Source organism: Loxodonta africana, chromosome 2 (genome assembly GCF_030014295.1).
Source record: "Loxodonta africana isolate mLoxAfr1 chromosome 2, mLoxAfr1.hap2, whole genome shotgun sequence".
Lineage (NCBI taxonomy): Eukaryota > Metazoa > Chordata > Mammalia > Proboscidea > Elephantidae > Loxodonta > Loxodonta africana.
The window spans coordinates 51,165,086-51,309,264 of record NC_087343.1 but is presented as its reverse complement, the minus strand read 5'-3'; the positions used below and the strand labels follow the sequence as shown (position 1 = coordinate 51,309,264).

The 144,179-nt window shown below is 38.2% G+C and overlaps 1 protein-coding gene and 1 long non-coding RNA gene across 3 annotated transcripts; one reads left to right on the top strand and one right to left on the bottom strand.

Moving 5' to 3' along the window:
• Positions 1-44,133: 44,133 nt before the first annotated feature.
• Positions 44,134-53,076, bottom strand: MRPS30 (mitochondrial ribosomal protein S30). Its single transcript, XM_003408022.4, has 5 exons — positions 52,468-53,076; positions 50,921-51,066; positions 48,691-48,796; positions 47,254-47,430; positions 44,134-44,743 (listed from the first exon to the last, which is right to left on the bottom strand). Exons 1-5 carry the CDS (start codon positions 53,051-53,053, stop codon positions 44,451-44,453), a joined length of 1,308 nt encoding a protein of 435 aa, XP_003408070.1. The 5' UTR covers positions 53,054-53,076; the 3' UTR covers positions 44,134-44,450.
• Positions 52,929-135,224, top strand: LOC135228129 (uncharacterized). 2 transcript variants are annotated; one of them, XR_010318460.1, is made up of 4 exons: positions 52,986-53,178; positions 127,041-127,193; positions 128,343-128,467; positions 129,141-135,224. It is a non-coding gene; the product is annotated as an uncharacterized LOC135228129 (long non-coding RNA). The 2 variants fall into 2 exon arrangements; XR_010318461.1 differs by lacking the exon at positions 129,141-135,224 and having other exon boundaries at positions 52,929-53,178; positions 128,343-128,468.
• Positions 135,225-144,179: the final 8,955 nt, after the last annotated feature.

Sequence of the window (144,179 nt, the reverse complement as noted above, 5' to 3'; positions counted from 1 at the left end):
GTAAACTAATGATGCATAAATTATTTATATTAAAATACCTTGATTTGAAGTTAATCTGTACTTCAGTTCAAAAAAAATTACCAAATGTCCTGTCACTCTATGACTATTTCATTATCTATGTATCTTACTAAGTTTTCATTCATTAATTTTTTTAACACAAATCTACTGACTACCTGCCATGCACCAGACAGTGACAGAGGTGCTGGGAGCATTATGACGAAAACATAAGGACCTTACCCTCAAGGTCTTCACAGTCTAGAAAAGAATTAGGTGTGCAAGGACATAGCTATGTAAAGGAAATGGATATTTTTGTTATGTTGTAATTTCTTCAGTGTGACCATTGTTTAATTGAATAGATCAACAGGCAAAGTGATGGGGGAAGAGGAAAGCGATCTCCAGGCTGGGGGAATAATGTGTGCAAAGGCCTGGAGGTTCCCCTGAAATGTCTTTATGGAAAATGACGGAAGTTTGGTATGGCAAGAGCGGTGTGCCAGGGAACAAGGAAACAACGGAGCCTGGGGAGGTTGACAAAGAAATAGATCATGAACTAGAGGTCAGGCATAGGAGTTTAGACTTTATCTTCCAACAGTGAGGAATCGGGAGGATGATTAAATCAAACAGGAAAAGGAGATTAGAGGCAGAGACTGGCTAGGTGTTTCCCATTTAATATGCTTCATTGCTTACTCAAGGAGTTCCTGGGTGTCGCAAACAGTTAAGCATTAATCAAAAGGTTGAGTCCACCTAGCAGTGCCTCGGAAAGAAAGGCCTGGTGATTTTCTATTTCTAATTTATTTCTTATTCATATGTAAGTATAAATCGAATCTCCTATGCTGAATCTTGCCAAGAGCAGGAATCTGAAAACTTGCACTCTAAAATCCAACTTTGTCTTTAACTTTTATATACTATCAGGACCAAAGACAAGAGCCATTATGTTAATACAAGACTAGCCAATGTCTATAAACACAATGATTGAATCACTAAAGTACCTTAGGACAATACTGTTATGAACATAAAGTATAATTTAAATTTATTACTTTATTGCTGTTGTGCAGAATGAAAGAGAATGATTTTGCAATGCCTCCTTGTTTCCTGCCTTACAGAGCATTGAACACACATTCTATTGACCACATCCACATTACCAGCACTCTCCCTTCCTCAAGTCAGATGTGGCCCATTCCCCACTGTCCCCTTCTCACCAGATCAAAACAACAAAGCATGCCAAGTGACAGTGAGCAGGAAGGAGAGAGGGAAGGAAGCAAAGAAGGGTGTAGGGAAGGGGGGAAAGAAAAGGGAAGAAAGGAAGGAAGGAGAAATTTCACAAGAAAAAAAATAGGTGACTAGAAAATAAAGAGAAAACCATTTCTAAATTGCTTTTTAGCTCCTTGTATACGTTTACTTTTTATATTTCCTTGGCCCCTGATCAGGTTACTACTATTTAAGTGGCTCATGGTTAAAACAACACAATTCAGAAGTATCAACTTTCTCTTTCTTTAGCCTTTTCTTCACCCTCAATATAAAACAATCAAGGATGCATTTCCCAATTCCATTTTACCAGTAAACCCAAACCAAACCAGCAGCCATGGAGTCAGTTCTGCACTCCATAGGGTTTCCATGGCTGTGACCTTTGGAGCAGGGAGCCAGGCCTTTCTTCCAAGGCACTTCTAGGTGAGCTCAAACCACCAACGTTTTGGTTAGTAGCTGAGCACTTACCTATTTGTGCTACCCAAGGACTCCTGTTTTACTCTATCAAGCAAAAAAAAAGGTGAAAAAGGTAAGTACTTTCAAGTCTTGTTTGACTCTTTGTTACCATCAAGATTTTAATCAAGCTTCTTAGCACATGTTACAAAGTCCAGCCATATTTCTCCACCACTTCAATCATTCCCTAATATAATACGCTCTCTTCTGCCTCAGGGCTTTGGCTTTGCACATGTTCCTTCTCCTCCATGAAGTATTGCCCCCCTTTTCACTACATAAGTGCCTTTTCACTTTCCAGTACTTAACTGCGTGTGTCTGCTTTTTTGTGACATCTTGTGTGATTTTGCCCTGAGTTAGTTACCCAGCTTTCTGGGTTCCCACTGTCCTTTCTAATATGCACTTCTAAAGTGAAATTGCAATTCTTTGTCTTTTCGCCCCTACTAAGTGCTGACTTTCTTTAGAACAGTGATCATGCGTGGTTGCAATGTTTATGTATGACTTCACTTGGTAAAATGTCAGGCTTATAGTAGGCCCACAATAAATATTTATTGAATAAAATAAGTAATTAGTTTACAGAACATAAAACCGAGTTTCCAATAAAATCAGACAATTTTTACTCAGTTTATTATGCTGGTTATTATAGGATCCATTAGTTAATCTAAGGTCTTGCGCTTTTGTTTTGTTTTTTTTTAAATTCAAACAGGGAGCTGTTTTTCTAATCTTGATGCAAAACCTTTGCCGGGCTTTTCTTTGTAAACATTTAGGATAAGTCAAAGGAATTAGCCTGCAATATCTCCTAACCTGCAAATTTAAAAGCAAATTTAGGATATACATGCATATATAGATACAGATATACGTGTGTGTGTGAGTGTGTAAACTAACAGTATATTTCCACTTTTATGTACTTTGACAAGAAGTTTATTTCACTACAATTAGCATCAGAAGTTCTCCAAGACAAACTAAAATGATTAGGCAATGAATTCAAATAAAATATAAAATGAAACTTTATGACTGCTCTGCATTTGAGAATTTGTTTTTGTTTTCTTGGCCTGAATTCTCACTAGAAGAAATGTTTAGTCTTAAGACTACAGAACATCAATAATTATGTAAGCTCCAGAGTAAATTACTTGCGAAGAATTTCTGTCAGCCTAGTTCGGACTTGTTCCTCCTCCATTTTGGCTGAGATGCAGCTATTGTAGGTCTTTGAAGACCTCTGGTGGTAAAAAGGAAGCATTGTTCACTCTTAACAATTCATAAAGTTAAACTTCTCTCAATGCATTTTATATTCTGACCTTTAATTTCTATTTTGCATAGGAGCAGTTCACAAACTAATAAAATTTCAAGATATTTACTTGTGACCTAAAAAAATTGCTTGAGCTTTTATGCCTGAGCAAACAAAAACATCATTGTCAACTACAAAAAAACACAACAAACTCAGCAATTAAGCATAGTGATAATATTCTACCAACTAAGGCATCTTCAGTGTTTGAAGGTTTTGTATACAAAGGAGAAACAAATTTATTCCATATTGCTTCTGAGTGTAGAAGTTGGATGGTTTTCTAGTTCAACGTAGCAACAACTCTCTCTGCCATACATAGGAAGGAATATTTACAAAGGTGGATTTTTAAGCTCTAGCTGAATAACCTTTTGTCAAGCATACTGTAAGATGGAACCTTAAGTTTGACAAAGTGGCCTTGGCAGATCTTCCCACTTACAAGATTTGAGAATTTTCCCTCCATATGTCATCCCACCCTTGCAAACAAATTCGTATTAACAACTGTCCATATGTGTGAGCTGTACACTGTCATACACTTTGCTTTACATGTCAACTTAGGTGAGTACCCCTCTCTCTCGAGAGCTCAATAGTGTCGTATGCAAAGTGAAGAGGTGGCAGTTGGCTAAAATGCTAAGCATCAGAATCAGGGTGCAGTGCAATACTCATTGGGCTTGCTTTAGATCTGGTTTTGAGTCCCAGCTCTGATATAATCTGTGTGACTTAGGGAAAGTTAGTTAACTTCTCTGAGGCTCAAATACATTTTCTACAGAATGGGAGACATTTCCTAGCCCAAATACCAGGTTAATGCTTCAGTTTCTTCTACAGTGACATCTGCAAATACAAGAAACACTCCAAATGATTATTATCAAATTATTTTTTAACTTATCAACGAAATCTATCTTCCTGTAATTTTTACCTATTTGTGTGGGTAACTCTTAGAAGACAAGGGTTCTTTCCTTTTCTGCTAGGTATCTCTTCAAATGCTTAAGGAATGCCTTATGCTTCTCCTAATTAGCTTGAATTCCTTCAACTCTCCTCATATGACATAATTTCACTGTTTATCATTCTCCTACGAGCTAACTCCTGTATGGCTGGTATAGATTTAAAATAGAGCACGCAGCAAGATGGATGGTTCGATTAATGGAAAATTAATTTCTTGAAATTAGCATCAAAATCTTCCCAACACAAGCTAAAATGATTAGTAAGGTAGGCTGTAAGATTGTTTCTCCCACGGTCTTAAAACATCATCCACCTTGACGAGTCCAGCTAAAATGAGAAGAGAAAGAAATGGGAATAGACCTTTCAAAATCCATTCAAGCCTCACATTGCAATTGCATGAATCAAAGTTGATATACTCAGGAAAGGGCCATAGGTTACTTTAACAGAGAATATTTAGGCATTTGGGGTGAAAGTATCTACCTATACATTGCTTCCCAGAAATAGTCATTTGATGCTTCATTAATAAAGAGTATGAAATACATAATGTATATCCCCAAAAAGCTAATAAAAAATTCGACCAAGGGAAATATTTAAAACTTTCATTCTGGAGTAAAAACCAAATAATCAATATTATGCTTAGGAGTCTTCCTTGGCCTCTCATTACAAGAAAGGCAATAAATACAAGGTCGAGCTTGAATTAAAAACACAATTTGGAAAAAGTAACCTCTTGCCCTTTACTTGCCTTGTTTGTAAAAATGGGTGATGAATACACTTGCCTCGCAGAGTTACTGTGAGGATTAAAGGAGACACCATTCGTGAGATTCCCAGAGTATATTAAATATTATTCTTGATGCCTCCCACCACCATCAGCCCCCAACTAAGAAACACCCCCATGGAACCATTTATCTTTGTCCTGTGTGTTGTCTCAAAAATCTGCCAGTAATTACCAAACAAGTTTGTCTTTTCAGCCCTGGGAGAAAGGCCTCCGCTCCTTGGGGCTTCCTGGGAAAGGCTGGCTCAGGCATGCTGCTTCCCAGGGCCTCTCGGTTCCCTCGTTTCCAGATGGCTCTGGCTGCCACAGTCCTGTGGCTATTTTCCTGGAGGGCTGGGCATCTGAGAGGACTTCCTACGTGTTGCAGGGGTTCTGCCCTCTGGCTCGTCAGCTGTTCCCTCTGTAAGGCTAAGGATCAGTTGTTAACCTTCTGATAGTGTGGTGAGTAGGCCTGTACCTACACCAAGCTTTCGGCTGACCTTCTCTGCCCTAAACCACGTCATCTACAATTTGCCCAGAGGCTTTAGAACAGTGTTTCCCAAGCTTTATTGACTATTAGAATCACCTAGACATCTAAGTAAAAGTAGATTCTTCTACTAGAGATTTGTCTGTAGGGGACCCGGTGACACAGTCGTTAAGAGCTCAGGCTGCTAACCAAAATGCCAGCAGTTCAAATTTGCCAGTGGCTTCATGGAAACCCTGAGGCAGTTCTACCCTGTCCTATACCGTTGCCATGAGTTGAAATCAACTCGATGGCAATGGCTTTTTTTTTTTTTTTAGGTCAGCTGTAAATCCTGGGGCTCTGATTTGACTAACAAGTATCCCTAGTGAGGCTGGAACCTTGGTGGCACAGTGGTTAAGAGCTTGGCTGCTAACCAAAAGCTCGGCAGTTCAAACCCACCAGTTGCTCCTTGGAAAGCAAAGGAGCAGTTCTACTCTGTCCTGTAGGGTCGCTAGGAGTTGGAATCAACTGGATAGAAACAGGTTTTGGTTTTTGGTTTCTAGTGAGGTTTTTTTTTTTTTTTTTTTTTTTTTAGTGAGGCTTACCACTAACAAGTTTGAGAATCATGGCTTTGGAGAAGTATTTTTCAAAGAAGAGTCTGTGGACCACCAGACATAATATCGGCTTGAGAGCATGTTAAAAATTTACATACCTGGTTTCCATCCCAAGAGTTTGAAAACCTGTGAGCTTCATAACTTTAGAAATCACGTCAGCCTTGCTAACTTGATATTTTTAGTAGCTGGAAGAGCACCTTCCACAATAATGGAAGCAGGAAGACCACCAGGGTAGAAGTCTATTCCAATACTGAAGGCGAGATGCTGGTGGCTGAGACAAGGTGACAGCAGTAGAAATGGCAAGCAGTGAACAAATTTGGAATATTTTTGCTATGCTTCCAAAAGTTATACATTAAGTATGTGATTTTGGCTTATACATGTAAAATATTTTGTTCTTCCTTCATATTAACATCATGGGTAGATGCTGTCCTCCTTTTATTTTCCCAAATATAGGATATATTTTAAAGTAAAATTTTATTGTACTCTTCATTTTTGAAAATAAGGTTACATTCAGAATCATAAATAGCACAAAAACCTGAAAGCAAAAAGAAAATGTTGTCACCACAATTTTGTAATATTTACAAAAAACCAGCTGGTATAAACATATCACCACATTGTAAAGACTTAGGTAAACTCATTTAAAAATAGACTACAAATCATACTTCTTAAAATAGTGCACATCCCAAAGTTCATAGAGAAAAAAAAAATTTGTTCAATGATTAAAAAATTATAATGGTAGACAGATGTTTTAAAGTAGAATAAACAGCACCCTTCAAAAAATTGTGATCACTTGGCTACTTACATCTCCTCAAAATTAGCATTTTTATTATACGATAAGAGATTGGCTTTCCTGCAAGTAAATATAATAATTAAAGAATGAATTTCAGCACTTTTGCTATTATGATTATATGTATATTTGTAGAGCACAATGTTGAAAATCTGTTCTTTTTAACTTTAAAGATCTTGATAAAAATGTCTGTTAAAATATTTTGCCACAAAAGAATTTGACTAAACTGTGCATGTATAAAGATGTCGCTTTAGATGATGAAGATGAACGCAACCGTTAGAACCAATTCTTATTTATAGCTTCAGCTCTCAGCTTTGTGGTATGCCCAATTACTTCTAATAAAAACCGATCACTTATTTTTTAATGGGTTCTCTAACATTACTAAAACACTATCGGTTTAAAGTTAATAGATTAAAGTTCAGAAATATGTATACATCGCCTACTAGGCCTGCAATTGTGATACCCTGCAGTGGAAAGGCTTTATTGTTACCAACATTACCTACATTAACACCCTCTCATCCAAATGACCAGGCTACCCATAGGATTGGGAAGGAAGTTTTACTCTTTTCTTATTTACTCAAAATGAAGTCTCTGTTAAAATAATTAGACATGGATTTTTTCAAAATTCAAATAAAATTAGCATATACAATACACTACTTGAAAACAGAAAGCAAGATTTGAGGAAATGCAAAATTAAACTACGAAACAGTCATTTTCTAAACATCCAGAAGTGCACATAATAGAGCCAAGGTTCGGGTCCCAAGACTACATTGAACAAATTCTTGCATAGCACATTTTCAAAGATCACATGAAGTCAGCAGAACAGCTATATTATTCTGATTTTCAAATGAGAAAATGGAAATTCAGAAGCTAGGTGGCTAGTCAAAGATCATGTTTGTAGCGTAGGACAGGGCTGGAACTGAACCCAGGTCTTCTGGCTCCTAAATCATATGGTTATACTTTATGGAAAAATTCATAGTATGCTACTACAGACATGCTGTTAAAAAAAAAAAAAAAAAAGCATATGGACTAAAAATCTTATTATTGCATAGTCTTTATATGTCTTGTTATAATAATTTAGTGAGGTACAGGGCTTCCAACAACCTCACAGTAGGTTAAATATCTGTAGCCTTTTTTTTCTTTTCTTTTCAATATTTAGCTTCAAACTAGAGACCAGTACCATCCAATGCGGCTATACAGAACAGCAGCTACTAGCCTCACATGGCTGTTGAATACTCAAAACGACTGAAAAAATTTTTAATTTTATTTAATTTTTAACTAATTTTAATTTAAATTGTCACATGTGGCTAGTGGCTACTGTATTGTATAGAGAAACTATAGACAACATAGTGTTATAGCTGTACGTTCTGAGATCTGTTTTACTAACATACAGCAATGAGAGATAAAAATCTAAAAAAAAAAAATTAAGTGAAAAAGAATAGCCCCTCCCCCCAAAAAAAGGAATAGCCAAGATCTAAAATAACTACCTATGACTACTAATTATGCAAAGTCATTTGACTGTGTGGATCATAACAAATTATGGATAACATTGCAAAGAATGAGAATTCCAGAACACCTAACTGTGCTCATGAGGAACATGTACATAGATTAAGAGGCAGTCATTCAAAGAGAACAAAGGGATACTGCATGGCTTGAAGCCAGGAAAGGTGTGTGTCAGGGTTGTTTCCTTTCACCAAACTTAGTCAATCTGTATGCTGAACAAAAAATCTGAGAAGCTGGACTGTATGAAGAAGCATGGGGCATCGGGATTGAAGGAAGACTCATTAATAACCAGCGTGATGCAGATGACACAACCTTGCTTGCTGAAAATGAAGGGGACCTGAAGCACTTGCTGATGAAGATCAAAGACTACAGCCTTCAGTATGAATCACACCTCAACATAAAGAAAACAAAAATCCTCACAAGTGGGCTAATAAGCAATGTCATGATAAAGGGAGGAAATACTGAAGTTGTCAAGAATTTCGATTTACTTGGATCCACAATCAGCACCCATGGAAGTAGCAGTCAAGAAATCAAACAATGCACCTTGAAGACTAAGTTGCACCTGACCCAAGCCATGCTGTTTTCAATCGCCTCATATGCATATGAAAGCTGGGCAATGAATAAAGAAGATTGAAGAAGAACTGACCCCTTTGAATTGCGGTGCTGGCAAAGAATATTGAATATACCATGGACTGCCAGAAGAATGACCAAATCTGTCTGAGATGAAGTACCACCAGAATGCTCCTTAGAAGCAATGATGGCGAGACTGCATCTTACATACATTGGACATGTTATCAGGAGGGAGCAGTCTATGCAGAAGGATACCATGCTTAGTAAAATAGAGAGAGGGTCAGTGAAAAAGAAGAAAACCCTCAATGAGATAGATTGACATAGTGGCTGCAACAATGGGCTCAAGCATAACAGGATTCTGAGGATGACGCAGAACCAGGCAATGTTTCATTCTGTTGTAGACAAGGTTGTTATGAGTTGGAACCAACTCAACGGCACCTAACAACAGCAACAATCTATGTAGCATAGGAATGAAATCAAAACACAGTGCCATAGCAGAACAAAAACCATAGCCCTGCTAAGCTTGGGGTCTGTAGGAAGGCAGAGTCAGGTGGGAATTCCCATCCCAGGGTACAGAAGAGACTACATGTGACTCATGCCAAGTAGGGAATGTAACAAATCTCACCATACTCAAGGCTAGGGCAGATCTCCCTATTTACTACCAAGCTCTACCTGAGCTTAAGGCCGAGATTAAATAAGGGAGGTGAAAGCTACCAAACATAACCTGAGGCCCAGGACACCGGCCCTAGTATTAACTAGCTTTGTAAATGGACTTCCCATATTGCTAACATCTTCAAGAACAGTAACTCTGAGTTGCAAATAAAAGGCCTAGTTCTGGTCTGGGCATTCCAGAGAGTTTGAGTGGAGGCAATTGTAAAACTGTCATTAAGACGGGGGCAAAAGCAAACAAGTTAAAAATAAAAACTCCCACTCAGCGTAAGCATATAAATAATGCCTAGACAACTATAATAAAAATATATATATAGCTGATAAGTTTACTCCAGATAAAATGAAAACGATATGGCAATCTGAAAATATCTTTAAAATAAATATGTTTAGCATCCTCACAGAGCAAAAATAAGAGATCAAATCCATCAAAATAAAACAAGGAATTATGAAACAAAGAAATAATTCATGAATGAGTCAGTATAAAAGGGCAAATGATAAAATAGCTTCAGAAATGATAAAATTAATTTACTGAAATTGAAAACTTAAAAATGAGGCAAATTCCAATTTGAAGTACTGGGGAAAAAAATCAGTGAATATAAAGATGATGTAGAAAAATTCACCCAGAATGTAAACTAAAGTGATAACAAAATAGGAAACTTAAAAAGCTGGTCAAGGACAATAGCTTGACAGGCCCCAGCACACATCTAACAGGTCCAGAAAAGAAAGAATATAGGAAAAATATAAAATGGTGGATATAAATAAATCAGTAAATACGGCACACAAAATCTAGCTAGAAACTAATTTCTAATAAATAACACCTTAAAAATGATATTGAAAGTTTAACAATGAAAAGAGTGACAAAAGTACCCCAGGAATATAGTAACCAATAACTAATAGAATAAAAATAAAATAGAAGGTAAAGATTATTAGTAGAGATAAACAGAAGCTTCATATTCAAAAAAAAATATCAAAGAACACCGGGAAGAGATAATAATCACGTACATGTTAGCACCTAAAAACATTGCAACAAAATATATCAAGTAAAAATTCCAGAATTATGAGAAATTGATAGAATTCACAAATATAATAAGAGGTTTAAATATACTTCTCCTAGAAAGTGATAGATTAAGAAGTCCAAAAAATTTACTAACAATAAAGATTTAAAGAGTGCACCTAAAACACTCAATTACATAGACATATAATTGAGAATCCTACACTCAACAAACCATCTTTTTTAGCTTGCAGAAAACATTTTCCATATTTAGCTGCACTATCAAAAGATTTTTTTTATCAAAAGATACTTTACATGCACTTATAAATTCTCAAAGGAAAGGCCCTTGCTTGATCTTTTCTTTCCTCAGCCCACACATAAAACAAAAACTGTGCAGGCATGTAACGCTGCTCTTTTCCATAGATGCCTGGAATTTTAAGTTTTCTCCATTAAAAAATGCTGACTGACTTTTGAACATTAACAAGAATCAGCTTCTATTTTCAAGGTCCAAAAAAACCCAAAACCCATTTCAAGATAGCGGAAAAAAATAAAAGAATATCCTGCAGGATGAAGAGTCTCCTTACAGACTAAATACTATTACAGTAAAATCCCTAGATGAAATATCAGTGTCTTAGTCATCTAGTGCTGCTATAACAGAAATACCACAAGTGGATGGCTTTAACAAAGAGAAATTTATTCTCCCACTCTTTAGTAGGCTACAAGTCCAAATTCAGGGCATCGGGTCCAGGGGAAGGCTTTCTCTCTCTGTCGGCTCTGGAGCAAAGTCCTTGTCATCAGTCCTTCCTTCGCCTGGGAGCACCTCAGCGCAAGAACCTCAGGTCCAAAGGACGCACTCTGCTCCTGGCGCTGCTTTCTTGATGGTATGAGGTCCTCTGTCTCTCCGTTCTCTTCTCTCTTTTATATTTTAAAAGAGATTGACTTAAGACACTGTCTAATCTTTTGGACATCATCAGTATAACTGCCACTAATCCATCATATTACATCAGAGTGATAGGATTTACAGCCTACAGGGAAATCACATCAGAAACTAAAATGGTAGACAATCATACAAGGGAATCATGACCTAGCCAAGCTGACAGATATTTGGGGGGACACAATTCAATCCTTGACAATCAGTAATATTTCATTTCCAATCTAAAAATAAAGTAACTTCTGATGATAGAAAATATCCAACCCTCCCTAGCCATCCATCCGCTTACCCCAATTCTCCAAAGTATACTTCTATTCTTCCCCATAGTCAACATATACTAACTGAATAAAAGAAAAGACATTGCCGAAATAACTGAGACTTCAGTATCAACTAAATATGTGTTAGCAGGTACCAATACCCGTCTTCTTTAGGAAACAACTCATTGTGATGAGCTACGATACCATTGACACTGGTTAGTTGGTTTTCCATAAAGACAGCTTAGACTGGGAACATAATTTGTCTGTAATTACACATTAGACTGGTACTAAAATAAATTTGCAGTACATCATTCAAGTACTGTGCCTTTCACAACCCATTCTTGGATAACCAAAAGATGCATAAATAGATGTAGTCTAATCACCCGCTGATGTTTATTTCCCCTTGCAGATATAATCACATTTTGAAATTAATTGACAATGTAGTAATATAAAAGAATCTTTCTGAAGTGACTTAATTTACTTTTTTCTTATTACTCTGGTACAGAGGGCCACACCTATTACCAAAACTAATTGTACTTATGCATTACAGTTTTATTAAAATATTTCACCAATTCAGTGTCTGCATATTTATTTCTAAATACTTTTTTATTTTTAATCATATTGAGGTCCCAATAAGTGATATAATAGATATTTAAAATCTGCTGAAAATTCTAAGCAGGCAATGGAACACTAGGCAATTATAGTACAATTAGCACAACAATATTGGGCAATTAATATATCCATAAGTATATTTTCATCTAAAGATATTTTTCTAGACTTTGACTTGCCTTGCTCCTTACACTACTTTTCTGTGTGCAAGAGTCTTGTGGCCAGCCCTCAGTTCCTGTGGCTTGGCTTCCTCTAAAGCAAAAATCGAAACTAAACCCATTGCCATCAAGTACTTTCTGATTCATACCAACCCTATAGGACAGTGTAGAACTGTCCCATAGAGCTTCCAAGGCTGTAATCTTTACAGATGGATACTGTCATATATTTCTCCCATGGAGCGGCTGGTGAGTTCGAACCATCCACCTTTCAGTTAGCAGCCCAGAGCTTACTTACTATGCCTCCAGGACTCTGTAACCAAAAAAACCAAACCTGTTACCACCCAGTCTATTCTGACTCATAGTTGTATAAATAGAGCAAAACTGCTCCATAGGGTATCCTAGGCTGTAATCTTTATGGAAGCAGACTGCCACATCTTTCTCCCATGGAGCAGCTGGTGGGTTGGAACCACCAATCTTTCATCTAGCATCCCAGCTCTTAACCATTGTGCCGACAGGGTTCCTTCTGGACTCTCTACCTACCTTTAAATTCCGTTACTCCATACCTTGTTATAAGTCCTGGTGGTGCAGTGGTTAAGAGCCTGACTGCTAAACAAAAGGCTGGCAGTTTGAATCCACCCGCTGCTCCTTGGAAATTCTGTGAGGCAGTTCTGCTCTGTCCTATAGGGTCACTATGAGTCAGAACTGACTCAACAGCAATGGGTTTGTTTGTTTGTTTGTTTTATACCTTGTTAATATGTGCCTTACTCTGTACTTTGTTAACCTGTGGCCTATCATGTAGTGAACTTGGACCATGGCAAGCACCATTGACTGAATCACCTTTGGAAGCTGCTGAACAGGCCGATATTCCTCAGCAACCTGCAGTGCCCATTCCACCTCTTGTTGGCTACTACTAAAACCTGTCCTGGCCCTCTCACGTGCCATGGTAATCTGTCCACTGGCCCTGCCAAGCAACCAGCTGAGTCCCAGGGCAGACAGAAGTCTACTGCCCAAAAGGATGTGCCTTAGATGTGTCTAATCTGCGCTGGCAAGGAAAACAGTACAGGAGGGATTTTTTTTTTTTTTTTAAGAGCTGGTTTTTATTTTTAAGAACCTCTCATTGTGTTTTCCCAAAGAAAGGTGTATTCAATAAAGAAGAAGAAGAGGAAATGAGGCCGAAAAGGAGGTGGAGGAGGAGGAGGTGTAGAAAGAGGAGAAGGAGAAATTAAAAGGAGGAGTGATGTTAAAGGCTATTTGTCATCAGGGATCAGGGGTGAAACTATAGAGACAGAATCTTCTCTGAATAAAAAAATGTTAGATGCCAACTGTGAATTGGAACTTTCCTTTTGCACATTTAGAGAATGGTCTGGTTCTACTGGAGAAGCAGGAAATGAGATATCATAATTTGCCCCAGCAGTTCAAGAAGCTTGTATTGTCCACACATGATTTATTAATGGAAGGATCAGTAGCGCCTTCTCTGTTTCCAGCTAGTATTTCAGAAAGTAAAAGGATAAACTTGCTTGGACTCAGTACCTCAGACACAAAAGGAAACGCAATTCATCAGTCTACTTTTCATCAACATTGTGCCCCAAACAGGTCTTTTGCAGACAGATTGCCAAATCTGAGGTGCAGGATTGGTTCCCCACTATTCTTTTTGCTGGAATTTATTTCTATTGAATGTGACGATATTCGACTTCAGGCATTTAGCAAAAACTATAATCACTTTTTTTTTCAATTATGAAATCTATTGTTTTCATATAATTTATGCCATTTAGTTAAGGTTACATTGAGATATATGTATGTATGTATGTATGTATATAAGCTATATGAGCCCTGGTGGTGCAGTGGTAAAGCGCTCAACTACTAATCACAAGATCAGCAGTTCAAACCCACCAGTGGCTCTGTGGAAGAAAAGAACTGGTGATCTGCTCCTATAAAGATTACACTCTAGGAAACCCTATGGGGTGGTTCTACTCTGTCCTGTAGGGTTGCTATGAGTCAGAATCAACTTGAGGGTACACAACAACAGATATAGATATAATTTTTCAGATGATTTTGAGATTAATTGTTGATAAACAGTGATTTTTTAATTAACAAATAAATTGCATCTAATATTATCTTTACTCTATATAAGAACTTTGTCAATTTTCCCTTACTAAAAAAAAAATTTTTTTTTATTCTCTAAATAGCTCCACTTGGCTACATTTAAAAAAAAAAATTGTTTTCAATTTTATTGATACGCTCTATTTTCCTAAGTGGAAACCCTTGTGGCGTAGTGGTTAAAAGCTGCAGCTGCTAACCAAAAGGTCGGAGTTCGAATTCACCAGGCACTCCTTGGAAACTCTACAGGGCAGTTCTAATCCTACAGGGTCGTTATGAGTCAGAATGGACTCGAAGGCAACAGGTATTTTTCTAAATAACTGAACTGTTATGAATAATATATAGAGAATCATAAAGAAATGCAACAAGTCAATGAAAAAAATTGCAAAGCCGTTAAAAAATAATGAAAGATTTTTTTTTTTACTATTCTTTTGCTATCCAACTATAGAGGAATGATGAAATGAATTATGGGACACCAACACAATGAAATACTTTTGCTAATATTTAAAACTTTATCTGTGAGAATTTATAATAATATAGGAAAAATATGTTGTGAACTTGAAAAAAAAAACAATTTAATATTGCATATATAAAACTATGAAAATCCTTAAAGTCAGGCATAGATAAAACACTGGAAGGAAATAAAATGACAGATAAAAGGCATTTCCTTTGGATAGTAAAATTCAGTTTTTTTGTTTGGTTTTATCTCTCTTTTCTCCTTTTTGTATTTTCCCAGTTGTCTATGATTAAAGGGCAAAATTTGTTTTAAAAATGAGAAATTGTACGGCTTTTCTCATTTTTTTTCAGTCAAATCTTCACAACATGGCTTTATTATTTCATATCAATGGTACTTCCTAATCTGAAAAATACAGGTAGTTCCCTATTTACAATGTGTTCGAGTTACAGTGAACGGCACTTAGGACTTTTTTTTTTTTTTGCTCCATCTTATTGTTTTATTGTTAGTCATATGTACTACACACAATGTTGCAGTGCATAATTCGCTGGTGTCATCGTTCTTAGATGCTCACTGGCTGATGTTCATAGGCAAATAAAGGTCGGAATTATAAAGATAGGATAATAAAAGGCAATAATGAAAACTTTAAAAAAGAGAAGAAGTATTCTACTTACATCAGAACAAACTTATGACAGAGTTGTTGGAACGAACCCCCTTAAAGGAAAAAACAAAAGAAAACTGACATTTACAAAAAATATATAAAACTCTTTCCTAAGAAAAGTCAGCATTGTCAGGATAATTCGGTCGGCTGGAGAAATGGAAAAGAAGAGGATATGAGTTTTAATTCAGCCTGCTAATGTGTATCTGACCCTGCTTCTGCCAAGAGTCACCGTACTCTGTGACCACCAAGACTTGAGCTGTGTTTACCGCATATGTTGAAATGTAAAAGTCTCATGATCAAAGCATTCTAGCTTTTAATATTCAGTACGTGTCTCGCGCCCCCCCCCCCCCCACCGCCCGGACCCCTGCTCTATTTCCAAATCGTCACGTAAGAGATATAGGTACTCATAGTTAATGGTTTAAAATGACATCTGGAATTGTTTCTAAAGCGGGGAATTACGAATGAGAGCAAAAATTAAATGTGGTTCAAGGTTGCCTTTTCATTTTTAGAGCAGGGGCTATTGCTGCCATTGTGCTTGGTATTGTGGTTCCTGGCAAGATAAGATTTTCATAGCAGCCCTTTTATTTTTTTCCTCTTATTTGAACACTAAACTAGAATTTTTTCAAAGTAACCAAGCTGAATCATGTCAGTAGGACTTAAGAAATCCGGCGTCCTTGATACTGCTTGCAAATATTCACACCCAGCTACGTTGTCAGTGTTTGGGCAATATCTTTTCTGGACTTACAAATTTTTCTGAATCACAACTCAATAGAACACATACTTCAGAAAAGACACTTTTTGTAAAAAAAAAAAAAAAAAAAGCTTTTATCTTTAATTTTTTTAAATAAGCATTAGAGAGTCCTCCATGAAGTTTCTGTATTAACAATGTCTCATTAAAACAAAAGTTTGTCCTGAACCAGATCGCCACGATGGAGTTTCTGTTTGTAGTCTATTTGTAGTTTCTAGTTCTGGTAGCTTGAGAAGCCAGGTGTTCTCTAATATCTGTCAGGTTGTGAAAATAAACTAGAAACAATGCTTTCATTCGTTTGTTTTTTTTACAGGCTAAGACAAATCAGTGGTTCCAGGTTTAAGTAGTAATCCCTCCACTTTCTCATTTTCTTTTCTTGCTTAAACTATAAACCTCTGTGCTGTTTCCATCTTAATCAGAAAGTTCAGAAGCTGTAAGGCCAGGTTTTAGTTCATTAATTTGTTTTTAATCTTTAGTAGCACAGAACATAGATACCCTTCAGAAGCTTATCCTTCCTAATTTACAAATTAGATGGCTACTCAATTTCCGATTACTGTTAAGCAGAACTTTATCTTTGGCATAAAGAAAGCACTTGTTTTTAAAAGAATGACAAATGTATCATAATGAAAAATTAGAAGCAACCTAGTATGTAGGAATGTGCCACACTGGTCGTGTAATTTATCCTGTATATACTTAATGGAACAATTTGCTGTTGTTGGATGCTGTTTAGTCGACTCTGACTCATAACGACCCCATGTGACAGAGTAGAACTTCCCCATAGGATTTCCTTGACTGTAATCTTTCCATTTAAAATGATGATGTTCATATCTATTAATGGATATTAATGAAGTGGAAAAAAAGAAAATTAGATCAGAGAGAGACAGACAACAGGAAGAATATTTTCCAAATTAATAAGAGCGATTACCCTGAAGCTGTAGGATAATTATCTTTGAGCAATAGGATGAGCAGTAAACAATAGGATGATTCTTGATATCCATTTTAATTTTTCATGGTACTTATTATTTTAACAAAAACAGCACAGGTATTATCAAAAAGTAAGAAGAAACTGAGAAATCAAGTAAACGCCCATTGCTGTCCAAGTATACCCACTGCCGTTGAGTCGATTCCAACTCATAGTGACCCTAGAGGACAGAGTAGAACTGCCCCATAGAGTTTCCAAGGAGTGCCTGGAGGATTTGAACTGCCGACCCCTTGGTTAGCAGCCATAGCATTTAACTACTACCCCACCAGGGTTTCCAAGTCCAAGGACAGACTCCTGCAAATATAGAATAGATATTGTTGTTGCTGGGTGCCATTGAGTCAGCTCCAACTAGATAAAATAGATAGGCACAACAAATTTGAAAAAGAATAGGTATCTTGTCAGTACAGCTTATTTTCCACAGTATCGTCTTCTCATACCTTGCCTTATTTTAACTTGTCTTTACTGCAATTTCAATAAGCTATTTTATATTTATTAAGTCAGCTCCCCATGTTTACATCCATATAATTATGATGTTCTTTATTCTGAGGCTCTACATAAATTCTGTCTCTTGTTTCATTGTTCTTACATACTTGCCTCTCTTCAGGTAAAAATCAAGACAGGTAAAAGAAAACACAAACACAAGTCAGAGAATAAAACAGAGACTCCAGAAACCTGTTTTAGTTTACAGGTTGTCCCCAACTTAACGATGGGATTCCATTCTGACTACTCTATCCTAAGTCTCTTCTGACATAAGTTGAATAAATTTTTTTTTTTTTAATTTTCATTACTATTGCCTTCCATTATCAATATTTTTATAAATCTGGTCTTTATTTGTCCTTGGGGGTTGGAAACATTACATATAAACTTTCAGATACATTTTAACATATACATATACACATTAAAAAAATTCACAAATCATAAAAATTAACTCCAATGATGAAGAGTTGGACAAAGTTGGCGTTTTGTCAGTTGTGGTAATAACGTCACTTGTGGAAGGTTCTGGATCATCTGAATTATCCCTGGGAATGAGGATGGCGCTTCTAGTCAGAAAATTAGTGAGAGTTGTCTGTGTGGTCCTTTTCTTATTTTGCAGTGACATCTCACTGCTTCCCAAAACTGCCCGTCAGCTTTATTTAGCAAAGTGATCAGCATTTGCATCCGAGTTTTCGAGCAACTGCAGTCCCTGGCCATGTTTTGAACAGTAAATCATAAAATTGAACATCTGTGAGTGAAAATCTGAGAATGATAATATCAGCAAATTATGTGCTGCAACTAATGATGAGATATACAAAAAAAAAAAAAAAGACCGTCATAAGTGTGTCATGGATTGAATTGTGTCCTCCAAAAATATCTGTCAACTCGGCTAGGTCATGAGTCCCAGTATTGTACAATTGTCTACCATTTTGTCATCAGATGTGATTTCCTATGTGTTGTAAATCCTAGCACTATGATGTTAATGAGATGGATTAATGGCAAATATATTGATGAGATCTAAAAGATAGATAGTGTCTAAAGCCAAAGTCCTTTGAGATATAAGAGAGAAGGAGCAGAGAGACAGAGGGACCTCATACCACCAAGAAAGCAGAAGCAGGAGCAGAGTGCATCCTTTGGACCCTGGGTGCCTTCCCCTGGAGCTGACACCCTGAATTTGGACTTCTAACCCGCTAGACTGTAAAAGAATAAACTTCTGTTTGTTAAAGCCATCCACTTCTGGTATTTTTGTTACAGCAGCACTAGATGACTAAGACAGTAACTTGAATATGTGCAAAGTTGGAAATGACCTGTATATAGAACCACACCTTTAATGACGTTTTCTTTCAGCGAACATCATTTAACACAGAATTTTGAGCTTCCATACAACTTAGTCTCACATATTCTCCCCTCATTCTTCCATCTGCCCTAGATGGTAGGATTATACAATGAAATAGACAGTGTGTTTGTCTGTACAGGGTGTACAGTCAGGCATAGCTCCAGCTGGATTTCTGTGCTCCTTTATTCTATCATGACTTATTTGGGCAGACCTTTCGTACTAAGACTCTCCCCTATTCTGCCTCTTTTAGACTGACCACATGCCCCATCCCACCCAAAAACAGATGGCACAACCCACAAATCTACTAGCCTATTCTGGTTCTACAACTAGTTCTACGTAGCATTAAACCCTTCTTTAATATTTGAATTGTTATTAATTAATTCTGACTCCAGAGAGGAAATAAATATTTTGAGAGGAAGTAGCATTTGAGCTGGGACCTGAAAAAAAATTGGGGGATTCATTTCCAATTGAGAAATGAGCATGAGAAAAGGCATAGAGTTCTGCTGTGATGAGACAAAGTAGAATTACATGGAGAATTTCTAGACACTACCATATTTTACCATATTTACCATGCCTGAGGCCCCAAAAGTTACAATAAAATATGATAAATAGTGACAACATTGATTTTAGTGGACCTTGTTACAATCGTATGTAAAATGGCTCCTTTTTATTGAGTCATACCGGCTTGGCATCACACACTGTACTACATAATACATTATTTCATTTAATCCTCACAGATTCGATGAATTTGGTGCTATGATTGCTGTTGTTCTATTGAATCAGTTCTGACTCATAGTGACCCTATGTACCTGTTGATCTATGTGCACATTCCTATGCGCACAATTAAGTGTTCTGGAATTCCCATTCTTCTCAATTTGCTATGATCCACACACTCAAATGTCTTTGCTTAGTCAATAAAACACAGGTAAACTTCTTTCCGGTATTCTCTGTTTTCAGCCAGGATCCATCTGACATCAGCAATGATATGCCTCGTTCCACGTCCTCTTCTGAATCCTGCTTGAATTTCTGGGAGTTCCCTGTTGATGTACTGCTGCAACCGCTTTCGACAGATTTTCAGCAAAATTTTACTTGCATGTGATATCAATGATATTATTTGATAATTTCTGCATTTGATTGTATTACCTTTCTTTGGAATAGACACAAATATGGACCTCTTCTAACTGGTTGGCCAGGTAGCTGACTTTCAAATTTCTTGGTATAGGCAAGTGAGCACTTCCAGCACTGCATCCGTTTGTTGAAACATTTTAATTGGTATTCCATCAATTCCTGGAGCCTGTTTTTCACCAATGCCCTTGGTGCAGCTTGGACCTCTTCTTTCAGTACTATTATTCTTGATCATATTCTACCTCCTGAAATGGTTGAACATCGACGAATTCGTTTTGGTACGGTGACTCTGTATTCTTTCCATCTTCTTTTTATGCTTACTGTGTCGTTTAATATTTTCCCCATAGAATCCTTCAATATTGCAGCTCAAGGCTTGAATTTTTTCTTCAGTTCATTTAGCTTGTTCTTCCTTTTTAGTTTTCTACCTCCAGGCCTTTGCACATTTCATTATATTAGTCTTCTCTAGCTGCCCTTTGAAATCTTCTGTTCAGCTCTTTTATTTCATCATTTCTTCCTTCCTTTAGCTACCCTATGTTCAAGAGCAAATTTCAGAGTCTCTTCTGATATCCGTTTTGGTCTTTTCTTCCTTTCCTGTGTTTTTAATGACCTATTGCTTTCTTCATATACGATGTTCTTAATGTCATTCTACAACTTGTCCGGTCTTCCTTCATTAGAGTTCAGGGAGTCAAATCTATTCTTGAGATGGTCTCTAAATTCAGGTGGGATATACTCAAGGTCTTACATTGGCTCTCCTGGCCTTGTTCCAATTTTCTTCAACTCCAACTTCGACTTGCATATGAGCAATTGATGGTCTGTTCCACAATCAGCCCTTGGCCTTGTTCTGACTGATGATATTGAGCTTTTCCATCATCTCTTTCCACCGTTGTAGTCGATTTGATTACTGTGTAACCCATCTGGCAAGGTCCACGTGTATAGTCACCATTTATGTTGTAGAAAAAAAGGTGTTTGCAATGAAAAAGTACTATGATTAGCACCACTGTATAGAGAAGAAATTTAACCCTTAAAAAAAAAAAAAAACCATTAGAGAGCGAAAATTTGAACCCAGATCTTTCTTACTATAGAACACTAAATTTTACGTTAAATTTCTTGGACAAGCATGATACCTTCTGGTCACCTGAGAACCTAAGTTCCATTTCTTACACTGATTCCACAGGAAAATATGTTATCACTTCCAAAAAATTTACAAATGAATTTCTAGAACACAACCTATTTATAACTACAGGAAATTGCCTGTGTAGTTTAAAATGCCCTTTCTCCTCATGCAAGATGAAGTTTTCTAAAGAAATAGGAAAATTGTGAGATATGAGAAGTAGAAAAGGAAAACCATGCATCCTTGTAAAACTTGTTTTTTAATTCTAACCTGTTTGAAGAATGTACTTGAGCATGTTTATTTATCATTGTGTTTCTTTTCTGATTCAAAATGACCAATATGGGTCCATTTAAGCTCACTAAGGCCTAGGATGTCGATCTTTATGAGTTCTATTTCATTTTTCACATTTTCCAATTTTCCTGGATTTATACTTTGTACATTCCAGGTTCCAGTTAGTAATGGATGTTTGCAGCTGTTTCTTCTCATTTTGAGTTGTGCCACATCAGCAAATGAAGGTCCTGAAAGCTTTACTCCATCCGTGTCATTAAGGTCAACTCTGCTTTGAGGAGGCAACTCTTCCCCAGTCGTATTTCGAATGCCTCCCAACCTGAGGGGCTCATTTTTTGGCACTGTATCAGACAATGTTCCACTGCTATTCCTAAGGTTTTCACTAGTTAATTCTTTTCAGAAGTAGACCTTTGGGTCCTTCTTCCTAGTCTGTTAGTCTGGAAGCTCAGCTGAAACCTGTCCACCATGGGTGACCCTGGCGATATTTGAATACCAGTGGCATAGCTTCCAGCATCATAGCAACACACAAGCCCTCACAGTAGAACAAACTGAAAGACCAATGGGGGTGTATGTGTTAATCTCTCTCATTTAATTAAAGCACACACGCATATATACAATCATATTTATAATATTTCCATTAAGTATCCAGACTTTATCCATTTGACAGATATTTAGTGAGACCCTTCTATGTGCTAGGAAATATGCTAAGTGCTAGGATTCAATGCTAGGTGCAGAACAGTGTGTATACAGTTCATATATGCCTGCAACTGAATTATATACTCTAAATGGAGCTAGTTCTAACCAAGTGGAACATCTTGTCTTCTCAGACACAGAACTTTACTTAGACACAGTCACATTACTTAAAATATGATAGCTGTCATGTTTCTCCTGTTTTACTATAGGTGTTTTACTTTGCTGATTTCCATATATTCCCCCCCCCCCCCAATCTTCCTAACAGAAATGGTTTAGGATCCTAAGGTTTTGATACAATTAGAAATCTTGTCAAACATCATAGCAGGGCTATGCTGCAAATGAAGTGAAATAAGAGCAGTTACAGATATCCCCACAGAGATGCAAAATGGTGTGGTGGATAAGAATTGGGAAACTAGAACAAGACTGCTGTCATGGATTGAATTGTGTCCCCAAAAAAATATCTGTCAACTTAGCTGGACCATGATTCTCAGTATTGTGTGACTATCCACCATTTTATGTGATTTTCCTGTATGTTGTAAATCCTATCAGTATTATGTAATAAGATGGATTAGGGGCAGTTATATCGATGAGATATACAAGATTAGATAGTGTCTTAAGCCAATCTCTTTGAGATATAAAAGAGAGAAGCAAGTAGAGAGACAGGGGGACCTCATATTACCAAGAAAGCAGTGCCAGGAGCAGAGCGCGTCCTTTGGACCTGAGGTTACTATGCTGAGATGCTCTCAGACCAAGGGAAGACTGATGACAAAGACCTTCCTCCAAAGCTGACAGAGAAAAAAGTCTTCCCCTGGAGCTGATGCCCTGAATTTGGACTTGTAGCCTACTAGACGGTAAGAGAATAAATTTGTCTTTGTCAAAGTCATCCACTCCTGGTATTTTTGTTATAGCTGCGCTAGATGACTAAAACAACTGCCTAGGGTGAAATATTTTCATTACCGCTTACTAGCTATGTAGCCATGGACCCCACCCTCTTCAAAATGAGGGTAATAAAGTTATCGAAATAATAAAAAGAGGTAATTCACATAAGGCACTTAGGCCAATGCCTGACAAAAATCAGTGTTCAATACGACCAACCGACCAACCACAAAATCAGTTGACATTGCTGGCAGTGTACTAAGTACTTTACATGGATAATCTCATTTAATCTTCACAACAACAACTCCCCAAAGTTGGCCCTATTATTACTTCACTTTATGTAGCTGTTATTGTGTTGCAAACACTGGTGGTACAGTGGTTAAGGCTACCTCTGCTAACCAAAAGGTCTGCTGTTCAAATCCACGCAGTCTCCTTGGAAATTCTATAGAGAAGTTCTTTCTACTCTGTTCCATAGGGTCTCTATGAGTCAGAATCGACTGGATGGCAATGGTTTGTTTTGTTATTATGTTCATGTAAGAGAAAAAGAAGTTAATCCTTAAATGAAAAGATAATTCTGAGCATTTGTTTCAGCCTGATTAACCATTCTCAATGTTACAAAAAATACACAACAAATTAGCTGAATATTTATAAGCAACTATATTTCATTTAAAACATTTCTCAATTATTCAGTGCCTAATTATGAAGTCTATCAATTATCTAAGCTCTGGTGGCACAGTAGTTAAAGCGCTCAGCTGCTAACGGAAGAGGCTGGTGGTTCAAACCTACCAGCTGCTCCGCAGGACAAAGATGTGGCAGTCTGCTTCCATAAAGATTTACAGCCTTGGAAACCAGCCCTATGGGGGAGTTCTACTCTGTCCTACAGGGTCACTATGAGTTGCAGTCGACTCAGTGGCAATGAGTTTTTGGTGATTAATTACCTGGGAATTTTACTGCTTCTTTTTTTATTTCATGGCACGTGAACATACAGTTGCTGTCAGGCAAATAAAGCTGTCAGACTTTAGATCAAATGTGATGTATATACTGTATTTAGTGAATGCCTTCTACATGCGTGGTGCTATGAATGTCCCTGTTAAGAGTTGGGGAAGGGTTAAACCAAGGGTAATATTAAGGATGTGAGACAGACTAAACCAACAGAGCCTGATGGGGAAAACTAAACCAAGATATATGCCCCATTATTACAAATAATCAAGACAGATTTTTAAAAGGCATAATAAAACACTCAGGAATAGTTAAGGCTTCAAAGTAAAACTTCCATTTAAATAACCGTTGACAGATTAAGTAAATTTTTTTTTATTATTATTAACATTTCCTTGGGCATTTTTCTTCCTTAGCACTGCTTTGACCTCCTTAAATTTCATCTTGCAACTTTGTTTCATAAAACTGCTCCTCAGGCAAATTTCATGTGCTACATCTCCAAAGACAAGTAGAGGTGAAGACTGTTCCCTAGCAAAATAATAATTTTCTAGCATTATTAATCTCAGCTCACAATGGCTGTGTTTAACACTATAGATTGCTTTGGCTCATATACATGTATTTGACTTAATTATCAATGTAGTTCTAGAGAAGAATTTTGCGTTTGTGTAGTATACACATTATTCTTTTGCTGTGTGGGTGGGCCTCATTTTGTTTCTTGCTCTTACAGCTGATTCCTATATATTTCTATCAAAACAACTCTGAAGCTCTGTAAGACTTTAGAAAAAGCAGCAGACTTATAACTAGAAATATCTGGGTTTGCACCCCAGGGTTCACTTTCACTAACTTTGTGATCTTAAGCAAACAATTTAATCACTCAGTTTCAGTTTCCTCTTCTCTGCAATGGCAGCAATAACCCCTGCCGTAATTATCCCATAAGACACCTGGTAGGACCAGAAATAGAATATGGGAAATGTTTCTTAAAGTCTGTAGTATATTACACTACCTATGGTTCTAGTGTAGTTTATTTCATCTTCGAATTTAGTCATAGAAATTAAAGATCTTTTCAAGTAGTTGAGTGAAATATGAGCTGAAGGACCATGCCATTAATGGAAGTCTCAGCTAGTTGAACATTTATTCCCGCTAAGTGCTTAGGTAATGATTGTGGTAACTGGAAGAGAGGTGTCCAATAGAGTAAGCACCATAATGCTCTTGCCTTATATATCCCTCTTCTCTTATATAATGAGTTGGACAACAATCTTAAAGGCATGCTTACATACTTGGGAAAAACTAAAAAGCTTGCAGCGATACAGTGCCTTGGTTATCTAGTGCTGCTGTAACAGAAATACCACAATGGATGGCTTTAACAAAGAGAAATGTATTTCCTCACAGTAAAGTAGGCTAAAAGTCCAAGTTCAAGGCGTCAGCTCCAGGGGAAGGCTTTCTCCCTCTGTTGGCTCTGAAGGAAGGTCCTTTTCCTCATCTTCTCCTGGTCGAGGAGATTCTCAGGTACAGGGGCCTCAGGTCAAAAGGATGCGCTCTGCTTCTGGTGCTACTTTCTTGGTGCTACTTTCTTGGTATGAGGTCCTCAGCTTTCTGCTTGCTTCCTTTTCTTTTTATCTCTTGTAAGATAAAAGGTGGTGTAGGCCACATCCCAGGGAAACTCCCTTTACATTGGATCAAGAAAATGACCTTAGTAAAGGTGTTACAATCCCATCCTAATTCTATTTAACACAAAATTACAATCACAAAATGGAGGACAACCACACAATACTGCGAATCATGGCCCAGCCAAATTGATACACACATTTTCGGGGGGACATAATTCAATCTGTGACATACAATGAGCCAGCCCCTAGTGCCATGGACCTGTTATTTCAACAGTGTTTAGAAGCAGCAGGCCTGAGGATTCCTCTCTTTCAACCTGTGACCACCCTCCGGCCTCCTCTGCAGTCACAACCTCCAGGATTATTTTCTTGGCCATTGGCTGCTTCTGTTCTGCTAACATCATTTTTTATGATTAGATCCTTGTTACCAACCAACCATGAGCTCCCAGATCTTCCAGAATTATTCTACTGAGGTGGATACCAAAGTCCTCCTGCATCTATGGGCCCCCTATACCTATCTTTCTCTGGCCTTCTATTGCAACCACACAATGTGGTATTGGAGGGTGTGGGCCACTTCCATGAGTTGGTGGAGAAGTTTCAGGGCACAGAGCATCTCTAGAAAGCCTCTTCCAGGGCATGCAGAAGCCTCCCCAAGACTAGCAAGCTAGAACCTTGGATTCTATGGAAGCCACAACGGCCCTGGAGAAGAACCTGAACCAAGCCCTTTTGGAGGTGTAAGCCCTGGGTTCTGGAGCTTGCACAGGCTCCCATCTCTCTGATTCCCTGGAGAACCATGTCATATAACATCAGGTGAAACTCATCAAGAAGATTGGCAAACACTGACCAAACTCCAAAGGCTGGCCAACCCCCAGGCCAGGCTGGGCAGGTATCTCTTGGAAAGGCTCATTCTCAAAACATTCTCAAAACTGACTAGGAACCTCGAGCCTCTTGACCCTTCTTTCAAACCTTTCAACCTTCTGCCTTTGGGGCTTCTGCCTGAACCTCTCTCTCTAGCACCGAGGCAGCTTTTTAACCACCCTGACAGCTTGTTAACTATCCTGGATGGAGCCCTCTCCGAGACCATGGGCCAACGGGAAACAATAAAGCTTTTTTCTTTAAAAAAAAAAAAAGGAAATGATTAATTATTCATTCATTCCAACTTGAAAAATTGCAGACTTCCCATAATCAGCAGCATTGAACTCTTCATTGCTTCCATGATAAATTTCAAACTTCTTGCCATGCCATTTAGAGAATTCACCACTTTTCCCAAATACATATCTTGAGTTACTTCCCATTACATCCTTTAATAAACCCTGTGCCCCAAAGTTATAAAGTTACTCAATTTTCTGCAAGCACAGTATATATTTTGATCTCTCTCTCTTTGCCTCTCTTATTTTATCATTCTATTCCTCTAGGCAAGAAATGTCTTTATTTTCCTTCTCCATTTACAGACATCCTACTCCACTTCTAAAACTCAGTTAAATATTTTTTCATGAAGAACCTTCCCCAGAACTGCTGATACCACCCCACCCCACCCTCTAGATTGAATGACGTCAATGGCTGTTGTCAAGACATATATTCATTAGGCTAAAAACTGCACAACAACTTTCGTGACAGTCTCAATAAAAATTTTCTACGCTTAGAGGATTAAATTGTCAGCATAAGACTCTCACACTGACCCAAAGGCACATCACAGCTAGAGTTCAGCCTATTCTGAAGTCAATATATTTTTCAAAGTTGGCAGTCACTTTTCAGATCAGAACTAAAAGATTTCATTTCAGAATTTCCCAAACCAAAAAGTTCTTAAATTTTATTTAGAATTCTCTCTCTCTCTTTTTTTTTTTTTTTTGTTTGTTCTTTATTACTGTTCCATTTTAGTGGCCAAATGTGTTTTTCATAATTGTAACTTTCTATGTCCAGGGAGCTTAATAATCATAGTTCCATTTTCTTTTGTGTAAGCTGGAAAAATGTTTAATTTACTTGATGATTCCAAACTCTGTAAGGAGACATAATGGGCTGTCATCATTTCTTACTCTGATAGGGCAAGAAATGTTAATGAATGAATATCAAAGCTTCCTTGACTCCCCTCACCATTGTTTGGTTTCTGAATTCTTCACTGTATTGGTCAATAAAATGGTCAGGATTATGGTATATGTATCAGGTGGCTGAGAAAAAAAAAAAAAACTAGATTGCTTACATTAAGACAGACAAAGTCTATTCTTGGTAGAAAATAATAGATTTAGAAAAGGAGGAAAAGAAGAAAGAGACAGAGGAAACCAAATATGGTCTAAATTTTCAGAGTTTTTGGAGAAGTAGTGAAATTGAAAAAGGGACATATAAACCAAGAATAAGGTGTGAAGTGAAGAGAAGATGGGGGGCAGTGGCCTTAGAGTGATGATCAATTTTAGGAGATGGTTGGATTTAGCATATTTTTCAGATATTTTTCCGTGCTTAATGCAATAATCGTTTTTCGGCACTTTTCAAGAAAACTAAAACCAAACCCTTTGCTGTCAAGTTCATTCCAACTCATAGTGATCCTTTAGGACTCTCCCAGGACAGAGTATTACTGCCCCATAGGATTTCTAAGGAGCGGCTGGTGGATTCAAATTGCTAAACTTTTGGTTAGAAGCTAAAGGCTTAACCACTTCAAAAAACACACACACTCCAATTTAATAAGTTGATTTTCAGCTTTTGTATTGAATTCCACATGCATGCTATGCCCTGCGGAATATCATTCTGTTGAGATGGTCCATATGGGGTAGTCCAAGCTTTATTCAAGTCACCTACTATGATACTTTTCGTTTCTGTAATTGTCTTTTTAGTGACCTTTCTTACTAGACTATAATCCCTATGAAGATAGGGATTTTGTATTATTTATTTTGAAATCCCAGCCTCTGGGACAATAATATCTGGCAATTATTAGGTGTTCAATAAACATTCATTAAATGGATTAATGAATGAACATAATGCTAGAAGCCTTCTAACAACTTCAGTTGCAATAGTGTGTGTGTGGAGGGGGGAGTCTTAAGATAGAAAACTTTTTCGAAAAGTTCGAGAGCAGTTATGTAATAATATTTTTCCCCTAAAGATAAGAAGAGACATTCCGTACATTTTTCTCTAGCTGTAATTTTATTTCTTTATGGGCAAATTACACATCAGAGCACCCACACACAGTGCCTTTCAAAACAGAACAAATATGATATACAAAGCGTTCAGCTGATTGTAAGGGGGAAAGACACAAAATAGACAGCAGAGATAATAAACTTGTTGATGTCTATAATTTACTGCACCTATGCGATAATTCGCTACTGCAAACTGCATTTTCCCCAAAAGCTCGATATAGTCAACATGAATAGAGTTGCAATCTGAAAACATTCTGACCAATTATGAGTAGAATCCTCAATATGTTTGTAACTCCAAAGTTTGTAAGTCACATTTTTTTGCATAGTAAATTATATTTTAAATGCTCATGTTGAGTGTTCTAGTTAAGGCTATGCATTGTTTTATTAGCCAGATATTTACTGAGCATTACTATGCACCAGGCATTCTGTACCGTCCTAAGGGCTGAAAGAAGAACAAACACAATCCATACTTACAAGGAGCCCAGGAACAGTGAAATATAATACAGATATAATGGATTATGGGGTATATGGGAGAAGAGTTTCAATCAGTTTAGAGAGACAGGGTTCACAGATAAAAGATAAAGCTGGAGTTATCTTGAAGCAATTTTCAAGGCAGATGAAAACAAACATAAAGGCAAGGAGCTGAGAGCTAACTTGGTGCATTAAGTGGAAGGCAATTCCTGCAGTGTTGCTAAATCTTAGGATATAAATATGAAAGAACCTGAGACTAGAACGGAAACCAGGGGTCTTACATGCCTTGCTCAGAAGTATATATTTTATTTTGGGGAAAATATTTGTATGCCAGGAAGATCCTTCTGAATGTATTGTGAAGATTGATTACAGGGCAGTGATATTGGAGGCAAAGAACCTTGGAAAACACTTGGAGTTGTCCAGGAAAAAAGTGATGATGATATGAACCAAGGCAGTATTGATAATGGAAGAAATGAATAGTGAATAGGAAATATCTTTAGGAATTTTCAAAACTTGGTGACTCACTGGATAGAGGAGGGAAGGAATGAAAGTCAAAAATGACTTCCGTGTTTCCAAATGGGAGTCTATGTAAGGAGCAGTACTGATCCTTGGGTTTGTAAATACTGAAAAGGAAAGGAGACTGTTAAGTCCAGTTTGGAGCATGGTGAATTTGGGCATACTGGGGACATCTAAGTGGCAATGTTTGGAGATAAGAGTCTGGCACTCAAGAGCAAACTCCTGGCTGAAGAAAGAGGCTTGAGAGTTCTTCAGGTACAAGAGGCCATTGAAGAATGAGGAGAACAAGTGAAATGTTTGGAATATCTTAGCACAGCTATTACCTCCAATTTGTCTATTGTCTAAATCTAGATTTTCACATAGATTTTCACTGTTTGTTGAAAACAGTGATTCACAAACCTTTTTTTCTGCTCCAAAATATCTGGGAAATATGAAATACTCTTATCTGGTACTAAAAGCTGTTAACAGTACACTAGAATTTCCAACTTTGGAAACAAGATGAGTGTAATTTCAAAAAGTTGGGGAGGCAGGAAGCATGAAAGGGGCCCCAGATAACTCTGACTTCTTTATCAGTGGATTATTACTGATTAGAAGCTAGTCATATCCCCAGATGCATATCTACTTAAATAAGTATTTTGTTGTTATTGTTGTTGTTAGGTGCCATCGAGTCGGTTCCAACTCATAGCAACCCTATGTACAACAGAAGGAAACACTGCCCAGTCCTGTGCCATCCTCACAACTGTTGTGCTTGAGCCCATTGTTGCAGCCACTGTGTCAATCCATCTCTTTGAGGGTCTCCCTCTTTTTTGCTGACCCTCTGTTTTACCAAGCAAGATGTCCTTCTCCACGACCTGGAATATATTTGTAAGTATTTTAGCAAGAGCAAAATGCATACTCCCCTGCTGACGTGTTATTTTGTAATTTATTTCTTTAAAAAGCAAGAAATTGATAAGCTGTGGATTTTAACAGAACTTAAATAGTAATTAGTTGATATGACAAAATTTTCATCAAAATTGCTAATTTACATTTCAGCAAAAGTAGGCACATGTAGAGAGGTTTATGGCACAGATCACAGAAAAAATAATCTCTTACCATAAAATATAGCCCTCCTTGACAACAAGATTTTGTGGTTTACTAAAAATATTTTAAGAATATTAGCTCTAAGACTGGAAAAATTTTGTGGCCTTTTTTCTATCATAGTAATTCTCACTTTATACATACACAAACATGCATATTTAGTTTGCATTAATTAAACATCTTCTTTTTTATATTTTAGTTCATATTTTATATCAAAAGCTAAAGTTATCAATTATAGCTCCCTGACTATAATTTGTTTTAAATTACTTTGCTGGAAGAAAGGTGTTTTTGATTTTTTTTAATGTGTGGTAGTAAAAATTTAGGTGTTTTTGATTTTTTTAACGTGTGGTAGTAAAAATACTGAAATAATGCGTGCCTTCTGCGTTTGCGAACTTTCCCTGCATGAGGTATTTTCATAGGTGCCATTATGTCAGTTTTTTTTTTCTTACATGTTGCTGTGAAGAAAAATGAGCAGGGGCAGGGAGGGAGTGGCAAACGAACACAGAAGGTGTGCTTTATTTGTGTAAAAATATGTAATAGGATTGTATTTTTTATGTTTTAATTTGAAATGAATATGCTTCATATAAATAAGAAAATTTCAGAGATAAATGAGGAGTTGAAATCAAATTCTCAAAATTCATGTACATCTAAAACTATTTGACTTTTTCACTGTTATTTACTCTCCTATGAAAGAGCATTATGTCTGGGATTTTTTCCAAACACTCTCCACTGTCTTCACCAAATTTAATCGTCAGAATTTAAGACTGATCAAAGCAGCTCTTTATACTCCCTTACTACCATCCCTTTCCTCCCCTTTTCTTCCCTTCTCTTGCCCCCCCCACCCCCACCTTTCAAGCATAGAGACATAAAGAAACAAGGAACAGAGAGTACCACACAGAGTTTGAAGAAGCAGAATGGTGACTAGTATGAGGTGCTGGAGGGAGCAATTAGCATAGACATGCCACCTGGCCAAGGAAGAATCAAGGGATGGTGGTGGTGGCCAGCATGGAGGTGAAAAGGTAGAAGAGCAATAGGAATTGTTGAGGAAATTTTTTGGTTACATTGAGCAAATAAGATAATTTATTAAACAAATAAGTAAATATATTGAAAAGTATATTTCACCATCTGAGAAACAGAAAAGCCAGAACACTAGAGTAGGAAAAAATTTTGAAAGCCTTTGAAATGGACCAAAAAGATTACTGGATGTTTTCAGTGAAAAGTGAGGCACTGTCTAAGTAAGCTCTTCTGGGATATCTGATTCTAAGGAGCCCTGGTGGCACAATGGTTAAAGCATTTGGCTGCTAACTGAAAGATCATTGGCTTGAACCCACCAGCTGCTCTGAGGGAGAAATATTTGGCGTCTGTAAAGATCAACTCCATTGCCTTTGAATTGATTCCAATCCAAAGTGATCCTATAGGACAGAGTAGAACTGCCCCACAGGGTTTCTAAGGAGCCACTGGTAGATTCAAACTGCCAACCATTTGGCTAGTAGCCGTACCTCTTCACCACTACACCACCAGGGTTTCTTTATGGGTTTTAGATATAGTCATAGACATACAGCTCCCATATATAGCTTATGGATAGTACTCTCTCGCCACACACAAACACATACACACACATACACATATTTCTTATGTATGTCTTAGCTCTGCCCGTGAAGACAACTTAAAGCAAAAAAAGGAAAAGAAAACCAAACCCAATGCCATCCAGTGGATTCCAACACGTAGCTTTCTCCCACAGAGCAGGTGGTTTCAAACTACCGACCTTTCAGTTAGCAGGTGATCGCTTAACCATGGCACCACCAGGGCGCCTCATGGAGAAAGCTTAGAAACAATGAAATCATAGTAGCAATGAAGCCTCTGAGAACTCACGTCTTGGTTTCTAAATACCATTCTTCACTGAAAGAAAGAACCAGGGCTTCGTGGAGACATGAGTGATTCCAGGGAGAAAGAGGAAAAGCACAAAATAAGTCTGGGCATTATTTTGAGCAATAAAGTACAGGAATGCTCAAAGGAGGCAGCTTGAAGAATCTCTCACAGGCAAAAACTTGAAAAATTTGAGCATCAAAATAAGTAGTGAGAGTATGCTGAATAAAACAGGATCCTATTATTCCTTATTTGTGTTAATTAATTAATGATACTAATAAACAGACGTATAAATGGGACATCTCTTCCTTACTTCTAACAAATAAAGAAGGAATGATGCAAATGAATAATCAGCATTTGGCAATCACTTTTTTTTTTTTTTTTAGTGGTAGTTGATAAGGATAGAAGCCACCAATAGATGCTAAGGCTATTGAATGAAGGTTTGATGAGGTGGTGTATTGGTGTAGTATCAGAATAACTCACTGACATAATAAAAATCAAATTCAGAGGGAAAAGGTGACTTTAAATTGCAGAAACTTTCAAACCAACTTGACCAGGTGATCAGTGATGAGAACCAGCTGAAATTGTGGGGGCCCTGATGTGGTACACCAAGAACACAGCGTTGTTTTTTGGTATTCCTGCCATGAACGCAGGAAGACATTCTTGAATTAACTCTGACATGAGGAAACATTAATCAGACTCAGGTTGAGGGTCATTCTATGGAATGAAAAGCCCATACTCTTTAAAATTGTGAAGGATATGGGACAGAAAAAGACAGAGGGACTGTTTCAGATTGAAGGAGACTAATAAGACCTGACGGCTAAATGCAACATGAGTTTCTGGATAAGGTCCTGACTCTGGAAGGAAAAAGAGACATTGTCGTGATATCTGGTAAAATTTGAATGGGATTTGTGGATTAAATGATAGTGTTATATTAATGTTGATTTGTTAATTTTTATGGTTGTATGGTGATAATGTAGGAGAGTTTCCATGTTTTAGAGCAATGCACCCTGGAGTGTAAATATACACTATATGCTAAAGAAGAGCCTAGCAATGCATAAAAATAATAATAAGGGCTTGCACTAAGTATGGTGTACATTCTAAGCACGAAATATGCATTGATCAGGGTCTAGCAGGAAACAGAATGCACACTTGAGTTGGGCAACTTGAGAATTGTTGAATAAAGGGACTATTTTTAAAGATGTGGGGAGTGTATGGATAGAATTATATGATGGTGCGATGTCCTGAGACTAGGAACGGCAGGATCCCTCACCATTCCTGGGCCTGATGGGGCAAGTTGACTAAACTCACAAGAGAGTGCTGTATGAAGAGGTTCCCTAACAGGATCTGTGAGTTTTGGTTAAGAGCTACTGCCAACTCACAGTGGCTACAAGGAGGGAACTGAGAGAATGAAGTCAACAATTTCACTCCCTTCTCATGCTATAATCTTCTAATAATTCCAAGCAGAAAACCAGAGCGTAAGATGTTCTGTTGATGTAGTTCCTGCAGGTCAACCTTGTGGGATACAAGACAATGGAAAAAGGGTGAAGAATGGATCTGGAGGTGTGAACAGAAGCAACCTAATATTTGTACATCCTTTATCATTTAATTCTCTTTCATATGGCTCTCAAGGTAGACTCTAAATTAGGCAAAGGGAGGGCTGATTTTAATTTACAAAGCATTTAGTGAGGCTAAGAACTTGTCTTTCACTGTTGCTTTGGCTTTTCATTTTCTCTCTTCTTTCATATTTAAATGTTGACGATTTTAAGAATTTTGTTTTTACATGTTGATACAATAAAGCATAAATTTTAATATTTACCAGATCCCAGGTATTGGTCTGGTGGCAAAATCCACAACAATATCTATAATTCACTCAACCACACACATTACAACTCTAAAAACCAACAATGGTATGGTAGTCCTTTACTTCTACTATATAACTACTATGATTTAAAAAAAAAAAAAAACCTCACAAATAGTCCTACTGCCCAAACAGTATAACCTTCTTCTAAGTCCTGGTTACAGTGAAATTAGATGAACATATATAAAATTGAAATTGGCAAAACAAGTCATGCATGTACTAATTATTTTCAGGTTTTTATACATTCCTGATGGGCGCTCCATTTCTTATTTCCACAGAAATAGCGATAATCAGAGTCAAATAACATAAGAACAGTTTAATTTCCTTTATGTCTTCTGAATCACTAATAAATCTTTCTAACCCTGACCTCATGAGAAATATTCTTTAGAACCAATTGAGTAGTTGGAGGTTCAGTTGAACCTTGGACACAGTACAGATCCCCCATTTCCCTAATGCTGGACAACACCAAAATCTTCTGTCCAACGTTCACTCCGGAGCCAACATGACAGTGGTAGAATGCTCTCTTTAAAACCTGAATCCTTGCTTAATTTTGATTGACCTGGTGGCCAGATATTAAGATATTTTACTTCTCCCTCTTCCCTTGAGGCTGAGTGTGTATGCGACCCTTGATTAAGCTTAGCCTGCCAAAAATCAAACTGGTCAGTAGTATAATTTCGAGCACAAAACAACTCAGTTGGCGAAAGAATATTTGAATGACCATACAGGATCTTTAGAGATTTCAACTGTTGGCGTCATTAAGTTGTAATGCAGAAGGCCACATCTGTTCTGACTATCTGGATAAAATTGCTGCTGAACTTTTCTGGAAGTGGTTAGTGATTGTGTAACTAACTTTCCAAAGTGATTGTTACAACTATCAACAGAAAAACTATGATTTTTAACTTTGGATTTATGGATAATAATTTAAGTGATGTCTCTTTAGAAACATAACTGATTTTGAATAACATGGCCATTAGTATCAACACAATTGTTTCATATGACTTTTCACCAAACACCCCGCCAAGCAAGGATTGCTTCCAACACATCAATCTTCCTTTATTCTCATAACTCATCACTCCTTGTTACATTTTAGGATTTGTACCAAATTTTAAGCAATGCCACAATTCAAGAGTAGAGGACATGGCAAAGATACTGTAAATATAATCTAATTATTAATTTGCTATAGCTTGCAACACCTTGTTCTCCAACCCCAAGCACTTGCATATGCACTTGCTTCAAAGGAGGACTCTGGAGCTCATTTTAATGTAAATAATTACTTATTTTGATTTAGAAGGCATTTATCCACTTGACAGCAATGGGTTTTGTTTTACTGTACCAATACTGCCTCGTTTTTATTTGTGTGTGTATGTATGTGAGTGAGTGAGAAAGAGAGGGATGGGTTGGAGAAGATGGATGGGGAGGGGAAGAAGAGAGAGGGAAACGGATGTGAAGAGAGGGGAGAGGAAACAATACAGCAAAAATAGATACGCCTAAATACAATTGAGAAGAATACAGTTATCATCAAAAAATTGAGACCATCAGGATTATATTCACACCTTTATAGGCCAGCCTTCACTGTATTAGTTTCGTATGACTGCTGTAACAAGTTACTACAAACTTAGTGGCTTAAAAGAACAAAAATTTACTCTTTCACTGTTCTGGAGGTCAGAAGTCTGAAATTAGTTTACCTAGGCACAAATCAAGGTGTTGGCAAAGACCCTTTTTCCAAATAAAGTAGCATTCGTAGGTTCCAGGGATTAGGATGAAAATATCTTTTGGGGGTCATTTTTCAGTCTACCATACCCACTAACACACTATTACAACCATTCTTCTTCTACCATCACCAACCCTTAAAACTTGTGAAACTGTTTCCGCTTCCACCCCCAACAACTAGATCAGTCTTGGAAAGAAAGAGATCGGGTCTGAAATGAGAGATCTTCCTTAATTATTTGAGGTAAACAAGCCGTACAATGGAAGTACAACAGTTCTTTCAACTCCACTCTGAGGGCTCCTTGAAGGCAGAGTCAATCTTATCATCTCTGGATCCTCGACACTAAACTCAGTGCCTACTACATTGTAACATTCAGTAAGTCTCTGTGGGATAAAAATATATATACATATATATATTTTCCCACATTGTTGCCACGAATCACCTTGCAGTACCGGTGCTTCCTTCTACACTGACCAAAGCTGACTTAATCAGTTGTTTAGTCCTGGAGTTTTCCACCTCTAATCCTTAGAGTCTGTTGCATTCATTTTCCCTATCCAGCATTACTTGACCCTTTCCTCCTTATGTCCCTTCTTCACCCTAACAAGTCACAGCAACCATCAACTGGTTAGTTTAACAGTGCAATGATAGTGAAAACATCTTTGAACCTCGTGTTTTATCTTTTAAAAAATATGTGGCCAGTTACTTTCCATTCCATGTGTTTTAATGTAAAAAATAAATTTCCTCAAAATATTTAAGCAAAGTTAATTGACAATTGCAGAGGAAGATGAGTCATGCTTATTCAGCAGTTATCTCCCACAGCATCTCATGTGTCCCCAGGAATAAACACATCCAGTACAACTTTGGCTATCTCCCATTAGCCAAGGCTTCCATTTTAGTCTAGTCAGTTTTACTTCTACATTAACAAAATGCTTTCTTGGTCAAAGAAATTATTTTTGTCAGGTACAGAAAACGTACAGATGTCCAGGTCATCGAAAAATACCTCTGACTAAAAAGGAAAAGGCAGAATAAGATAACCTAGCTTTAATTTTTAGATTCTAATATAGCTCTGGGGGTGTTCCATTATATATCTCATATTCTGTTCAGGCATATTAATAACAATACAAATTATTTTCATTTTCAAATGACTAGGTGTTTCCGGTTTAAAATTGTATTAGCAATTTCTGGATATACTGTGGTGTGGACAGCGTTTGTGGTCTACATAATCCTGCTTTCAAGAATTTCCTGACTCTTTCTGTAGCCTAATATTTTGCATAAATGTTCTCTCACACTTTGAAAGATCTGCCTATAAGGCACCAAATTTCGCTTAAGCCAGCTTTACTAATTTTTCAAGTTTTCTATTTCCTTACTTTTAGTTGCTTCAACTCCTTAAGACGAAGATGTGTATTAACATTTCATATGCCAATTCCAATTTCCTTTCTTTGCTTCTTTTTTTTTGACCTTAAATTGTTTGGAATTATCATTGCTAAACCTACGTTAGCAGTCCCTGGCTGGTGCAAATGGTTAAACGCTAGCCCAAAGATTTGCAGTTCAAATCTACCCAGAGGCACCTCAAAAGTAAGGCCTAGTGATCTGCTTCTGAAAGGTCACAGCCTTGAAAGCTATGGAGCAGTTCTACGCTGTACACACTCGGTCACCATGAGTCGAAACTGACTTGATGACAACAACTAACCAAAACACTGCTTTATGCTTACATTTCCGGATAAGACTTTGGCTACTGTCTTAGATCAGGTTCTCTAGAAAAGCAAAACCATATATAAAAAGCATATATATATAGAGAGAGATTTATGCCAAGGAAACAGTTCATGCGATTGTAGGGGCTGGAACATCCTAAGTACGCAGATCAAGATAGAGGCTTCTCCTGATTCACAAAGCCACAGGGGCTGGTGAACCCAAAATCGGTAGGTTGTAGAGCAGGGCTCAGGCTGTGAAGGTTGACTAATCCCAAGATTGGCAGGCAAGACTGCAAGACTTCTTCTAATTCATGTAACGGCAGGGGCTGGAGAACCCAAGATCAGCAAGTCAGGGAGCAGACTCTTGCTCGAAGGCTGTGAAAATCAATAAATCCCAAGATTGGCAGGTAAGCTGCTGGCTCAAGTCCCAAGAATCGGAGGTCAGATCAACAAGAGGCACTGCAGGATCCGGAACAAGCCAAAAGCTTTGGCAAGGCAAGCAGGAAGAAAGTAGGTGGCAGAGGTTGGAGAGATGAGGTTGAGGGGGCTGTGAGCTGCCACAGGCCCTGCCCTCACCAGCACCGCTCAGCAGATTTCACTATGGCGGTGATCACATATCAAATTTCAACAAGGAAGTGATCCCAACATTATACAACTGCCAAAACACTGAGAATACTGGCCCAGCCAAGTTGACACACAATCTTAACCATCACACCTACTTATTATAGTTATCCATTTTGATTCCCTATTCATTGGATCATCCCATTAAATTATTTGCAAACCAACAGCAGTGCATTTTCCTTAAGTTTACTTCATAAGGCACTTGGGTGTTCTTATGTTATTTTCAATTGTCCTACACTGGCCAATTTTTTTTAGAAGTAGATTGCCAGGTCCTTCTTCCTAGTCCATCTTAGTGTGGAAGCTCAGCTGAAACCTGTCCACCATGAGTGACTCTGCTGGTATTTGAAATACCAGTGGCATAGCTTCCAGCATCACAGTGACATGCAAGCCACCACATTACAACAAACTGACAGAACTCTTTAAAGTGTTAAGAAGCAAAGATATCGCTTTGAGGACTAAGGTGTGCCTGATCCAAGCCATGGTATTTCAATGACCTCACATGCATGTAAAAACTAGAAAATGAATAAGGAAGAACGAAGAAGAAGTGGTGCCTTTGAATTATGGTGTTAGCAAAGAATATTCAATACACCATGAACTGCCAGAACTCACAAATCTGTCTTGGAAGAAGTACAGTGAAAATGGCAAGACTTCATCTCGCTTACTTTGGACATGTTATCAGGAGGATCAGTCGCTGGAGAAGGACATCATGCTTGGTAGAGGGTCAGTGAAAAAGAGGAGGACCCTCAGTGGGATGGAGTGATACAGTGGCTGCAACAATGGGCCTAAGCATAAGAACAATTGTGAGGATGGTAGAGGACCAGGCATTGTTTCATGTTGCTACGAGTTGGAACCGACTCGACAGCCCCTAACAACAATATACCTGCATCTTGACTAGTCTAGATTTCTTCTGATACAAATCCCCCCCACAACTCTGCAAGCATTGCTACATTGTTTTCTAATATTCAGTGTTACGCAGAAGTCTGAGAACAACTAGATTTTTGGTAAATAATTTGTTTTCTCCAACTGCTTTTAGATCATATCCACCTTCATCAATGAAATTACTGGCCATAGTTCTAGCCAATTACTTCCCTTCCTGTTTTCTAAAAACGCCATCTATTTATCAAGAACCAGTTCATAGATGGTGTCCAGCTATCTGATCTGGTCAGGGGTACAATCAGTAATCCTGGCTAGAATGGGAGAAAAATGTAGAACAAAACTAAAATTCTTAAATAAGGCCAAACTAACTGGACCACCCAAGACCAGAGGACTCCCTGAGACTATCACCAGGAGAGGCTCCTTAAACTTTGAGCCAAAAGTATCCTGAGATTGCCTTTTTAGCAGAAAAGCAGAGTGACACACAAAGTAAAGGATATTACCCACTAGGTTGGTGATCTACTAAAAAAAAATCTGTATGAGTCCAAACGGTTGCCATTTAATCTAAAGCAGAGATGAGAAGGGGGCAGGGAAACTAGAGCACTGGAAGCAGAACAACCAGAACACAATTAAAAAGAATGTTGACACAGGCTGGCATTAATCCAAAAAACACAAAATAATAAATGTTGGAGAGGCTGCGGAGAGATTGGAACTCTTATACACTGCTGGTGGGAATGTAAAATGGTACAACCACTTTGGAAATCTATCTGGCGTTATCCTAAACAATTAGAAATAGAACTACCATACAACCCAGAAATCCCACTCCTCAGAATATACCCTAGAGAAATAAGAGTCTTCACACGAACAGATATATGCACACCCATGTTTACTGCAGCACTGTTTACAATAGCAAAAAGCTGGAAGCAACCAAGGTGTCCATCAATAGATGAATGGTTAAATAAATTGTGGTATATTCACACAATGGAATACTACGCATCGATAAAGAACAGTGATGAATATGTGAAACATTTCATAACATGGAGGAACCTGGAAGGCATTATGCTGAGCGAAATTAGTCAGAGGCAAAAGGACAAATATTGTATAAGACCACTATTATAAGATCTTGAGAAATAGTATAAACTGAAAAGAAAACATACTTTTGTGGTTAAGAGGGGGGGAGGGAGGGAGGGGGGAGAGGGTTTTTTACTGATTAATTAGTAGATAAGAACTGCTTTAGGTGAAGGGAAGGACAATACTCAATACATGGAAGGTCAGCTCAAGTGGACTGGACCAAAAGCAAAGAAGTTTCCAGGATAAACTGAATGCTTCAAAGGTCAGCGGAGCAAGGGTGAGGGTTTGGGGACCACGGTTTAAGGGGACTTCTAAGTCAATTGGCAAAATAATTCTATTATGAAAACATTCTGCATCCCACTTTGAAATGTGGCGTCTGGGGTCTTAAATGCTGACAAGCAGCCACCTAAGATGCATCAATTGACCTCAACCCACCTGGATCAAAGGAGAATGAAGAACACCAAGGTCACATGATAACTATGAGCCCAAGAGACAGAAAGGGCCACATGAACCAGAGACCTACATCATCCTGAGACCAGAAGAACTAGTTGGTGCCTGGCCACAACTGATGACTGCCCTGACAGGGAGCACAACAGAGAACCCCTGAGGGAGCAGGAGATCAGTGGGATGCAGACCCCAAATTCTCATAAAAAGACCATACTTAATGGTCTGACTGAGACTAGAGGAATCCTGGCGGTCATGGTCCCCAAACCTTCTGTTGGCCCAGGACAGGAACCATTCCCGAAGAGAACTCATCAGACATGAAAGGGACTGGACAGTGGGTAGGAGAGAGATGCTGATGAAGAGTGAGCTATTTATATCAGGTGGACACTTGAGACTGTGTTGGCATCTCCTGTCTGGAGGGGGGATGGGAGGATAGAGAGAGTTGGAAGCTGGCAAAATTGTCACGAAAGGAGAGACTGGAAGGGCTGACTCATTAGGGGGAGAGCAAGTGCGAGTACAGAGTAAGGTGTATATAAACTTATATGTGACAGTCTGACTTGATTTGTAAACATTCACATGAAGGTCAATAAAAGTTAATAAAATAAAAGAATGCTGACACAATATGGAAAATATAACTGTCATTGATGAATTTGTGTAGAAATTGTCAAATGGGAGCCTAATTTGCTGGGTAAACTTTCACCAAAAACACAATAAAGTATTATTTAAAAAAATAACCATTTCAAATGGCACTTGCTCCAAGACACAGGTTTTATATTGGTCAGAATTAACCTACCTTTTATCTAAATTCATACCACTGTTGTAATACTGTGGCACTGACCACAACCTGTATTGCATTACTGGAAAAGTGGTAGACTCTGGAGTCAGACCTGGATTCAAATTCCAAACCTGCTGTTTTCTACCTGTTTGATCTTTAGTAAGTGTTAAGACAGATTCCCCAGACTGTGGAAAATTCTACTACCTCAAGCTGCTTTGCATCAGAAGCCTGCTTTCTTTGCTTAGCTTGCTGGGCAGCTTTGGCATAAGAATCCTATTTCCTCTCCTTGGCTTCCTCCCTACACCTTTGCATTAGAGTCCTGATTTCTTTGGGTGGACGTTATATGTAAACCCTATTATACCCGCATAGTATGATTAAGAATGTTGCTGACCTAACTTTTATGAACTCCCTGCTTGTAAACCCCTTAAGAGTAACTTTTCCCCTTGCCCTCGGGGGTGTAGTCTTGGCAGCAGCAGCTCCCACTGACTCCTTGCAAAATGAAATAAAAGTGCTTTTCTGCGGTCCCACCTCAGCTTCTCGTTTATTGGCCAATATAAGTCATGCCGAGCAAGAGCCTGGGGTTTCCACCCCGTATCAATGTTAATGGGCTCTCTCTACCATTTCCTCACTGGCAAAATGGAAATAATAGTGCCTGACTCATGGAATGGCCATAATGGTTAATTAGCTAATACGTGTAAAATACTTAGACCAGGTCCTGGTATGTAAGTGCTACATGATGTCCCAACATATATGGGTATATGTGTGAGGTGTGTTTTCCTCACCTTTGGTAAATGAGAAAAATTGTTACAAGGGAATGAAACAAGTAATACAATAAGGTATAATTTAAAAAAAAAAAATGTTGACATTAAGTCGATTCCGACTCATAGCGACCCTATAGGACAGAGCAGAACTGCCCCATAGGGCTTCCAGGGAGCAGCCGGTGCATTCGAACTGCAGACCTTTTCGCAATTACATATGAAATAAATATAATCAGGGAAAGAAATGACATTTCAATTGAATCCTAAACGTTATTTTAATTAGCATTTTAAGAGTGCTTTCACATGCTCATTTAATCATTACAATTTGGTGAGATTATCATTTTACAAAAGCAGGAATTCAGGATGATAACTCAAACTCACCAGGTTAGAAAGCCATAGCCAAGATTAAGAGATCTCATTTTACTTGGGGCTTTGCATAGTTGCTCTCTATACACCTGCATTTTCCCATGAAGGATGAATGGAACAGTAGTACCCAGGTTGGGACAGGACTAAGGGTTAAAAAAAAAAACTCCAAGTTTAGGTAGCCATTTAAATAAAAGAATGGTGGCGTGAAATTACATGGCATTCTGGGTAAATTAAGAGTGCTGGTGCTGAAACACACAATGCCTTGCAAAGTATGTGTTACTTCTTCGGTGTTGGTTTTTTTTTTTTTGGTGTTCAGTTTAGCAATCACGTGTGGTAAATAATCCCTAGGCTTCTAGCCTGAAGCAACTATCAATATAACTATGGCCTTTGCCTTACCAAGGACAAAAAATAAAAAAGTAAAAAGACAATTATTTGTCATATGACTAAATAGTGGGATATTTTATCTATTCATGATAGATTATATAAAATAAGATGTACAAGTATGATCTTAGAAAAGTAATTCTCTTTCCCCACTAAAAATGGTTGGAATGAACCTTAATTCGCAACAAGATTAACAATTTTACTGACAATTGACTTTGACACATATTAAAGCTAGTTTTCTAATCTTTGGGACACAGCAAATGGCACTAATTGAAATGTGTTAACATTACTTCTAAAAGATGCTAAGAAGCTAAGCTGGACATAATTCACCAATTCTATTGTTAATCAAGGAGCCCTGGTGTGACACAGTGGTTAACTGCTCAGCTGCTAAGGTGGGTGGTTCAAACCCACCAGCTCAGCAGGAGAAAGATGTGGCAGTTTGCCTCCCTTAAGATTACAGCCTTGGAAACCTTATGGAGCAGTTCTACTCTGTCCTATAGGGTTGCTATGACAACAAGGGGTTTTTTTTTGGTTTTATTATTAATCATCTGTGGGATCCTGGAAACGGTGCTTAATGCCTCTGGGCCTCGGTTTGCTTTATGTGCAAATTATCGTTCATGTTTTGAGGGGGTTTGAGTAGGACTCTGAAACTCTATGCTGTATTCCTAACAACAAAAAACATGAGTAACATTTAAAGTATTGTCCTTATATTACTTTTAAAATCCAACTCTATTAATACCAAGATACTGAAAATACCTCAATTAGTCTCATCAATTCGCCATGTATAGATAAAATTATTTTTAAATCAACATACTATGTGTAAAATTAAATCTCTTACTGACACATTTTGAGCAGAACGAGAAGTTCGGCCACATATTAACGTAAGAAGTAGCTGTCCCACTTATATGAAATAGGCAAATGTATACAGACTTAAGGTTATTAGTGTTTATTGAGGCACGTGGGAGGGAAAGGGAAAAAGGGAATCACTGCTCAGGAGACACCGAGCTTACGTTAAAAGTGACGGAAAAAATTGGAAAAGGAAAACGGTGGTGGTTGCACAAGATGATGAATACAGTTAATACCACATGTGAGGAATGCTGAAATGTCAAATGCTTTATTACATATGTAACAAATTAACCACAATAAAAAAAAATAACGCAGTTAATACCTGACAAGTCTCATATTAAAATTCCTTTTATTGTTACTTCAATGAAATTTAAGTAATCTCAAAGTCCTAAACCAAAAGTTCTGTTAGTTTTCCAACAACTGCGATTTGTCTTCTTCTTTTGGTCTATTCAGTAGAAAATGAACTAAGTGAAGTAGAACATCATCATTAAAACCTTTCACCTCATTACCTTCGATTGTTTCATAAAGAGGCTTACTGTGCGTCCCCCAGCATATATTTTTACGAGGGTTATTCTGATCAGCTTGTGCGGTCAGTGCCAAAGTATTTAACTGGTAACAGAAAAAGGAGAAGTATTTTCCATCTGTGATCACGCCCTGGGAGACAAAAGGCCGGGTAACATCTGCTTCACTCCAGAATCCTGTAGAAGAAAGTCATGCTGAAATTTACAAACATATTTTACCTAAACAAAACCTAACACATTAGAACATATCAAACATCTCCTAAAACCTGGGTACTTTACCTACAAAATTCCTCAAGATCTCAAAGTTTTCTATTCTCCATTCTAACCCTATATTTCATATTTGCATTAAAAATTACTTCATACCTTTTAGTATCCCCAAAGATCCATGGGTGGTGCAAGCAGTTTGCACTCAAACTACTAACCACAAGTTGGTGGTTCGAATCCACCCACTGGCGGTGCAGAAGGCCTAGCGATCTACTGCTTTAAGATTGTTGTTAGTTGTCATCGAGTCGATTCTGACTCATGGCAGAGTAGAACTGCTCTGTAGGGTTTTCAAGGCTGTAACCTTTCAGAAGCAGATTGCCAGGCCTTACTTTCAAGGTACCTCTGGGTGGGTTTGAAATGGCAACTTTTCGGTTAGTACTCCTCTGTTTAACCATTGTACTACCCAGGGATTCCTTCTGTAAATTACAGCCATTTAAAACTCTATAGAATGCAGTTCTACTCTGAAACATGTGGAGTCACCATGCATCAGAAAATCGACTACATGGCAACAGGTTTGGTTTTGGTTTTAGTATCCCCAAACTCATGATTCATCCTTTCACCAACTTCAGTCTTCCACAACTTTCAACCTTAACTCACTTCATCTAAGAACCGCTGCAAGCTGCAGGCTCTTTTTATGCAGATTCCTCCTACACCTGGTATTAACTACATCATTACTCACTGGTGTCAAATATGCTCATATTTCCCCCATACAAATAGCACCTCCCACCCAATAGTTATCATGCCTATTTACTTCATCAAATCAACACACAAAATACCTTCAGAAAAACTGTTGTACTAAAGGTCTCACCAGTGTCCTCAAGACAAATTCAGTGTCTTGCTTTCCACACTTCAAAATCAGTTTTATGAACTGCTGTCATTGCCTGGCATGTCCACCTGATAAGCTCCAGGAAACCTTAATAAGTTCACTATATAGATCTTCTAAGTACTTCCTGTTAGAGGATGATTGGCTTGAATATACTTAACTCCAACTGCCAGGGTCAAGTAGTAACTTTAGCCAATGAATAAAATTGGTAAAATATGGAATTAATTCTATCATAAAAGAGGTACTTTTTCAAGAAAAAACACTGCCATTCTAATATCTTCAAAATAGTTTCCTCTATTTCTGATACTGTCTATTCCTATTTCACTCTCTCCTTTCATTTCTATTACAGAAGTGTAAGCCAACAATTGTGAGTTAAAGGTTAATAAAATATATAAAGAAAAAAGTGAACCCAGCAATAATTAAATCTCTACTAAAATTCCTCCTGGGTATTCATATAGGATTAATCTAGCTGCATATTATATTACTTCAAGTTTTGAAATAAAATTCAAATGTCTCACTATGGGCTCTAAAGTCCTATGTGATCTGGCCTCTGGCTTCCTTCATATCACCCTCAATTAGTCTCCCCCTCACTTACTTCATTTAAAAAAAAAATCCAAACTTGTTAACATCCAGTTGATACCAACTCATTGCGACACTACAGGACAGAGTAGAGCTGCCCCTTAAGGTTTCCTAGGAGTGGCTGGTCGATTTGAATTGCTGACCTTTTGGTTAGCAGCTGAGGTCTTAACCACTGCGCCACCAGGGCTCCAATATTGTTTGTTAAATACTTTAAGCCTGTTCCCACCTTAGAGACTTACTTGCTTTTCCTTTTACCTAGAAGTGTCTTCCCCCAGATTTGTGCATAGCCACATCTTGACCATACAGATGTCTGTACAAATGCCATTTTTTAGAGACTGCCCCTGAATTACTCTAAATAGATTATGCCCCATACCTCATTCACAAACACATATCCCATAAATCACTCTATGCTGCTCTTAATGTATTCTCTTCACAGTACTACCACTAGCTGAAAATATTACGTGTTTATTATCGTCCACTGTCTCCACTATGATATCACCTCCAGCAGAGCAGGATCTGGACCCATCTGACTCACTCGACACTGTATCTCCAGGGCTGGCAGTGCCTAGCAATCAATATTTACTGAACGAATGAACGCTCTCCTAATTTACACCTTGAACACGGCCTTTCGCGAAAATACATAGGATGGCCTTGATGAATCCTAACAATTTCATCTATCATACCATTTCCTTTTCTAGCTTCAGAAATGTCTTCACGAAGCTGTTGTCATCTACAAAGAGCTGACTTATTTGGCCACAGAGACATTGAGATACTTCAGGAAATGACCAGGAAAAAATACATTCACACAGAGGTGGTCAAAGTAACTACCTAAGTGCACCTGCCAAGTTCAAATGTAAAATATTTCACTATGGTTTTTAGAACACTGTATTTTGTGCCAATGCAAAAGCTCTCAAAATGATTCAACCTATATTTTAACCCAAAGAAAATGATTTGAACTATTAAATTCTTAAAATGCCAGGGATGCCTTCCAAGAACACCACCACCACACCACTAGTTTTACCTTGATACATGGCTTGTGCTCCAGTCCAAGCAAAAAGGCTTGCAATAGCATTAGCTCGAAAAACAACTTCGATCTGATCAGCACAGTTCTGTTTCAAGAGCCTTTCCCTTTTTAACTTGTCAGGTAACAAATGAAACTGGGTGTGACCATAACAGTATGGATCTGCTGTTTTCGAACCTAAAGAAGAAAATAAAAACATTTCACATGAAACGCACACGTAGAACACGTCTTTACTATTAGCTTCAAACCCATCTTCTCTACACGTCACGTATTGAGTGTTCAAAACACACAAATTGGAATGGTTGGTTTTCTTACTGATTATAATAAAGGTAAAATTTCACATGGAAGTATAATTTGTCAATCTGCTAACTATCACCAAATCCATTATGACGGAAGGTAAGTCATAAGACTATATATAAAAACTATTTAAAATTCTATATCATTTTCATTTTCTCCAATTCTTTAGTCATCACTGGGGGCTTTGTTATTCACCTCATATTCACCAGAGGATACAAATATCTGATGACTCTTAAAACCCTTTTACTATTTTAATTGTTATGATTAAATACCCTGCTCCTAATAGCCTTTTAAAAAAGGACCTTCACACTACGTTTAGATGTAAAGAAAATAAAGGCCAATATTTCGTGAAATGCTGACCTTCTCAACTTTTAGTGGTGAAGTCTTTTCAAGAGAAAGTTTCTCATACTTTACTCCCTAAAACTTCAGTGACTGAAAAGAAGCTGATAAAATTGGTCTGGAGGACTAAGACTTTCTTAAAATCTTCCTCAAGTCAGCCAGAAATTATAAAGGAAGAAAAAACAACTAAAGAATGAGTTGCATGGAGCAGACCTCAGGCCTTATTAATTTTTGTGTTCCTGACAGCTATCACAGTACACAGCACAAGTGAGATGCATCTGCAAAACAAAAAAAATCGAACTAATCACTGCCTCAACTACACTCCAAACTTGTTTTTCTAGATAACAAATGAACTAAGCCCAATAAGAACAATTACAGTTAAATTAGTGGGTACGAGGGAGGGGGAAGAAGGAGTTTTTGCTTAGGGGCAATGAGTTTATGTTAATGGTGGTAGGGTAACTCAGAATAGGATAGTGATAATGGCTGCACAATACGAAGAATATAATCAACGTCTCTAAATTTTACATGCAGAAATTGTTAAACTGGCAAATGTTTTGGTGTATTTTCATAACAAAAAAATACTGCTTATTCAGTAGAAGCAAGTAAATTTAAGATGGTGAGCTGAAAAAGTATTTCTTCCCAATTTTCATGCACAAGATTTTGAGATTATGGATTATATTGCTTGTGAACCACCTGAACCTCTTGATCATGGTGACTTACTTTTTCACTATAGCTAGTGATCTACACACACACACAGGACACTTTGAACACATTTATGGCATAAAAGGGCGAGAAACTTACCAATAAATATGGTGTTTTCATATTGTCGTTTGAATAACGGAAGTTTGTCTGGCTTACAACTCTGAACAGGGATTTCTATAGGAACAGAATAATCCAGCGGTACAAACTTAAAAGAAGAAGAAAAAACACACTATGTTCACAGCAGCATCAATACGCATTTTCTTCACATTCTTATTAAAGTTTTTAAAATCTTAAATGTTTTACAAAATGATATGGTAACGCACCATCTAAAAATGGACCAAATGGACTAAATCTGGCCTGTCACCTGTTTTTACAAATCAAGTTTTACTGAAACACATTTTTTTACATATTGTATATGGCTTCCTTTACATTGTAACGGCAGAGCTGAGTAGCTGCAACAGAGAACTTAATGGCCTGCCAAACCTAAAATATTTACTAACTGGATCTTTTAAAAGGGTCCCTGGTGGCACAGTGGTTAAGTGCGCAGCTGCAAACCGAAAGGTCAGCCAGTGGAACCTACCAGCCGCTCAGCGGGAGAAAGATGGGGCAGTCTGCTTCCATCAAGATTTTAGCCTTGGAAACTCTATGGGGTAGTCCTACTCGGTCCTACACGGCTGCTAAGAGTTGGGATCGACTCAACAGCAATGGGGTTTGGATTGGTATTTTGGGATCTTTTAAAGAAAAAGTTTGTTGCCTCCAACATTAAAGACAACACTCAAAATATACTAGCTGTTCTCCAGAATTCCAAATACTTACAAGGACATAGGTCATAACTGTAAAATGCTCCGATTTCTTACCGGCTAGTGTGTTGCTGTTATTAGTTGCCATTGAGTTGATTCCGACTCATGGCAACAATTATGGATTGAACTGTGTTCTCCCCACCCCTCCCCGAAAGAAAACATTGATTCTGAATTACAGACGCCCTACAGGACAACGGTGAACTGCCTTACAGACTGAAATCTTTACGGAAGCAGACTGGTTATAAACCCATTTGAGAGTGGGATTGTTATATTAATTAATAAGGCAAGTATCAGTGCAAGCAAGTCTTAAATCAATCTCTTTTGAGATATTAAAGAGTAGATTAAGCAAGCAAGTAAGCAAGCACAAAAACCAAAACCCACTGCCATCGGGTTAATTCCGACTCATAGCGACCCTACATGACAGAGTAGAAGTGCCCCATAGAGTTTCCAAGGAGCGCCTGGTGGAAAGAAGGAGAAATTGCTCACCACATGATCGCTAAGGAACCTAAGAATAGAGGATGAAAAGAGACAAGGACCTTCCCCCAGAGCGGACAGAGAGAGAGCCTTTCCCTAGAGCCAGCGCCCTGAATTTGAACTTCTAGCCTTTTGAACTGTGAGAAAACAAATTTTTCTTCATTAAAGCCACCCATCTGTGGTATTTCTGTTAAGTATAATGGAACGAAACATGGCCTGGGCCTGTGCCATCCTCACAATCTTTGCTATGTTTGAGTCCATTGTTACAGCTATTATGCCAATCCATCACATGGAGGGTCTCCCTCATTTTCACTAAATGAAATACTAGTTTGCTCTCCTGGCAATCCACAGTATATTCAATATTCTCCTCCAACACCAAATTCTAATGTGTTGATTCTTCTTTGGTCTTCCTTTTTCATTGTCCAGCTTTCACATGCATAGGAGACAACTGAAAAGACCATGGTGTGGGTCAGGTGCACCTTTGTCATTAAACTGGCATTTTTGCTTTAAGATTTTAAAGGTTTTTTACAGCAGATTTGTCCAATGCATTAGGTCCCCTGATCTCTTGACTGCTGCTTCCATGTAGTCTATTTTAAATTACAACCATAAACTATTACTAAAAGTTTTTCACTAAGATAAAGATCTGTATTGTCCTGAAAACTGATGTCTTAACCCCAGGTACTATGAATATTTGACCTCTCCAGAATATATCATAGCAGAATAAAAAGCTAAAAAGAAATTTCAAGATGTCTTTGAAACAAACATGAAAGTGAGGATTCATCCAAAATTTTTTTATCCTACCAAGCTCAATATCGAGTCCTCCAATGACATTTCCCACGACATATGTCGGTAGATATATTAGATATACCCAAAACCCACTGCCGTTGAGTCGATTCCAACTCATTGCAACCCTAGAGGACAGAGAACTTCCCCGTAGAGTTTCCAAGGAGCACCTGGTGGATTCGAACTGCCGACCGTTTCGTTAGCAGCCGTAGCACTTAACCACTACACCACCAGGGTTTCCATCTTAGACATACAAACATACAAATCCTTACCTCTGTAAGTTGCTTGGATATCCGAATCTGGTTGTGTGGTTTATCATCTATCTGGTATCGCAAAGCGTCAACTCGACCCTTCCGATGACCACTTGGAATAATTTCTTCACCACGCATCCAGAAAAGGTGAACTGGGCGCTTATAATCTACCAGAACATATTAAAACATTTTTCATTTGGTCATTTAGATAAAAATGGCTATCATTAGAATACTAAAGAACACTAACTTAATAATACAGAACTTTAGAATGATTGGGTCTAGTTGAAAGAATTTCAAAAAATTACTCTTTGATATATGATAACTAGTCTGACTCATGTGGTAATTTAACTTAAACCATTATGACTTAAATATACATGCCTATGCTATGCTGAACAATAACCTAAGTTTTCTCAATCAAGAATAAACATAAAGAAAGTAAAACCAACAGGAATACCACTCAACAGAAACAAAAGTACTAACAGGAGTCTGAACTGTTCTATGAATTATTAATTCAATTTCCACAATAATTCTCAAAAGTAAGTATTGTTGTCATCATCACCATCTTATACAAGTGGAACCAAGATCAGACAAGATACAGGAAGTTTTTTCTTAGGCCACCAATCTAGTAACTCATGACTAGTCAAGAGCCCAAGACCACTTCCTTCCCAACTGAGGGAGAGAAGTAACATGAACACAACAAGCCTTAGTTGAGCACTTATCTACAGTAATAACACCATGAATTCCATAAATATTTATTAAGTTACCTACTGGGTGGCAGACATAAAATGATGAACGAATTAGAAACACTGATTTTTAAAATTGTCCATCCATTAATTACTTCCCATGTCTGTGCTGAACAGTTAATGGAAGTTGTTGATTGTTTACTGGGAACTCAGAATGGCTGGGTGTGATTCCTGGCCCCCAAATTACCAGGTATCAGGCCTTACCAAAAAACTCATTGCCGTGGAGTCGATTCCGACTCACAGCGTCCCCATTGAGGCCTTAAGTGCATCTAAAATTTCTGCACTTCAGATTTTTTATTTTATAAAGCAATGCTACCTACTGTAAACAGTTAAATTATTTGGCATGCAAGAACCTGGCACATAATAATTACTCAATAAACGTTAGGTATTGCAGCCAATATAGCATTTAACCTTCACAATTCTGTGGTGAAATACTAGTATCCTAATCCCTGTCTTTAAAATGGAAAAAAATAGGTTATAAGACAACCCCAAGTCGGCCCCATCCTCTCAGAGCCCCTTCTCTTAACCATCACAGCTCTTCCACTTGGCTGGACTGTCACAGAGTCAAGAACTGTCGTCCTGGCGCGCTTCAGCTACTAGTCCAGGAATGCACAACTAGTAAGTGGCAGCAGGCACCAGAACCCAATCCCCAGAATCCTAACGCAGTGACCGCTACTGAACCACGCTGCTCCCAGCTGGGACCGAAGGAACTGACAAAATTTGACGAAGCAGAGAGGAAAACTTGACCAAGGGGCCTACAGGAGGCGGAGCCGCTCCCTTTTATCCCCATCTCCCCCGCCCGGTACGGCTGACCCGGGGACTCACCGATGGCGGCGCCTGCCAAGGTCGGGTTGTGCAGGCTAAGCAGGCCCACGAGAGCGGCCACCAGCTGGTCCAGGAAGGGCGAAGCGATAGCCTCGCGGTCCTGGTAGAGGGGCGCGCGCCGCTTGCGCCGCAGGTAGAAGTGCTCCTGCACAAGGCAGTCACAGGCGGCTGCGCGCAGGGAGGCCAGCTCCAACGCAGGCGCAGGCGCCACCAGCTGCGGCGGCAGGCCAGACATGAACACGGTCTTGGTGAAGCCCTGGTACCAGCGGTCAGCGTTCCGGGCGAAGGTCTGCGGGTAAACCACGTACTTCATGAACTGCATCTTGGTGAGGATTCGCAGCTTCTCATCTACCGACTCGGCCGCGTGCACCGTCGCCTGCCACCGCTCTATCCGCCGCTGCCGCGCCGCCTTGCTTTTGGCAGTCAAGGAGGCCACAATCGGTGGGTAGCGGGCAACGGGGGCCGACGCGACATCTGAGCCAGACGTCTCCAGAGCCACGATGGCCGAGGTGGCTGAGGCGGCCGCGGTGTGCAGTGACAGTCCCCGACTGCGAGGCACGAGCCTCCAGCACCTGGCCGCCGCCATCTTTGCCGGGAATTGCGGTCCCGGAAGGCAATTTCAGCAATTGTCCCTGCCCTCTTGTCTTAGGGACCAATCGGGAAGCGGAATCCGAGCCAGGCTTGCGGAGACAGATTTTCAGTAGGCTTGAGGTACGTTGCGTCATCACGTCTTAGCCAATCAGATCGCTCCTTTAAGTTTGTTTTTAGTCGTCCTTGGAATCTACTCGATTGCAACAGGCTTGGTTTTGTCAGTTTGGTGTTTGTAGAGGAGCCCTGGTAGCGCAGTGGGTAAAGCGCTCGGCTGGGAATCCAAAGATGGGAGGTTAGAACCCACCTGCTGTTGTAGGGGAGAACGATGTAGCAGTCTGCTTTGTATAGATGTACAGCCTCGGAAGCCGTATGCAGCAGTTCTACTCTGCCCCGTAGGGTCGCTATGAGTAGAAATCAAGTTTGGTTTTGGTTGGGGTGCTTCTAGAGGAGCCCTGATAAAATAAAAAAATAAAAAAAACGCAGTGGTTAAGTGCTGGGCTGCAAACTAAAAGGTCAGCGGTTCAGGACTCAGCAGCCGCTCTCGCAGGAGAACGATGTGCCTGGCAGTCAGCTTCAGTAAAGATTTACAGCTCCACGGGACACTTCTGTACCGTGCTACAACCTCGCGGTGAGGAATGACTCCAGGGCAGTGGGTTGGGTGCTTGTAGGTGAAAGGAAGTACTCGTGGGCCAATGAGTTTCACGGGTAGGCCAGCTAGGAACGAAACCTTTAAATAAGAGATGCTGCTTGCCACCTAGGTAGCTTGTAGGATCCTGGCGACATTCTTGCCAGAAACATTGTACAAGAAGCCTGACGCTCTTGGTTAAACTTACTGGTTTGTTCTGTGTATCGCACACCACTTGTTTTGGGGGCTCCATAGATATTGAGGTAGAAACTTATTTTTGAAAATACTGTACTAGTATGTCTTTTGATGATACCTGCTGATTTTAAAAGTAATGCAAGCGTCATTCATGTATGCTCATACAATTCTCAACTATTCCTATTCTTTGAGAAAGTATTTCATATATTTCTTTATATTAATTAATAAAGAATTTGTTTAATGCTATCATTTACAAAAGGAGGAAATATACTTTGACTTGAATTTAACTGGAAAAAAGGAAATAAGGGAAACAAAAAAATTATGTTTTAATTTGCTTTGTGTTATAACCAGTTATTTCAAAATGAGGTGATTCTTACTAATCTGTGAGCTTGTTGGAGCAGAGACTGCTTTATTTTTGAATCTGTAGCAACCAGTCTACATCTGTGCATAGTGGTTGCCACTGGGGAAAAAAAATCACTAACAATCTAAGCTGATTTCAGCTAATGTAATTTATTGATTCACTGCCCTGTTATAGTGAGGAACTGAAATAATACTAATTTGGATTTACTGCAATAATTCTTGAGGGTATGAAAACCAAGCATTTTGTTGCTAAAAGGAAGTTATAATTGTGTATCTTTAAGCAAGAACTGTCTGGTACAAATTAACCATGAAGTCAAGTCTACAAATTAGCTTTTAGAAAAAAAAAATCTGTTTCATTAATAATCTTCTAGAAGTTGCAAGCAGAATCTGACATATCCCTTTGAAATTAACAACAAAAGGAGCACATGGAAGACTTGAGATCTTTAAACTCATAGTATTTAAAGGGTACCAATGAAGTGAAGTGACCTAACTTGAGCTACAATTTCTTCTGTAAAGAAATAATATGCATTTACAGCATGCATCATAAAACAAAAAAAACCAAACCCAGTACCATCGAGTCGATTCCAACTCATAGCCACCTATAGGACAGAGTAGAACTGCCCCATAGAGTTTCCAAGGAGCGCCTGGCGGATTTGAACTGCCGACCCTTTGGTTAGCAGCTGTAGCACTTAAGCTTTATGCCACCAGGGTTTCCGCATGCATCATAGAAATGTTAAATTAATATTCTTAGAAATTCTCATGCCATTCCAACATAGATTTTAGGATTAGAAATTAGAGCTAGACACCATAAGGCATACAATTCTTTTAGAAAGTGCCTTCTCTTTTTTCACGAGTAAATCCAAATGATTTCAACTTAATCAACATTTACCGAATATCAACGTTGTGAACCAGAGAGACTGAGAAGGGAAAGAGCATGCTCAGTGAAGTCAAGGCCAGAAGGAGGTAGGTCAAGGTCTGCAACGAGCAAAAGGCATACTGATGAGTAAGGGCCAAACAGGACCATGGAAAGAAGAAGGCTATCTTTCTAGTATGAGCCCAAACTTTTGTGTTATACACAAGGGAACAGACAAAAGGCCAGTGTCATACAGCATGGCAGGGGCAGTATTGGCCCTGGAACCCAGGTTGCCTGCCCCTCAGTCAGGTTTATTTAATGGATATTTATTGAGTGCATATTATGTGTTAGGCGTTGAACTAAGAGCTCACAGTACTCAGTGAACCAAGCTGACAAAAGATTATACTCTAGCGGAGGGAGACAGACAATAAAATAACCATTTGTCCTCCAGTTGACTCCAAATCATGGTGACACTATGTGTATCAGAGTAGATTGTGGTCTGTAGGGTTTTCAATGGCTGATTTTTTTGGAATTAGATGGCCAGGCTTTTCTTCCCTGGTACCTCTGGATGAACTTGAATTTCCAAACTTTTAGTTAGCAGCTGAGCACATTAACCATTTGCACTGCCTCAGGACTCCATAATCATAATAAATAAGTAAATTATAGGAGTTGCTAGAAGGGATAAGTGCTATGAAATTTCAAGTGGGTGGCCAGAGCAGGCCTCATTGAAAAGACGACATTTGAGCAAAGGGTAGAAGGAAGTGAGAGTGAGCCATGCCAATATCTGGGGAAAGAGAATTCTGGCAGATGGAGCAGCTAGTGCGAAGGCCCTGAGGTGGGGAACCTTCCTGATGGGTTCATGAATGAAGGAGGAGGCCAGCGTGATTGGGAGGAAGTGGTAGAAGGGAGAGTAGTAACAAATGAGTTTCAAAAGTAATGGAGCCAGAACATAAGTATACAATTGCCAGGATTGTTAGGACTTTGACTCTTAGTCCGAGGCATGGGGAGCCAAGGAAGGGTTCTGCTCGGAAGCATGCCTTGATGTGACTTAGGTTTTTGGAAGAATTATTTTGGCAGCTTCAGATTGAGCAGAGCCAAACTGAAGCAGAGAAACCATGTAGACAAACAGTTTGCACCAACTCAGGGAAGAACTGATTGTGGCTTGAAGGGATAGCAGTGGAGATGGGAAAAATGGTCAACGGTTCTGCACTGGATGTAGGTATAAAAAGAAGAGGACTCGAGAAAGTCTACGAAGTTTGGGCCATCAGCAGTCTCTGTGAAGCCCTGTGGACAAGAATGCCTTTTTTTCCCTTAACTGCTCATCTTTTTTTTTTTCTTTCCCCTCTTGGGTTTAAAAGAAAAAAGCTCAGTAAAAGAATAGAAAAAATTATGAGACATCTGTTTGTGTATCTTATATGTTTATTTGGGTGATTTTTTTTTCCCCCCGGAAGTAAATTGACATTAAGATCCTTCCTATTAAGCTTGCCACTGGACTTCATTTCATTCAGCAAATACTTACTGAGTGACTGCTCTGTTCCAGGCACTGTTCTATCTGCCAAAGATACAGCAGTGGAACAAACAGCCTTCATGGAGGTTACATGCTAGTGGTACAGTCATCTCACCAAATAAATAATATATACAACATTAGGTGGTGACAGGAGCCAAGAAGAAAAGTAAAGCAGGGAAGAAGAATGAACAGCATTGAGTGCAGGGGTTGAGTGGAGCAATTTAGGTAGACTGGTCATAGAAGGGAAACCCTGGTGGCATAGTGTCTGAGTGCTACAGGTGCTAACCAAAGGGTCAACAGTTCAAATCCTCCAGCTGCTCCTTGGAAACTCTATGGGGCAGCTCTACTCTGTCCTATAGGGTTGCTATGAGTCAGAATCGACTCGATGGCAATGGGTTTTGGTCATAGAAGAAGGAGCCCTGGTGGAGAAGTGGTTAGATGATCAGCTGCTAACCAAAAGGTTTGCAGTTTGAACCCACCAGCTGTTCCACAGGAGAAAGATGTGGCGGTCTGCTTCCATAAAGATTGCAGCCTTGGAACCCTCTGGAGCAAGTCTGTTCTATCCTACAGGATTGCTATGAGTTGGAATCGACGGCAGTGGGCTCTGTTTTTTGATTTTTAGTCAGAGAATGCTTCCCAATGAAAATGGCACTTAAATAACTCCTGAAGGAGATAAAGATTAGAACCATGCTGATATCTGGGGTTGGGCGGACATTCCATTGAGAGCTGGAAGATTTCTAGTAGGCCTGGAAATTGAGAGGAACAGCTAGGAGGCCAGTGTGGCTAAAGTGGAATGAGACATTGTCACTTTGCCAGTGATGGTCAATATCTATTCAGAAACAAGTTCTGATGAGTTAAATAATATTTATAATTGCTATTGTTGTTTGGTACCGTTGAGTGGATTCCAACTCATAGCAACCGTGTGCACAACAGAACAAAACACTACTCAGTCTTGTGCCATCCTCACAATCGTTATGTTTGAGCCCATTATTGCAGCCACTATGTCAGTCCATCTCATCCAGCCACTGTGTCAATTCGTCTTGTCCGCGGTCTTCCTCTTTTTTGCTGACCCTCTATTTTACCAAGCATGATGTATTTCTCCAGGGACTGGCCCCTCCTGATAACATGTCCAAAGTACATGAGATGAACTCTCCAATTCTTGCTTACAAAGAGCACTCTGGCTATATTTCTTCCAAGACAGACTTGTTCATTCTTCTGGCAGTCCATGGTATATTCAGTATTCTTCACCAAAGGCATCAATTCTTCAATTTTCCTTATTCATTGTCCAGCTTTCACATGTATATGAGGCAATTGAAAATACCATGGCTTGGGTTAGGCACACCTTAGTCATAAAAGTGACATCTTTGCTTTCCAACACTTTAAAGAGGGCTTATTCAGCAGATTTACCCAATGCAGCACTTATTTTGATTTCCTGACTGCTGCTTCCAAGGGCATTGATTGTGGATCCAAGTAAAATGAAATCCTTGACAATGTCAATTTATAATTACAGTATTTATTTTTCCTACTGGATGCCTATCTTCATCATCCTTGGATGGGTATCCAAACAGTTCTATTGAATGTTTGTGTGAGAACAAAACTGTCCAATCAATTGCAGCCTTTACCAAGAGCGTCTTACATCAAATTGAGGCTCTGAGAAGGAAATAGAGACTGGACTTTTCCTACCTATGGATATGGATGGGAGTGACAAAGTACACATGTTGGCCACGTGCATAATTGGAAATTTCAACTACAGGAAACTCTGAAAGCTGCGTTAGGATTTTCACTTCCCTAGTTAATTTTGATTAAAAAGTAAATAACGTTACAGGTTTCAAAGAAACTAATTCCAGATTCTCAGACTCCTTGGTGAGCTCCTTTTCTGGCATTCTGTTTGCCAGACCTTGCTACTTTTCAGCACATTTACAACATTTACAAAGATATCAGAGCCACTGTAGAATTCTGGAGTGACCCTTTTTAACATAATTTTTCTTAAATAATTGGAACCCAAGGTAAACAATTCAGAGTCCACAGGATGGACAGTGAAAATCTCTCTCCTATCCTAACTCCTGGAGCCCTGGTGGCGCAGTGGTTAAGAGCTTGGCTGCTAACCAAAAGGTAGGCAGTTTGAATCCACCAGCTGCTACTTGGAAATTCTATGGGGCAGTTCTGCTCTGTCCTGTAGGGTAACTGTGAGTCAGAATCAACTGGCAACAGGTTATCCTAACTCCTAATCCCTCCTTTTCCTTCAGCAGAGCCAATTACTGTTATGAGTCTCTTGTATGTCTGTCTAGAGAATTATAGTCCTACATGAGAATATTTACATGTATCTGTGCACACAAAAGGACGTGGGAGATGTTATTTAAAAATTAAATATCTTTATTCTTTATACTTACTACCTATTCAAACCTGTTCTGAAGAGCTGGGTTTTTTTTGCTGTATCTTACAGAAAATTTACAGCAAATTCTTATTGTCTAGTTGATCTTAGATAATAAAAAAATTCCCCCAGTCACTTCTTGTCACAAAACCACCTCAGTGCAGTAATTATATGTTCAGTTCAGTGCAATAAAAAATGAGGACAAAAAAATGCTGTCAACTTTACTTAATGTTCTCTTTTCCCATCTCCGTTACCTCAGGCTGCCTTAGGCAGGCTGTCTGCTGTCAGAAAGGTCTAGGGTCAGCTTTCTCTGCTTTTCCCTCCTTAAAGCTTCTCCCCCACGCACGAAGCTGCCCCCAGCAATTCCATGTTTCAAGTTGTGAGTCAGACACCAGTCCACTGTATCCCTCATTGCTCCAGGGGACCCATACCAAGCTCCTGCAGGGTCCCCATTCAAAGTTTCTTTTCCTAGCTAGGCTTGAGGTGAGGGGAATACACTCCCACCCCGCCCTCTCTATGAGGTTAGGCAAGGGAGGATTCTCCATACTCTCTCTCTGTCTCGGTTTCTTCTGAAAGTTTTATAAACTCCTTTGCAATTCCTATGTGGGTAGTAGTCTGGCATCTTGGAAACATGGAAATAGTTGGCATCTAGTGTTTTGGGGCTTTAAAATAAGACAAAAATAGTTCTAATTATATATATGTATATATACATATGTACACACATACTTATTTTAATCAGTATCTCTGTATGTGCGTGTATATATATGTATGTATGTATGTATGTATGATTGTTGCTGTTAGTTGCCATCTAGTTGATTTAGACTCATGATGACCTCATGTGTTACAGAGTAGAAGTGCTCTACAGAGTTTTCTTGGCTGTAATCTTAATGGAAACAGGTTGCCAGGCTTTTTCTTCTGCCGTATCACTGGGTGGGATCCAACCAAACCACCAACCTTTAGGTTAGTAGTCTAGTGAACTGTTTGCACCACCTAGGGATCTTCTCTCGCATGCTCTCTATGTATACACACACACACACACAAGCACACATAATTGGAGGTACAGAGTGGATGCATTTAATTGTGCTCATGAGGAACCTGTACATAGATCAAGAGGCAGTTGTTTGAACAGAACAAGGGGGTACTGTGTGGTTGAAAGTCTCAGGAAAGCTGTGCATCAGGGTTGTATCTTTTCACCATACCTATTCAGTCTGTATGTTGTGCAAATAATCCAAGAAGCGGACCTATATGAAGAAGAACAGGGCATCAGGAGTGGAGGAAGACTCAATACAACCTACCTTATGCAGATGACATAACCTTGCTTGCTGAAAGTGAAGAGGACTTGAAGCACTTACCAATGAAGATCAAAGACTACAGCCTTCAGTATGGATTATACCTCAACATAAAGAAAACAAAAATCCTTAGAACTGGATCAATAAGCAACATCATGATAAACGGAGAAAAGATTGAAGATGTCAAGAATTTCATTTTACTTGGATCCACAGTCAATGCCCATGGAAGCAGCTGTCAAGAAATCAAAAGATGCATTGTATTGGGCAAATCTGCTGTAAAAGACCTCTTTAAAGTATTGAAAAGCAAAATGTCACCTTGAAGACTAAAGTGCACCTGACCCAAGCCATGGTGTTTTCAATACCTCACACGCATGCGAAAGCTGGACGATGAATGAGGAAGACCTAAGACAAACTGATGCCTTTGAATAGTGATGTTGGTGAAGAATATTGAATATACTATGGACTGCCAAAAGAATGAACAAATCTGTCTTAGAAGAAGTATAGCCAGAATGCTCCTTAGAAGCTAGGATGGGCAGACTATGTCTCACATAATTTGGATGTGTTATTAGGAGGGACCAGTCCCTGGAGAAGGACATCATGCTTGGTAAAGTAAAGAAAGGGTCAGTGAAAAAGAGACAGACCCTCAACGAGATGGATTGACGCAGTGGCTGTAACAACGGCCTCAAGCATAACAATGATTGCGAGGATGGTGCAGGACTGGGCAGTGTTTCATTCTGTTGTATACAGGGTCGTTACGAGTTGGAACTGACTCGACGGCACCTAACAACAACAACAGTGTATGCATAAGAATCCCTGGGTGCTGCAAAGAGTTAATGTGCTCAGCTGCTAACCAAAATGTTGGAGGGCACCCAGAGGCACCTTGGAAGAAAGGCCTGGCAATCTACTTCCAAAAATTCAGCCATTAAAAACCCAATGAAGCACAGTTCTAGTCTGACATACATGGGTTCACCATGAGTCAGAGTCTACTGGACAGCACTGGTTAGTCGATCCAAAAAAGCCCAATGCTGTCAATTCCCTCAATTAAAAATCAAATATAAATTAATTTAGGATACCCATCCATTTTATGGTTAGTGGATGGGTATCCTAAATTATTTTATATTTGGTTTTTAATTGAGGGAATGAGGTCATTTAGATGTGAATATGGGTATATGTGATGTCACAGGAATTATTAATACTCTAAAGGCGGAGACACAGCATGACTACAGTGTGACAAAGTATCATGAGATTTTGTATGGTCCAACATCAGTTACAGAGCCCTGGTGGTGCAGTGGTTAAGACTTGGCTGCTAACCAAAAGGTTGGCAATTCAAACTCACCAGCTGCTGCTCAGAAACCCTATGAGGCAATTCTGCTCTGTCCAGTAAATACTGGTCTTGGATTTTGGTTGGTATATATTTTGGTGATACAGAGAAAAGGCTCCTTCCAACTGTTCTTTTATTTCTGGCTACCATGGGTACTGCACCCCATAAGGTTTTCCATGGCTGTGAACTTTTGGAAAATAGAGCACCAAGCCTTTCTTCCGAGGCACCTCTGGGTGGAAAAGTGCCAACATTTTGATTAGTAGCTGAGCGAATCTGAAACACATGGGGTCATCATGAGTCAGAATCGACTCAATGGCAACTTTTTTTTTTTTTTTTTTCCACCATGAGTACATTGCCTCTGACCAGCAGCATAATGATGCTAGAACTTGTGTGGGAGAATCATTCATTTTTCTAACTACATCCTACCCTTTTTTTCTTTTATATCCTAGGCCATGTCCTCCTTGGTCAATGTACACCCAGGGTAGTTATACTAATGAGTCTACATTTATCTTCTATGGGAGAACATACAGGTTCACAACCCTCCTCTATTTTAATGACAATCTGCATTAATGACACTTGGATATCTACTTTTTCTTCTAGGTTGTATTAAATTTCTACTTTATGCTAAAGGAAACTTTGTAATTCTAGCTGCCATTAAAATACAAGCACTAGTAAGGACTCCTCTTTCTCAGTGTGAATTGATTCCTTTTTCCGAAGTGTAATTTCTCAATTGTCAAGTAATTTCATTGCTTAACAGATATGCCACCCACGTGCCCTTCCTCCCGCATAAGTTCTTTTCTAGTAGAATTTCATCAAGTGTTAAATCAGCTGAACATTTTAAACAGCCATAAATGCCCTGTAGGCCATGTTCTCTTTCACTGCATATTAATCCACATATTACTATTAACAGGAAGCATAGATTGTCAGATATTCTGCTACGGAGTCAGATAATGATTGGAAATGTAGAAAATTAAGCCTTCGAGAGATAAAGAGGATTAGACTAAGTTCTGTCCTTTCTTTTTCTGTCATTTCTGCTAGCACACATCATAAGAAGGAAAAAGACAGGTATTAGAAAGAGGTAGAAGAATTTAGGATAGGAAATATTCAGCTAATATGACATTAATTAAGGAGCGTATTTCTTTATCAGTGCTTTATTTGAACACGTTTTAGACACATTGCTAGCTAATGTTATTTTCAGTTAAGTGGGTTTAACCCAGGAGAAAAAGAAGAGAAAGGATATCATTTTGATAAAGTAAGCTGTCTGTTCAAAACTCTGGCCCTGGCTTCTGATTGTTGGGACCACTATACAGATGACAGCCCTGGACTCTGTAAGGCATAAATTAGATATTTTCTGGGATAATTAGGTCAAGCCTCCTACAAGGCTGGTCCATGACCACATTCCTGTTGGTGTTTCAGTGTGACAAAAAGCCTCCAGACCCCCCAAATTATCTCAATTTCCCAAGGATTGAAATTTTCTTATGAGAAACCCCTTGCTTTTCTGTCTCTGGGAATTTCTATTCATATACAGGTGTCTCTGGAATAACCAATCCATTGCCTTCAAGTAATGCTGATGCATGGTGACCCCATGTGTTATAGAGTAGAGCTGAGCTCCAGAGAGTTTTCTTGGCTGTAATATTTTGGAAATAGATCACTAGGACTTTCTTCCATGGTACCTCTGGGTTGGTCTGAACTGCCAATCTTTTAGTATAGTACTCGAGTGCTAACCATTGCACCTCCCAGGGACCTTTGTCTGAAAGGCCTTTTACCTCCAATGATAGGAATTTTTAATGAGAATATTTCTAAAAGGTCATTACATAAATAGCTTAAAATAATCTTAAATCATAAATAAAAATTATAGGGACTTCTTGATACATGCTATCATATGGATGGAGATTGATGACATTATGCCGAGTGAAATAAATCAGTCACAAAAGGACAAATATTGTATGACCTCACTTATATAAAAATACAAGAACAGGCAAATATATACAGGCCCAAGTTTATTAGTGGTTACCAGGAAAAAAAATTTTTTTTTTTTAGGGTTAGGAGGGAGGGGGAAAGAGGGAGATTATTGCTTTCAGAGTACTGAGTTTCAGTTTTTAGTGATGGAAAAATTACAATCATGAAGAATTGATAAAGGGTTGCACAGCTGATTAATGTAATTGCTGTCACTAAGTTGTACACCTATAAAAAGTTGAATTGTCAAAAGTTGTGTGATATGCTAACAAGCTGCCATCTAAGATGCATCAATTGGTCTCAACCCACCTGGATCAAAGGAGAATGAAGAACACCAAGGTCACACGATAACTATGAGCCCAAGAGACAGAAAGGGCCACATGAACCAGAGACTTACATCATCCTGAGACCAGAAGAACTAGATGGTGCCCGGCCACAACCAATGACTGACCTGACAGGGAGCACAACAGAGAACCCCTGAGGGATCAGGAGAACAGTGGGATGCAGACCCCAAATTCTTATAAAAAGACCAGACTTAATGGTCTGACTGAGGCTAGAAGAATCCCAGCAGTCATGGCCCCCAAACCTTCTTTTGGCCCAGGACAGGAACCATTCCTGAAGACAACTCATCAGACATGGAAGGGACTGGACAATGGGTTGGAGAGAGATGCTGATGAAGAGTGAGCTACTTGTATCAGGTGGACACTTGAGACTGTGATGGCATCTCCTGTCTGGAGGGGAGATAGGAGGGTAGAGAGGGTTAGAAACTGGCAAAACCATCATGAAAGGAGAGACTGGAAGGAGGGAGCGGGCTGACTTGGGGAGAGTAAGTGGGAGTATGGAGTAAGGTGTATATAAGCTTATATGTGACAGACTGACTTGATTTGTAAACTTTCACTTAAAACACAATAAAAATTATTTAAAAAAAAAAAGTGTGATAGATGTATTTATAACAATGACAAAAGAAAAAAAAAAGTATCTCCTAAAGCTGCTTATGTACAACCAAACAACTCAGGAGAATTGGTTCCTTGGTTTGGAGGTTGAGGGTCATGGTTTCGTGGGACATCACAGTTAATTGGCCTGTTTAGTGTTTATGTTCTCCCTTCTAGTTTGTTGTTTAATGCCTGGGGTCTTCAAACTTGCAAGCAGCCATCCAGGGTACGACAATTGGCCTCTATTTGCCTAGAGCAACTGAGGAAGGAAAGTCAGAAATAGAAGGAAGAAATGGAATGTGTGGCTAATTGCCTTCGTGAACAACTGCCTCCTTTGCCATTAGCCTAAAAGAACTGGATGGTGCCAAGCTATGATTGCTAAACATTTGATCAAAGATTCTATATAAGAATCCTGATCAAAAGGGGGGAAATGAAGAAGAGCATTTCATATTATCATGGAATCCAGTCTTTCTGGAGCCATGGAAGCTGAATGATCCCACTGAAACTATTGCCTTGAGATAACCTTTAAACCTTAAACCAGAAATATCCCTGAAGTCTTCTTAAAACCAAACAGTAGTTTAGCTGAGCTAGTAAAGAATGTATGCCTTGAGCATCGTGTTATTTTAAGATCTATCTGTATGGTCTTGTAACTCCCAACCAAGTGGTTGGGTGGGACTATACAAATAAGGTCTATGAAACACTAACGAAGGAATTAGTTTGCCATCCTGCTAGGCTTAAAATGAGCCATCCCAGAGGCAGGAAGGAGAGGATCTTACCACCACCAAGGAAGAAGAGCCAAGAATGGAGTGCATCCTTTGGACATAGGATCCCTGTGCTGAGAAGCTCCTAGAACCAGGAGACTGCGAGAGAGTTGTAACACTGAAGATGGTGAGAAGCGGTGGCAGAGAAACAGTAATGGGAGAGACCAGCAGAAGACAGTACAATGGACATCCTGGCCCATGAACTGAGAAGGCTGAGTGCCTTTGAACATGAGGCTTCCTGGAGGAGTAGGGTACCTCTGGACACTTGGCAGAGCTAGATTTGCTGACCCGTGTAGCTAGAGCTGAGCCTCTTCAGGCTGAGGCTTATCACTGGAGTGGGGAGCCTCTGGGTACTTCTCAGCAGAGGTAAAATAGCTTTGTAACACTTGCCTGAGCAGGGCAGAGGCCCAGGGGCCAGAGAGAGGTATACCTGCAGGTAAGGCTGAGAGGAGGCTGCCCTGATGGAAAAACTGTATCCTGAGTGTCCCCAAACCTGAGTTGTAACCTGTTACTTCCCTAATAAACCCCATAATCGTTAAGTATGGTCTGTGAGTTCTGTGTGGCTATTGCAATTACTGCCATGAATTATCATACCCAGCAGAGAAGTAGAGAGTGGCATGGGAGGGACGGTTGGTGTCAGAATTGGTAAAGATGGTGGAGAGATGAGGCATGCCTGACCTCTGCCTCATAATAATCAGCCTTGGGCTGTTGATCTTCTTTCTCCTTCCCCCTTATGAAGCTGGAGGATATCAGATGCTCCTGCCACGGCATTCGTACATCTATGAAGACAAACTCATTAAAAAAGAGATCAGAATGCAATGTACCATAATTTTATGCAGATAACGCATGTATTCTAAGTTTGTTCACCAACTGCACCCACCCCCTTGTGAAGTATAATTGACATAGTGCCACTTATGAAAATACCTCGAGGGAGTAGGGAGCAGTTGGCAAAGAAACGTAGAAGGCATGCATTATTTGCATAAAAATATGGTAGCAGGTGCTGTTTTGAAATATGTAGGAAAATCTATCTAACTACCTAATCTAGACATTCATCACCCTGGTGGTACAGTGGCTAAGAGCTACAACGAGCTATGGCTGCAAACTAAAAGGTCAGCAGTTCAAATCCACGAGCCGCTCCTTGGAAACGCTACGGAGCAGTTCTACTCTGTCGTATAGGGTTGCTATGAGTTGGAATTGACTTGACAGCAATGGGTAACTCTGTCTGTATGTCTGTCTGTCTGCCTGTCTGTCTGTCTAGCGATACCTTTCTGTCTCTTGAGAGAGAAATGTAAAAAAAATAATGTGTAAATAGTGTTTTTCATTATATGAATTGAGATTGTTATTCTTATAACTTACGTTTATCTACTTAATTTTGATTTCTTGGAAGAACATGGGTTATTTGTGGGTGATACCTTTGGAGCCCAACAAACCATCCTACTCTTCCTCTTCCTTACTGGAAGAACCTTAAGAGTGTCAGGCATTTACCTCCCATGTCCTCTGGGAAGGTGACAGTCCCCTCAGTTTGTGAGGGTGGATCATGATTTAAAAAAAAAAAAATGAGGGTGGATCATGATTAGCCTGAGCCAATTATGGTAATTCTAGCCACTTCTCAGCGTTAGCTTGGAATGGGCATGTGATCTAATCCTGGTCAAGGAAGACTGGGGGGATTTTTCTTTGGGGTGTCTGAAAAAATAATAATTTTTTTTTTCCTTTAGTAAAGTGAAACATTCCAACTTCTTCACCAGCAATTGTTGTATCTACACTTGATGCTTGCAATTTCTTCAGCCATTCTACAACGAGTGGAGACATCATGGAAATGGGTGACAGAATGGAAAAGTGTACCTGGTTTCTTGATGACATTTTCATGCTGTTAAATTAACCCTGGAAACACCCATCTCCACATTTCTTATTACCTGAGCTAGGAGTGGGACCAAGGGAGACTTGACAGCCATTTCAAACTGTCAACTCATTATTTCACTCTGTCAGGCTAACTGTGACCAAACCATAGCCCTTACTCTGTAGTTACAGTCACTGAAGCTCAAGTTCAACACTTTACATTTTTTCCACTCAATGCCATCTTATTCAAGTCAGACGACTATCTTTTTCAAGATCTTTTTAGGCCTTGATACTGTCACCAGCATTTTGTTGTCTCTTCCAAAACTCCCTTTGCCGAAGTATATGAAATGCCACCATTCATGATCATGTCTTTATACATCTGCTATATGTAAATCCCATGAGTTAGCTGTTCACAGCTAACTCCAGCACTAGAAAAGTGTCTGGAATATAGTAGGTCCTCAGTAGATATTTTGTCATAAATAAATGAGAAGAAATTTTTTCTCTAGATGGATTCTTCTTAAAACACATACATATGCTCTTGTTGATTTTCATTGAATTGATTCTGACTCATGGTGACCCCGTGTGTGCAGAGTAGAACTGCTCCAGAGGGTTTTCAGGGCTATGGCCTTTCAAAAACAGATTGCCATACCTGTCTTCCAGGGTGCCTCTGGGTGGGTTCGAACCACCAACCTTTCAGCTAGTAGTTGAGCACTTAACCATCTGCACCAGCCAGAGACACCACGTATACCCTATGAATAATCCCATCAACACTCATGTACAATGTAAAACTAAAAAAACCAAGGCCGTTGCCATCAATTCCAACTTATAGTGACCCTATAGGACAGGGGAGAACTGCCCCCTAGAGTTTCCAAGGAGCAGCTGGTAGATTTGGTCAGCAGCCAAGCTCTTAACCGCTATACCACTAGGACTGCATGTACAATATGTACAATACAGACTATTTATCTTGTCTACATAATGTTATTCATAAGGTCACCATGAGTCAGAGCCAACTCAATGGCAACTAACAGCAACAACATTATCTTGTCTAAAGAATGAACAAATCAGCCTTAGAGGGAACACAAATAGAAGGCTCCAATCACTAGAGAAGGACAAGTTTGGTATAGTAGAGGGTCAGCGAAAACAAGGGAAACCCTCGATGAGATGGATTGATACATAGCTTCAACAGTGGGCTTAAACATACCAAAGATGGTGAAGGACTGGGCAATATTTTGTTCCGTTATACATAAGGTCACCACGAGTTGGAGCTGTCTTGATGGCAACTAACCGCAAACAACAACATTGTCTTGCCTACAAGTAACTGGTAGAAAAAACTGGTAGAAGAGCACCTAATAATAGAAAGTGTTTCAGACTTTATTTTTCGTGGTGTGAGGCAAGAAAGAGGGAAACTTGTAAGTGCAAGAAGCAGCCCATGGAAGAAAGGCCTAGTTGGAGGCTATAGTAGTAACTTCTGATTTGTTTGGTGGCCCCGTGGGTATTCTGAGTGTCTAAGCAGAGAAGGGGAGAAAGAGTAAATCCACTTTGCCAGTGATGGAGCCAAGCACTCTGAGCCAGGAATAAAGTGAGTGTCTCACTTGCCTCTGGTGCATAATTTATGAGGATTCAAAACTCAATAATCAACGTAAATAATATTTTTATGCAGTATTTAAAAAGCCAAAATTATTGCCCCAAATCCATGATGAACGAAACATCAAAGTATTAAATAAGTACTGAATCAGTAGAAGTACTGATCTCCTCACAATCTACTCATAACCCATACCCTGGGTGAGCTTTCGTCATCTCTGTCTACGTGCAGTTTCTACTCCGTCCTTCCCAGAGAGGACTCGTTGGGAGAATACTGAATTTGAATATACCCTTTTGGATGCAGGACCAAATTTCAATATGGTTTAGGTGTCTATTAAACTGATGATATCTCAAACATAGATCCATATATTTTCCTATTTCCCTGTCATTGAAATATGAAAATGTCTGCAATATGAATTACCTGAAATTCAAACATACATTTCAAATGTTCTTTTAACTTACACAACGCAGTGTTCCTTACCCTCATGCACATGGCAGTAATCTGTTATATTTAGAACATATGGCTGTATTTCAATATCAAATGCCTTTCGCAAGTGAAGTCATCCAGTTTTATGGAAACTTGTCTGCAGTCTGACATAGGGAAAAACAATGATTTTCCTCTCATTATTCATTATATTTCCTTCAAGCTTACAGCAATATAAGTTAGCTAGAATTAATTTTCCCTAAAATAACTCAAGTAGTTTAAATAACGTCAAATCACTTAAAACAGGCAGCAAAGTAAGTCACTCAACAGTGGGGAAGTGTATTATTACCAACTTTATGGTACTTTGGTGATAAGTTTCTAGGGCCATTTTAAATTTCTGTTACTTCTGACCCTGAGGGAATTACTCACAATTCAGTCAAAGGGAGTAATTCCAATGTAATTTTTTAAAGTAAAAAATATATATATATGTACAACTTTTAACAGTGACAGCAGGTCAGCAGCTGCCCCACTCCCCGTAAAAGTTTATTTTCCCTCAGTAAAGTAGAGGGGCTCACGTTTCCTGTCCCCCATCTCCCAGGAAGGTTCTAAGTCACCAGTCTCTTCTTGGGGGAGTTCAAAGTGCCCAGGACTGTGAGCTGCAGATTGAGGGTAGGGGCCCACTGTATAAGACTGCTTAGTCTGTGAATCCCTTTCACTCAGCTTCCTGGACTCCCACCAAGAACAGTTTTTCCTTTCTCTTCCCAATGAGTGGACCCCTCTGTTTCTTTAGACTCTCTTCTTTCTCCCTTGCATTTGAATCACCACTCTGCCCCTTCTTCTTCTAGTGTCATGGATTGAGTCATGTCCCCCAAAAAATGTGTGTATCAATTTGGCTGGGCCATGATTTCCAGTATTGTGTGGTTGTTCTCCATTTTGTGATTGCAATTTTATGTTAAAGAGGATTAGGGTGGGATCGTAACACCCTTATCCAGGTCACATTCCTGATCCAATGTAAAGGGAGTTTCCCTGGGGTGTGGCCTCCACTATATTTTATCTCTCAAGAGATAAAAAAGAAAGGGAAGCAAGCAGAGACTTGGGGGCCTCATACCACCAAGAAGGAAGCACCAGGAGCAGAGCGCATCCTTTAGACCTGGGGTTCCTGCTCAGAGAAGCCCTAGTCCAGGGGAAGACTGATGAGAAAGACCTTCCTCCAGAGCCGACAGAGAAAGCCTTCCCCTGGAGCTGAGGCCCTGAATTTGGACTTCTAGCCTGCTAGACTGTGAGAAAATAAATTTCTCTTTGTTAAAGCCATCTACTTGTGGTATTTCTGTTATAGCAGCACTAAATGGCTGAGACATCTAGGCTTTATTTTATATCATCATTGTGAGGGGGATAAATAGCCCTGGAAACACGTACTTTAGTTGAGGGTATAGTCAACGGTCAACCCATTTCAGGAGGTAGCATATGATCAAGAACCAATGGTATTGAAAAGGAAGATATCCAAGCTGCACTGAAGGCATTAGTGAAAAACAAGGCTCCAGAAATTGATGGAATATTGAAATGTTTCAACCAATGGATGCAGCACTGGAAGCGCTCACTCATCTATGCCAAGAAATTGGAAGACACCTTCCTGGCCAACTGACTGGAAGAGATCCACATACATGTCCATTCCAAAGAAAGGTAATCCAACAGAATATGGAAGTTATCTAACAATATCATTAGTGTTACACACAAGTAAAGTTTTACTGAAGATAATTCAAGAACGCTTACAGCAGTACATGACAGGGAGCTGCCAGAAATTCAAGCTGAATTCAGAAGAGGACGTTGAACAAGGGATATCATTGCTGATGTCAGATGGATCCTGACTGAAAGCAGAGAATACCAGAAAGATGTTTACCTGTATTTTATTGACTATGCAAAGGCACTTGACAGTGCAGATCATAACAATTACAAAGAATGGGAATTCCATAACACTTAATTGTGCTATGCAGAACCTGTATGTAGAACAAAAGACAGTGGTTCAAACAGAACAAGGGGATACTGCATGGTTTAAAAACAGGAAATGTGTGTGTCAGGGTTGTATCCTTTCACCATACCTATTCAGTCTGTATGCTGAGCAAATAATCCAAGAAACTAGACTATGTAGAGAATGCTGCATCAGGATTAGAGGAAGACTCATTAACAGCCTTTGATATGCAGATAACACAAACTTGCTTGCTGAAAGCGAAGGACTTGAAGCACTTACTGATGAAGATCAATGACTACAGCCTTCAGTATGGATTACACCTCAACATAAAAAAACAAAAATTTTCACAGCTGGACCAATAAGCAATATCATGATAAAAGGAGAAAAGATTGACATTGTCAAGGATTTCATTTTGCTTGGATTTACAATCAATGCCCATGGAAGCAGCAGTCAAGAAATCAAAGGTCGTACTGCAATGGGCAAATCTTCTGCAAAAGACCTCTTTAAAGTGTTAAAAAGCAAAAATGTCACTTTGAGGCCTAAGATATTTGCAATGGACTCATATGCACTCAAAAGCTGGACAATGAATAAGGAAGACCAAAAAAGAATTGATGCCTTCAAATTATGGTATTGGCAAAGAATATTGAATATACCATGGACTGCCAGAAGAACGAACAAATCTGTCTTGGAAGTACAGTGAGAATTGCCCTTAGACACAAGGATGGCAAGACTTTGTCTCACATACTTTGGACATGTTATCAGGAGGGACCAGGCCCTGGAGAAGGACATCATGGTTGGTAGCGAAAAAGAAGAAGCCCCTCAAGGAGATGGATTGACACAGTGGCTGCAACAATGGGCTCAAACATAGCAATGATTGTTAGGATAGCACAGGACCAGGCAGTGTTTCCTTCTGTTGTACATAGGATGACTATGAGTAGAAACCAAGATGGTACCTAACAACAACAACAGGGATTTTTTTTGCTTAGCTCCTTATTTCCAAGCTAAATTTTGTTCTGATTTTTACAAGAAAGACACAATCTGTATGCAGCAAAGATACACTAGAAATTACAGGAGGAAAAACACCAATAATCCTATCACCTAGTGTCAATTTGTATTAACATTTTATTGCATTTCTTTCCTAGGGTTTCCTGTTTTTCTGTGTGTCTTCGTGTGCATGTATTTCTTAACAGATTATGTAGTCCATGCAATTTTCTTTCTTGCTTTTTAAACTTTATTTCAAAAGCATTTTACTATATAGTGGGAAACTCTATAAATTCTGTTGTAATGGTTTTATAGTACCTTTAACTCAAATGTGAGTGTTCAATAAATTTTAGCTGTTATCATTATCTAGCATTCTGGTAAGATCAGAGAGATGAAGTAGTCTGCATGACCCCATGAGGTAACAGACACGATTTTCCCTGAGCCTGCTCTCACCCCCAGCTCCTCAACACTCACACAATTTCTGGTTCATATTTTGGGGAAGTTTTCATTTATAATATCCAGCACATGCACTTAGACTCATGAAAGAATATCCTGTAGGACAGTAATAACCCAGACTAGCAGTATCAGCATCATCTCAGGACATATTAGAAATGCAAATTTGGGGGCCCAATCCCAGATCTGAAAACCAAAAACCAAACCCGTTGCTGTTGGGTTGATTCCAACTCATAGTGACCCTATAGAACAAGGTAGAGGTCCCATAGGGTTTCGAAGTAGCGGCTAGTGGATTTGAACTGCCTACCTTTTGGTTAGCAGCCGAATCAGAAACCGTGGGGTTGGCATTCAGTTATCAGTGTTTTAACAAGCCCCCTAGGTCATTCAGAGAGCCCTGGTGGTGCAGTGGTTAAGCGATTGGCTGATAACCGAAAGGTTGGCAGTTGGAACTCATCAGCCACTCCATAGGAGAAAGATGTAGCAGTCTGATTCCATAAAGATATAGGGCCTTAAAAACACTATGGAGCAGTTCTCCTCTGTCTTATGGAGTCAATATGAGTTGTTTTTCTAAGTCATTCTGATACAGGCTAAAGTTTGAGAACCATTGATAGAAAGTATAATTCTGGGCCCTTCCTAGAAAAAGAATTCACACCATGTGGTATGAATGAAGAGATTTTAGTTAAGGTTTGGGCAAGGTTAAGATAGCAAATAAGACATAGTGAAGTACCCCGAAACTCCCTACAGCAAGCAGGCATCTCCATGCCAAGTTCTGAAGGGACAATGGAAGAAAAAGCATTACAGATTCTAGAGAGCTAGAACTGTGAAGGAAGGGGGACACGATGGGAACACAAGACAGGGAGAGCCCAGGGAACGTATACCCCAACTTCTCTCTCAAACCCAGCTAGCAGCAAGTCAGAAAGGAAGCCCAGGAGAGGCAGTTTGCAAGGATCTGCCTCCCAAAGCACAGAGCGTAGCAGAGAAGGGCAGAGAATTTGGGAGCAGGGTGCAAATAGAGAATAAGAAGCTCATGTAATATAGCAAGGAGTCCCTGGGTGTTGCAAACTGTTATCGTGCTGAGTTGCTAATGCAGTGGTTGGTGGTTGAATCCACCTAAAGACACCTCAAAGGAAAGGCCTGGTAATCTGCCTCTGAAAAATCAACTGTTGAAAACCCTATGGAGCACAGTTCTACCCTGACACACATAGTGTTACCATGAGTCAGAATCCACTTGACAGCAACTCTTTTTTAAGAGTGTTGTTGTTTTTGTTGTTGGGTGCCCTCAAGTTGGTTCTGACTCATAGCCACCCCGTGTGACAGAGTAGAACAGCCCCTTGGGTTTTCTAGCTGTAATCTTTACAGAAACAAATCACCGGGTCTTTCTCCAGCGGAGCCACTGGGTGGGTTCGAACCACCAACCTTTTAGTTATCAGCCAAGTGCTTAACCATTGTGCCACCAGGATGCCTTCTTTTTAGAGCATAGCAAAGAGGAATTCAGAAATGGAACCTGAGGACCGTCGTTAATGTAGGCTGTAATGTGGAAGATAGATGGAACTTCTTCCTCCTCATCCCTCCAGTCAGAAGGACTGGAATAGTACATTTAGGATTTAGATGAGAAGAGTCCAACTTCACTGAACAAATATCACTGAGTGCCTACCCTCAGCCAGGCATTGAGGATTCAGCTGAGAACAAAGCAAACACCCTACTCTCATGCTGGTCCAGGGAAATAGACAGTAAACAAACAAATATATAATACTTCATGTCACCACATGGATAAGTTATCTGGAGGGTAATAAAGTGGGACAAGGGGACAGAAAGTGATGGGAACAGTTGCTTTTTTATACAAATTGATCAGGAAAGATTTCTCTGATTAGGGACATTTGAACAGAGAATGGAGCAAAATGAAAGAGTAGGCCATGAAGATACCTGAAGTAAGAGGGCTCCAGGTGGAAGGAGCAGCAAGTACAAAAGTTCTTAGGTGAGGAAGAAGAGGAGGAGGATGACTGGTAGGGTGAGGAGAGGAAGGAGGGGATAATATTGAATGTAGAAGCTACTTACTTTGTTATTCCAGAGTGAGATTTTTTTCCTTTATGATTGGAGGGAGCCAAGGAAGTATTTCAGAGATGTAGTAACTAGAGAGAAGCCTTAGAAAAATAAGTTGTTTTTGACATTCAAAGGTATTTCTCAATGCCACAGTACTGTCATTTTGTTTCGTATAGTAAATAAAGTTTTTATTAATTGCATTTTTACAGCAATGTAGTTCACTACGTGTGATCTGGGACATTTAGAAATTACAAAATATTTTTCTTTTGTTTTCTTTTTTTGAAAGGGTACTATATCACACCCAATGAAGCTAAGGGTTTGGGTATAAATATAACAAAGGTATACCCAAACTTGATGCTGTTGAGTGAATTCCAACTCAAAGCGACTCTATAGGACAGAGTAAAACTGCTCCGTAGGGTTTCCAAGGCTGTAAATCTTTATGGAAGCAAACTGCTACATCTTTCTCCTGCCAAGTGGCTGGTGGGTGTGAACTGCAGACCTTTCAGGTAGCGGCCAAGTGCATAACCACTGCGCCACCTGTTGTAGTTCAGTGGATTCCAACTCAGCGACCCTAGAGACCCTAGAGGACGGAGCAGAACTGCCCCATAGAATTTCCAAGGAGTGGCTGGTGGATTTGAACTTCCAGCCTTTTGGTTAGCAGCCATAGCTTCTAACCACTGTGCCACCAGAGCTCCACACTGTGCCACCAGAGATACTTACATAAATACATATATACGTATATGTATATATATAAACCCCAGTGCCGTTGAGTCAATTCCAACTCATAGCGACCCTATAGGACAGAGTAGAACTGCCCCATAGAGTTTCCAAGGAGCACCTGGGGGATTCGAACTGCTGACCCTTTGGTTGGCAGCTGTAGCACATAACCACTACGCCACCACGGCTTCCATATATATGTATATACATTAAAAAACATATATATACACACACACACATATACATGTGTATGGAAACCCTGGTAGAACTCTATGGGTAGAATTCTATGGGGCAGTTCTACCCTGTCCTATAGGGTCTCTACAAGTTGGAATCAACTTAATGGCAATGGGTTTGGTATAGATAGGTAGACTTTTTTTTAATTAAAGATTAACCACAAGATGGCACTGTTAACTTACATATGGGCAGGAAGGCTACCCTTTAGAACAGGTTTGTGGTTGAAACCACTATTTTAAAAAATGCTTGGGAATAATTAACCCTCAAAATGTTTCAGTTTTGCAAAACCACTAGAATGTGTTTAGCGTTCTGGATGTCAATTTTTTTTTTTTTTTTTTTTTTTTAGTTTTGCAAAGTATTTTCCCTTGGATTCACACCCATGTGTATTTATTTGGAAATTTAATTTAAAACAATATGGTTTGCTAATGAAGCTGAAGCCTCCAGTTTTGCTGGTGAAATTGAAGCCTGTAGTCTCAGAGAACAAAGCCACAAAAATCACTCTGTATTTATAATATTCTTTTAACCAGGAACAATATAGCATTGTTTGAGCTAGTAAGCACTTTCTCCAGAAAAGATTTAATAGAAGATGAAAAAAGAACTTCATACAGGATGCTTTAAATGACTAGAATTAATTGCATCCCCAAAGAATTAGAGCATTTCTAATACGCGCTTAGAAATAAATGGAAGTGTTAAATTTGTGTCTGTTACTTTTGTACTCCATAAGTTTTAAAAATCGCTGGGATGTCAAGTAGAAAGAAATCTATTTTTCACCCTTGCTTTCCAGTATATATATACTTAAACCTTCCTGGATATAACAGTTTTGATTTCCAAAGCAGATCTCTTAGCTCTAATTCTGATGGTTTGGATGTTTTCCTCATTATGTTTTCGCTAGAGCACTTCTCGTTCCCCCACATTTCTTCTCCTGCCCTACCACGACTGGAGTCTCCCTCTTAAATCTCTATTTCTGAACCCATGCTGATTCCTAGTTCATACGATATTAGACTGAGAGTTGGAGGGATCATGGAATTCTGTAGAGCCCCATTTCATTCACTTCTGGTTAACTTAGCAAGCATGTGTTCAATAATTCTTATGTGATGTGCCAATCTCTAGGCTCCTGTTCCATTGCTATTGAGTCAATTCTGACTCACAGCAACCCTATAGGACAGAGTAGAACTATCCCATAGGGTTTCCAAGGAGCTCCTGGTGGATTTGAACTGCCGACCTTTGGTTACCAGTGGAGCTCTTAACCACTATACTACCAAGCCTCTAGTCTCTAGGCTAAGCATGTATAATCCAAAATTAAATGGGCATCCCTCAAATAGTTTTATTCAGTGTTGTGATCTTTTTTACACAACTCCCAGTGGCCTGTGCTTGATTAGCTATTAAACATTTTTCTGAATGAGTGAAAAAGGGATAAGTTCAGTGCTTTGGTGATGACCCAGTGTGGTGAAAAGAACATTAAGATGTATAACAAGAAAAAGAGTTATAAGGGAAGATCCACTGTTAATTTTCATGAGCTTCATCAAATCACTTAACCTTGCCAGAACTGAATTTCATCATCTGTAAAGTTCAGGGTCAAGACTAAATGGCATTTAACGTATCTTTCTTTTTTCCATTCTCTGTGGATATAGGGCAGCCTCATCCAATTGTTGACTGTGCTAATGACTAGAAAGTTTTTCCTGAATTAAACCAGGTATCTCCTTCTCTGTATCTTTTGCCCATTGCTCCCGGCTTTGTCCTTAGGAGCTGTGCAGAGTTAAGTCCCTCCCCATTTCTACATAGCAGTCTTTCAAATATTAGGTGACAATTGTTATTTAATTCCCTAAGCTTCTCTTTCATTTTCCTAAACTCGCCCAGACTTTTTAGCCGTTCTAATATTAGTACTATTTTTAGATCCCCATCATCCTGCTACTTTCCTCTGATATTAGAGGTTTTCAATAGTCCTCTTAAAATTTTAAGACATACTCTGAGTAGCCAAGGATACATTGGGACCATTAGTTTCCAAAATAATTTTGGTAGCCTAATGACCTTGCTGGAAACCCTGGTGGCATAGTGGTTAAGTGCTATGGCTGCTAACCAAAAGGTCAGCAGTTCGAATCCACCAGGTGCTCCTTGGAAACTCTATGGGGCAGCTCTACTCTGACCTATACGGTCGCTATAAGTCGGAAGCAACTTGATGGCAACAGGTTTGGTTTTTTGGTTTAATGACCTTGCTGGGAGTTCCCTGGGTGGCACCAACGGCTAAGCACTCAACTACTAGCTGAAAGCTTGGTGGTTGGAACCCACCCAGAGGTGCCTCAGAAGGTAGGCCTGGTGATCTGCTTCCAAAAGGTCACAGCCTTGAAGACAGTACAGAGCAGTTCTGCGCACCTGGGGTTTGGTTTTATATACATACGTGTATATATATATATATATAAAAACCAAACCAGTTGTCGTGAAGTCAGTCCCAACTCGTGGTAATATTTACACTATTTACCGTATGAGTTCTTACGTCATTATGTAGACACTGTCCGTAAGATTATCCACAGCACAGAAAAAAAATATTTGCTGGGTTTCTTGCAGGGCAGCTGAAGCAGATCAGCTGTAACTAGACTTAAAACCTCAAAATGCTTGAATTATCACCTAGATTTAAAACCTACGGCCTAAATTAACCTGTGAGTCAACATATCTGTTGGAATATATCACCCAGTCTTGAACGGCTGTATAGAAACAGTGGAGTCGTAGTATAATAAAGTGGTTTAGAATGGAGGAATCAGAAACAGACTCTGATTTCAAATTTTACATCTCCCACTTCCTAGCTATGGTACGCCAGACATCTCACACGTTTGATACCTACTTTTCAGGATTCATGTAAGGGTTCACTGAGATGAAGTATATAAGGCTCTTAGCATAGCACCTGTTCCATGGGAATCACTCAGTAAAATATAGCTATTATGATTAATAACAAACAGTTCTCAAATATTTTTGTACTTTCTGTGTATGTAGAATTGACATATATTTAAAGAAACACATTGATAGATTTAGGGTAATACCAGAGTACCTGGTCCTTTACAGTAAAAAAGAAAAAAACCAAACCCATTGTCTTCAAGTCGATTCCGGCTCGTAGCGACCCCGTAAAAGCTTTGGAAAAACCTGTCAAGAATTAGAGAATTGGCTTCAGGTGATGGAATAAAACTAATCTCTACAAGACTCTTTCTGACAGTAACTTTATTAGCGTTCTAACCAGCTGATCTTCCTCCTTTCTTTGGAGTGACAGTGATAGTGTTAAGCTCTAGTTTGTTTAGTCATTCACTTGCAGTCTGCATAGATTTATGAGGCAAAGAGGTAACTCATTCCCCTTTTGTTTCCCTCCTCACTATCTCTTTTAACAACAACAACAAAAGGACTCTGGCTTTCATTTGATACTTGCAAAAGGAAAAATGAAAACCTTCATGTAACCAATCACACCTTACTTACTCAGTGTTTTAGAAAATGATTATATTGAAACCAGAGTGCGTTTGTTCCTCTAAATGAGGACAGTTTGGGGAATCTCAAGAGGCTTTCGCCATTATCTCATTTCCATCCCTGGGGTCCATTTGTGTAGCCAGCTCAGCAAGATGTCAGGTGATGAACTCCCCATGACTGAGCTATTAAATTAAAGATTCACTGACTCTCCTCCCATGTCCCGTATCCACACAAGTTATCAGTCTTCCTGCAAAAAGTCATCCTCTGGGCCTTGGTCTCACAACTTTTGCCCTGACACAATGTTGCCGTGACTCAGTGACCATTTCATCTCCGTCGATACTCTACCGATCTCTCTCAAAATGTCGATACTAGAGTATGTCAGAATTACTACTTAGATATGTTACTCTGAATTATGTCTATTACTGAGCCATCAGATAAAGAGATTGAGCCCTATCCACTCACAAGCTCTCTGCCACTGTCAATTTCAAGTGAGCCAGTTTTAGAAAATGCCTGGATTCTTTGAGCAAGCCACTATTTTCTAAATTCACAAGTAGGTTGCCAGGTTACTTATACAGACATTCAGACTAGAATTCTGGTTTAGAGATCTACTACATTTATATGTTTTTCCCCCCTGCCTTTCCTTTGATCTTAATTCTTAAAAAAAAAAAAAAAAAATTTTTTTTTTTTTAACCATATATAAAGCCAAAACATTTTTTCATTGATTAGTTACACCTGAAAGGTAATTTCTTAAGTCGGGGAATTTCAAACTTGAATTCAGAGACTCCTTGTTCTCTGGTCTGTGAGTACATTTTTTCCCTTTAAAAATAAGCAACATTATTCAAGCTTAAGCAGTCATATTTAGAGTCTGTTTGTAACTAATACAATTGTATTACATTCTGTTACTTAATTTCAGTGATATTGATTGTATCTGAAGGACACATTATTCTTTGTTTTTCTAACTCACAGGACTGGACACAAACTACTGTAAACCCCCACTCTGCTGGCCTTCTCCCCAGAGGATAGCCGAGGTCAGCGATGATGCAGGCTCTAGGACATTTTCAGGAAAGAGAGTAAAATGTCCTCTAAAAGCTGTCCACTTCGGTTGTCTTTTCAGTTCTGGAGATGTGGTGGGGAGCATCAGCCAGTGCAGTTGCTGGCTCCGGTTCTACATATCTTCCCTCTGGAGCTCAGCACAATCTGGGCGTTGGGACAGATTTGCTGAGGGGGCTGTTGGAAGCTCCACTCTACCATGTGCTCAGAGACCTTAAATGTGCCAGAAAAACATCACTGAGCGCTGGGCCCATTGACTAACTAGCCCTAAACCATCAATCAGTCCTTGTTGACATAAATGAAATAATATGAATCGTAAAAGATGATGCCTTTGCAATTCAGTGAAGCACTAAACAATTTATATTATGACATTAACTTAAGTTTCTAGACTTGGTCAGCAGATCTCAAGAGTGGCATGCTGACTTGGAATTGAGAGACTGATCTAATGTTACTTGGTGTTGCTGCTAAGACAGTTGAACAAAACTATGACATATGGATATGAAATGGGCATATATGTCACAATTTAATTATAAATGACAAACTTGGGGGCAAATGAAAAGTTATGATTAATTTTATTATGTGCACAGACTTCTATAATGTTGCAAAAATGACATGATTTTCTGAAGAAATGCATATTCTTTCTCCTGTTAGGATCACTCTGTGATCATTCAGACTCTGTTCATGTATGTACCGTGGACCTCAGTGGGGAATACAGTGAGAAAATGCCCTCCAGCCTTCACCTTACTCTGGCATTAATGATCTTGGGCCAGGATATTACCTTGAAATTAATATTGGAGCTGGGAATGTGGTTTTTCACTGATTTCTTGAGTTTAGATGACCCATTAGGTTGGTAATGACTGACAGCTCTAATTTGTAGTTCTAGTTGATTTCCATGGATTATCAAGAACTGTGTATTAAAACTCTGTTACCTAAAGCTATGTTTTAGCTAACATGAATTAAAAACCCCTTCAGGGAAGCATAACAAATTGGCTGTAGACCTGCTTTTTCCACATCAGAACTTAAGCACAGGACTAATAATACCATTAGCTAGGCACTGACCTTGTCTCTGTTGACCTCCCTCAGAGATTGCATAGACAAATGTAGTTTTAGTCTTCTCCCTCCTTCTAGTCCATCTGCCACATATTCACCTTTCACCAGCACTTAATTCTCTATCAAAATATTTTTCCAGGATGAGAAAAGAATCAACTTCCAGGCAAGAGTGAAGAGAGAATGAGTGATTCTAGTTAATGACTTCCAGATAAGAATTTGCTTATTTTCCTAATGGCCTACTGGTTCCTGCTAGGCTATCATGTCACAAACAGAATAGATAACTTTAATGGGGGAACTATCTATGGATCTCAGAACATGGCCGAAGCACCTTTGTCTACATTTAAAAAAAAAAAAAAAGAGCTAACAGGAGCTGCAAACAAGTGAAATCTAAGGAGAATACAGTCAAGCCTTGAGGCAAAACATTTTCACAACCTGCAAAATCAATAAAAATAAAATCTCTAAGGACTGAATGCATATATATATATATATTTGTCTACCTTGAAAATAAACTTTTTACACTTAAGTGGTAGTGAGGAGAAAGATGTGAATGTAGTGAAAACGTATTTACTCGTGGGAAGCCAAGACTGAGAATTCCTGAGTCTAGGTTTGCACAATTCAGACTTCTCTCAACGTTTTCTGCCGTAATTATCTGAGAGATATCTCCCCGAGTAGCCACTAATATGAAAACGCTGCTAAACAAAATGTAAACACTAAACAAACGGTAATGATGGCCATTAGTTTACCACAGTGGTCTGACCACATCAAACTTGAATGAGTAGGTGGTTTCCAGAATCCTGTTAAATAACAGAAAATAATCTGTTGCTGAAAATAACACTGAGCGGTTGAAAAAGAGATGCCCACATTGTTTCATCCTCCCAATAATAGATGAAATAAAAATATTAATAAAGCATAATAGCAGACCATGAGTATCATTAAAGGAAAACATTTCAGTATGTTTTACTATAATTAACTGTTTTAGAAAGAAAAAGCAAGAGGTTGGGAGAAATCGTGGTTACCAATTTCAGGACCACTCTGGTATGGAAGGCACCTTAGCTGCCTCCGGAAAACATTTACTAACACTCTTACTTTTTATTGATCTGAAAATGATGCCCAGGGGAAAAAAAAAAAAAAAAAACCTACTTCAAAGAGATATTGAGCTTAATATTTGCAAATTTGTTTTATTGCTTAGAAACCAAAAAAAAAAAAAAAAGTCAAGTAAAACATATCATTACAGTGTTTGTGATATTTAAACCTATAATTAAAGTGGCAGAATATTTTCCATTACTGCCCTTTGTATTCAGTCATTTACATCCTTTTTGCAAGTTTATCATTTGAAGCTAAAACTTTCCAAGTTTTATGTGTCAGTAAATGCGTATTGTCTGGAATTACTTAAAAACAATTCAAATAAGTTTGATTTTGGTAATTTGTCTTTTCCTAGCTGATTTAAGAGAAAGTCACTGACATTACTGCATAAAGCTAGGAGAATGCTGTATTTCATTTCAGATTAAACCTGAGAATCAAATGTAGCATGTAGGGAATCTTCAAAGGGAGCTTACATTAAGTTGGAAAACAATCATTGAGATATAATAATATTACTCATTAAAACATTAAAGCAACAATCTAAATATGTTCTGTTGCAAATTTTACTTTGGAAATGTATTTCTGCTACTTGGATCAGTTCCTCCTTTCTAGCATGACAATGACCTCACCGACTGGTTGTTTGTATGATGTACGGACAACTTAGAACATAATATTTTTCTATTTTGAAAAAGGCTGTATTTCTAAAAGAACCGTAGATCCCAAAATTTCCATTATATTATGTACTTCTCTTGCTCTTTTAAGAGAAGCATTAAGTATGTGAACTTTTGAGATGAGTTGCAATATCTCACAAATATATGCTAAAACAAAATTTCAATCTTTGATTATAATATTTTGGCCTTAGCTCTTCAACACTTAGCCAATGGATATTATGGGGTAAGGGGTACAGAATGGGAATGGAAAGAGAAAAGAAGGAATGGTAGACCTTGATGACTTTTTTTTGAGTTCAGATATTATGCATAAGTTTTCATTTTTCAAAATCCAGTAACTAGAAAGTAAAATTGACCAAGCCGTTCACTCTACATTATGAATGAAAGAAAACAAACTGGCAAAGATTTGATTTTTTTTACTTATAAATCTCAGAGGTTTGGAAAACGGTGTCAAATTTCCTACACCTTTTCTACCGTGAGAGCACAGATAATAATCATACATTGGCTGAAAACCTATTGTGTTCCATTAGGACAGGTAAAAACAGCACCAAAAGAACTAGACAGAGATATTGAGTTGTTTCAAGGAATTGAGAGGGGAAAAAAAGTAATTACAATACAGGGTGATGTATGTTACTTTGAAAGTAAATATGGAGTGCTTCGGGACCCCTGGGAAAGAGAGTTACAACAGTCCTAGAGAGTTGCCAGGCCAGTTTAAAGGAAGGAGCCCCGGTGGCACGATGGTTAAGTGATCGACAGCTAACTGAAGGGTTGACAGTTCGAACTCACCCACGCACTCTACAGGAGAAAGACCTGGTGATCTGCTTTGGTAAGATTACAGCAAGAAAAACTTATGGGGTAGTTCTCTTTTCTTCACATGGGACTTCTATAAATCAGAATCGACTCAACAGCACCCAACAGCAAGTTATCCAAACCTCTTTCCTTTACATTAACTCTGCCTTCCAGTTGGTCTCCAGATTCTCTAGAATTTCATGAGATCCTTGCTTCTTGTAGCGTGGTTCATGGATTGGCAGTAGTGGCATTACCTCGGAGCTTGCTCGAAATAAAGAGTTTTGGGCCCCAACTAAATAGGAATCTGTATTTTAATAAGATCTCTATATGACTCATATGAACATCAAAATATGAGAAGCAATACCTTAAGTTCTGTCTTCTTAATAACTTTGAAACTCAGCTGCACCATTGCCTTTATGTATCACTTCACTCTCAGCACCCTGTGTATGATGTTTCCATTGAGGCTGTTTCTTACTTGAAAACCTTTTGCCAGATGTAGAGCCTGGAATGAAAAAGTTTTATTTTCCAGCCCAGTAAGCCCTGGTTTGTAAATAATTCCTCTAAATTTCTACTTGAAAGTTGAACATTCCTTCCTTAGTTCATCTTTCTTTTGAGATACTTTTTATGGAAGATAACTTTGAAAAAGATAGATTATACTTTCACCAGTCTGCCTGGCATCTCTTTAGCTGGAGCACAAATTTATTAAATAGTTTTTCTGTCTTCCAAGTTACTTCAGGTGACAGTCTCATCAATTTTTTTTTTTTAACCAATATGTGACACAAATGTTCTCCAACCTCCAGTAGCAATCTCCTTCCTGCACCGCAAGCCTCCATTAAGAGCCTCCTTATTGCCCAGTCCCAAAGCCAATACCCATGTTTTACAGCAACATCCCACTTTCAAGATACCAACTCCTATTTCAGCTATCTATTGATACGTAATAAATAACCCAAAAACTTAGTGGGTTAAAACAACAACCATGTTACTTGCTCATAATTCTACAGCATAGCAGGGGTAAGCTGCATCATTCTTCTACTGATCTTGCCTTCAGTCAGATGATGGCTGGAGCTGGAAAATTCAAGATGGCTTTCTTCACATCTGGCTCTTCAACAGGAATAGCCAGGGTCTGGGAATTATTTCTCTTTTCATTTGGCTTTCTGTACATGGCTAACTTAGGCTTTTTCACATGGTGTCTAGATGTTAAAAGCAAGAGTTCCTAAAAGACAAGCCCCATTGAGCAAGTGATCATTAAACCTCTGTTTGAATTAAGCGTATTTATATCCCACAGGTCAAGCTCACAATCAGTTTTGGAGATTACATTCAATTTTGAATGATGTAAATACCTTCAGGACTGGTTCACTGGGAGCCACTGTGTAAGATTCTACCACACATCCCAACAGAGCTTTCTTTATATATTGCTATTATTTCACTGATAACTTTCTAGTTATTTATATATGTAATCAATCATCATGTCCACAGGAACTAGAAAAGGCCTACAATGCAGTGGGTTAGCAATAAATGTAGAAGAAATTATTAAAAATGTGGAACTATCAAGACCAAACCAATTTAAAACAATAAGGGCATTTCATGAATATGGACCGACCATATTAAAACAGCAATTCCACAACATCCTGCTCATGTTTAAATGCATCTTTAATATATATGGAGATTTTCTCAAAGAAAAACATGATTTGTTGGTACAAAAGTATATGATGTTTGGAAAAATAAAATAATGTATCACATGGAAGCGAAACATGTTTAAGAATTCCCCAATTTTCCCAGTTAAAGGAAAACATCATTATCAGGAAAAGCTTTGAATTTTGATAACTTTTACCTCTTAATAGTAGGAATTCTGACTGTATTGGTTTTGTGTTGCTGCTGTAACAAATTACTACAAATTTAGTGGCTTAAAAGAATACAGATTTATTCTGTTACAATTCTGGAGGCCAGAAGTCCAAAATCAGTTTCACTGGGCTAAATTCAAAGTATCGGCAGGGCTGGTCCTATCTTGAAGCTCTCAGAGAGAGTTTCCTTGTTTTATTCATCTTCTAGTATTTCTTGATTTGTGGCCTCATCCTGTACATTTAAACCACATCACTCCAATGTATGCTTCCATCAATACTTCATCGCTTCTTCTGAGTCTCACTTCTCTTGTCCCTGTTAAAGGGACTGATGTGATTTCACTGGGCCCACTCTGATAATCCAAGATAATCTCTTCATAATCCTTAACTTAGTCACATCTGCAAAGTCTCTTTTGCCACATAAGGTAATATTCACAGGTTCTGGGTGTTAGAATGTAGACATATTTGGAGGCCTTTATTCAGCCTGAAGCCCTGGTGGCACAGGGATTAAGAGCTTACCTGATAACCAAAAGGCTGGCAATTTGAATCCACCAGCTGCTCTTTGGAAATTCTATGGGACAGTTCTACCCTGTCCTATAGGGCCACTATGAGTCAGAATCAACTGGATGGCATGGGGTTGAGTTTGGTTTTATTCAGCCTATCATACTGGGGTACTTAATTATACATTTCTTCTGTTTCCTCTGTTCATATTAAGGAGATATCCCTGGTGGCTCATTGGTTAAAGACTTGGCTGCTAACTGAAATGTCAGGTGTTTTAATCCACCAGCCACTCTGCAGGAGAAAGAGGTTGCAGTCTACTTCCATTAAGTTTTACAGTCTTGGAAACCCGATGGGGGAAGTTCTACTCTGTCCTAGGGTTGTTGTGAGCTGGAATCTACTCTATGGCAACAGGTTTGGTTTTGGTTTGGGGTTAGTTTTGAACATCGTTGTCTTAGGGAAAGTAGCAAGGTAGGAAACAGAAATAAACTGAAGATATCTCTAGTTTTTGTTTTCCAAAAATCTAAGTCTGAACAGAGTTTGCTGTTGTTGCTAGTTGCTGTTGAGTCGGTTCTGACTCATAGCAACCCTATGTACAAGAGAACGAAACACTTCCTGGTCTAGTGCCATCCTCATAATCGTTAGTATGATCTGACTCATAGCAACCCTATGTACAAGAGAACGAAACACTTCCTGGTCCAGTGCCATCCTCATAATCGTTAGTATGATCTGACTCATAGCAACCCTATGTACAAGAGAACGAAACACTTCCTGGTCTAGTGCCATCCTCATAATCGTTAGTATGATCTGACTCATAGCAACCCTATGTACAAGAGAACGAAACACTTCCTGGTCTAGTGCCATCCTCATAATCGTTAGTATGATCTGACTCACAGCAACCCTATGTACAAGAGAACGAAACACTTCCTGGTCTAGTGCCATCCTCATAATCGTTAGTATGATCTGACTCATAGCAACCCTATGTACAAGAGAACGAAACACTTCCTGGTCCAGTGCCATCCTCATAATCGTTAGTATGCTTGAGCCTATTGTTGCAGCCACTGGGTCAATTCATCTAGTGGAAGGTCTTGCTCTTTTTCGCTGATCCTCTACTTTACCAACCATGACATCCTTCATCCTTCTCCAGGGACCGGCCCTTCCTGATAGCACGTCTAAAGTATGTGAGACATAGTCTCTCCATCCTTGCTTCTAAGGAGCATCGTGGCTGTACTTCTTCCAAGAATAAAGTTTGAAGCATATAAAAGAAGATTCACAGATTAAGAACTATGTTTTGGAAAAGTATGTAACCAAGGCCGTCCATAGAGGGTGGGAACTCCTCCATCGAGAATAGAGATCCCCTGAGTTTATGGATGAAAGAGAGCTGTGTATCCGGGCTTTACCACCAGGGAAGAAGTGATATTCCAGACATATATGGGAGAAGGTAGCACTACGTCTTCCAAACTTGGCATGGAAAGGACTAGAAGACCTGTAGGAGTTTTGCAAACAGAGAAATGTCTCGTTGAATGGTAACATCAATGACCAAATTAAATATCCCCCTATGACTCGGCCCTAGAAAAATAACCTAGGGGTCAAAGTAGGCAGTACACTCAAGAATTATGGGAATTAAATTTAAACCATGATTAAAATGGGGTTTCAGAGCCAGAAATTAAGTTGTAGAAGATTAATATACATATATATTATATACATATATATTAATCTTCTACAGCTTTATATATATATATATTTCTTGCATACCTAATTTTAAGAACTAAAATTCATCTCGTCTTTGTCTCACAATCTCAGTCTCTTTTACTCTCTCTGTCTCTGAGCATCACATATGTGTGTGATTTTATGTATATATATACATATATATATAAAATACTTAATGTTTCAAAAAATGAAAAGTTACTATTACTTTCATGGTATATATAAAAAGGAATACTATAATTTTGGGACAAAACCTTTTCTTGAAAAAAAGTGGAAGAACATACCTTTAGAAAAGCATTTTATGTATTACCCACTATCGGAGAAAAATTAATAACAGACGTCTTATTTAGATTTTAAGGATTTTTCTTACCCATAGAACCAAATTTTTTTGCTGCCCGGTCAGAGACCACCTAGTTTTCTGATATCAGTTGATCTTAGTAAAAGGGGGAGGGCAGGGTTCAATCAGTCGTGGTAAGATTAGCCCATGGTTTATCTTCTATCCTCTCCCTTCTCTTCTCTTTATAAGCCTCATTGCAACTAGCCTACTTTGAGCCACTTGCTTTTTTTAGAATCAGAATCATTTGCCTATATGCATATAACATAACTGCGCACAACTAATATTATGCTTCAGTTTCTTTGAGTTTTGATTATTTTTCATCCCATTCATTAAGTCTTTTTATTATTTGTGTTAGATTAGTTTTGTTTTATTTTGATAGTGTTATGTTTATTGAGTTCCAGAGCAAAATGTAAAATTTTTTCTCATTAGACTCTAAGTATCTAAATTATATCATTTCCTGTTAATAATGTCATAATTAGCTATAAACATATTTACATTTTCCAAGTTATTACTCAGAGGAAAAAATGTGTGCCTAAATGTTCTTATTTTAATTTACTGATGATTACGTTAGGATTTTTAATCTGTACACAGCTTCTTTTTCTTCTGAGAGCAACTAAATTGTGAAAAAAATAGAGATGAAATTGATTTCCAGAAAAGTAGCCAAAAGTCCTTCTAACTTGGAATAGTAACCAGTTTTCAAATGGTTTTTACATGTGTCACCTCATTTGATTTTCACAAAAACGTTACATAGCGTGGCAGGCATTAGTGTGTAAAATTGACTAAATTTTTTTTCAGTCAATAAAATGAATTTCATAAATCACATGTTGGGATATTGTGAGGGTCAGAGATAATAGTGGGAAAGATCTAACATTCTAGTTCTTCGATAAACGGTAGCCATTGATATTATATACATTGAAAAGTGAGGCTCAAAGTGATTATGGTTTATCCCAGGTCTTCTAAATCATAGTTCACAGTTTCATCCTTAGCACCTCACAGAGATCCCAGTTAATTTTTCCTTCAGAGAATGGGACTTGATTCAACAATAGAGAAACAACAGGAATAATCCCACAGATTGCATCCCACCTGCATGACCTCAGGCTTTTAGGCTCGACAGTTACTTTTGGACAAAACATCTCTGCCAAGTCCTTGATCCTCTCAGCCTACCACACTACCAGTGTTTATCTTCAGAGGAGAGAAAGGAATCCCCTCAGCAAAGGTCTTAGTCCTTTTCTTTTAAAGATGGAGGGAAAAACACTTTTTGAGACTACTCTGCTGTCAAAGTTCAAACATTGATTTGTGAAGCCTACTCTTGAAAAAGTACTAAATCAAAGTAAAATGGCTTTACATTTGTAAACTTGGTTTTTACTTTGTGGGATTAGAAAGACCACTCACATTAAACAAACGAAAATATCAATTCAGGATCAAGGCTGGTAGAACAGTAAATTAACCCTAAAAAACTCTGAAACTCAATATGAGTTTAGCATAGGTCTAGAAATTTTATTTCAAAATGTTTAGAAGAATTATGAAACTTCCAGAATCTACTTGTCATTTTTCACACCTACTCTTCACCTGAGCTGTGTGCATTGTTGTGAAAAGCCAGAGAAAAGGCACAGATAGTGTTGATAAACAATGTGCAATGAGTATGGTTGGAAAGCAGTTAAAAGACAAGTCTTCTAAAGCTAAGCTTCTCCAGATGTGAAGATTTAAGTCTAAGAAGTTATGCTCAGTCATGGGCAGCAACACCTCAGTTGAAAATTTTCTCAGTATGCTGGGGAAAAATATACAACACTTTCCCAGAATATATAGCAACAAAGATTTCTAATTTGTTTAAAGTATTCACAAATAAACTAGCTTTGAATATTTCAGGCAATGGAAGAACCTGATAATAATTATTCTTATGATCCATTGCCTGCTTATTATTCTACAAGGATTTTTGTAATCTCTTAATTACAACTGTTTACATTTTTTATCTCCCCCAAAAGAGGGCTTAGTGCTGTCTTCACTTTCCAGCCTCAGTTCTTACTGACATCAGATTTCTCCAAGTACAAATCAAACAAAGCAGATTTTGTAAAAACTGCAAACTGCGTAAATTTTATAAACTTTTGTCTTTGTGGCTTGGCCTTCGTAGAATCCCAATAACAGACTAAATTTTTCAATTCAAACAACAGTCTCATTTGAAGTGAGAGAGATAGAGATCATGTCAGGACTTGGGCTGCCACAGAGCAGGTTAGTGGGATAGAGTTGCTAAAATAGGAAGAGCAGCTAATAGATGGGCCCAAAGTCTCATCCTAAAAATGCCAGTGATATTGAAAACGTCAGGCAGATGTTGTAGGGTAAGTGTCTTAGGGTGAGTTCTCTAGAGAAGCAAAATCAGTATAAATAAATAAATAAATATCTGTATGAAGAGATTTATATGAAGGAAATGGTTCATGTGATTGTAGAGGCTGAAATGACCCACATTAGTGGTCAGGCTGGAGACCTCCTGATTCAGGTAGCCACAGGGACTGGTGAACCCAAGACTGAAAAGTCAGACACCAGGGATCTTGTTCATAGGCTGCGAAGACTGACAAATCCCTAGATCTGTAGGCAAGATGGCAGGTAAATGCTAGCTCAAGTCCCAAGAACTAGAGGTCAAAAGAATAGGAACCAGTTGCAGGATCCAGAGGAAGCAAAAGTCCACTAGCCTTGCCAGAAAGTCCACTTATATTTGATATAGGCCATAACCCCAAAGAAACTCCCTTTCAACTGATTAGCTGTTCACAGCAGATCCCATCATGGTGGTGATCACATTATATCAAATCTCATCATGAAAGTGATCACATCATCACACGACTGCCAAATTACATCATGACTACCAAACAACTGAGAATCAAGGTCTAGCCAAGTTGACACGGTCTTAACAATCACAGCAAGGTTAACAAGGAGTTGGACAATTGAAATTGAAGACCAAGCTAGATAAGTGGTCAAAAGGGACAAGGGATCTGAACAACAAAAAGGTATCTGGGCTATGGATACACAATTTTATAACCCACCAACAGCCAAAAAATATATGTGGGGGTATGTATGTATGCTGCTTTGTGTGTCGGTATATATATATGTGGGTATATAGGTGTTACGGATTGAATTGTGTTCCTCCAAAAATGTGTGTTGACTTGGCTAGCCCATGATTCCCAGTATTGTGTGATTGTCTGCAATTTTGCCATGTGATGTGATTTTCCTATGCATTGTAAATCCTACCTCTGTGATGTTAATGAGGCAGGATTAGAGGCAGTTGTGTTAATAAGGCAGGACTCAATTCACAAGATTAGGTTGTATCTTGAGTCAATCTCTTTTGAAATATAAAAGAAGTGAGAAGAAAGACAGAGCGACATCAAACCACAAAGAAAGTAGTGCCAGGAGGGGAGTGCGTTCTTTGGACCCAGGGTCCCTGCACTGAGAAGCTCCTAGACCAGGAAGATTGATGACAAGGACCTTCCCCCAGAGCTGACAGAAAGTCTTTCCCTGGAGCTGTCACTCTGAATTTGGACTTCTAGCCTCCTAGTTTGTGACAGAATAAGCTTCTTTTTGTTGAAGTCATCCAATTGTGCTATTTCTGTTATAGCAGCACTAGATAACTAAGACAATAAGAGTCTGTATATGCATTTGCATGTATGTATGTGTAAAATGGTTAAGGTATGTGCCAACTTGGCTAGACTATGATTCTCAGTTGTAGTCATCCTCCTTTTTGTGATCTGATGTGAGCAGCCGATCAGTTGAAAAGGGAGTTTCCTGGGAGTGTGTTCTGGCTAAGTTCACTCTTTTTCCATCCGGCATGTGATCCAGCAGCCTGCCACCTGACCTGCAGATTTTGGGATTCACCAGCTCCTAAAGCCCTGTGAGCCAGCAGTGTGTCATCTGACCTGCTGATTTTGGGTTCATCAGCCCCTGCAACCACGTAAGTCAGGAAAAGCCTCCAGCCTGACGCCTGACCCATGGATTTGGGACTTGCCAGCCTCCACAACTGCATGAACCATTTCCTTGAAATAAATCTCTCTCTCTCTCTATATGTATATACATATACACTTCACTGGTTTTGCTCCTCTAGAGAACCCAGCCTAAGACAATGTGCATGCATATATACTCATGTGTATTATAAAGCACATAGGGGGCACAGTTACAGATATGTCTTAGATAAAACCAAACAACTTTTGGGATTGGTTTTCTGGGTTTGAAGGCTTAGAATCATAGTCTTGTGGGTCAACTTTGTCAGTTGACATAATATAGTTCATAAAGTTTATGTTCTACATCCTAGCCTAGTGAGTAGGGCCTGGGGTCTTAAAAGTTTTTGAAGGGCCATCTAAGGTTACAACTATTGGTTTCTACTTGTGCATAACAAAATAAATAGAAGAAGGAAACCCAAGACACAGAGAATAAACTAGTCTGTAGGACTGTCAACATGAATCATTGACCCTGAGATCAGACGAACTATATGGTGCCCTGCTACCACTACCAATTATGCTGATCAGGACTGCAATAGATGGATTCATATAGAATTGGATGAAAATGTGGAACAGTGACTCAAATTCTTTAAAAAATCCAGAATTACTGGATCGGTTGAGACTAAAGACCTCCCTGAGACTATTGCCCCGATATATTCTTTAAACCTTGAATTGAAATTATCCCAAGGTCACCTTTTAGCCAAATAATAGATTGGCTTACAAAATAAACAAAATCACCTGTGATTCCTGTACTCTTTTAAAAAATCATCTATATGAAACCTAACAGTCAAAAATTACTTTTAAAAAAAAAAAAAAAGCTGAGAAGATAAGGGACAGGGAAGCTGGATTACTGGAAACAGAACAACCAGAACAGGAAAAATGAAAATGTTCAGGCACTGTGAAAAATTTTACCAATGTCACAGAACAATTTGTGTAAAATTGTTGAATGGGAACCCAATCTGCTGTGCACACCTTCACTGAAAGCACAATAAAATATTCTTCAGAAAAAGAGTATCTGGGCATAAAATCCTGAGCAAACAAGAAAAAATGAAGCTTGATTTCAAGTAAAGTCTCTCTTGAGCCTCACAAAACTTCTTTTTGAAGTATGAAGTGGAAATTTAGGTTTTTCTTAAAGCATATACATGTAGAGGAATATTGTCCTTCATGTTAATCACCTAACAAGTTTAATCCTTAATTCATGGAGGTGGCTGTTAGCCAGCATAGTTTTGAAATCTATGTTAGAATTGCTTTTGGAACCCATTTATGAACCACAGAGGGAGATAAATGGAGAAAGCAAGCAGAACTTATATTTATTTTATGCTTCTGCTCTTCCACTCTGCTTCCGAAATCTTACCTCTGCACTCACCTTAGTTTCAAATATAGGTTAAAAAAAAAGAAGAATTGACTATTATTTTATGTGACAATCAGACACTTTAAATTAAAAATGAAGTACTGTCTCCTCATTTGCATCTTCAGAACACTAACAATGGCTTTGTGAAAGTGATGCAGAAGGATCCTAGGCATTGACTGTCTCATTCTCAGTGGACATTAGAAAGCTGCCAACAGTTTCAAAAGCTTATGTGGGACTGCGTCTCTTTGAAATGACTCGAGTAAACACAGTCAATGTCCTACTGCAAAAATATGCTTCTCACTGTCTTATCTTAACTAACCCAAACTCCATTGATTGGAATGCCATGAACCATAACTGCTATTTTCTTGCTCTCTGACAGAATCCTTTCTCAGGTCTACAACCAAAAAGCAAGTCGGTGCACATAGTAATTACCCTGTCTTCATTGGCCAGTGAGATGCTGCTGATCTGAGATAGAGTCTCCTGTACCTCAAAACCTAATTGTGCTGCACTAAGAATAATTAAAACTTACCTGTCAGTTTGTTGTACTATGGGGCTTATATGTTGCTGTGATTCTGGAAGCTATTCCACCAGTATTCAAATACCAACAGGGTCACCCATGGAGGACAGGTTTCAGCTGAGCTTCCAGACTAAGACAGACTAGGAAGAAGAACCAGGAGGTCTTCTTCTGAAAAGAATTAGCCAGTGAAAACCTTATGAATAGCAGAGGAAGATTGTCTGAAATAATGCCAGAAGATGAGCCCCTCACGTTGAAAGGTACTCAAAATATGACTGCAGAAGAGCTGCTTCCACAAAGTAGAGTCGACCTTAATGATGTGGATGGAGTCAAGCTTTCAGGACCTTCATATGCTGATGTGGCACGACTCAAAATGAGAAGAAACAGCTGCAAACATCCATTAATAATCAGAACCTGGAATGTACGAAGTATGAATCCCGGAAAATTGAAAATCATCAAAAATGAAATGAAAGCATAAAGATTGGTTACCTAGGCATTAGTGAGTTGAAATGGACTGGTATTGGCCACTTTGAATCAGGCAATCATATGGTCTACTATGCTAGGAATGACAACTTGAAGAGGAATGGCATTGCATTCATCATGAAGAAGAACATTTCAAGATCTGTCCTGAGGTACAATGTTGTCAGTGATAGGATAATATCCATACGCCTACAAGGAAGACCAGATAATATGACTATTATTCAAATTTACTTACCAACCACTAAGGCCAAAGATGAAGAAATTGAAGATTTTTACCAATTTCTGCAGTCTGAAACTGATTGAACATGCAATCAGGATGCATTGATAATTACTGGTGATTGGAATGCGAAAGTTGGAAACAAAGAAGGATTGGTAGTTGGAAAATATGCCCTTGGTGATAGAAACGATGCTGGAGATTGCATGATAGAATTTTGCAAGACCGACAACTTCATCATTGCAAATACCTTTTTTACCAACATAAACAGCAACTATATAGGTTTTTTTTATATATATAGGTGGACCTCACCAGATGGAATACACAGGAATCAAATTGATTACATCTGTGGAAAAAGATGATGGAAAAGCTCAATGTCAGAATGAGGCCAGGGGCCAACTGCGGAACAGATCATCAATTGCTCATATGCAAGTTCAAGTTGAAACTGAAGAAAATTAGAACAAGTCTACGAGAGCTAAAGTACAACCTTGAGTATATCCCACCTGAATTTAGAGACCATCTCAAGAATATATTTGATCCTTTAAACACTAATGGCCAAAGACCAGACGAGTTGTGGACTGACATCAAGGACATTATCCATGAAGAAAGCAAGAGATCATTAAAAAGACAAGAAAGAAAGAAAAGACCAAAATTGTTCTTGAACGTTGAGTAGCTAAAGTAAACAGATGAAATGATGAAGTAAAAGAGCTGAACAGAAGATTTCAAAGGGCGGTTCAAGAAGACGAAGTAAAGTATTATAATAACATGTGCAAGGATCTGGAGGTAGAAAACCAAAAGGGAAGAATGCGCTCTGTATTTCTCAAGTTGAAAGACCTGGAAAAAAAAATTCAAGCCTCAAGTTGCAATAGTGAAGGATTTTACAGGGAAATATTAAATGATGCAAGAAGCATCAACAGCCTACAATATGCAGGTGACACAACCTCACTTCCTGAAAGTGAAGAGGACTTGAAGCACTTACTGATGAAGATCAAAGACCACAGCCTTCAGTAAGGGTTACACCTCAATATAAAGAAAACAAAAATCCTCACAACTGTACCAATAAGCAACATCATCATAAACAGAGAAAAGATCGAAGCTGTCAAGGATTTCATTTTACTTGGATCCACAATCAACACCCAGGGAAGCAGCAGTCAAGAAATCTAAAGAAGTATTGTATTAGGTAAATCTGCAGCAAAAGATCTCTGTAAAGTGCTGAAAAGCAAAGATGTCACCTTGAAGACTATGGTGAGCCTGACCCAAACCATGGTGTTTTCAGTTGCCTCATACATATGCGAAAGCTAGGCGGTAAATAAGGAAGAACGAAGAAGAATTGATGCCTTTGAATTACGGTGTTGGCCAAGAATACTGAATATACTGTGGACTTCCAAAAGAAGGAATAAGTCTGTCTTGAAAGACGTACAACTAGAATGCTCCTTGGAAGCAAGAATGGCGAGACTGTGTCTCACATACTTTGGACAAGTTATCAGGAGGGATCAGTCCATGGAGGAGGACATCATAATTGGTAAAGGAGAGGGTCAGAGAAAAAGAAAAAGACCTTCAAGGAGGTGGATTGGCACAGTGGCTGCATGAATGGGCTCAAGCACACCAACAATTGTGAGAATGGTGCAGGACTGGGCAGTGTTTCATACTGTTGTACATAGGGTCACTATGAGTCAAAACCAACTTGATGACACCTAACAAGAATAACTAAAGTGCTTTGAAAACTGCAGTATGTACTATTCTAAGTTTTTTCTCATTACTAGGGATTGAACCTTCTAGGATTTTGTGCAGTATCAGTAGACAACCTCCTCAGTAAACACGCATACACACTCATTCATAACCAGTTGTTATATATATTTCTATGGTCTGCAAATAGATGTACAAACAGACGTAGTGATGGTGATAGCAGTTTGTGGAGATAGAAGAGGAATCTCAAAATACAGCACCTATGTAGAGGAAAGACTGTTACCTAGTTTCCCGATTGATACAGATTTATTTCTGAATCAGGTAAGTAACAGGAGAGTGAAACTATTTTTTGATTGTGCAAAGTAGAGTTGGAATACCCATTGCAATTTCAATCCAATTTTCTTATCTTTGTACTGGGGGAGGGCTGGGTACTTTATGAAAATTCTTGATAGATTCTGTTAATGGATTTATTCTCAGTTTTGGTTTATAATGTTCTGACTTCAGTGAATTTCCCATTTTCACAGATACTTTTGTGGAGGGTTGAGAACAGCAGGATCAGGAACTGCAAACCATATGCCATTTTACACCAGAAACCTCTGTTTTTCCTCTGGCCCTGCTTGCAATTACTCCCATCTTCTGATTTCCTGAATTTTTGGCACTTCATCCCAATTTCTACATCTGCTTCTTACTCATTGGTTTGATGAACATCTCTTCCAAGCTTCTTGGAATTAAGTTCCCCACACACTTCTGGAAGCTACGCATTCCTCTGGTTATCATGACATCTGTCCCCCAACCCACCATCGTTGCAGCTTGTGCGTTGAAACAACCACCAGATGGGATGGGGTTGTCCCCAGAATTATTGTCAAACGCAGGATAGAACTGACTGTATTTTGTAAAAGCAAATATATGGTCCTTGAACCAGGTGAGCTTGTCTTTCTGAGGTAGAAATATTGTATTTTTATTATGTCGAATTAAAAAAAATTGTATGTAGCCTATGGTCTTTTCGCCATTAAAGACAATTTTCTCACAGTGTGTCCTAGACAGAAAATAGATTTATTTAGGCAAAAGCCTTAGTGAAGTCTGGGTTGCCAGAGAATACATTATGTTTAGAAAACAAACACAGCAAAATCACACATGAGATAGTTCTATGAAGAGCTAAGCCAAAACTTTGAAGTGTGATATAACTAAAAATTATTGGGTTAAGATCTGAAACTCTTGCGCTTGCTGCATTATTGTGTGCTTCATCCAATGAAGCTGATTCGGAATGTAAATATCACTCTAGTCATGCTAAATTGTATTAATTCACATATTTCTTAATCTTTTGGAGCCAGAAATGGGAAGACATAAAAGCTTTGACGTGCTTGGTGTTCTTGCCCAGGCACTGAAGCATTTTACAAGAAAACAAGTGTTTATGCTTTTGAAATGACTGGAAATGAGTTCACAATGGATTTTAAAATGTACCAGTTAAATATGATTCCAAAAGGCAATTTATCTAGTTATGAAAACAAAGCATAGTAATCTAGCTGCTATTGTTAGCAGCTGCAAGAATAAAATAAGTGATTTGGAGACCTAAGAGAAGTCCTCAGGTATTTCACAAAAATCAGAAGGCCCCCTCCATGAACAGTAATGTTACTATCGTTAAGATAAATATTCTTTTATGGTGTTATTAGTTTACGTCTGTTAGGTCTTAACTCTTCAAATGTATAATGTCATATACTTAAAACATCTGGATTATTTATATGTTTCTATGGACTAGTATAAATTTCTTTATTCATCTGATTCCAAAGCCCTTTCCGGATTTAAAAAAAAAAAATTACGAGATCAAAAGTACCATAGATTTTATTTTTTAGAGTAGTTTTTGGTTTACAGAAAAATATCATATTTTAAAGTAGTCATTCAGTTCGTTCTTTTGGTACATTCTCATGTTTTCCTTTGTGAATGGGTTCAATTTTTTTTTTTTTCTTAAATGTCTTCTTCATGTTCTTTGTAATATTTGAGGCCAGCATGCTTGGTTTATGCTTAAACATATTATGTCTTTGAATCTAGAGTCCTAATCTGATGTGACCTACTTTGTCTTTATATTCCTGATAAAAGATACCTAATTTTTTATTGATTTTTGTGTAGCTCTTTTAATTCAGATTATACTACAAACGAACAAAGATGAACTTTCTTTTTTTTGTTGTTCTTTTTTAATAGTCAATATATTTTTCAGAACAATCTTTATATTTTGGAATATGTAGTTTATCAACTTCAACCCATTTTATTGCTACATTGAGACTTCATTGTGACACTGAACTTCAGGAATTCATCTATATTGAAGAGGGCCTGCCTAGAGCATGCAAGATGAGCAGACACAATAGCAGAAAACCTAGAGTGAATTAGAGGGAGAAGAGCAAAAGCAGAATTGATGGAACTATAAATAAGATTAAAATGTTAAGCCATATATATGAAATCAGTTTTAGTCCAGCAAGATTAGAGTTTGATTTTCATGAAGTGGATGCTGGGAACTGGGAACTTTGAGTCCTTACTGGCAACAAACATTTCTTAAGGGATGTCTTAGTCAACTAGTGCTGCTATAACAGAAATATCACAAGCGGATGGCTTTAACAAACATATGTTTATTCATTCCCTCACAGTCCAGTAGTCTAGAAGTCCAAATTCAGGGCACCAGCTCCAGGGGAAGGCTTTATTTCTGTGTCAACTCTAGAAGAATGTCCTTGTCATCAATCTTCCCATGGTCCAGGAGCTTCTCTGTGCAGGAACCTTGGGTCCAAAGGACACACTCCAGTCCCGGTGCTATTTTCTTGGTAGTATGAGGTCCCCATATATGTCTCTCTGCTTGCTTCTCTTTTATATCTCAAAAGAGACTGGCTTAAGACACTTCTAATCTTGTAGATCTCATCAATATAACTGCCGATAATCCATCTTATTAACATCATAGTGATAGGATTTACAACACATATGAGAATCTCATCAAAAAACAGAATGGTGGACAGTCACACAATACGGGGAATCATGGCCTAACCAAGTGGACACGTATTTTTGGTGGACACAATTCAATCAATCCATGACAAAGAGATTGTATTATATGTGTTGGAAAAGCATCTTCACTGCTCATGATTAATCAATTACTTATTAACAGATTTACAATTTCTTGATGGCACAATCTAAGTCTAATTATATTTTGAATGACCTAAAATATCGAGTCATTTATTTAAAAAATTTCATGAATTCTTGAAATGGAGTAGATACTGTTCTGCAGGCTGTGAAGTCCCTGGCATTAGCGAGCTTACTGTCCCAGGAGGTAAGGCAGACAGTAAATCAAAAGTCGCCATTCATTGTGACCTAGCCTCCTAACATTTTTATTTCCGCAGCCCATCAATAAAAAAATTTAGGGCATACACCCCTGGTATATATCTTTGTAAATTTGTATATCTTTGTAAATTTTCTATATACAACTTCTATCAATAGTTAATATCTCAAAGTAGAGTTTATACATAAGGAAAAATAAATGTCAGTGACATTTATTATAAATCCACATTCAAATACATTTCTTAATTATCTCTCCTTAGATGATTTCATTATCCTTAGCTTGTAGTAATGTCAGCTGTGCAACTGTTTTTGCTCACTTGTGATTGCATTGTTAGTATTATGTCTAATCCATGGTTTCTTTGCAGAGATGTTTAAAAGCCACATTTTAAAGGATGATTTCATCTTCTTAACTCAAAAATATAATATATAAATCTAACTTGGGCTCAGTCGAGTATACAAAGACTTATGCGACACACGCCCTGGTGAGCAAACTCTCATAGCAAGCATTCCCATGACCCCGCAGGCCCAGATCTACCCTTCAGAAACACCAGGAGAACCCAACAAAACTTCTGAGCCTTCTTAAGCCCATATACAATGACATTCCATGGACCACCACTCTTCATTAATGAACCAAATAAAATAACACTGAACAGCATTTTTAAATTGAAGAAGCTGGGAAGAAAAATGTTAGTGAGCAATTCGAAGAAAGTAAAATTCGAGGTAAAAACCATTAGCAAAAGATAGAGTTTGAATATGAACAGAGCTAAAATTTGTCTAGGTAGAGTAAGATAACCAGCCCGCAAAATAGAGAATACCATATAGAATACTAGTAGAAAGACATAAGAATTGAGAATGAGGTCAATGGAAGATATGTGGATTTTTTTCTTTTTGGAAACCTCAGTACCATCCATCATGGTTACTTTTATTTAAATTGGAAGATAAAGGCAGTCACGTGATTCCTCAGAGTAGCACTGTATTCATGCAACAAAAGGAAATAATCATCGAAATGAAGCAAGTGAGTGATTTCACACTTTTAGAACTTCCTGGTTGAGCCAGGAAGAGTTGAGAAAAATGAATAAAGGGCTTCAAAGATGCTTATTAAAAAGTAGTTTTAAAAATGTGAACTATACATAGTACTGAGCATGCCAAACAGAGTAAAACTGTCACCAAAAAGGATTCAACAATTATTAAAAAGCACTTTGAAATATGTCTTTTTTTTCCGTAGATGATAACAAATCTATCATTTCCAAATGTCCACATTAGTCATGCATAAGGGCACCAATGCTTCACAGATTTAAAAACACAACCTATCCTGAGAAATCCTTGGTTTTTGTCAGATCCTACATAGAGATCAAAAATCATCTAAGGGTTTCTTGAAGGTTTAATTCTGAATGAAGTTTTAGATTTCAGTGAAGTTTGAATCATAAGATGTTTTGTCAGGACATGAACATCATGGCCATTTTTTCAGTTTAGCTTATTTTTGAATCACATTAGTTTTTATTGTTCTATTTTTTAATTTTATTTATTTCTCATTGAATTATTTTTAAAGTTACAGAAAGTGCTGTATACTCACTCTAATTTGGGAAACAATACAAGACATATAAAGAAAAGGTTAATTTCCTCCCCCCAAATTCTCTGCGTTCACTATTCCGGAAAATACGCTAAGAGACTGACGTGCTTTCTTCCATATCTTTTTCCTTGTTCATATATACTAACAAATACATACACATACATGCACTTTGATTTTTTGTTTTTGTGTTTGACTTTTTTTTCAAATTAGAACAGAGGTCATACTTAGTATAATGCTGTAATTTGCTTTTTTAAAAAGAACTATGTGTTCCTGACAACAATTTAGGCCAATATAGTTAAGGATTAGTATATTCATTTAATAGCTACATAGTATTCCATAGCTTTTAAAGTCTGGTTTATTCATTCGTGTGTGTGTCTCTGTGTGTGTGAGAGTCTTCCTCCCCCCTCCAACATTTTGGCACTGTAAATAATGTTGAAATAAATATTCTTGAGTACACATCCTTATGATTTTATCTCTGTGGCATGAATTGTCAGAAATGGGTTAGTGAGGTCAAAGGATGAATATATTGTTACTTTAAATAAATATTAAGAGATTAATATCCAAAATTATATTGTAATTTACACTTGGACCAGGTAATTTGGATTTTCCTCACTTTCACTGAGGTTAAGAAATATGCTTATTGACTGATGGTTAAAGTGTCAACTTGGTGGGCCATGATTCTCAGTAGTTTGGTAGTTATATAATGGTGTAGTTTGGAAGTTATGTAATGATGCAATTTGGCAGTTATGTAATGATGTAGCCATCCTCCATTTTGTGATCTGATATAATCATCCTACATTTTGTGATCTGATGTGACCAACCAATCAGTTGAAAAGAGAGTTTCCTTGGTGGTGTGGCCTACCTCCAGTATATAAATGAATGTTCCAACAAGGCTCACTCTCGCTTTGGATCCTGAATCAGGCTCGTTGTCATCTGACCTCCGGTTCTTGGGACTTGTGCTGGCAGCCTGCTGCCTGACCTGATTAGTCAGCTTCTGCAGCCCCGTTAGCCAGCAACTTGTCAGTCTTGAGATTTGCCACTTCCACGGCTGTCTGAGCCAGCAGCCTGTCATCTGACCTGCAGGTCCTGGGATATGTCAGCTTCTGCAACCCCATGGGCCAGCACCCTGTCAGTTGACCTGATTTGGGATTCATCAGCCCCTGTGACCACATGGGTCAGGAAAAGCTTCTAGCCTGACACCTGACACACAGATTTGAGACTTTCCAGGCTCCACAACCACATGAGCCATTTCCCTGAGATAAACCTTTATATACATACACACACACTCACACACAGACACACACATATGTTTCATTGGTTTTGCTTCTCTAGAGAACCCAGCCTAAGACATTGACCATTTGGAATATCTCCTTCTTGGATCACCGTCATTATCCATTGCCCATATTTCTTTTAGGCTGTCTACATCCTTATTAAAATAATTTGTGATTTATATGTACCAGAAAAATTGAATCTTAATTTAGGTATTGCAAATACTTTTGCTGGTCTAGTATATTTCTTTTGAATTTGTTCATAGATATGTTTGCCATACAGAAATTTATTTTTTATTAGTAAACTATGTCTAATTTCTTTTATGACTTCTAAGTACCCTTTCTTGCGTATTACACACACATATATATTTAAACATATAAAATTATATATTCCAAAAATTTTAATTTTATACATTTTAATTTTAAAACATTTTTAATTTTTTCTTTTATTGAAGAATAAGAGAAAAGTTCACAAATCATAAATATAAATTGCACTAATTGATGTAACAACCACACTACTCAAGAAATTGAACATTACCACCACCCCTTCATGCGCTGTCCAAATCACCATTCCATTCCTTTTAATCAAATGTTAATCACTGTATTGACTTTTATACTATAGAACAGTTTTGCATGTTTTCCAACTATATATTAATAGTACAGTATTTATTGTTTCATATATGGATTCTTTCACTCAAATTTATGACGTTTATTAATGTTATTCATCCAGAAGACTCATAATAAAACTTCAGAATTAGGCAACTCAATAGAAAGTCATAGGAGCAGAATAGAGGTGTAGGAAGTCAGAAAGAGTGCAATTGAAGATAAAGCACTTGACACCAACTTATTTGAGGAAAAATCAGATAAAGGAATTTTAAAAAATGAAAAAAACCTAAGAATTATGTGAGACTCTATCAAAAGGAATAACCTACGAGTGATTGGAGGACCAAAACAGGAGGTGATAACAGAAAATACAGAGAGAATTGTTGAAGATTTGTTGGCAGAAAACTTCTCTGATATAGTGAAAGATGGGAAGATATCTATCCAGGCTACTCAATGAACCCCATACGGGGTAGATCCCAAAAGAAAGTCACCAAGACATATTATAATCAAACATACCAAAACCAAAGATAAAGAGAGAATTTTAAGAGCAGCTAGGAATAAACAAAAAATCATCTAGAAAGGAGAGTCAGTAAGACTAAGCTCTGACTACTCTGCAGAAACCATGCAGGCAAGAAGGCAATGGGGTGACATATACAAAGCCTTGAAGGAAAAATAATTGCCAGCCAAGGATTATATATCCAGAAAAACTGTCACTCAAATACAATGGCCAAATTAGGGCATTTCCAGAAAGACAGAAGTTTAGGAAATTTGCAAAAACCAAACCAAAATTACAAGAAATACTAAAGGGAGTCATCTGATTAGAAAATCAATAACATCAGATAACAACCCAAGGCCAGAACACAGGATAGAGCAACCAGATATAAACCCAGATAGGGAAGTTGTAAAAATAAATCAAAGCTAAAATGCTGAAAATAGGGAAACAGAGACACCAATATGTAAAAGATGACAACATTAAAACAAAAAAGAGGGACTAAAAAATGTAGTCATAGATCTTTCATATGGAAGGAAGTCAAGGAGATACATAGAAATAAAAGATTCGTTTAAACTTAGAAAAATAGGGGTAAATATTAAGGTAATCACAAAAGAAACTAACAATCCTACACATCAAAAGAAAAAAATAAAGACTCAGCAAATACAAAAGCAACAGCAATGAAAAAGATGAAAAAAATGCATAAAGAAAAACAACTCAGCACAGAAAATTAAGTGAAACAAAGAAAGACATCAAAATGACAGCACTAGTAATTATGCTGAATGTAAATAGACTAAATGCACCAATAAAGAGACAGAGAGTGGCCAAATAGATTAAAAAAACACAATTCCACTATATGCTGCCTTAGACTTATAGACACAAGCAAACTAAAACTCAAAGGATGAAAATATATATATATAAAGCAAACAACAATCAAAAAAGAGCAAGACTGGCAATATGAATCTCTGACAAAATAGACTTCAAAGTAAAATTCACCACAAAGGATGAGGAAGGACACTGTATAATGATTTAAAGGGTCAATCTGCCAGGAGGACATAACCATAATAAATATTTATGCACCCAACAACAGGGCTTCAAATACATTAAACATTGAAAAGAGAGATAGACATCTCCGTAATGATAGTAGGAAACTTCAACACACCACTTTTGGTGAAAGACAGAACATCCAGAAAGAAGCTCAGTAAAGACAAGGAAGATCTAAATGTCACAATCAACCAACTTGACCTCAGACATATACAGAACACTCCACCCAACAGCAGCCGAGTATAGTTTCTTTTCCAATGCACATGGAACATTCTCCAGAATAGACCACATATTAGGCCATAAAGCAAGTCTTAACAGAATCCAAAGCATCAAAATATTACAAAGCATCTTTTTTGACCGTAAAGCCATGAAAGTAGAAATTAATAACAGAAAAAGCAAGGGAAAAAAAATCAAGCACATGGAAACTGAACAACGCCTTGCTCAAAAACTACTGGGTTATAAAAGAAATTAAGGATGAAATAAAGAAATTCAAAGAATCAAATGAGAATGAAAACACATCCTACCAGAACCTTTGGGACACAGCAAAAGCAGTGCTCAGAGGTCAATTTATAGCAATAAATGCACACACCCAAAATGAAGGAACATCTAAAATAAAAAAATTATCCCTACAACTTGAACAAATAGAAAGAAAGCAACAAAAGAAACCCTCAGGCATCAGAAGAAAGCAAATAATAAAAATTAGAGCAGAATTACATGAAATAAAAAGAGAATAGAAAAACAATTGAAAGAGTTAACAAGACCAAAAGCTGGTTTCTTGAAAAGATCAACAATATCAATAAACCATTGGCCAAACTGACAAAAGAAAAACAGGAGAGGAAGCAAATAACCCGAATAAGAAATGAGATGGGCAATATCATAACTGACCTAACTGAAATTAAAAGTCATAACAGAATACTATGAAAAATTGTACTTTAACAAATTTGAAAACCTAGAGGAAATGAACAAATTTCTAGAAAGGCACTACCTACCTAAACTAACACAAACGGAGGTAGAACAACTAAATAAATCTATAACAAGAGATTGAAAAGGTAATTTTAAAACTTCCAACACAAAAAAGCCCGGGCCCTGATGGTTTCACTGAAGAATTCCACCAAACTATCAAGGAAGAGTTAACACCATTACTACTAAAGGTATTTTAGAGCATAGAAAATGGTGGAATACTCCCAAACTCGTCCTATGAAGCCAGTATAACCCTGATACCAGAACCAGGTAAAGACACCACAAAAAAAGAAAATTACAGACCAATATCCCTCATGAACTTAGATGCAAAAATCCTCAACAAAATTCTAGGCAATAGAATTCAACAACATATCACAAAAATAATTCACCATGATCAAAAAGGATTCATACCAGTTATGCAAGGATGGTTCAACATTAGAAAAATAAGGTAATCTCTTCTGAATCTGCTTGAATTTCTGGCAGTTTCCTGTTGATGTAGTGTGGCAACCATTTTTGAAATGATCTTCAGCAAATTTTACTTGGATGTGATGTTAATAACATTGCTCAATAATTTCCACATTTGCTTTGGTCACCTTTTGTCATGAATTGAGTTATGTCCCCCCAAAAATGTGTGTATCAACTTGGTTAGGCCGTGATTCCCAGTATTGTGTGGTTGTCCTTCATTTTGTGATTGTAATTTTATGTTAAGAGGATTAGGGCGGGATTGTAACATCACCCTTACTCAGGTCACCTCCCTGATCCAGTGTAAAGGGAGTTTCCTGGGATGTGGACTGCACCACCTTTTATCTCTCAAGAGATAAAAGAAAGGGAAGCAAGCAGAGAGTTGGGGATCTCATACCACCAAGAAAGAAGCACTGGGAGCAGAGCGCATCCTTTAGACCCGGGGTTCCTGTGCAGAGAAGCTCCTAGTCTAGGGGAGATTGACAAAAAGAACTTCCTCCAGAGCTGACAGAGAGAGAAAGGCTTCCCCTGAAGCTGATGGCCTGAATTTGGACTTTTAGCCTACTTTACTGTGAGAAAATAAACTTCTTTTTGTTAAAGCCATCCACTTGTGGTATTTCTGTTATAGCAGCACTAGATGACTAAGACATCTCTCTTTGGAATAGGTGCAGATATGGACCTTTTCCAGTCAGTTAGCCAGGTAGCTGTCTTCCAAATTTCTTGGCATAGACTAGTAAGCACTTCCAGGGCTGCATCCATTTGTTGAAATATCTCAATTGGTATTCCATCAATTCCTATAGCCTTGTTTTTTGCCAATGTGTTTAGTGCAGCTTGGACTTCTTCCTTTAGTACCAACAGTTCTTGATTATATTGATAGTTGACCAATTCATTCTGGTGTAGTAACTCTGTGTATTCCTTCCATCGTCTTTTGATACTTCCTGCGCCGTTCAGTATTTTGCCCATAGAATCCTTCAAGGATTGAATTTTTTCTTCAGTTCTTTCAGCTTGAGAAATGCCAAATATGTTCTTTTATTTTGGTTTTCTAACTCCAGGTCTTTCTTTGCACATGTCGTTATAATACTTTAGTCTTCTCGAGACTCCCTTTGAAATTTTCTGTTCAGCTCTTTTACTTCATCATTTCTTCCTTTCGCTTTAGCAAAGAGAATGAAACACTGCCCAGTCCTGTGCCATTCTCATAATCATTCCTATGTTTGAACCCATTGTTGCAGCCACTGTGCCAGCCAATCTCATTGAGGGTCTTCCTCTTTTTCTCTGACCCTCTACTTTACTAAGCATGATGTCATTCTCCAGGGACTCAAAAAAAAACCCCACTGCCATCGAGTCAATTCCCACTCATAGCAACCCTATGAGGTCTAAAAAAAAAAAAAAAAAAAGTCTAGTCCCTATTAATAACATGTCCAAAGTATGTGAGACAAAGTCTCACCACCCTTGTTTCTAAGGAGCATTCTGGTTGTACTTCTTCCAGGACAGATTTATTTGTTCTTCTGGAGTTGTGATGATTTCAATATTATTCTCCAATGGTGTAATTTAAAGGCATGAATTCTTCTTCAGTCTTCCTTATCACTGCCCAGCTTTCGCATGTATATGAGGCAATTGAAAATACCATGGCTTAGGTCAGGTTTACCTTAGTCCTCAAAGTGACATCTTTTTTTTTTTTTTTTTTTTTTGACTGCTGCTTCCATGGGCATCGATTGTGGATTCAAGTAAAATGAAATCCTTGGCAACTTCAGAGTTTTCTCCATTTATCATAATGTTGCTTATTGGTCCAGTTGTGAGGATTTTTGTTTTCTTTATGTTGAGGAGTAATCCAGACTGCAGGCTGTAGTCTTTGATCTTTATCAGTAAGTGCTTCAAGTCTTCTTCACTTTCAGGAAGCATGTTGCAGGTTGTTAATGAGTCTTCCTCCAGTTCTGATGCCTTTTGTTCTTCATATAGTCCAGCTTCTTGGACTATTTGCTTAGCATACAGATTGAATAAGTAAGGTGAAAGGGCACAATCCTGACACACATCTTTCCTGATTTTAAACCATGCAGTCTCCTCTCGTTCTGTTTGAATGACTGCCTCTTGGTCTATGTAGAGGTTCCTCATGAGCACAAGTAAGTGTTCTGGAATTCCCATTCTTCATAATGTTATCCATAATTTGTTATGATCCACACAACCTTATGCCTTTGCATAGTCAATATAACACAGGTAAACATCTTTCTGGTATTCTCTGCTTTCAGCCAAGATCCATCTGCCATCAGCAAAAGCATCCTTGTCCACCTCTGAATTCGGCTTGTATTTCTGGCAGTTCTCTGTGGATGTACTGTTGCAAGCATTTTTGGATTATCTTCAGCAAAATTTTACTTGCATATGATATTAATATTTTTAGATAATTTCTGAATTCTCTTGGATCACCTTTCTTTGGGATGGGTGCAAATATGGATCTCTTCCAGTCAGTTGGCCAAGTAGCTGTTATCTGGAGGAACCAGTTGCTGGAGAAGGACATCATACTTAGTAAAGCAGAGGATCAGTGAAAATGAGGAAGACCCTTAACGACATGGCTTGACACTGTGGCTACAACAATGAGTTCAAGCATAACAACAATTGTGAGGATGGCACAGGACCATGTTTCATAATGATGCACATAGGGTTGCTATGAGTCGGAACTGACTCAATGGCACCTGACAACCACAACAACTTCTCTGATTTTAACGGAATAGCTGAAATTTATAATAGTAAAATATTTGTTGTTGTTTTCAAGTGTAGTCTGTATTATATACAAGTGGCTTCCTTCTGTTGCAGTTAACTATTACTACATTAACAAACCACTAGTGGCATACAAATAATAATTACTTATTATTGTTATTATTTACTTTCACAATTCTCAGGATTGTCTGGGGTCAACCAGACAGTTCTTAATCAGGGTATCTCCTGAAATTGCTGTTAGATGGTGACTGGGACTAGAGTCATCTCAAAAGCTTCACTCACGTTTCTGACATTTGGGCTGGGAAGACATGAACAGTTGAGCCAGGAGCAACTGGGCTCTGTGGGCATTGCTGTCTATTTATATGTGGTCTTTCTATACAGCCTCTTCTCCATGATGACTTCCAGATGACTGAACTTCTTACATGGTAGCTCAGATCTCCAAAGGCACATGATCTGTGGATGCCATGCAGTATCACCTCTGCTATATTCTAGCTCTAGAAGCAAGTTATTAAGACCAGCCTGTATTCACTGGGAGAGGGGTTAGCCTCCACCTTTCCATGCGAAGGGTATCAAGGATTAGTGCACATATTTTTAAAATACCATGGATGATGCTTTGGCCAAAAAATTTTTATGCAAAATACTCCAAATGACTTCCCAGGATTCTTATCCTCAGTCCCCACCAAATCTCATCTATCATGCCTTCAGGTTCAGGTTTGGGATATCATCTAAATCAGGTCCAGGTGAAGATGAGGCTATTCTTGTGCAGTCCCTTGGGTACCCACCCCCACCACCAAGTAGCCTTTGAGTCGATTCTGACTCATGGTGATCCCGTGTGTGTCCAAGTAGAACTATGCTTCATAGAGCTTTCAGTGGCTGATTTTTCAGAAGTAAATCACCAGGCCTTTCTTCTGAGGTGTCTATGGGTGGACTTGAACCACCAATCTTTTGTTTAGCAGCCCAATGCATTAAAAGTTTGTACCACCAGGAGAGTCCCCCTTAGGTATGGTATTGTTAGTTGCCATTGAGTCAATTCTGACTTATGTCAACCCCATGTGTGCAGAGTAGAGCTGATCCTTAGGGTTTTCAAGGCTGTGACTTTGCAGAAGCAGATGCTAGGCCTGTTTTCTGAGGTGCCTCTGAGTGAGCTAGAACTGCCAAGCTTTACCGCCAGTAATCAAGTGTTCAACTGTGATTTAGAAAATAAAATTGGGGCCATTATTCCTTGTCCTTCAGCATAAACATTGTGACCTAGCTGGAGCTGGACTCACAAGGACTTACAAGGACACATCAACTGGGCCCTGAGGTATAAAGATGGTAACTAGGGCAATCTTAGAAAACATCTTTTAGGGAAACTTTCACATAAACAGAGCACAGAAGACCCACATATTTTCCACTCTTATTTTTTTCTATTAGCATTTAGTAAATAGTAAGATTTATTGGGCCATTGAAAACCCTCCTGACTGTCGTTACTGAAACTTGTATCAATGATTCTTAAGAAAAACAATTCAAAATGTAGAATCACGGTGATTTGGCAGTTTTTAGCCAATCTGTGAAAAGGGGAAACTTTCAATGATTTTACCCATTTGTAATGTTAACATATACTGACGATTTTGTAATGTTCCTTAGACTCAGACGGACAGGGATCTGGCAGCACGCTTGTCCGTTTCCCATTTTTGCCTCTTGGAATATATGCCAAATAAAACCTTTCTTTTTGCTCTGCTATAACTTTGTGGTGATTTCACCCTAGGACAACTCTTTCTGCCACCCAAGGATTTGTCCCTTGGGTGTATCCTGACTCATAGCATCCCTATAGGACAGCATAGAACTGCCCCCATAGGGTTTCCAAGGAGCGGATGGTGCATTCAAACTGCCAAGCTTTTGGTTAACAGCCAAGCTCTTAACCACTGCACCAATGGAAAAAGAAGAGTAATTCAGTGGGTATGCCTGGCATGTTCCACCATTGTGTGGGGAGGGAGGGCAGGGGGGTAGATAACATGTCCTTTTTGTTGTTGTTGTTCACAGGTCTTCAGATTGAGAGGAAATTGTATCCCTGAGGTATATAACTTCCTCTTAATCTGAAGACCTGTGAACAAAAAAGATGTGTTACCTCTACCACCCCTCCCCTGCACACACACCCACACACAATGGTGGAACAGGCCAGGCATATATTACTTGATTGCTTTAGACATTTCTATTCAAAAAAAAAAAAAAAAAAGCTAAAACAGCAGGAAGTATTCTACAGCAATTCTCAAATTCAGGCAGGCACATATTGCTTAGTTTCTTGATTGTGGCTCAGTTTTACTATGAATATTTTCTTCTCTCTTTAGATTGTGTTCTCTGAGACCTTCCTTCTACCCACTGAATTACCCTCCTTCTTCCATTAAATGTAACTTGCGTTTGCAGTTGAGGAGTTTTCTCAGCCTGCTTTCTGCCCATAGAAGTTTGGTGTCCAAAGACACCTTAATTTTGTACATTTTCTGTTCCTTTTATCCCAAACTGGCTCTATTTTCACTATCACGTTTGTCTTAAAAGTCCTGTGTATTTTCTATGAATTGTGTTGGAGTTCAGTCAACTAGATAAAGGTCACACCCACAAATCTAATTGATATAAGTGCTTCTTTGCCTTTGCTCCCAGTAGGGCTGCTGTGGCGCAATGCCTTTAAGATGCTTAGAAATCCTGTTGTTTAGCAAGGAGGATCTTTTGGGATATGTCCTTAATAGTCTTAAACGGTCTTTTGTTTATTTGAAAGGGTCTATGAGGAACTACTTAAAATCTTCATGAGATCTTAACAAAGGGTTTTACAGTCATACCCTGGCTTCATCTTTAGTCTGTGTTTTCTTGGTATCATATTAGTTTTGCTTTCAATAGAGAAGCCATTTCTTAATTTTTGCATTGGTTGCCATCTGGAGAGCCTGGGAAGGAGAAACAGTTTTATTTTCTAACCCAGAAAATGTTGAGCCTTTTACATTTAACAGGTTTTTTTTTTTTTTCCTTTATCTTTCAGTTGTAATTTATTATAGATAGCAAGCGAAGGCCAAACTGTACCCTCAACACTCCACTTGGAAATCACCTTAGCTAGGTCATCCAGTGCATTAGATGAAATTTCTTCCTAATTTATTACAGCATACAGTATTGCTCAATTTTCTGCCACTGCATAATTAAAACCAAAATACCAATTGCTGTTGAGCTGTTTCTGATTCATGGTGACTCCGTGTGCTTCAGAGTAGAACTGCCTTCCATAGAATTCTCACAGCTGTTACCTTTCGGAAGCAGTTTGCTAGGCATTTCTTCTGAGGTGCCTCTGGGTGAGTTTGAACCACCAACCTTTTGGTTAGTAGCCCAATGCTTAAACCTTTTGCACCATCCAGGGATTCTTCCACTGCATAATACATGTTCCTTTCATTCATGTTCCAGTAACATTTTTCTCATTTAAATCTCTCAGTTACAGCCTTTCTGAGGGCCATCAAGCTTTTGCTAATGGTCTTTTTGAAGTCTTTACATTCAGTCCATGGCCTGGTCCGTCCCAAAGCCATTGTCACACATTTTCCTTTTTATTGCAGTAGCACCTCACTCCCAGGTACTAAAATCTGTTCTTGATCTTTATTGCTGTGAAATTAACCACCCAACCTTAGTAGCATAAAACAACAACAGTCATTTATTATTATTATCTCTCAAAGTTCTATTGTTTCTTCCCTACACTAAGTAAAAACCAATTGCTCATTTTCTGATCATAATCTGTTGAGACTAGAATCCATTTATAGAAATGCATCTGACACCCAGACCAATTGCAATTGATGACAGTCTCTGTCTCATTTCTTTTTCTTTCTTTTTTATTTCTATCCATAGCCTTTTCTCTTACTTTATTGGTATACCAGTGGTTGGGCTTGGGGGAGTAGCCATACAAGTTCTAGGTTACCATCTTGTCAGGGACAAGAAAAAGGAATTTATTTATTCAATTTTCCTCTCTAAAATTTTTGAACCGTTTCATTCAATTTCTTTATATACATCTTTGACATTATTGTAACTTTTTTTCTACTAGTTCCACTTTGTGAGTCACTGAATACTTTTTCCTAATGCACATAATCTTCAAATCTTCTAAGTCGTTTAAGATGCAGCGCTTTTTGAATCCACAACTGATGGTTCATTGAAATTTCCTCACACAATTAAACCTTATTTGCATAATTTTAAGAAAGCCCCCCCCATTGGTGCCCAAAATGAATTTTGATGGTGTCTATAATATAACCACTGTATTTTCATTGTGAATAATTTTTCAAATCCATGTTTCTCATAAGATCAAACACTTTAATTATGGAATTATTTACTCAGAGATAGTTACTGAATCTTCATTCTATTTCTTTGCTACTTTCCTAACCAATTCTGTCAGGTGAACTTTGAAATCATTTCAAATTAGCAATGAAGATTGTCATTTGAGCCTAACATGACTTCCTCAACTAGACCATTGCTGTTTAATAACAAACTGAGAGCATGATATATAATTTGAGAGACTTTGCACAAGCTCCTATAATGTGTCATTTATGAGGAATAATTTTGTAGAATAACAGCAAAAGAAAATACACCTGCCTTATGTTCAAGCATTTATGTCTTTACCATTTGATTTATTCTTCATAATTCTGCAATCATTTAAATACTTAGGTTATAAATTATCCCATTATTACAGTTTTAATGTATTTTATAAAATCCAAACTAAACCAAACCCATTGCCATTGAGTGGATTCCAACTCACAGGGACCCTACAGGTAAGTTTTATTTTCAGCTTTGATTTCCTCTTCTATTCAGGGGTTTTTTATAAGTGCTGATAATTTCCAAGTAGATCACCTTTTATTATTGACTTATTTCATTAGGTTATGACTAGAAAATATGCAGGTGTTTTTTCCTTAAAAAATGAACTGCAAATGGATTTATCTTTCTACTAGCTATTTGGAAGAAGTTTCTGTCCTCTGAGTTTTCCCTGCATGCAAAGTACATTTCTGTCCAATCGCTAGGACCAGGAGCAATTCAGGCCAGTGGCACAGTGACCCTCCACTTCTAACAGCACTTGCATGAGCAAAAAACACAACAAAGAGCAAATCCATGAGGCAACTCTTCTCCAAAGGAATCAACAGAAATCTGCCGCTTGGAGCATTCAAATATGATTTTTGGCCAGGTTTTCAAAAAACACAATGGTTCTTCTCTGCCAGTGGTATCTTAACTTTTGTTCAGTACCAAAGATAGCAAAGTCCTGTAGCTGATCTCTCACCCAAAAATTTCTGAAGAGTCCCAACCTTCTATGCATCCTCCAGGTTAAGGTAGCATCTCTCTCATTGTTATGTAACCTTAGAGAGAGGACATGGAGGGCGAGGGCACCTAGAAGTGTTGCCAAGATGTCATCCCTCCAGAATTTTTCCATTCAACAGCCAGTCTAAATCACCTACTTCAGTACTGTTCTTAAACATAGCTAAATTGACTACATTACCTCTGGTGTAGTACTAAATGGATGCTACAGCTATTTTTGCAGAATATTTATAGGTGATAAATCAAACAAAGAAAAATTATCTGAATAAATATGTTTAGAAAACTCTTGGTTAAACAAGAACATTTCTTTACTGCAGAGTTAGTAAGAGGCTTGAATATGTGACTATACATTATTGTTGTCTAAGGTAGAATTTGAGGTGTTTCTGATTATTTTGATAAAAGAACATTTTTTGTTGTTGTCATTGTTATGGCTATTTCTGTCGTTGTTTTAATACAAGCTCCAAGACTAGGTTTGTACAAAATGTATTTTGGAGAAAGACGGATGGTCTTTACTTTTGTTCTCTAAATGACTGAATATATCTTATTTTCTTAATTTTCAAGAAAATCATTATATGACTTTAATTATAATACAAGCCAAAAAAAAAAAAAAAAAAAGCTCAGAAATGACTGTGTTACAGAAGACATCAAGGATGGAATAAAGAAATTCATAGAATCCAATAAGAATGAAAACACTTCCTATCAGAACCTCTGGGACACAGCGAAAGCAATGCTCAGAGGTCAATTTATATCAATAAATAAATATACAAAAAGAAGAAAGGGCCAAAATCAAAGAATTATCCCTACAACTTGAACAGAAAGAGAGCAACAAAAGAAACCCTCAGGCACTGGAACAAAGCAAATAATAAAAATTAGAGCAGAATTAAATGAAATAGAAAACAGAAAAACAATTGAAAGTGTAGACCAAAAACTGGCTCTTTGAAAAAATTAACAAAATTGATAAACCATTGGCCAAACTGACAAAAGAAAAACAAGAAAGAAGCAAATAACCCAAATAAGAAATGAGATGGGCAATATTACAATAGACCCAACTGAAATTAAAAGAATCATATCAGATTACTGTGAAAAATTGTACTCTAACAAATTTGAAAACCTAGAAGAAATGGAGGAATTTCTATAAACACACTACCTACCTAAACTAACACAAACAGAGGCAGAACAACTAAATAAACCCATAACAAAAGAAGAGATTGAAAAGGTAATTTTAAAACTCCCAACAACAACAAAAAAAAAAAAGCCCTGGCCTGGATGGCTTCACTGCAGAATTCTACCAAACTTTCTGGGAAAAGTTAACACCACTACTTCTAAAGGTATTTCAGAGCATAGAAAAGGACAGAATACTCCCAAAGTCATTCTATGAAGACAGCGTATCCCTGATATACCAAAACCAGGTAAAGACACCACAAAAAAAGAAAATTATAGACCTATATCTTTCATGAACACAAATGCAAAAATCCTCAACAAAATTCTAGCCAATAGAATTCAACAACATATCAAAAAAATAATTCACTATGACCAAGTGGGATTTATACCAGGTATGCAGGGATGGTTCAACATTAGAAAAACAATGTAATGCATCATATAAATAAAACAAAAGACAAGAATCACATGATCTTATCAATTGATGCAGAAAAGGCATTTGACAAAGTTCAACACCCCTTCCTGATAAAAACTCTCAGCAAAATAGGAATACAAGGAAAATTCATCAACATAATAAAGGGCATTTATACAAAGCCAACAACCAACATCATCCTAAATGGAGAGAGCCTGAAAGCTTTCCCCTTGAGAACAGGAATCAGACAAGGATGCCCTTTATCACCACTCTTATTCAGCATTGTGCTGGAGGTCCTAGCCAGAGCAATTAGGCTAGATAAAGAAATAAAGGGCATCCAGATTGGCAAGAACCCACCACTAAAAGTGTCTCTCTTTGCATATGACATGATCTTATACACAGAAAACCCTAAAGAATCCTCAAGAAAACCACTGAAACTAATAGAAGGGTTCAGCAGAGTATCACGATACAAGATAAACATACAAAAATCAGTTGGATTCCTCTACACCAACAAAAAGAGCATTGAAGAGGAAATCACCAAATCAATACCATTTATAGTAGACCCCAAGAAGATAAAATATTCAGGAATAAATTTTACCAGAGATGTAAAAGACTTATACAAGACACTGCTGCAAGAAACTAAAAGAGACCAACATAAGTGGAAAAACAAACCTTGTTCATGGATAGGAAGACTTAACATTGTAAAAATGTCTATCCTACCAAAAAACCAAAAGCCATCTATAAATACAATGCAATTCCGATCCAAATTCCAACGACATTTTTTAATGAGATGGAGAAACAAATCACGAACTTCATATGGAAAGGAAAGAGGCCCTGGATAAGTAAAGCATTACTGAAAAAGAAGAACAAAGTGGGAGGCCCCACTCTACCTGATTTTAGAACCTATTATACCACCACAGCAGTCAAAATAACCTGGTATTGGTACAACAAAAGATACATAAACCAATGGAACAGAATTGAGAATCCAGACACAAATCCATCTGCATCTGAGCAGCTGATATTTGACAAAGGCCCAAAGTCAGTTAAATGGGGGAAAAGACAGTCTGTTTAACAAATGGTGCTGGCATAACTGGAATCCATCTGCAAAAAAATGAAACAAGACCTATACCTCACACCATGCACAAAAACTAACTCAAAATGGATCAAAGACCTAAACATAAAATCTAAAACAATAAAGATCATGGAAGAAAAAATAAGGACAATGCTAGGAGCCCTAATACATGGCATAAACAGTATACAAAACATTACTAACAATGCAGAAGAGAAACTAGGTAACTGGGAGCTCCTAAAAATCAAACACCTACACTCATTCAAAGACTTCACCAAAAGAATAAAAAGATTACCTACACACTGGGAAAAAGTTTTTAGCTATGACATTTCTGATCTGCGTCTGATCTCTAAAATCTACATGATACTGCAAAAACTCAACTACAAAAAGACAAATAACCCAATTTAAAAATGGGCAAAGGATCTGAACAGACACTTCACTAAAGAAGACATTCAGGTAGCTAACAGATACATGAGGAAATGCTCACGCTCATTAGCCATTAGAGAAATGCAAATCAAAACTACAATGAGATTCCATCTCACTCCAACAAGGCTGGCATTAATCCAAAAAACACAAAATAATAAATGTTGGAGAGGTTGTGGAGAGACTGGAACACATATACACTGCTGTTGGGAATGTAAAATGGTACAACCACTTTGGAAATCGATTTGGTGCTTCCTTAAAAATCTAGAAATAGAACTACCATAAAACAAAAAAACCCAGTGCCGTGAAGTCGATTCCAACTCATAGCGACCCTGTAGCACAGAGTAGAACTGCCCCATAGAGTTTCCAAGGAGCACCTGGCAGATTTGAACTGCTGACCTCTTGGTTAGCAACTGTAGCACTTAACCATGACGCCACCAGCGTTTAACATAGGGTACCGTACTATCCAGCAATTGCACTCCTTGGAATATATCCTAGAGAAATAAGAGCCTTTGCACGAACAGATATATGCACACCCACGTTCATTGCAGCATTGTTTACAGTAGCAAAAAACAGAAGCAACCAAGATGCCCATCAACGGAAGAATGGATAAATAAATTATGGTGTATTCACACAATGGAATACTATGTATCGATAAAGAACAATGATGAATCTGTGAAACATTTCATAACAGGGAAACATGCTGAGTGAAATTAGTCAGTTGCAAAAGCATAAATATTGTATAAGACCACTATTATAAGAACTCGAGAAATCGTTTAAACAAAGAAGAAAATATTCTTTGATGGTTACGAGAGGGGGAGGGAGGGAGGGTGGAAGAGAAGTATTCACTAATTAGATAGTAGATAAGACCTATTTTATGTGAAGGGAAAGATAACACACAATACAGGAGACATCAGCACAACTGGACTAAACCAAAAGCAAAGAAGTCTCTTGAATAAACTGAACTCTTCAAAGGCCAGCGTAGTAGGGGTGGGGTTTGGGGACCATGGTTTCAGGGGACATCTAAATCAACTGGCATAATAAGTCTATTAAAATAACATTCTGCATCCCACTTTGGAGAATGGTGTCTGGAGTCTTAAATGCTAGCAAGCTGCCATCAAAAATGCATCAATTGATGAACCAGAGACCTACATCATCCTGAGACCAGAAGAATTAGTTGGTGCCTGGCCACAACCAATGACTGCCCTGACAGGGAGCACAACAGAGAACCCCTGAGGGAGCAGGAGATCAGTGGGATGCAGGCCCCAAATTCTCATAAAAAGACCATACTTAATGGTCTGACTGAGACTAGAGAAATCCCGGCGGTCATGGTCCCCAAACCTTCTGTTGGCACAGGGCAGGAACCATCCCCGAAGACAACTCATCAGACATGAAAGGGACTGGACAGTGGGTAGGAGAGAGATGCTGATGAAGAGTGAGCTAATTATATCAGGTGGACATTTGAGACTGTGTTGGCATCTCCTGTCTGGAGGGGGGATGGGAGGATAGAGAGAGTTGGAAGCTGGCAAAATTGTCACGAGAGACTGGAAGGGCTGACTCATTAAGGGGAGAGCAAGTGGGAGTACGGAGTAAGATGTATATAAACTTCTATGTGACAGTCTGACTTGATTTGTAAACGTTCACTTGAAGCTCAATAAAAGTTAATAAAAAAAAAAAAAAAGATGCATCAATTGGTCTCAACCCATCTGGAGCAAAGGAGAATGAAGAACACCAAATGTGCAAGGTAATTATGAGCCCAAGAGACAGAAAGGGCCACATAAACCAGAGACTACATCAGCCTGAGATCAGAAGAACCAGATGGTGCCCAGCTACAGCCGATGAGTGCTCTGACAGGGAAAACAACAGAGAATTCTGAGGGAGCAGGAGAGCAGTGGGATGCAGACCGCAAATTGTCATAAAAAGACCAGACTTAATGGTCTGACTGAGACTGGAGGGACCTCGGAGGTCATGGTCCCCAGACCTTCTGTTAGCCCAAGACAGGAGCCATTCCCAAAGCCAACTCTTTGGACAGGGATTGGACTGGACAATGGGATAGAAAATGGTACTGTTGAGGAGTGAGCTCCTTGGATCAAGCAGATAGACACATGAGACTATGTGGGCAGCTCCTGTCTGAAGAAGAGATGAGAGGGCAGAGGGGGGCAGAAGCTGGCTGAATAGACATGAAAATAGAGAATGGAGGGAAGGAGTGTGCTGTCTCATCGGAGGGAGAGCAACTAGGAGTATATAGCAAGGTGTATATAAGTTTTTGTATGAGAGATTGACTTGATTTGTAAACTTTCACTTAAAGCACAATAAAAATTAAAAAAAAAAAACAAAGCCATTGCAGTCAAGTTGATTCTGACTCATAGTGACCCTATAGGACAGAAACCCATAGAGTTTCCAAGGAGTGCCTGGCTGATTTGAACCTCAGACCCTTTGGTTAGCAGCCTTAGCACTTAGCCACCATGCCACCAGGGTTTCCTTAATTACAATACAATAATAATTATTATTCAATTTTAATTATTATAAAATAATTCATGTATTTAGTAAAGGTAGTAAAACCATCAAAAGTTATTTTACAAGTTTAATAGTCAACGATAAAAGAGGATACAATGAGAAATTTGTCATTCTGCAGCCCTGATATCCTGCCGTAGTCCCCAGAAGTTTATATACACGCATACACATATGTATACATTGTTGTTGTTAGTTGCCCCCCAGTCAATTTCTACTCAGCGAGACCTCAAGTGCGCAAAGTAGAGCAGCTCTATAGGGTTTTCAAGGCTGTGACGTTTCGGAAACAAATTGCCAGACCTTACTTTCAATGTGCCTCTGGTTGGGTTTGAACCACCAACCTTTCAGTTAATAGTCCAGTGTTTAACCATTTGCGCCACCCAGGGATGTACGTATATACATATATATGCATACACGCAGACACGCATACATACACACGTATTTTCTAATCTAAATTGTTTTAATTACATAATTAGGCACATATTCTAATCACTCTTTCACACCACTTAAAAATAATATTAATTGTACCTTTGAATGTCTGTGTTATCCACACACAAAGATTTGGCTAACTTTTAAGCACTGCATAATAGTCCATTGTATGGATATATTATAATTTATTTAACTAGTCCTTTACTGAAAGACAGATTGTCCTAGCTTTTTGCAGTGACAGACAAAGCAGAAATGAGCATCCTTGTACATACTAAATTAGGAAATTGGTAGGTGAAATATCAAGCATATATTTTAATTTAAAAATTATCTTTAAAAACAATTATAGCAAATTAAACTTCCACTAACAGTGTAGGAGATTGCATGGGTTCTCATGGTCTTGGCATGGAGTTCTCGTATATTTAATATTATTGGCAATCTGATCCATGGAAAGATGGAAATTTCGAGATTGTATAAACAATAAGTAAGATCGGTGTAAGTAATAAAGTACAAATCCTCCAGAGTCAATTCCCTGAGATAACTGTATACCCAGCTGACACCTTAATTAATGCCTTGGGAGAAAGCCTGAGCCAGAGGACTCAGCTAAGCCACTCCAAATTCCTGACCCACAGGAATTGTGAGATAATAAATATTTATTTTTTGAAACTGCTAAGTTTTGGGGTAATTTGTTATGAAGCAATAGGTAACTAATAAAGCATGTTAATAGGTATAATGAAGCACTCTTTGTTCTTAACTATTATGAATGCTTCTACAGTTTCATTATTAATCGTGCACCCATTTATTAAAATTTTACTTAAGTATTTTTTAATCGGAAATTGATGGTGGGTTTTACCTAATGACTTTGTTATCTACAAAACATTATTGTTGTTTGACTTATTAATATAGTGAATTATTCTAACAAGTTTTCTAATGTTAAATCATTCTAATATCCTAGAATAAGCTCTTTTTAGTCATGGCATATTAATCTTTAAATATACGGTAAGGTTATATTTTCTGGGATGTATTTAGGATTTTACACTAACATTCATAAATGATGTGTCTATATGCGTTTTGATTGTGAAAAGTCGTGGCAGTGTATACCCTGGAAAAGTTTAAAAAGCACTGGAACTTTCCATTCTTTAAAGGCTTAATTGACTACACCTGTGACTCCATCCAGATCTGGTGTTTTTTAGAAGCTAATATTTGAAAATTCTGGTTCCTTCCTGTAATTGGTCTGCTCTGCTTAGATTTTCCACGTCGTCTGCTACAAGCTTTGTATTTCATATTTTTATAGAATAAACTGCATTATGCCCATGTTTTAATAATTTTATATCGTTGTACAAAATATGTTTATAGTTCCTTAAAATTTCTGAATATCTCTGGTGATTTACCCATTTTCATTTCTAATAGTTAAGCATGTTTTTATTTTTTCTTTATTACGGTAGTTACTCATTAATTTAATTGTACTTTTTTGTATACATTTTATCAATTCATCTTATTATGCTTTTATTTTTTCTTTTCATTTGTTTTCCGTATTATTTTTCTAATTTCTTTTGTTTATATTAAATTATTTATTTTCACTCTTTTTGGTATAGATATATTTATGTTAGGCCAAAGCTTAACAAACTTTTCTATAAATAGCCAGATAGTAAATATTTTAGGCTTTGTGGCCCATATGGTCTTTGTGGCGACTATTCAATTCTGCCAATGGGGTGCAAAAAAAGCAGCCATAAATAATATGTGATATCTTCCCAGAGTAAAGAAATATTTCTTAAATAAGGCATCAAAACCAAAAACCAAACCCACTGCCATGGAGTCGATTCCAACTCATAGCGACTCCATAGGGTTTCCAAGGCTGTGAATCACTAAGGAAGCAGACTGCCACATCTTTCTCCAGCAGAGTGGCTGGTGGTGGTTTTGAACTGATGATATTTTGATTATCAGTTAATCACTTTGGCCACTGCACCACCAGGGCGCCTTTAAATAAGGCACAGAAGTCACTAAATATGAAGCAAAAGATTGATGATTTGGACTACATTAAAATTAAATTAAAAACGATCATTAAAAAATTAGGATGACGCACGCAAAGCTGGGGAAGATATTTGTAACATGTATAATTGATACTGGGTTCCCATCCAGTTCACATCCAGCAACATCAACAAACAACCCAGTGGAAAAATATGCAAGATGCATTAATAGTTACATTTGGATAAATGGATATTCGGATGGCCAATAAACACATGAACAAACTCAGGGGTATTATTTTTATGAGAAATGACAAAAACCTAAAGAAAATGAGATGCTACTTTGTTAAGCTATCGATAAAACAATAATTGTACATTGAAAAGAATTCCCCATGTGGTGAAAAGAGTAAAAGAATTCCCCATCTAGTCAAACAGGTTTCAAAAATAATTTTATATTTAAAAATATGTAGAATAAGGTAGGCTATACCCAGTTAAAATATCCTTCAAAATTTAAAGCAAAATATATATTTTTAAATATCAAAACAAAGAATTTGTGGCCAGAAGATATGCACTGAAAGTAATATTGAAGAGAATTGTCTGGCAGAAAGACGTTATACCAGCTAGGACAAAAATACAACAAGGAACGAAAAAAAAAAAAAAGCAGGAAGGATAAATACATAACCAAACCTATTGTCTGCAACAATATATAACAATGTCTTGGAGGTTTCAAAATCTTGTGTGTGTGCGTGAATATGTGTACGCATATCATCCAGCGTTCCAGTTTTTTTATCATCCAGCGTTCCAGTTTTTGTAGTTTAATCTGCAGGTATACACTTGTGTACTTGCATATGTAAAATGATTTATTCATTGAAATGGTTATAAAGTATTTATTGCATTTCTGTTCAATGTCATTGTTGTTAGGTGCCGTCGAGTCGGTTCCGACTCATAGCGACCCTATGCACAACAGAACAACGGTCCTGAGCCATCCTTACAATCGTTGCTGTGCTTGATCTCATTATTGCAGCCACTGTGTCAATCCACCTCATTGAGGGTCTTCCTCTTTTCCGCTGACCCTGTACTCTGCCAAGCATGATGTCCTTCTCCAGGGACTGATGCCTCCTGACAATATGTCCAAAGTATGTAAGACACAGTCTTGCCATCCTTGCTTCTAAGGAGCATTGTGGTTGTACTTCTTCTAAGACAGATTTGTTGGTTCTTCTGGCAGTCCATGGTATATTCAAAAATATTCTTTGCCAACACCACAATTCAAAGGCGTCCACTCTTCTTCAGTCTTCCTTATTCATTGTCCAGCTTTCACATGCATATGATGCGATTGAAAATACCATGGCTTGGGTCAGGTGCACCTTAGTCTTCAGGGTGACGTCTTTGCTCTTCAACACTTTAAAGAGGTCCTTTGCAGCAGATTTACCCAATGCAATGTGTCTTTTGATTTCTTGACTGCTGCTTCCATGGCTGTTGATTGTGGATCCAAGTAAATGAAATCCTTGACAATTTCAATCTTTTCTCCGTTTATCATAATGTTGCTCATTGGTCCAGTTGTGAGGATTTCTGTTTTCCTTATGTTGAGGTGCAGTCCAAACTGAAGGCTGTGGTCTTTGATCTTCATTAGTAAGTGCTTCAAGTCCTCTTCACTTTCAGCAAGCAAGGTTGTGTCATCTGCATAACGCAGGTTGTTAATGAGTCTTCCTCCAATCTTGACGCCAGTTCTTCTTCATATAGTCCAGCTTCTCGGACTATTTGTTCAGCATACAGATTAAATAGGTATGGTGAAAGAATACAGCCCTGACGCACACCTTTCCTGACTTTAAACCAATCAGTATCCCCTGTTCTGTCCAAACAACTGTCTCCTGATCTATGTAAAGATTCCTCATGAGCACAAATTCAAGCCTCAAGTTGCAATAGTGAAGGATTCCATGGGGAAAATATTAAACAATGCAGGAAGCATCAGAAGAAGACGGAAGGAATACACAGAGTCGTTACACCAAAAAGAATTAGTCGATATTCAGCCATTTCAAGAGGTGGCATGTGATCAGGAACCGATGGTACTGAAGAAAGAAGTCCAAGCTGCTCTGAAGGCATTGGTGAAAAACAAGGCTCCAGGAATTGATGGAATATCAATTGAGATGTTTCAACAAACAGATGCAGTGCTGGAGGTGCTCACTCGTCTATGCCAAGAAATATGGAAGACAGCTTCCTGGCCAACTGACTGGAAGAGATCCGTTTTTATGCCTATTCCCAAGAAAGGTGATCCAACCGAATGTGGAAATTATAGAACAATATCATTAATACCACACACAAGCAAAATTCTGCTGAAGATCATTCAAAAACAGCCGCAGCAGTATATCGACAGAGAACTGCCAGAAATTCAGGTCGGTTTCAGACGAGGACGTGGAACCGGGGATATCATTGCTGATGTCAGATGGATCCTGGCTGAAAGCAGAGAATACCAGAAGGATGTTTACCTGTGTTTTATTGATTATGCAAAGGCATTCGACTGTGTGGATCATAACAAACTATGGATAACACTGAGAAGAATGGGAATTCCGAAACACTTAATTGTGCTCATGAGGAAGCTTTCTGTTCAATAGTAATTATAAAAATCATATGGTAATATTATCTTTATTTCTTGGACATAGCAATTTCTTCCATTCTTTTCAACAACGTAGGACACTTGAAAGGGCTTACTAAACAAGTGTATCATTGCACTGTTAAATCATTGTTTCGGTGTAGCATGTTCCTGTACCCCTTGCACTCACTGTTCCAGCAGATGTCAATGGTGTTCTCCTTGCAAACCCCTGCAACTTTCTACCTGAGGGGTTTCAAGTAGTCTGTGAGCAGGGCCAGCCCCGTGCTCAACCTATGATTCATATGGTTTCAAGGTAAATACTCCAGCTTCTTCCTCCAACAAGTGGGATTACTCTGAGGCAGTATCTACTGTTTCCCATAATTCACTAGTTGGATGGAGCCCAGTTTTCAACAGCAGGAACCTACCCTTTTGCTCTTTATTGACTTCCTTTGTTTCCCTGTCTTTTTTCTCCACTGCCCAACCAGTGCTTTCTGGGATCTCTTCCCAAATACACTATTTGCACTGAACTCCTTGTCTCAGGGTGTAAACCAGGGATAAAGCCACCTAGACACCCACACAAGTAGGAAGGCTCCTTTCCAGCAGATTCAGAATAAAATTGACTAAATCTTTACTACTGTTAATTCTGTCTTTTTCCTTTTTTCCCAGAGTGAGAACAGAGAGTAATTAAGCATTGTGAGAAGAAAGTACTTTGCAAGAATACTCTCTTCAAATTCAGTGAACTGGAAAACTAACTTACAAATTTGGCTGTTGATCATTCCTTGATTCATTATGACCTTCACGTTAATTAACAAAGATTTTCTGTTTTGGTGTATCATATTATATAATATAAAGTTAAAAAGAAAAAAAGGTTATACAACCTATGGCCATAATAATTCTAGCTTGCCCTTGTTAATTACCCTTATAGCAAATCTGCATTTGCCTACACTTTACATTGAGAACCTAGTGTAATGTTCGAAAATTTGAAGAGCTTTTGAATCACAAATTAAAACTAGAACTGATTATTAATGGTGGAACATATTGGGAAGAAATACTATTTATTTGTTCATTCGTTTATTCATTTATTGATATAACAGAACCAGTCTTCCCTCAGAAGATATGCTTCTCTAGTGATTGATCACAACCTTCATGATGCTGAAGAACTGCACTTTTTAATATTGATTATGACACACAAGCGCATTTATGACACAGCCTATTTCTCCCAGTTGTAGTATTGGCTATGAATAGTGCTGGAAGTTGTACTTCAGCTTTCAAGTCAGCACAACCTTATACTTTCAGAACATGATAATCTCACTTAAAGTACAATAAAAAAATGTTCTTGTAAATGTATCTTTTTATTAATCAGGACTCAAGTAATATTTATTCCCTTCAGATTTATAATTTCACCCTCATAAGATAACCAAAGATAATTATATAGGAAAAAGAACATAATTCTTTTTCTCCTAAAAAGAAAAAAAAAAAGCTACATATATGAGAAAAAATATTTTTGAATTTATTTTTATTAGCATAGATTTTGTTTTCCTTTGGAAATTCCACTCATTATTCACAAAGTGTAATTCAGAAAAAAAAAATACTTTTAGAAAAATTTAGATACAATCTATTGTTAAAAAGTTTTTTTTTTTTTACCTCTTTTGAAATTTTAAAAATATGGTCAACATCCTCGAAGCCAGCCCATCAGACATGGATTGGACTGGACAATGGGTTGGAAAGGGATGCTGATGAAAAGTGAGCTATTTGGATCAGGTGGACACTTGAGACAATGTTGGCATCTGCTGCCTGGAGGGGAGATGAGAGCGTAGAGGGGCTGAGAAGCTGGCAAAATGGTCACAAAAAGAGAGAGTGGAAGGAGGGAGCGGGCTGTCTCATGGGGAGGAAAGTAATTGGGAGTATGTAGCAAGTTGTGTATGGGTTCTTGTGTGAGAGACTGACTTGATTTGTAAACTTCCACTTAAAGCACAACAAAAATTATTTTTAAAAAATTGGTCAAATTAATAAGCATCTGTTGAAAGAAAACGGTAAATCTTGGTACTTGTTTTCAGGTGCCGCCTCGTTAGTTCTGACTCATAGCAACCTTATGTATAACAGAATGAAGCGCTGCCCAGTCCTGCGCCATCCTCACAATCATTGGTATGCTTGAGCCCATTCTTGTAGCCACTGTGTCAATCCATCTCGTTGAGGGCCTTCCTCTTTTTTGCTGGCCTTTTTCTTCTTTACCAAGCATGATGTCCTTCTCCAGGGGTTGAAATTGATCCCCCCTGATAACACGTCCAAACTACGCTGGACTTAGTCTCACCATCCTTGCTTCTAAGGAGCATTCTGCCTGTAGTTCTTCCAAAACAGATTTGTTCTGAAAGAAAATTTTAAACCTTCGTACTTACATTCTCTGTTTCAAGTTCTTTACTAAATTTTGTTATGTTACCAAAAAAATTAACTGTAGTATTTAATGTTTTCCCTTTGTATAATTTTACAAGAAAAAATAAGTTTCTAGAGAAAATGTTTCAAGATGATGGTAAATATAATAAGCTTTTATCTAATAACAGAGCTTTGGTTGTTATAAAATGGTGAAGTAAGTAAAATTCGTCACGAACACCTATATACCATTTACTTTTTTGAAGACAGGAAGAAAGGGACCCTTGCTATTGCCCCAGGAACCTTGGACAAAGTACCAGCCAGAGACCCAACTTGGGCAGAGAAGATACCCTAAATGGAGTAGACCTGGAGATGCCAACCACACATTTCACAAATGAGGAACCTAAGACTCCAAGAGGACAGGTATTTGCTCAAATTTCTACAAATAGAGGCTGAGTTAGAAAAATAGTATATTTCGGCTGATTGTTAGTTCATAGGTTATGTTGCCATCATCATATCCAGTGAGCCACTTTTCTATATAGCCTCAAGATTAATTATAATATTAATTACAATTAATTGTAAAAAAAAAAAATAATGGAAATCTGTAAGACCATGTTCCAGGATGACTCCTTTAAGATTTTGCTCATATTTGATCTCCTCCAGCAAGCTTCCCTGCTGCCCTTTCAATCCAGTTCCAGATAGGTGCCCCTACCCCTGATGTTTCCATAATACATGGAACTTGGCATTTTTCTAACATTGTACTTTTCCCACTTTAATTGCCTTTTTTCTTGTCTGTCTCCTCTAGTAAGCTCTAAACTCTTTGAATGCAGAAATCACACTCATGCATCTTTGTGCCCTGAAGTGTTATTATTTAATGTCTAGAATAAAATGGGTGCTTAGTGCTTATTTTTAAATGAATGAGCGGAAGACCATTCCCTATGCTAAGCCCTATTACTATTGTGTACACAGACGACCTGCTCACAGCTTGCTTTCAGCAAATCAAGATTTTAGCTGATATGAATTGCCATGTATTTTGCTCTGTTCTGTTTTATTTTGTTTTCCTTTTAAGAATATTTGAATTTGTATTGGGGATACATCAGAGTCTAAAGAAGAAATTTCTATTGATGGACTCTAAGGAGTTGGAATAGGCAATGGGGGGGGTGTTTTTTATATAGAAATACTCTAATATCATGTAGGGATCCCACTCTACCACTTCATATAGCTAGCCTAGCCCTGACATTATGCTGTTGTTGTTTCTGTTAGGTGCCGTTGAGTTGGTTCCAACTCATAGCGACCCTATGTACAACAGAATGAAACACTGTCCAGTCCTGCACCATTCTCACAATCGTTGTTATGTTTGAGTCCATTGTTGCAGCCACTGTGTCAATCCATCTCATTGAGGGTCTTCCTCTTTTTTGCTGATCCTCTACTTTACCAAGCATGGTGTCCTTCTCCAGGGACTTACCCTCCTGAAAACATGTGCAAAGTATGTGAGATGAAGTCTTGCCATCCTTGCTTCTAATGACCATTCTGACTGTACTTCTAAGACAGATTTGTTCATTCTTCTGGCAGGCCATGGCACATTCAATATTCTTCGACAACACCATAATTCAAAGGCATCAGTTCTTCTTCAGTCTTCCTTATTCATTGTCCTGCTTTCACATGTGTATGAGACTACTGAAAACACCATGGCTTGGGTAAGATGTGCCTTAGTCCTTGAAGTGACATCTTTGATTTTTAACACTTTAAAGAGATCTTTTTAAGCAGATTTGCCCAATGCAATGTGTCTTTTGATTTCTTGACTGCTGCTTCCATAGGCATTAATTGTGAATCCAAGTAATATGAAATTGTTTATAACGTCAGTCTTTTCTCTGTATATCATGATGTTGTTTATTGGTCCAGTTGTGAGGATTTTTGTTTTCTTTACGTTGAGGTGTAATTCATACTGAAGTCTGTGGTCTTTGATCTTCATCAGTAAGTTCAAGTCCTCTTCACTTTCAGCAAGCAAGGTTGGTCATCCGCATATTGCAGGTTGTTAAGGAGTCTTCCTCCCATGCTGATGTCCCATTCTTCTTCATATAGTCCAGCTTCTCAGATTATTTTGCTCGGTACACAGATTGAATAAGTACGGTAAAAGTAGACAACCCCGATGCACACCTTTCCTGGCTTTAAACCATGCAGAATCCCTTTGTTCTTTTCAAACAGTGGCCTCTTGGTCTAAGTGCCAGGTTCCTCATGAATACAATTAAGTGTGCTGGGATTCCTATTTGTTGCAATGTTATTCATAAGTTTTTATAACCCAAACGGTTGAATGTCTTTGCATAGTCAATAAAACATTGCGTTAAGATGCACAAATATTTATATTTAAAGGGAAATCCAACAGGACTGATGGATGCTGAAGGTATACGGAATCATACTACTTCAATCAAGACTGACTGGATTAAATGGCCCTTTGGAGCCCTGGTGCTGCAACGGTTAAGAGCTCAGGCTGCTAACCAAAAGTTTGGCAGTTTGAATCCACCAGCCACTCCTTTGAAATCCTGTGGGACAGCTCTACTCTGTCCTATAGGGCTGCTATGAGTCGAAATCAACTCCACAGCAAGGGTTTTTTGTTTTGTTTTGTTTTGTTTTGGCTTGCTTAGCAGTGCCTCTGGTGTTAGGTGCAGTAAAAGAGAAGGAAAAATGTCCTATCTTGTCGGCAATAGTGTAGTGGTTAGCTGCAAACTTAATAAGCTTATGTCTAATGGTTGCTGAGACATCTACTCTTTGCTATTTTGTTTCTCACTTGGTAATGATTCCTAATAGATGAGATTTGAAAAAGACATAAATCATTATTTCCCAGTTAGAACAGCAATTCCAAATCAAACAATATGTTTGGCATTTTCAGAAATGCTTTATTGGAATGATCAAGGGGTTGAAAGGTTGGAGTGAGGCATAATGATCATTTCCCTTAAACGGGAGACGGTCATGATGAAAGTTGCTTTTTATCAGTAATTAGAGTTCTATTGCAGCAACATATCCTAATTATGATATTTAGACCATTAGCAAATGAACAATGTTATTTAGATTTTGCTATGGAAAATTACCTTAGGCCATGTGGCATCTTATGGAGTGATTGAGTGTAATGCTGTTTGTGGTCTACGTCTCACTAACTCACCGACCCCTGTCTCACATACACACTCCATCTGGACTCACTTATTAAAGGCAGTTTAGTGTTCAACACAGAACTTGAAAAGTGCCACTTCAATGGGTTTGGATGTGAATTATGAATATTTCTGCATCTTATTAAGTTTCATACAACATGGCAAACATTATGAATGGTGAAATACAGTGAAACAGGTATCTAATGAGAAGTAAACATTTATGAATGACCACAGTCCTCTTTGAATCATTCTTTCATAATCACAGACAATGAATCGTAAAACAACTTAGATATTAGAAAATGACTAGAGGTTATTTTAAAAATTATTTGCCCTAGCATATTGTGTAAGCTAACTCATCAGATGAATTCATTCACCATGCACCAGTCACATTCACATTATCAGACACTATGCCAGAAATTAGGGGTAGAGGGAACTCTGCTCTAGAGGTGCTTTGTTCTGAATGAGTCTAGTACAAATAACATTTCTACCCGTTGGGCAATGAAGAGTTGTGGTTGGTACAGTTACCAGGACCTTCTTGCACTTTTTTAGGGTGAGAAAGAAATGATGCTGATTTAATATTCTCGGAAAAACAGCTGAGTGTTAAGCATCAAGATCGATTTCCTGGCCTGATTTGTGTAATTAGTCCAGCTCGCCTTGCCTTGGCAATCTAGTGTTACCTGACCCGAGTGGCTGTTCTGTCACTTTCCTCACAGGACAGCAGTACTTTAGAATTTAAGAGCTCTTTTGTTTCAGGAAATTTTGCCAATTATTCAATCTAAGGTTTCATTTATTTAATGACTTCCTCATTTTACCAGCTAACGTGCTTCCTCATTCCATCATCTTTTTGCCTTTTTATTGTGCTTAGTTGTTCTTTGGTCTAGCTACGGTCAATTTGATCTTTCTTCCTAAGTCAGTGACTCTAACCCCTGAAGGCAGAAGGCCAAAGGCCAAGTGACTTTAACGAACAATGTATGAAAACTCTGAAAGAATCATGAACTGGGTGACATTACTGGGGACATGTAAGTTGAGGGGAGGGTCTGATGTTACTGTCAATCTTAGTAAAGTATCAACTCTGAGCTGCAATAATTCAAAATGAAGTATTTTTATTGGTATTGGAGAGCTTTTAAAGATCTTTCCTTTTTTGTTTATTTAGGCATTTTGTGCCATTAATTGGGTGGGAGGCATTGTGGAGTTTATAGGAGCAAGAACAATAAGGACAAAGGGGAGTTTCCAGCCCTGGGTAATGTGTGGCCACTTGAAACTGTCAGAGGGGGTGTGCTTTATGGAAAATACTTAAACACATTTCTGTAAAATGCTTAAGAGAACTTGTGTATAATATAATAATACTTTAGAAGTTTTAATAAGCAGATTACTTCCTAATTTGTAGTGACAAACATATAAAGCAATGGAAGAAATCTTAGAGGCTTTAAACATATCAATATGTGCCCATTGTTTGTCAGAGCTATGATTTTCTTTGGGTTAAAATCGATACCAGATGCATAAGAGTACTTAATAAATGTTAGTTAAGTGGGATAATTTTTACTTATATTCATTACAATTTTCTTTTTCGATTATTTGTGGTTTCGAGTTCCATGAATTCTAATCTTATTTTGCTAATTTGACTTTTAAGTGTTAATTTTAAGCTTTCTCTTCATTTCTTTCCAGTATCTTCAGACTTCTGTGTGGGGATTTACACTTCATATTCTTTTGTCACTTATTCAATGTTGTCTTTGTTCTGTTTCGGAAATTTTTCTTTACCATTATTTGCCAATGTTTGATGCCTTTGCAAGTGGATTTATGCTAATTTTCATTTTAAACAGCTTAAAATTTTCACCCAAAATTATTTGCATCCTGTTTTAAAATTTATGTTTTTGATTTTTACAGAAAATTAAGATGGAAAATTATGCAGTATGAGGGCATTGTACCGTTTTCCATACAATGAATATACAATTATTTTAAAAATTGTAGTTCTTACCTCTAAGACAATTTTCTAGTTAAATTTTCATTAGTTAGGGAGTAATTCTCATTACTTTATTCCAGATGCTATATTAGGTCTAGCACAGAGTAAGCATTCAGTAAATGAAAGTTACTTTTTGTTATCTGATATGCTTTGTATTTTAGGAAATCATTTTACATAAGGAATTAATCCTGTCATACTTGAATAGTGTTACATTTGGATCAAGTTGTTGGGAAAATAAGGCAGACTCCCTTTCCTTTCGTGGGTCATTTCATCGATCTCTTAGGCTAATAATCAGTTTCAGAGTACTCAGACAAATATGTCAGTCCCTTTAACATAGCCAAATAAACATCTACTACAAATGAAAGAAAATTCTCTCAATAACTCTGTTAGATAAATTAAGCCATTTTAGATAGTTGAGGATTATTATTCATGGAAAACCCCACGTGTGATTCTTCTAAACACAGACCGAGAAAAAATTGTTGTTAATGTATATTTCCAAGTGTCACAGATAGGGTGGAAAAAAAATACGTGAAATATTTGGACTAGAGTATCACCCATCTCATCCTTTCAGATGTCTTAACAATTGATCTGGAACTTCACATATTCTCTCTGATGATAGCAGTCATCTAAATAGTCAAAATTACTCTGTTGGCATGCCAAGGTTCAGTCTGACTGTAAGATATAAACATGATCATCATTATCAAATACGGGCCAGATGTTCATCTCCTGATTCTATGGAAACGATTACTTGTGTTATGGCGTGTACTGAGTCTTGTCATGAAAAAAACAAACTTCATTTAGCATAGAAGAAAGTGCACAATTTTGAATGATCCTACTGAATGAAAAAAAGAGAGAGAGAGAGAGAGATTTTCTTGGATAGAATTGATATTTGGGCACTGAGGCCTATGATTTTGCTCAATGAGAGTAATCTTCCCATCTATCCCTAACTGTTACTCCTTCAGTGCATCATCTCATTTATTCTTATGAGCATGTTCTAATTTAAGAGGGTGAGAGTTTTCTTCACCCAGATATCCTCTTTTCTTCCAGTTATTCTAATTTAATAATAGTTACTGAAGGAGAAAACCCAAAGAAGACTCATTTCTTAATTAGCCCTGCATTTTTTAAATATATTTTTGTTCATATAACTACACTGATTGGTTTAAAGTCAGGAAAGGCGTGCATCAGGGGTGTATTCTTTCACCATATCTATTCAATCTGTATGCTGAGCAAATAATACGAGAAGCTGGACTATATGAAGAACAGGGCATCAGGATTGGAGGAAGACTCATTAACAACCTGCGTTATGCAGATGACACAACCTTGCTTGCTGAAAGTGAAGAGGACTTGAAGCACTTACTAATGAAGATTACAGACCACAGCCTTCATTCAGTATGGTTTGCAGCTCAACATAACGAAAACAAAAATCCTCACAACTGGACCAATGAGCAACATCATGATAAATGGAGAAAAGATTGAAGTTATCAAGGATTTCATTTTACTTGGATCCACAATCAACACCCATGGAAGCAGCAGTCAAGAAATCAAAAGACACATTGCACTGGGTAAATCTGCTGCAAAGGACCTCTTTAAAGTGTTGAAGAATGAAAATGTTACCTTGAAGACTAAGGTGCACCTGACCCAAGCCATGGTATTTTCAATCGCATCATATGCATGTGAAAGCTGAACAATGAATAAGGAAGACCGAAGAAGATTTGACGCCTTTGAATTGTGGTGTTGGCGAAGAATATTGAATATACCATGGACTGCCAAAAGCACCAACAAATCTGTCTTAGAAGAAGTACAGCCAGAATGCTCCTTAAAAGCAAGGATGGCAAGACTGCGTCTTACATACTTTGGACGTGTTGTCAGGAGGGATCAGTCCCTGGAGAAGGACATCATGCTTGGCAGAGTACAGGGTCCGTGGAAAAGAGGAAGACCCTCAACGAGGCGGATTGACACAGTGGCTGCAACAATGAGCTCAAGCATAACAACGATTATAAGGATGGCGCAGGACTGGGCAGTGTTTCGTTCTGTTGTGCACAGGGTCGCTATGAGTGGGAACTGACTCAACAGCACCTAACAACAACAACTACATTTTATCACATACAGAAACTTAAAACAAAACTTCATTGATAACCTTATAACCAGATATCACCCAATCGATTCTGACTTATGGTGACCCCATGTGCGTCAGAGTAGAACTGTGTTCCACAGGGCATTCGATGGATGATTTTTCAAATGTAGATCACCACACCTTTCTTCCAAGGCACTTCTGGGTGGATTCAAACTTCCAACCTTTAGGTTAGCAGCTGAGCACATTAACAAACCTTATAAAACATGCTATTTACTGTATTTTGGTCTATCTTGTTTTGTTCATAAACATGAAGCCCAGAGAAAATTTTCACTTCTTTTATTCTGTTTCTGAACACAACTGGCCATTTTATCTTACATCTAGATAGAAAAAGAAACACAGTAATATAGATTAAAATATGCCTGCAAAGACAAAAAAATATAGTCACTTCTGCAGAGGGAAAGATTTTCAAAGATGATGCTTGTGTTTCAGGCTATATTGGATTAAAAAAAAATATATTGGATTAGGATGTATTAAAGTCACGTATTTCATTGAATTACAATTGTTACTACCATAGAATGTTATTTTGGAAGCATTCACTTAGTTAAAAATGTACTGTAAAGGCATGCATTGAACAATGTTTCATGCTTTCCAGTTTCATGTGTGACTCTTAGCATATTTGAAGTAAAGGTTTGCAATGAAGGTGGATGTGAATTGCCTACACAAGCCACACTGAAAAGAATTTTGAAACTCAGTTTAAGAGTTTAAAGTCATTCATTCCATTGATGTGTTCACTGCAACCTATACAGTTATGCCATCTGTCACAGTCTTAAAAATTTATTTACTCTTTAGAACCCTTGTATGTAAAGGCGTATCTGAAGATCGCTAAATAGGTAGGGTTGAGTAGGCATTGTAATTTCATGTCTCCACTGGAAAGCAATTTGAAATCAGCTGAACATTATCATATGAACTATTTAAATCACAGGGTCATGTTCATTAGTAGATATCAAAATTGCTATGAAAACAATCCCCTAATACAATATCTAACTCCAATATCCTATAGATAAAGAACCAAAATATTTTATTTTTCTTCTAGTATTTTAATTTGGAATTAAATTTAAAAGTTCTCCAGTGACAGCCTAGTAATTGCCTTTAACATTCTACAACAGTTTGAAGTATTTAAAAAATAAGTGTTTTACTTCAGATATGCTTCATAGCTATTAGTCATCTTTAATGAATCAAATATTTATCTATTTGGCTGAGCATGTTTTCAAATTATTCCTGGGCTCTTTCAGCTTATGCACATTAGAGAAGCAATTGCAGCTGAAAAATTGCTACAAATTCTAAGGCCACTTGGATTCATCAAGACTGCGTAGTTACGAGAAGATGAACAGACATACTAAATTTTGGCACTGATAAGTGAGTTCTCTTCATTTTTTTTTCTTTTAATCCTAATATACTTGGTAAGTCCTACATATACTTGTATGAATTTATTTTGTAAATACAAGATTCCAAACTGTTATCTCGGCATAATTAAAATCCTGATTCTCCTTCCTGTAAGTCTCATTTCAACTCCTGATGTCCCAAAGAAGTGCCATCTAACTTTTTGGGCTTATATTATCTCCTTCCAACTGTCTGTATTTTGCTTGTTAGCACTTCCTACATTTTAATAAAATTCTCAAATAGCTTCAGTTACTTAACTCCTGATGTCACACTCTGTCTTAGTCATTTAGTGCTACTACAACCGAAATACCACAAGTGAATGGCTTTAACAAAAAGAAGCTTATTTTCTCACAGTAAAGTAGGCTAAAAGTCCAAATTCAGGCCATCAGCTCCAGGGGAAGACTTTCTCTTTCTGTATGCCTTCTTATCAATCTTCCCCTGGACTAGGAGCTTCTCTACACAGGGACCCTGGGTCCAAAGGACACACTCTGATCCCAGGACTGCATGCTTCGTGGTATGAAGTCCCCCGTCTCTCTGCTTGCTTCTCTCTTTTGTATCTCAGGGAATTGCCTCAAGACACAATCCAATCTTGCAGATTAAGTCCTGCCTCACTAATACAGCCGCCGCCCATCCTCCCTCATTAACATCATAGAGGCAGGATTTACAACATACAGGAAAATCGCACAATACCAGGAATGATGGCCCAGACGAACTGATATACACATTTTGGGGGGGAACATAATTCAATCAATGACACCCTCTCATACACTACTCTGAGTGCCTTAAAGCACTTCCTTTCTTTTTATAATCCCTGCTAAACTATGACAGAACTATAGGACATATAATATTGTATACAAATAATATATGGATTAAGACAAAGTTTTCATTGAAATATGAATGGATTCTCATAAGTCAGTGAATTTTTGTGTGTGTATTTTTTTTTCTGAGTGTATTTTTTTTTTTCTGAGTGAGATTATGGACTGAAGAGAGTTTGAAAGTACATAAAAATATTAGTATATAGCAGTAGATAGCCAGAATATTCCTTAGAAGTGAGAATGGATTACTGTGGACTTGTCATCAGGAGGGATCAGTTTCTGGGGAAGGACATCATGCTTGGTAAAGTAGAGGGTCAGCGAAAAAGAGGAAGGCCCTCAATGAGATGGATTGACACAGTGTCTGCAACAATGGGCTCAAGCATAACAATGATTGTGAGGATGGCACAGGTCCAGGCAGTGTTTCGTTCTGCTGTACATAGGGTCACTATGAGTCGGAACCGACTCAACGGCACCTAACGACAATAACCCTGAGCAAAGAGGTGTTGATGATGTCATCAAAGGAGTTTTGTAATGGCTATTTAAACTTTGCTTCTGAATGCTTGGCATATAAGTCAGATTCTCCTGCTCTGTTGAAGATTCTGTGAGCCTCCATGGTGGAGAATAGAGATGTTCACAAATATTTCTGCCCCTTCCTTCTGAGCATGTGGTAGGATTGCTCTTTCCCACTTCCTCTTAGAAATTTGACCAGAAGTAATTTGACCTCATAGAAATTTCACCAAAAGTAATATGGCAGGAATTTTCAAGCTGGTGTTCATTTTTCCTTATTCTCTTCCCACTGCAGTGATTTTGAAAGCACAGGTCAAGATGGAAACTCTATCAGTCTAGCTCCCTATATAGCTGCAATGAACAGATGAGCCCCTTGGTCAGCCCACAATAAACATGTAGCAAGGGCAAGGAACAAACCATTTTCTTCTGTATAAGCAACTAAACTTCGGTGAGTTTTTTTTTTTTTAATGTAACGTAACCTGCCATGGCACATCCTGACTAATACAGTTAATATATATCATTTATTTAACTCATATACTGCTTAAATTATCTAGAGTTTGTATGTTTCTTACAATCATGACTACTATGAATAACTTAAGAACCCTGGCTTCTATGAATGACTTCAGACAAGGCAAACATTTTGGGGACAAAGTGAATGCTGCCACAGAAGTGTATGATGGCTATGCGGAAAGCAAGGCCTACAAGGGAGACTTTTAAAAAAGGAAAGCAAACTTGTTGCTTTCGAGTTGATTCCAACTCATGGTGACCCCATGTATTACACAGTAGAACTGAGCTCCATAGGGTTTTCTTGAATGTAATCATTACTGAAGCAGATCGCCAGGTTTTTCCTCCATGGTGCTGCTGAGTGGTTTTGAACTGCCAACCTTTAGGTTAGCAAACGAGCATAAACTGTTTGCACCACCCAGGGACCTTAATGAGGAAGAGCATTGCTTCTAATTGCATGTTTAACTTAAAGCAATGAAAATGACTGACAAGAGTCTTAAGATTTTGGTTTAAGTTCAAATACCAGGGTTTTTCTTCCATGCTTAAAGACGTATTCTGTCTAGTATCCTCAGGACTGCAACTGCCAGAACCATACACAAAAGTTGATTATGTAGATTGCTACATTATCACATCAGTTGAATTCACCAAGTCTTTGACCTGGGAAAAAATATATAGGAAGATAACAGACTCCTACTGATAGTAAAACTGGTCGTCTCCATCCATTATAATAGGTCTTACTGAAAGACACTGACTGACTTCCCTTGCTGGAGGAATCATACAAGATCTTCATGTCACTTGACACTGCCTCCAGACCTCTAACCAGAATCAGAGTCAAGAATGTTTGGGGAAGGCAACCACAAAAGAAATCCTGGGGGACAAAAGCTTATATAAGATTTTGATAAAATACATGGGTATAACTGTGGAGAATATGTGTAAGATTGGAATCTGAAATTGCTAGACCAATGAGAAAAAATATATTGAGGAAGGGAATAATTTCAGAATAGGTTGAAGTAATCAATATGGATTCAATTACCAAGTTGGTCCTCAATTTACTGTGCTAGCTTGAGCAGTTGAGTGTGGTTCTATTTTTCTTTTTTTTTTTTTGTAGTTTGATTAACTCTACTCTGAACTCAATTTTTTTTTTTTTGTATAACGTAGAAAGAAGGAAGAATCAAAAAGCTCATTGATTAATAAATGTTGGAGGGAACTGGACACATTTGACATACTCAAATACTCCCTAGCCGTGCTCTCTAGGAGACCCAGTATAAATTCATTTATCCAAGGATTTGAGAAGTATTTTTCAAACCAATGACCGAAGTCCCAAAATAACCCAAAAGTACAGCATTGAGCTACACTCTGGAGGGATTCAATGCTGGTGCAAGATACTGCAGATAAAGCTAGCTCTCTGATTTCAGTGTGATACTAGGATCACAGGGTAGCAGGACGTAAGGAATGGCACGTAACTGCCAGAATAATGGGATGATAGTTACTGTAGCAAGCAGCAAGGCCACCAAAGGAATCAGAATAGTATGATCCTTAAAAACATTTGGTGGTAGCATGTTTATCATGAAGTTCCTGATGCTAAAATAGAATGGAATAAACCCTAGTCCTAGAAAGTGGAGTCTCTTTATTTGAGTCCCCTAAGTTATAATGCCGCTTCATCCAATTGATAGACCTGTGTCAGTTCAAAGATCCAGAGATCCTTGAACCAAGGGAAAGATATATATCATGAGTTTGAACTCTGTACTAGTATCAAAAGTATATGCTCTCCTTTCTAATTCATAGCCGAAGGGATCTGTGTTTATTTTTCAGAATAACTGTGTTTGGAGGAGGAAACTATCTGTATAACTTCCAGAATTTTTTAACACTAGCTCCAAGCTAAAGAATGTCACTGTATCCACCTCTAAAGGGACTTAAGGGGGTCATGAGATAAATAGGAATTCCATCTATATTCCTCTCACATTAGGTTCAGTGGAACTCCAAAACTAACCAATGTTTTATTCACCAATTTTCAAATAGACTATTCTAAGAACTGGCAGAATTCCCACATTTACTCATAGGGTAAGGATTATTATGATAGGAAACCCTAAAACCTCCCCACCCTATACCAATAGAGTAAAGCAAAAGTAATACTGCATCCAAGAGAAAATAATAAAGATTGATCCTGCTATCAAAGACTTAAAAGATTAAGGGTTGGTGATTCCATTAAGCTCACCTCTTTGGCTGGTACAGGAAATAACAGTGGATTATCTTGAAGTTGTAAGTAACTTCAACTGCACTGCTCTTCCACATGTGGTTTCTTTTCTGGATCAAATCAATGTATCTTGTTAGCTGTCCTTCAGCGGCCCCCTGAATCATGGCAAACTCATGCACAAAAAAAGGAAGCACTGCCCGGTCCTGTACCATCTTCATGACCAGAGGCAGATTGGACCATAGTGATACATAGGAATTTCAAGGCCTGATATTCAAAAATAGATCACCAGGACCTTCTTCCAGTCCATTTTAGCCTGGAAGCTCTGCTGAACTTGTTCAGCATCATGGCAACACTCAATTCACCACTGACAGATGGGCGGTGGCTGTGCAGGAAGTGTGTTGGCTGGAAATTGAATCCAGGTCTCCAATACGAATGGTGAAAATATAAGTCTCATTGTTGTCAGGCACCGTGGAGTCAGTTCCGACTCATAGCGACCCTATGTACAACAGAGGGAAACACTGTCTGATCCCGCGCCATCCTCACAATCCTTGCTATGTTTGAGCCCATTGTTGTGGCCACTGTGTCAATCCATCTCACTGAGGGTCTTCCTCTTTTTAGCTGACCTGCTTTACCAAGCATGATGTCCTTCTCCAGGGACTGGTCCATCGTGCTAACATGTCCAAAGTAAGTGAGACAAGGTCTCACCATCCTTGTTCCTAAAGAGCATTTTGGCTGTACTTTTTCAAAGACAAATTTGTTTGTTCTCCTGGCAGTCCATGGTATAAAAATTTAATATTCTTTGCCAACACCATAATTCAAATGAATTAATTCTTCTTCTATCTTCCTTAATCGTTGTCTAGCTTATGCATGCATATGAAGTGATTGAAAATACCATGGTTTGGGTCAGGTGTACCTTAGTTCTAAAAGCAACATCTTTGAATACTTCAAAGAGGCTTTTTGCAGCAGATTTGCCCAATGCAATACACCATTTGATTTCTTCACTGCTGCTTCTATGAGCATTGATTTTGGATTCAAGTAAAATGAAATCTGTGACAACTTCAATCTTTTCTCCATTTATCATGATGTTGCTTATTGATCCAGTTGTGAGGATATTTTTTTTCCATTATGTTGAGGTATAATGCTTACTGAAGGCTATAGTCTTTGATCTTCATCAGTAAGTGCTTCAAGTCCTCTTCACTTTCAGCAAGCAAGGTCATGTCATCTACGTATTGCAGGTGGTTAATGAGTCTTCCTCCAAAACTGAAACCACATTCTTCTTTATATAGTCCAGCTTCCTGGATTATTTGCTTAGCACAGAGATAGAATAAGTATGGTGAAATGATACAACCCTGATGCACGCTTTCCTTGATTTTAAACCATGCATTATCCCCTTGCTCTGTTCGAACAACTGCCTCTTGGTCTATGTACAGTTTCCACATGAGCACAATTAAGTGTTCTGGAATTTGTTATCCATAATTTATTATTATCCACACAGTCGAATGCCTTTGCATAGTCAATAAAACACAAGTAAACATCTTTCTGGTATTCTCTGCTTTCAGCCATTGTTATGGGTTGAATTGGATTCCCCAAAAATGTGTATCAATTTGGCTAGGCTGTGATCCCAAGAATTATGTGATTGTCCACCATTTTGTCATCTGATGTGATTTTCCTGTGTGTTGTAAATCCTACCTCTGTGATGTCAATGAGGTGGGATTAGCAGCAGTCATGTAAATGAGGCAGGACTCAATTTACAAGATTAAATTTTGTTTTAAGTCAATCTCTTTTGAGATATGAAAGAGAGAAACGAGCGGAGAGACGGGGGACCTCATACCACCAAGAAAGCAACGTCAGGAGCAAAGCTTGTCCTTTGGACCTGAGATTTCTGCATGAAGAAGCTCCTAGACTAAGACTGATGACAAGGACCTTCCTCCAGAACCAACAGAGGAAGAAAGACTTCCCTTAGAGCTGACACTCTGAATTTGGACTTTTAGCCTCCTAGACTGTAAGATAATAAATTCCTGTTTGTTAAAGCTATCCATTTGTGGTATTTCTGTTACAGCAGCACTAGATGACTAAAACAACCTTGATCCATCTGACATCAGCAATGATATTCCTCATTCTACACCTTCTTCTGGATTTGGCTTCAATTACTGGCAGTTTCCTCTTAAGTACTGCTGCAATCATTTTTGAATTGTCTTCAGTAAAATTCTATTTGTGTGTGATATTAATGATATTGTTTGATAATTACAGCATTCTGTTGGATCATGTTTCTTTGGAATGGGCACAAATATATACCTCTTCGTGTTGGTTGGCCCTGTAGCTGTCCTCCAACTCTCTCAGTATAGATGAGCGAGTGCTTCCAGTGTTGTATCTATTTGCTGAAACATCTCAACTGGTAATCTATCAATTCTTGAAGCCTTGTTTTTTACCCATGCCTTCAGCATAACTTTGACTTCTTCTTTCAGTCCCATTGGTTCTTGATTATATACTAATTCCTGAAATGGATGAATGTCAGCCAATTCTTTTTGATGCTCTGACTCTGTGTATTCCTTCTGTCTTCTTTTGATGCTTCCTGCATCATTCAATATTTTGCTCATAACCCATTGCCATAGAGTCGATTCGTATAGGACAGAGTAGAATTGTCCCATAGGATTTCCAAGGAGCACCTAATAGATTCAAACTGCCAACATTTTGGTTAGTAGCCATAGCACTTAACTACTACCCCACCGGGGTTTCCATCCTTCAAAATTGCAACTCTATGCTTGAACTTTTTCTTCAATTCTTTCAGCTTGAGAAATGCCACATGTGCTCTTCCCTTTAGGTTTTCTAAACCCAGTTCTTTGCACATTTCATTATAACACAGTTCCTCTTCAATTTGTCATTCTAGGCATATAGGTTATATGATTTTCCAGTTAAAAACACAATACCAGACCGTTTCGGCTCACTAATGCTCCGGATATTGATCTTCAAGCATTCCATTTAAGTTTTTACAGCTTCCAATTTTCCTAGACACATACTTTGTTCATTACACATTCTAAATATTAATGGATATTTGTAGCTGTTTCTTCTCATTTTGAGTTGTGTAACCTCAGGAAATAAAGATTGCAAAAGCTTTATCCCATCCATATCATTAAGGTTGACCCTACTTTGAGGAGACAACTCATCAACAGTCATATTTTGAGTGCCTCCAACCTGAAAGGCTCATCTTCTGGCACTATATCACTCTTCTGCAAGTTTGTCATACTGTGGTGGCTTGCATGTTGCTGTGATGATGGAAGCTATGCCACTGGTATTTCAAATACCAGCAGGGTTGCCCATGGTGGACTGGTTTCAGCTGAGCTTTCAGACTAAGACTGGGAAGAAGTACCTTGCAATGAAATGAAGAAATACAAAGATGGAATTGAGAAACTTATGCTATGCTGACACACGATGTTTGCTGCTAAAATGTACAAATATCATGGAAGAGAGACTATTAATATGGGTTGATATGTATACTTTAAAGAAAAATTTTATGACTTTTGTTTTTATTATTTTTAAACAGATTTATTGAGATATTATTTCACATGCCATACAATTCATCCATTTAAAACATGCAATTCAGTAGTTTTTAGTATAGTCACAGAGTTGTACAACTATCACGACAATCTAAGTTTATAACGTTTTAATTGTCAGGCTTTCTTTTGATTAGTGTTTGAATGGTATAATGTTTTTCATTTTTTTACTTTTCCTTTAAAACAACTTTACTGAGATACTTTTAATCATTCCATATCTATATCTAAAGTGAGTTTCTTATATGGAGGATAAGTTGAGGGTTGCTTTCCTTTATCAAATGTGATTATCCTTGCCCTTTAAGTGGGGTCTTAGATCATTTACATTTAATGTGATTTTCTTTTTCATAATAATCTTTTTTATTTTTGTTGTTTTTGTTGAGAATGTACGCAGAAGAACACATACCAATTCAACAGTTTCTACATTACAATTCAGTGACATTGATTACATTCTTCAAGTTGTACAACCATTCTCACATTCCCTTTCCAAGTTGTTTCCATAGAGTTTTCCTTTTTATTTTATTTTTACTGTTGTTGAGAAATACACTTCAAAACATGCACCAATTCAACAGTTTCTACATGTACAATTCAATGATATTGATTACATTCCTCAAGTTGTGCAACCATTCTTTCCCTCCTTTTCTGAGTTGTTTCTCCCCCATTAACATAAACTCACTGCCCCCTAAAGTTCCTATTGAATCCTTTGAGTTGCTGTGGTAAATTTAGTCCCATATAAATAGTTCTTAAAAGACAATAATGCTCAAGGTAGGTGTTCTTCATTAATTAAGCTAAACTATGATTTTAAGAAGACTTCAGGGGATATCTTTGGTTTAAGTTTTAAAGATTATCTCAGGGCAATCTTTAGGGTTTCAAGAGTTCATCCAACCTAAATGGCTACAGAAAATATGGATTCTGTGATAATTTGAAACTTTGTTCTACCTTTTCTCCCTTATAATCAAGATTCATCTATTCAATCTTTGATCAAAATGTTCAGTAATGGTAGCTGGGCACCATTCATTTCTTCTGGTCCCATTACAAAGGAGGTAGGTGTTCATAAAGGCAGTTAGCCACGTATCCTCTTCCTATTTCTGACTCTCCTGTTTCCTCTGCTGCTCCAGGAAAATAGAGACCAATTATTGTGCCTTGGATGGCTGCTTGCAAGCTTTTAAGGCCCTAGGAACTACACAGTAGAACTAGAAGGTAGAACAGAAGCACTAAACACAG

What these genes read in the sequence shown, in the direction of transcription:
- MRPS30 (XM_003408022.4), bottom strand. Translation starts at nt 53,053, where the DNA reads ATGGCGGCGGCCAGGTGCTGGAGGCTCGTGCCTCGCAGTCGGGGACTG. An exon ending in TATCCAAGCAACTTACAGAG is followed by an intron (nt 48,797 to 50,920) that starts GTAAGGATTTGT and finishes TCTTCTTTTAAG; the next exon opens with TTTGTACCGCTGGATTATTC. An exon ending in TGAAAACACCATATTTATTG is followed by an intron (nt 47,431 to 48,690) that starts GTAAGTTTCTCG and finishes TTTCTTCTTTAG; the next exon opens with GTTCGAAAACAGCAGATCCA.